Source organism: Neoarius graeffei, chromosome 18 (genome assembly GCF_027579695.1).
Source record: "Neoarius graeffei isolate fNeoGra1 chromosome 18, fNeoGra1.pri, whole genome shotgun sequence".
NCBI lineage: Eukaryota > Metazoa > Chordata > Actinopteri > Siluriformes > Ariidae > Neoarius > Neoarius graeffei.
This window is the reverse complement of record NC_083586.1, coordinates 62,912,980-63,057,158: the sequence shown is the minus strand read 5'-3', so window position 1 is coordinate 63,057,158 and position 144,179 is coordinate 62,912,980. Positions and strand designations below refer to the sequence as shown.

General features: G+C 43.9%; 1 protein-coding gene across 1 annotated transcript; it reads left to right on the top strand.

Moving 5' to 3' along the window:
• The first annotated feature begins 31,727 nt into the window (after positions 1 to 31,727).
• Positions 31,728 to 139,475, top strand: LOC132866438 (complement C3-like). Its single transcript, XM_060899198.1, has 41 exons — positions 31,728 to 31,877; positions 32,818 to 33,013; positions 34,647 to 34,815; positions 35,718 to 35,794; positions 36,067 to 36,155; positions 36,338 to 36,420; positions 36,506 to 36,593; positions 37,588 to 37,690; positions 39,971 to 40,091; positions 46,581 to 46,696; positions 47,411 to 47,557; positions 49,489 to 49,686; positions 49,883 to 50,074; positions 54,217 to 54,375; positions 54,579 to 54,708; positions 69,167 to 69,238; positions 69,415 to 69,606; positions 72,204 to 72,318; positions 72,418 to 72,497; positions 72,641 to 72,780; positions 73,676 to 73,879; positions 79,010 to 79,073; positions 79,228 to 79,314; positions 84,600 to 84,803; positions 94,215 to 94,290; positions 94,378 to 94,537; positions 94,654 to 94,743; positions 94,853 to 95,011; positions 95,097 to 95,258; positions 99,250 to 99,408; positions 100,004 to 100,067; positions 104,713 to 104,799; positions 104,902 to 104,950; positions 105,068 to 105,158; positions 105,288 to 105,383; positions 105,469 to 105,574; positions 123,618 to 123,713; positions 134,498 to 134,578; positions 135,754 to 135,837; positions 139,063 to 139,201; positions 139,334 to 139,475. The coding sequence occupies exons 1-41, from the start codon at positions 31,807 to 31,809 to the stop codon at positions 139,473 to 139,475; spliced, it is 4,938 nt and encodes a 1,645-aa protein (XP_060755181.1). The 5' UTR covers positions 31,728 to 31,806.
• The last annotated feature ends 4,704 nt before the right edge of the window (positions 139,476 to 144,179 follow it).

The following is a 144,179-nucleotide window of genomic DNA, read 5'->3' as shown; positions in this document are numbered from 1 at the left end:
ACCCATCTAATTTGAAGGAGTTGGAGCAGTTTTACCTTGAGGAATGGGCAAAAATCCTCGTGGCTAGATGTGCTAAGCTAATAGAGACATACCCCAAGAGACTTGCAGCTGTAATTGCAGCAAAAGGTGGCTGTACAAAGTATGGACTTTGTGGGGGGGGGGGTGAATACCTATGCACACTCCAGCTTTCTGTTTTAGGGGACTCTATCATACGGCATGTGAAATTAGCTAGGCTTTTCAGGGCACCAGCAGCTTTAGTCAGGTGTATACCAGGAGCCAGGGTGCCGGACATAGCAGGTAATCTTAGGGTCCTAGGCAAGCACAGGTTCTCAAAGATAGTTATCCATGCAGGAGCTAATGATATACACCTTCATCAATCTGAGGTTATGAAGAGTAAATTTGTAGAGGTGTTTAAATTAGCGAAGGCGATGTCCGATGCTGTAATATGCTCTGGCATATGAGAAAGACCCTCATCAGCGGCTGGGCTTGAACCCAGAACCTTCTTGCTGTGAGGCGACAGTGCTAACCACTACACCACTGTGCTGCCCAAAATCAAAGATTGAAAAAAATGGCTTAATTTTTATTAAACTATGATATTCTGTCTGAGGATCACATGGTCCAAAATGGGCCTCATTAACCAATGAGATCAAATGTTTTTTCTTCGTAATTTTTCTGTTTTTCAAGATATTTACATGGAAATTGGCAGGAACATAGATAGTTGTATACTGAATACAAAGTTTGAAAAATTATTAAAATACAAATTATGCAAATTAGTATTTAATTTGCATTAATTTTGTTAATTAGGTAAAACATTAAATCGGTACACTCAAAGTAATAAAAGATTATTTCTAATCCCCTCTTTGTGCTCTGTAGGCCTTTGTATTTCTCAGTAGGGCCTACTAGTGTTTATATGAAAGAATATAAATGATTATTTTGATTAATATTCACAGCTTTCAAGGCGAACCACAAAAAGATTGTCTGATCCACATCCAATAAACAATTCACATTAACTGAACTGAAATTGACACTCGCATTTCTGACTTCCGTTTTTTTTTTTTAATCTCATTCCGACCACCAAGATCTCAATATTTTTCACAAAAACAGCTCCAGTTATATTCTAAAAGTTATTTAGTTACAGGAATCAGTTTGATTTGAAAAAAAAAATAAGTAAGTAAAGCTCTGAAAACTCATTTCAAAGTCTCCTGTGAATCAGAACATCAAAACTAGCAGACAGAAAATTTTGCTGAATCCTTCATCAGAAACAGTGAGAGCGAGAGAACATCCCTATAAAAGTGATCTGACTGATATTGACGAGTAATCCAGTGGGAAACCAATCAGGAGAGAGAGAGAGAGCGAGAGAGCCTGACCGCTTTCCCATCACTCAGAAAGAAAAGCACTAGCAGTTTCCTGACGTCCCACGAGCAGAGTTTTTACTCTGTTGTACCGACTTCAACCTGCTGTTACCCCCAAAGTACTGAATAGATCTTAACCAGATACATTTCTTTGGAAAGCAGAGATTATAAGCTTGTTAATGATAGAAAATATTCAAGAGTTAAGCAATAACAGGTTTGGAAACTTTGATGAGCATCTGCATGGAGAATTTTCACAGCATGGCCAGCAAGCGTCCGATATGACTACTATCGTTTCTATAGTAACAGATCATTCACAGGGACGTGTCCAGCTGTTTCACATAGAAGGATTAAAACACGTCTAATTGTTGATATGGTGAAGTTTTCTGTAAGAAAGTGTTCATGGAAGGAGTCTCCAGTATCAGTGATTTTTAACAGTCAGAGGTTCAAATGGAACCAAGTTTTGTGGCACCTTCAGGACAGGATGGTTTATGCTTTAAGGTTTCTTGGTCACATGACAAGCTGCATTTTTGTCTTATATCTGCAAGGCAATATACACTGGTGAAGTAATGACTATCAGTGCTAGAACAACTGAGAACACGAGCTAACTAGTTTCCCCAAGCGTTCCATACATGGATCTTAAAAAAAGCATAACGTTTCTTCAAAGAATAAAAATAATCATTGCTGTGGTATAACAGGTAAAAAAACAGTTGGGGATATGCTATTATAGTGAAATAATCAACTCGAACAGTTATAACAGTGTCATCACACCACCCCATCACTCCGGATTCTGTTATAACAGCGGTTCATTGTTTCAGCCATGTAGAATTGGCTTCAGATGATCTCACAGAGGAACAGGAGCTCTCCATGATGGCTGATCTTGAGGAGATGGACCTGTTAGGGGAAATCTTTGAGACGTTAAACACTCAGAGCACCACCGAGCCGGGCCTGCTGTACGGCACAAGCAGCCTCGACGTCTTCACCTCCGACTGCACAGACTTCATCAGCAGAGTGAGCACGTGCACCTTTTCCAGCAAAAAAAAAAAAAAAGTATTTTTTTATTAACTGTATCCTTCATGTATTCCAGAGGAGCTTGGCCACACCCAGTCAGGAGAGTTTGAGTCTTTCCACTGGGATCAATGGCAGTCTGATGAGCTGGGAGGGTCCAGATATAGAGGAGGAATCTGTGGTGCCAAGCGATGAACCAGAGAGGGACATAGTACATCAGGAGGGGAGGAGGAGCTAAGGGTGGATCTTGGAAGGTTAGTGGAGGATTTCATGGATTGAAGGCAGAAGCTCAAAGAGGAGCTGAATGGAAACTGCAAGGAAACTAGCAGGTTATCCAGAGAAGATCAGGAGGAAACTACCAGATTAGCCAAAGACGATCAGAGGGAAACGAGCAGTTTGTCCAGAGAAGATCAGGAGGAAATTAACCGATCGTCAAAAGTTGTTGAGGGTGAAACTAGTAGATCATTAGGAAAACATCAAGAAAATAGCCGCTCACCAGGAGCAAATCAAGAAAGAACTTGCCAATCCAAACCAGATGACGACAATGATGGGGAAAGTAATGGAGCTCAGGAGAGAGAAGAAAGGGGGCAATAAACAAATGCCATGCAGGACACTGGGATCAAACTCAGGAGAACATTCCAGGGAGTCTACCTCGAATCTCTCCCCAGGAAAAGGAGCACCTTTCTGCAGAACAGCTGAATGCAGCCAAAAACAATAGGGAACAAGAAGAGTGCCAAGACCCATCAGCTCCGAAAGTGCTTTCAAAAGTGGCCATGTTCCAGGTCAAGCCCTACCAGACCAAGAGCTCCCCTGAGACTGTAAAGCCCAGCTATGGCCACAAAATCACAGATACATCTCTAAAGATCTCTCCAAGAGCTTCTGGAGCCCTTTGGGTGACTGCAAGTACAAAGGCGGATGACACTGCCATAAAATCACCAACCATGCCCAGTTTATCAGACACAGCCACAGAGGATGAAGACCTGCCACCACCTAAAGTTTCATCTCATCTCATTATCTCCAGCCGCTTTATCCTTCAACAGGGTCGCAGGCAAGCTGGAGCCTATCCCAGCTGGCTACGGGCGACCACCTAAAGTGTCTGAGCTTAAAAAGAGATTTGAGCAGTGATTGAGTGCAGGGGAGATCAGGCCACACCCACAATAGATGCCAGAGGCACTCATGTATGTATTCTTGGAGTGACAACAGGGAAGTAAAATGAAGAAAAACAAAAATCAGATGTCAGGTTGACTCGAGCACATCGTACACATTGTGTAAGCCAGCCTCTCTCAACCAGGGTGCCGTGGCACTCTGGGGTGCCATCTGGCTTTGTTAGGGGTGCAGTCAAAAAATTATATATGCTAACACTGAAATAAATAAAATGAATTACATTGTATTTTGCCACTCCGCCATCGTGAAACCGCCATGTTTGATGGAGCCTGTATGTTATAGTCACCAATCCTCCCTCCAAATTACTGAACACAGTACATACCCTGACCCAGTACACCGCTACAGCCAACTCCCAGATTTGTTTTGTCTTTATAATTTAACCTTAGCACTTGATCATTTTTATTATTTAAAATTTGATAATTTGATGAATGAAGTCAAGTGAAATTTACAAGATAAGAGTTTAAAAAAAGCTTTGTTGTTTGTTCTTTATTTTAAATTTTTACAAAAGAAAAAGAAAAGGTCAAAAGAAAGGAAAACTATGTACAGCTATTTCAATTATTTTACATTTTAGATAATTGCTGTGACTTCTAAATGCAAGAAAGTGAAAAACTTGGGGGAAAAAAAACCCTTGATAATCAAACTGCAGGTGCCACTAAAAACGCACAGGATTTAAGAACACAGTTGTGCTAAGAGATTTTAGATGTGCGCTAAATAACCGGATACCTTCCTAATCTGGTGTCTGTTTAAGAGGTTGCGCCACATTGATTTCCTGCCCAACATTTCTTCAATACCCACCTGAAGGCATTAACCCTCCCTCCCTCCCATAAATAGAACACAGTCCTGTCCAAAAATATTAGACGCCCTTTAAAAAAAAAAAATTAGGACTTCTACATTATTGAGGCAGTACAAAACCATTTCAGATTCCAAACACAAAATTAAAACGTTACAGAAAAATGTTTGTCAGTCAACAAAGAAAGCAAGCAGTAAAAGTGTCCAGAAGAACTGGGTTATTGATGTTCACTAAAACCTACAGCTCATTTCCTTATAAACCTGAACACACTGTACCCGAGACAACTGATTATTTTAATCAAAGGGTCGTCACACCAAATATTAAAAACACACACACCACTCTGTTTACTGCCATTTACAGCATTTATTTCAAAATGTAGAAACAGGGTATCTGCACATTTTTCAAGTACAAATTTAAAGACCTTTAAGACCTTTTCAAGACCTCTAAATGGAAAAATTAAGACTGTACCATGGCAAAGAAAATGATAAATACGACAACTATAAAAATGGGTGTCCGGTGATGGACAGGGTAAAGGACTGTATAAGAGGGACACTGGATCAGGTATACAGCAAGCTACACAGGCTGTCCGGTTAGAACAGGAATTAATGGATGTCCACTCACGAGAAACCGTGTAAACCGTGGTTTTACTAGAAAACAGAATAAAATACAAATACAACAAGACATGAGCAATAATATACACACAAGCAATAATGTAAATAATAACAATGATATAAATACAAATACACATCGCATTAAATATATATTAACGCAAATGAATAATAATTATATACAATGTAATACAAATGTAAAACACACAAATGAATACTATATAAGTAAAACAATGTAAAGCCCAATGAATGCTATTTACACCCCATAATAAATAACACAACACACTAGATACTGACTATATACACGATATGTACACAATATGTACAATGTGTACAACGTACACGGGGGATGAGGATAGCTGCCTACAGCAGCTATCATTACCAAGGTGCGTGGTGCAACTGCTTACAGCGAGTCACACCCGCATGAAGACACAGAGTGTGTCGGCTGAATGAAGGGGAGCATGGCTCCTTTAAGCGCTGCCCCGCGCTGTATTGCGCATAGAAGGTTAGAATATGTGGCGCGGTTATGAACTGTACATACCACCACTACACTCCCAACACGGCAATGGCTAATAATGAAATGTGCTCCCGTAACAAACCGTGGTCGAGAAAACAAGCGCTATCATTACATGGCTACTGAACAGAACAGAACAAACACGTAAGAAAATAGACAGACACAGGATGAGAGAATAAGAGAAGAAATACTCGCTAGCATTACCGCTACATGTAACAGTTACAGATAACGAGTACACACATAACACAGTAGCTACGCGACAATAAACAACTTACATTCAAGGACGCACGGAATGCTCACACGGCACAAATGATGGACGTTGGATCCTGACACGTCCGCGATAGAAAGATAGAAAGCACGAAAGAAATGAAACCGAGGGAGAAAGAGAGAAACGGATCCAAATGTTCACTGATGAGAAGCAGGTGTTGCATGGAGTCCCCGTCTGATGTGTGCTGTGTTTTCTTCGATGTTTGTGCGCATCTTATATAGTCCACGCAGCACAGTGTGATGGACAGTGGCGCCAGGGTGTCTGAAGTTGGCGTGTGATGGACAGTGGCGCCAGGGTGTCTGAAGTTGGCATGTTGTAACATGCCCTGACAACTAACGAGTTGGGAGCCACTATGTCTGACAAGGGTGCCTGTTTACTACTTTTAAAGGTCAAAATAACTAAGACCTGGCACCGCAATTCTGAACAACAACTTAACACTGTTTTCTGCAATAGATTTTTTTTTTACTAACTTTAAGAAGAATGCACACAATTGGTGAACAACAGGGTGCATCAATGGCAACTGTTAGACATGCAAACAGCTGAAGCAAAGTCGTGTGTTTTGGGCCTGCAGAACTACTGTAGCAGCAAGGAGAAGACTGGTGTTTACTGGAGAAAACACCATGAATCATTTAAAAAACAATAAACGGCAAGTAGAACCAGCTGAACAACCTTAGCCGGCATTATTTAAATCCCCAAAGATTATCTTTGATGTGTGATTTTGTGTCCGACAGCAAAATGAGTCTGAGTGTCGTACAGTATACAGCTGGCTGAGGAAGTTCTCGAGTATCTTCTGCATTATAGCAGGTAACAGCATAAACCTGTTTATACAGTCATACAATCATCAGAGCATTACATTAAACACAGAAAAACAACCGTCACCTTTCATAACCATTATCAATATTAATCAATGTGTTGTAATAACTGTAAACTAATTATCATCAGTGCAATTGTTATATCAATGTTCATTATTCAAAAATAATCATTAATTATTATCTATAATCCATGAATAATTGTTTGTATTACAACTACTACTACTACTCCTACTACTACTACTAATAATAATAATAATAAACTACTTTTTAATAATAATTAAAAAAAAAATTAACTCAATTTTATAACATTTTAATAATCACTACTTATTACCTATATTAATGAATAGACTAGCAATTATTATAATTCAGTATTATTAATTACTACTTAATAAGCAGTGATTATCAAAATGTAATTTAATAATAAGTAGTAATTATTATCAACTACTAAATTATACTAATAAATAATAAGTAGTGATTATTAAAATGCTATAAAATTGAGTTATAAGATTAGTTAAAATTATTATTAAAAAGTAGTAATTATTATTATTATTATTATTATTATTATTAGTAGTAGTAGTAGTAGTAGTAATAGTGATACAAACAATTATTCATGGATTATAGATAATTTGTTTTTAATAGTGAACATTGATATAACAATTGAACTGATAATAACAATAATAATAACATTAACAACAAGTATTACTCGTAGTATTATTGTTTAGTAGTGGTAGTAGTAGTACAGTTATTTTATATCAATGTTCACTATTTTAAAAAATTATTTTATCCATGAGTATTTGTTTGTATTCTACTAATTACTACTTTTTAATAATTATTTGTAATAATTTTTAATAACTTTTAACAATCCCTAGTACTTATAACAAATTCATAAGTAGTAATGATTAATAATCAATAATAATTACTATTACTACTAATTATTATTAGTGGTTGTTAATATTATTCTTATTGTTATATTAAAAACACTGTAGTAGACAATAAGTAATAAAACTATACTTTTTGTATAAATTATTTATATTGTACTACATTTAGAATTATTGTATTTTCTGGAGTTCTTTTTAATTGAGTTTTGAAATAAAATTTGTTTATATATTTATATTAAACTTAGTACAATAAACAATGTTAATTATGTTTTAAAAAATGATGCTAATTATTATTATTAGTAGTAGTATTTTCTATAAGTCCCATTTTCCACCTGACTCTTGTGCGCATGCGCGAACCCCCTGCGTTTCACTCTGGAGTGCTTGACCTCTAACACACGTGCGCGCCTCGTGTCCGTGAAAAACCAGTTTCCCAGTCCGCCGTGTCCCCAGCGCTGTGGTACCGTCTTTACACACATTTGTGTGATCCAGCGCTTTTTATCGCAAACGATTCTTCTCCTTATTTGGGGGGTATCTGTCATCCCCCAACCACTTGTCGTTAAACAGACATCTTCCCATAATTATCAACGATTTCTAGCGCCCGCGTAAGCTGCCTGCGTATCTCTCACTCTTCACAACCACCGCACCACACCACACTGCCTCCAGTAGCCTCTATCTATGGCAGGGGTCTTCAATTAAAAGTCATTGAGGTCCAGTTATTAAATTTTGTCCAAGTAGAAGGTCCGAACCGAAGTCCAGCCTGTGTCTTATAGCCTTCCCCTATGTCCACATTTTCATATGGTTTCAACAATATTTATTGTTAATTTCCAATGCAGGAAATGAACTGAGTGCACAACTCTCTCTTTTACCATAAATAAAAGTAGTTCCAGGAAAATAAATTCAAGGCCTTTATTTCAGATTAAAGAAAACAGAAACCTCAGAATAAAATAAATTAAAAAGTGCAAACAGAGTGGAATAACTCCTTTTTCTCTTAAATTAAAGAGGTCCCAACCTGAAGAATTGAAGGCCTACACTTCAAGTAAAAAAGTCAACTCAGAAAACATTAACTAAAAAGTGCAAACAGAGCGTTGACTTAACATTTTCTCTTCTTTGTTCTTAAAATAAGGAGGTCCCAGCCTCAGGGGCGCCGCCAGAAATTTTGGGCCCCATGAAAGATTAGAATTTTGGGCCCCCCAACTTTGCCCACCCTCGTCACAATTGCACTATTGTCATTATTTGACTTTTGATAGCCCATGGACCTTGAGTTTGTGACTTTGTTATTACATTTTATGTATTAACCTACCAGGGACTAGATGAAAACTGGTCAGTGACTAATTCTGGTGCATTTACAATCACAAATGAAAATTCAAGATTTTGCCACATGCCTTCTTGTGCTAGGACAATTGGTAGTGAAATGTGTGATGTGACTGCTAATAAATCATAGAAAACGTTTTCTCCAGCTCCTCAATTTGAAACCAATGGTTTAGAACGTGTGAACATTCCACACATGTAACCATGTCAAACACTTGACTGGTGTCCATTATTAGCAACACTTTAATCTAGCAAACTGTATATGGCGCTCGCGCGTTAAAAACTTCAATCCTAAAGCATTATGGGTTGTATTGCTGCTTACCTCCTTCTCCAAAGGGGGGTTCAGTGGTTTGGTAGGGCGGAGGTCCCCCTGAGGCTGAATCTGTGCTTATTTAGGGCACCCCATTAGTTATGAAACTGGTTATTAGCACTAGTTATTAGCACCAGCATAACGTAATATTTCATCTTGTTTATCACACGTCAGTTCAGTTATTAAAATGGAAAAAATGTCACTGTACAAACTGTAAAAGTGTTCTCTTGATAGGCTAATCCAACCACGTTCATACTGTTCATTTACCATTCGCTAATATTTTGAACACACATGTGAGCGATAGCTACCTTTCTTTGGGAAAAACTGAGTGACCAGTTGCCTGCCTCTCCGGTCCCTCTCAGCTTTCAGCTGCCTTTCTTTACGTTTTTGACAGCCACTCTTCATATTTAGCGATCATAGACTGTACGCACTCCACTGCTGGCTGCTGCACCGTGACACAGCAGCAAGTAGCGTTGCACTGATCAGCACACAGATTTAACGCATCACGCTTCTACCAGAACTGGACCGTACCATTTCGCAAAAGGGGGAGGGTTAAATGACAATATGTTGAAGAACTCAACAAATAGACAACCTTGTTCAATTAGCTCATTTTACCAGATGGAATATTGCACTGTTGTTATTTCAAAAGTCTTATTAAAATCATTAAAAGCATATTATCAGCCCCTTAAAGGGCCCCATGGCAGTGCTGGGCCCCTAGAATTGTTCTAACCTTTCCCCCCCTGGCGGCGCCCATGCCCAGCCTAAAAAAATGAGGGCCTACTTTTCAAGAAAAAAAAAAAAGTCCACATCTTCAGAAAACAAGTGGCTTTTAGGGGGGGAAATGCAAACAGAACATTTTTCTTTGAACTTTTCTCTTTTAATTCTTCTTCTTTTACTTTGCTTAATGAGAAAAATGGGCATGTGGCTGACCTGCCAGTAATTTAAAGCTTGGTTGGAATGGAGTTAGTGCCATTCTCATGCAGATATGTAGTTGTTCATTGTTGAGCCTCAAATAATGTCTCAGCAACGGCGTTTAAGCACTCCTTCGCAACTGTCCCATCACTAAATGTTTTTTTATGTTGCCCCAAAATCTACACTACTTTTAAGGAACATTCGTTTGCACGTTGCTGGGCTGTAAATGTATGTGTGATGAGTCGGCTAGACCTGTTATACTGTGCTTGCAGTTGGGTTATTTTGCGTCCCCTCAGCTCGGACTTCAGGAGATAACTTTGCTCAAAAGAGCTGTGCTTCGTTTCATAGTGGCGCTTCACGTTGCCACTTTTAGTTAATGCCACGTTTTCAGAGCATATGAGGCACACTGGTTTTGAACTGCTCGCCGGAAGAATGAACATATATTTCTCCATCCATTCATCTTTAAAACAACGATTTTTCTTGTCTACTTTCCGCCGCCTTTTGGAGCAAGCCATGTTGTCTCGGTCGGTTGTCTCTTAACTTAACTCTCTTCCTCTCTGCTTGTTGCTGTGCTGTGGTGCGCTGGGTAAACTAACGATTTTATTGGCTCAACTGAGTGAAGCTATTGTCGTATTAACTGGAGTAGCAGCGCCCGCTGTCAATAGCCATGACTGTCCAAAATAATGCTCCATGAAAATTAATTTCGTGAATTTACGGGTCACGGATCCGGACAGAACCATCACTGGGTCCGGATCCGGACCGAGGTCCGCCATTTGGTGATGCCTGATCTATGGAATGCACAGAACCAATGCTGCCCCCAAAAGGTACTCTGGTCACTTTTAAAATTATGGTTAAAAAAAATACCCCAAACCGGATGGAGACATTTCACTCGTTGGGTCCAATATTAAATTTAATGCCTCCCTTTCAAAAATTCCAGTCATTCCAAACAATTTAAGACGTTTTTAGGCCTTGAAAACCAAAAGTTGTATTAAAGACTTTTTAAGGATCCGCAGGAACCCTGTAGAAATATTTAATTTCTTTAAAAAAAATAGTATAGTAGGTGGTACAGCGTGTGCACTTGCTTCTTATTTTTACCTGCAGCAGCCACTGCCAATTTTTTCTTTTTTTGGTCTGGAAAGTGCCCCCTTACATAATTATACTACAGGCATTTAGCAGACGCTGTTATCCAGAGTGATGTACAACAAGCACACAGCACCTGGGGAGTGGTTGGGGGGTTAGGTGCCTTGCTCAAGGGAACTTCAGCCATGGATTTTTCTTCTGCTGGTCCAAGGAGTCGAGTCAGCAATGCTTTGGGCCCCAGGCTGCTTCTCGAACCTTTAACCCGTGGCTGCCCATAATACAGCACTTTCTTCACTGACATACGTTTAATATTGTGCTGGAAAACTAATGTTTAGACTCAATGTAGGTCATAATTTAAAAAAAATTAATAAAAAGGGGTGCTAATACTTTTGCATTCAGGAGTATTGTACATCAGAACAGATTTTGCAATCATTTTTAAAAATCCGTGAATAAAAAGGTGTTACACTGGACAGGGTACAAGTCATCCTGATAACTGACTTGTGATCAAAAACGATTTTTGCATGACATACATTTTATATTTATTTATATATATATATATATATATATATATATGATCAGGGGCGGCACGGTGGTGTAGTGGTTAGCACTGTCGCCTCACAGCAAGAAGGTCCTGGGTTCGAGCCCCGGGGCTGGCGAGGGCCTTTCTGTGTGGAGTTTGCATGTTCTCCCCGTGTCCGCGTGGGTTTCCTCCGGGTGCTCCAGTTTCCCCCACAGTCCAAAGACATGCAGGTTAGGTTAACTGGTGACTCTAAATTGACCGTAGGTGTGAATGTGAGTGTGAATGGTTGTCTATGTGTCAGCCCTGTGATGACCTGGCGACTTGTCCAGGGTGTACCCTGCCTTTCGCCCGTAGTCAGCTGGGATAGGCTCCAGCTTGCCTGCGACCCTGTAGAAGGATAAAGCGGCTAGAGATAATGAGATGAGATATATATGATCATAACTAATGAGGTCACATGACCTAAAGCAGATAAAAATCAGTTTGTTCATGAATAACTGGGTGACTAATATTCTACAGGATCATGGAACACATTTTAACGTGCTGCTGAGGTGATTCTAGAGTCTGTTGTGGCCCCAAGCAAAAATTTCCAGGGGGCCCTTCTGATCAGTGTTCATCACCAATATGTTATAAATAATCTGACACGAACGAAAAATGTATGAAACCAAAGTTTTTTTAATTCCAAATGTGAAAATACAATGGTAAAGGACAATAAAAACAATAAAAAACAAAATAAATAAGCCCTTGGGCCCCGACTCTCGGGGGGCCCCTGGGACAGGGGGCCCCAAGCAGCTGCCTGCCTTGCCTGTTCACAAGCTACACGTCTGCTGAATTCATAAATATAAAATTCATCGGCTAATTTATTTAATTTATTACCAGACTGTTTGCTTTACCTAGAAAGTGAATAGTTTTCACATGATGTCACAGAGTCGGGGATTCCCTAGTGGCGGCCATCTTGCGGGTCAAGCTTACTGTATGGGTGACTGAGCACACATTGTAACGCGCGAGTACAAAGTCTTCAAAAGAACCCAAGCAGGCTATTTAAAGCTAGCAATGGTGCACACCTGTTATATTCACGGCTGTCGTAATAGGTCAGATGATGAAGTCAAGCGGAGCTTTTATGGAATTCCCACTGTACGGGAGCACGAAGGCGAGCAAGCAAAGAAACTCAGCATACAAAGGAGAAATCTATGGCTTGTGAGAATCAACCGCAAGGATTATCAGCCTTCCAAACACAGCAAAGTCTGCTCCGATCATTTTATAAGTGTTAGGGTTTTGCTGGGATTCGAACCTGGTTCGTTGGTGTGATAATCCAGCAAACCCCCACTAGGCCACCAGGGGGATGACTCAAATGCAGAGGCGTGAGGCGGAAGTAGAAAAAGAATCAAAAGGTTTATTTAAACTATATACACTATATACAGGGCAAAACAAAAGACAAAAAAAAACCAAAGAGTATAATCCAAAAGAAAAGCAAAGTGCAAAAATTCAAAAGCTAAGAAGATCAAAAAAACACAGTACAAAGGAAACTGGAGATAAACATAACAGCACAAAGACTCCGTGACAAGAGGACTCAACTCAGGGGTATAAATAGACAAACTAATTAAGGACACAGGTGAAGATAATTAGGCAATTAACACAAACACAAAACACAGGAACAGTGGCGGCCTCTAGAGGCCAAAATAAACACGACATGAAAAGGAAATAACAGCGGCCTCTAGAGGCCAAAACAGTCCTAGTCCTAACAGGACCCCCCCCTCTAGGAGCGTCTCCTGACGTTCCCAGGGCGATCCGGATGGGCCAAATGGAAGTCCCGACATAGTTCTTTATCAAGGACATCCCGAGCAGGAACCCAGCAGCGCTCCTCAGGACCATAGCCCTCCCAGTCCACCAGATATTGCAACCCGCCGCGGACCCGGCGGGAGTCAAGCAGGCGATTCACAGTGAACACAGTCTGCCCCTGGAAGATGCGGGGGGGTGGGGGGTTCCTAGGGGCAGGGGCATACGTAGACGTCAGTACGGGCCGTAACAGGGAAACATGGAAAGTGGGGTTGATCCTCAGAGTCCGGGGCAACTGGAGCCGGTAGGAGACAGGGTTCACCCTGCGCACCACCTTGAAGGGGCCAATGTAGCGAGGAGCAAGCTTGCGGTTCTCCACCCGCAGTGGAAGGTCCTTAGTGGACAGCCAAACACGCTGCCCAGGGCGGAAAGCGTGTGCAGGTCTTCTATGGCGGTTGGCCTGAGTCTGGTTGGTTCTGGAGGTCTGTATGAGGGTCTTCCTGACCTTGCTCCAGGTCTTGCGACACCGTCTCACATATTGGTTGACCGAGGGCACCCCCGCGTCCTCCTCCTGGTCCGGGAACAGAGGTGGCTGGAACCCGAATTGGCACTGGAATGGCGACAGCTTGGTGGCCGATGACTGCAGGGTGTTGTGGGCGTACTCCGCCCATGGCAGCCAGGTGCTCCACGATGTCGGGTTATCCATAGCCAGGCCTCGCAGGGTGGTTTCCAGGTCCTGGTTGAGCCTCTCCGTCTGACCATTGGACTGTGGGTGAAACCCAGAGGAGAGGCTGGCAGTGGCTCCGATGACCTTGCAGAACCCGTGCCACACTCGGGAGGAGAACTGGGGCCCTCGGTCTGAGACGATGTCCTGTGGAAGACCAAAGACTCGGAAGACATGATTAAACAAAAGTTTCGCAGTTTCAAGAGCAGAGGGGAGTTTGCACAGTGGTATGAAGCGGCAGGCCTTGGAGAATCTGTCAACTAAGACCAAAATGACCGTGTTACCTTGTGACTCAGGGAGACCCGTGATAAAGTCGACTGCCACGTGGGACCAGGGACGCCGGGGAATGGTCAGAGGATGCAGGAGACCCTGGGGACGCTGTCGTGGGTTCTTGGTTCTGGTGCAAACCTCACAGGACAGGACAAATGACCTTACTTCCTTCTCCATGTTAGGCCACCAGAAGCGTCTTTTCAGGAAGTCCAGGGTCCTCCGAGCTCCCGGGTGGGCGGTGAGAGGGGAAGAGTGACCCCACTGGAGAACCTTGGCCCAGGCTTGATGTGGGACGTACAAGAGGCCTGGTGGCCCCGTCCCAGGACCGGGGTCCTGGTGTTGGGCTCGTCGGACAGCCTCCTCAATACCCCAGCGGACAGGGGCCACAATCCGGGACACAGGGATAATAGGCCCGACTTCATTTTCCCTGTTAGTGGCAGAGAACAGTCTGGACAGTGCGTCAGGTTTGGTGTTCTTGGAGCCGGGGCGGTATGAGAGGGTGAAGTCAAACCGACTGAAAAACAGGGCCCACCTAGCCTGTCGAGGGTTCAGTCTCTTGGCTTGCTGGAGGTACTCCAGGTTCTTGTGGTCAGTCCAAACCAGGAATGGATGTTGTGCTCCCTCCAGCCAGTGCCTCCACTCCTCAAGGGCCAGTTTGACCGCTAGCAGTTCTCGATCCCCCACATCGTACCGGGACTCAGCAGGACTCAGGCGGTGGGAGAAGTAAGCGCAGGGGTGCAGCTTTCCTTCCGAACGTTGAGAGAGCACCGCGCCGACACCACTGTCCGAGGCGTCCACCTCCACGATGAATGGTTGGGAGGTGTCTGGGAGAACCAGAATGGGTGCCGTGCAGAAGCGGTCCTTGAGGTCTTTGAACACCTTTTCTGCCTGAGGAGACCAGCCATAAGATCCACCTGTCCCTTTGGTGAGGTCTGACATGGGTGCTGCCACAGAACTGAAGTTCCTGATGAACTTGCGGTAGAAGTTAGCGAATCCTAAGAACCGCTGAACCTCCTTAACGGACTTGGGAGTAGGCCAATCCCGGACGGCCAGGGTCTTGGCAGGGTCCATTTGGAGTTGGCCTGTCCGTACAATAAATCCCAGAAAGGAGACCTCGGGAACATGAAATTCGCATTTCTGGGCCTTGGCGAACAGATTGTTCTGTAGCAGCCTCTGGAGAACCTGGCGGACATGGTGGCGGTGCTCCTGCACGGTCTTGGAAAAGATAAGGATGTCGTTGAGGTAGACAAAAACGTATAGGTTAATCATGTCCCTTAAGACGTCGTTGATTAGGGCCTGAAAAACAGCTGGTGCGTTGGTGAGTCCGAAGGGCATCACCTGGTATTCGTAGTGCCCAGACGGGGTGTTAAAGGCAGTCTTCCACTCGTCTCCCTGTCGGATACGGATGAGGTGGTATGCGTTCCGTAGGTCCAACTTGGTGAAGACGGTGGCGCCTTGGAGCAGGTCGAAAGCTGTGGACATCAGCGGAAGGGGATATCGGTTGCGCACAGTGATCTTATTCAGGCCCCTGTAATCAATACATGGTCGGAGCCCCCCATCCTTCTTGCCGACAAAGAAGAAGCCGGCTCCAGCAGGTGAAGTGGAGGGTCGAATAAACCCAGAGACCAGGGCATCTTTGAGGTATTCCTCCATGGCCTTGCGTTCTGGCTGAGAGAGTGAAAACAGTCTGCAACGAGGAGGGGTAGTCCCAGGGAGCAAGTCGATGGCACAGTCGTAGGCCCGGTGCGGAGGAAGAACGGCGGCCCTGCTCTTGCTGAATACCTCCTTGAGATCCCAGTACTCTGTGGGAACTTGAGATAACTCGGTGAGATCAGGGGGCTCGGCAGGAGACACAGGAGAGCTAGAGAGCAGACAAGAGGCATGGCATGCAGGGCCCCATTCCACAACCTGGCTTGTTACCCAGTCTATGCGAGGGTTGTGGCGAGTAAGCCAAGGAAGGCCTAGAATAACTGGGAACTCAGGTGAAGGAATCAGGTGCAGGGATATTTCTTCCTTGTGACCTTGAGACTGGAGGAAAACTGGAGAAGTAACTTGGGTGACTCTTCCATCACCTAACGCTTGGCCATCGAGGGCAGACACAGACAGTGGGACTTCAAGAGGTGCAGTCGGAATATTGATGCTTTGGGCGAAGTGAATATCCATAAAGTTCCCAGCCGCCCCTGAGTCTATCAAAGCTTGACAAGAGTGGACAGACTCACCCCAGGAGATGGAGACCGGGATGTAGATTCCTTGGCCAGGGAGTCCGGGAGAGAGGGTAGGCCCCGTCACAACCCTCCCTCGGCTGGACGGGGCGGTCCTTTTCCCAAGAGTTCGGGACATGATGCTCGGAAGTGACCAGGCTTGCCACAGTAGATGCAGCACTTGTCCCTCCTTCTGCGCTCCCTCTCAGATGCGGAGAGGCGAGTACGACCCACTTGCATGGGTTCTGGATAGTCACTGAAGGAGGTAGACGGTCTCCAGGTAGAGGTAGGGAGGCTGGGGGGGCTCAAGGCTTGGTGGCGTTCTCTCATCCTGTTGTCCAGACGAATAGCATGTGAGATGAGGGTTTCGAGGTCACTTGGGCATCCAATAGAGGCCAGACCGTCCTTGATGGGGTCAGACAGACCATGGTGGAAGGCTGACACCAGGGCAGTCTCGTTCCATCCACTTACTGCTGCGAGTGTTCGGAACGAGATGGCGTAATCTGCGACGCTTCCTCCTTGCCAGATGGACATGAGCTTTCGGGCTGCGTCGGTACTGATGTCTGCCTGATCGAAGACCCGAAGCATCTCTTCAGAAAACAGCTGGAAATCAAAGCACTCAGGTCCCTGTTTTTGCCAGATAGCAGTAGCCCAGGCTCGCGCCTTACCAGCTAATAAGGTGATCACAAAGGCAATCTTGCGGCGATCCGTAGTGTAGGTGGTAGGCTGAAGCTCACAGGTGAGTTGACACTGGGTAAGGAACTCTCGGCACTCACTGTGCTTGCCGTCATACCTCTGTGGTGTAGGAAGGCTGGGTTCGCGAGGTGAAGAAGGCAGCATTGCAGGAGGCACTGGAGCAGGAGTGGGAGCTGGATCAGGAGCAGGAACTGGATCAGGAGCAGGAGATGCAGGCAGAGATGTCAGCTGTGCCAGGGTTTTCCCAATTTGCTGAAGCAGTTCCTCGTGGCGAGCGAGGGCCTCACGTTGGCTGGTGAGCGTACGTCCATGAGCGTCCATGGTCACTCCGAAGCGTGTCAAAGCTGCCATAATTCCCTGAAGGTTGGCCGGGTAGACAGTTGAAGCAGCCTCTGCTGAGTCGGTCATGACGGAGTCTTTCTGTTAGGGTTTTGCTGGGATTCGAACCTGGTTCGTTGGTGTGATAATCCAGCAAACCCCCACTAGGCCACCAGGGGGATGACTCAAATGCAGAGGCGTGAGGCGGAAGTAGAAAAAGAATCAAAAGGTTTATTTAAACTATATACACTATATACAGGGCAAAACAAAAGACAAAAAAAAACCAAAGAGTATAATCCAAAAGAAAAGCAAAGTGCAAAAATTCAAAAGCTAAGAAGATCAAAAAAACACAGTACAAAGGAAACTGGAGATAAACATAACAGCACAAAGACTCCGTGACAAGAGGACTCAACTCAGGGGTATAAATAGACAAACTAATTAAGGACACAGGTGAAGATAATTAGGCAATTAACACAAACACAAAACACAGGAACAGTGGCGGCCTCTAGAGGCCAAAATAAACACGACATGAAAAGGAAATAACAGCGGCCTCTAGAGGCCAAAACAGTCCTAGTCCTAACAATAAGTGGTAAGTTGTTTAAATAAACAATCAATTGTGTTTAAGTTTGTTTTTGGAAACCAAAACATCATGTGAACAATCTCTGGAGAATGCCTAACTGGAACTGCTGAGTGTATGTTTACATTGTAATGTACACTTAATATCGCTCGTTTGTCACGTTTCTATTTGAAACTTGTCACTTCACTCATGCAAGGGTCATTTTTGCAAAACATTTTAGGTCTATTCTGTATGATTTGATTTGTGTTTGGGATGCAAACAGCGCGCCTTTTGGCGGACGCCGCCTGAATCGCGCAGATCCGATTTTTTTTTTGGGGGGGGGGGGGGGGTTTGGAGTGTCTGATTATAATTTCAAAGTAAATTCTGTATTAAAATTACTAAATAAGCAAATCCGTTAAAGTCCATGAAACAGGAAGTATAAGGATGAGAAAAAAACAGTTTAAATCGGAAAGCTGCGCACATTTGCGCAGCCCGAGCGGTGTGCAGGACTGCGCAAATGTGTGCAGCTTTCTGATTTAAACTGTTTTTTTTCTCATCCTTATACTTCCTGTTTCATGGACTGTAACGGATTTGCTTATTTAGTAATTTTAATATAGAATTTACTTTGAAATTATAATCAGACACTCCAACGCCCCCCCCCCCCCCCCCAAAAAAAAAATCGGATCTGCGCGATTCAGCCGTGAAAAAGGCGGCATCCAACAAAAGGCGTGCTGTGAATATATAAAGTTGTATATATCAGACAGCCTTTAAAGTTTGATGAAGTCAGTTTCAGGCTTTGGAGCAGGCTTTGGCAGTTTCAGGCTTTGGCAGCCCTGCATAGTCACTTGAAAATGCATCTTTGTCCACTTTGTAGGGGTCAATTCCCCCAATCAAGGCCAGTGTGGCTGCATACTATTGTCGTGAGATGTCGTCTAATGTATCTATATACTTCTGTTTGCTTGATTTTGCTGACATTGATCTTTATTTTAGAAAACTGACTATATAACTTCATAAATTCATCCGAGATAACGTAGCCGGTAATGGCGATGGTCCGTTTTGTTTGCCCCACAAGATGGCGGCTGGAGGGCGTTCCCTGGAATGCCGTGACGTCAGTGAAAACTATCTATAGTCGATGATAGAGGAGTTGAAAACCTCCCAATCTGGCAACACGTGATTATGGTTTAGAACTATGCTGAATGTCCTGTTTGGTGGTGACAGCTGTTTTTTTTTTTCCATTGCAACAAGAGACACAATCTATTAGAGCAAAAAGACAATTAAAAAAGAAAAAGAAAAAGCCCTATACAGGAGTTACTCCAGTTATTCAGCCTCCTGTCTCCCAAACACACCTCAATCGCAGTGAGGAGAAAAACCCTCTTATTACTGAGTGAAATAAACCGGTTCGGTTCGGTTCAGTCTCACCTGGACAGTCGCTCCGCTCTTCCTACTCTCCTGAGGTCCTGACAGAAAGTAAATCCCAGAATTATTTCTCTTTAAATAAACCATCCAACCCGACTTGCCACGAAACATTCAGCTTAAAAAGTCGTTTTTCTTTCCTTCACTAAAGCTACCAGTGAACTTCCCTTTCAGTCACTTCTTACCTGTTCCTCATGCAAATGAGCTGCAGCATCCACCTGTCTCACAGTCACGTGCTTCAAAGAGCGCGCGCCCTGACAGTGCGTGCACAAGACACACCCCTATCTTACCTTTTTCTTTACTTAATCACTCTATCCTGCAGATTGAACTGACTCTACGGTGGTCCTGAAGGCCAAATCACAACCACAAATCGCAAAGCAGAAAAGACAATGAGCTTTAGCCATGGCCTCATGGTTAGAGAAGCAGCTTTGGGACTAAAAGGTTGCTGGTTTGATTCCCTGAACCAGTCAGAATGTCTGAAGTGCCCTTGAGCAAGGCACTTAACCCCCAACTGGATAAGGCTAGGCTGACACTTGCACGATTCCGTGGCACGCATTGGCACGACTCAAGTCGTGCCAGTGCACAAACTAGTCATAAACTGGCGTGAAGTGTGCGTAAACCTGTCGTGACTGCATGCCATGTCGGGATGAGAATTTTGAAATGTTCAAAATTTTGGTCACGACAAAATTTCGCGACCGGGTCGTGAACTATGCGCAAACTGTTCGTGATCTCGTCGTGAACTCGCTGGGACGATGCGGAAGGATGTGTGCCAGTGTGCACCATGCCACGACTGTCACGAACTGCCACGAATAGTTCACGAACAGCTCACGTCGAGTTCACGAGTAGTTCACGACATGTTCACGAATTGGTGCGCGTTGCAGCGTGGCCATGCCTTCCCACTGACACGGTCACGCATTGATGGCACGAGCAGTTCACGACTAGTTTACGCACTTCACGAACAGTTTGCGCATGGCACGAGCAGTTCACGATGAGTTCACGAGCAGTTCACGAGCAGTTCACGACTACTGCGCGACAGTGGCGCTCGCATCGGTGCAGGGGTATATATAGGGCTTCCCGGACACTTCTCGACATTCGCAATTTTTTTTCTTGCTTTTTTCTTTAATGTCTTTTATTTTCTATTCCTTCATGACTTTTTTTTTTGGGGGGGGAGTTTCATTTCTTTTATTTCAAAAATGGAACAACTGTGGATGCAGCTCATGAAGCTACTACCATTCTTTCTTGCCAAGGGACAGCACCAGCAGGGGACATGTAGTAATGTGACAGGTAGTCTCGCTGATCCTTTGCATCCTTCTGGGTATGATGGCCGGTTAGAGGCAGCAGCCCCTGCAGGTGTCGGTCAGTCCTCCATCCACCAGGGATCAGATCATGTGTGTCCGGATCTTCGCGGTCCACTTCTGAAATTGCGTGTGGGGATCTGATGAGGATGAGGTTGTGCATGACACAGGCGTGCCCAAGTTGGCATGACACCTTCCAAATTGCGCAAACTCGTCGTGCCAATGCGGGAAGTGCGTAAACTATGCGCAAACTATGCGTGAACTTGTCGTGCCAGTTCGTGAATGTGGACAGGCACGCATTCGTGAACTCGTCGTGAACTATGCGTGAACTAGTCGTGAACAGTGTGGGAGCCTCCCAGTTCATGCCCCAAAATGGCACGACTTGCCACGACAAAATCGTGGCCAAAAGTCGTGCAAGTGTCAGCCTAGGGTAAGAGTGTCTGCTAAATACCTGTAATGTAAATATGTAAATGAACTTCTACCAGAAACAGTAGGAATGTTCTATCAACAAATATTGTCACTGATTGGACAAAAGTCCCATCTGTCTTTTACACTGGAAGGAAATACACCATACGTGCCATTTGGTCCCAGGCCTCATAAAGCAACCAGGATGCAGGAAGAAGGAATCCTGACAATGTTAATTTCTTGAAGCCCCTTAACACAACCACTTCAGCAGTTTGTGTTCTGCAACCTTCTTCCCACGACACATCTCTATATCGAAGAGAGGTCTATGACTTCCATGCATCCACCCATTATCTGTAGCCGCTTATCCTGTTCTACAGGGTCACAGGCAAGCTGGAGCCTATCCCAGCTGACTATAAGCAAGAGGCAGGGTACACCCTGGACAAGTCACCAGGTTATGGCAGGGCTGACACAGAGACAAACAACCATTCACACTGGCCTATGACTTCTTTGTGAGTATTCCTTCTTCTTGCGTCCTGGTTCCATTACTGTTTGCGAGGCCTGGGACCAAATGGCACATTTCCTTCTGGTGAAAAAGATGGACAGTGCATTCGTACAATCAGATCCTTGTCGATAACACAGTCCTACTGCTGTATTTCTGGTAGACATTAGTGTCATTGTGTTTTCAGTTTTGCTATGTTGTTTTGTAATTAGGGCCTGAGCAGTGGAGATGCACAGCCTGTGGTGTCTACCAGAGGGTGCTGCACCAAGGTGCAAGGCCCTACTGTTTTCCTCCATCCATCCATTTTGGCATATCACTACAGTGACATGGCTGCTCTGACAGCTTCAGCCATCAAAGTCTCGAGGGAACATTACACTACTGGTTTCCCATTGCCTTCTACTGAATGATTATAGAGGTTTTCTCCTCTCAAGGATTCACACTCACATTCACACCAACGGACAATTTAGAGCCACCAATTATCCTAACCTGCGTGTCTTTGGACTGTGAAGGAAACCCATGCAGACATGGGGAGAGCATGCAAACTCCACACAGAAAGGCCCTCGTCGGCTGCTGGGCTCAAACCCAGAACCTCCTTGCTGCGAGGCAACAGTGCCGACCACTACACCACCATGCAGACATTGTTGTCCTAAGGATACTTATTATTCCTATTATCTCTAGCCGCTTTATCCTGTTCTACATGGTCGCAGGCAAGCTGGAGCCCATATGTCAACCTATACGGAATGTCCGTATTTTATACGGATTTGATTCAATAAATGTAGTATACGGGCGTATAAATAAAGTTATACGGATTCTTTAAAAAAACCTTCAGTATTTATTTAGAGCTATAATCAATTCCCACGATGATAAAAGAGCGCATAACATTTACAAACGTACTGTACACCACAGACAGCCAGTAAAGAGTCTTATGAAATCGCGCGTTATCTTGTGGTAGCGAGACTTCGTTCCACTTTTGATCATGCGCACACCGCATTGCGAGAATCCCGCCAACCGTGAAGTCATAGACATAGACACCGCCTTCTGCGTAGAATCATACGTCATCCTCGCCGCCATATTGGATGTGGCAAAGTGGAGATTCTTCAACCGTCTCTGGTATAGCGTCTAGACAGTAGCCGAGAATTAAGATGCCTCATTCATGTGCTGCGTTTAACTGTACCAACAGGTTTACTGTCCAACCGAGATCACATGGGATTACCTTTCACAGGTGAGACTGGAAAAATACTTTTCATTGTATTTGGTCATTATACCGTAATTTTACGAACAGATTTTCCTGACTTTGTGGCTAATATGAAGTCTCGTGCATAATAGCCGCTCGGTGAAAACTGTCTCCAAACAACGAAGTATTTCCTTCGTAACTACGCTGATAACACTTTGTGTTTTTGTCAAACAGTGGAGCTTTGTATTCATTCTGAAGGTTTATTGTTATTAATATTGAATAAAAAGTAACTGGATATCTCATCTCATCTCATTATCTCTAGCCGCTTTATCCTTTTCTACAGGGTCGCAGGCAAGCTGGAGCCTATCCCAGCTGACTACAAGCGAAAGGCGGAGTACACCCTGGACAAGTCGCCAGGTCATCACAGGGCTGACACATAGACACAGACAACCATTCACATTCACACCTATGGTCAATTTAGAGTCACCAGTTAACCTAACCTGCATGTCTTTGGACTGTGGGGGAAACCGGAGCACCTGGAGGAAACCCACGCGGACACGGGGAGAACATGCAAACTCCACACAGAAAGGCCCTCGCCGGCCACGGGACTCAAACCCGGACCTTCTTGCTGTGAGGTGACAGCGCTAACCACTACACCACCGTGCCGCCGTAACTGGATATATCATTGTTAATTATCATTCAAATTTTAGGTAAATTATTTTAATTTGCATCTTATACGGATTTTATAAGGGAAATACGGATTTTGGTTATACAGGTTTGATTGACCAAAGGTTGACATGTATGGGAGCCTATCCCAGCTGACTACGGGCGAAAGGCGGGGTACACCCTGGACAAGTCGCCAGGTCATCACAGGGCTGACACATAGACACAGACAACCACTCACAATCACATTCACACCTACGGTCAATTTAGAGTCACCAGTTAACCTGCGTGTCTTTGGACTGTGGGGGAAACCGGAGCACCCGGAGGAAACCCATGCGGACACGGGGAGAACATGCAAACTCCACACAGAAAGGCCCTTGCCGGCTGCTGGGCTCAAACCCAGGACCTTCTTGCTGTGAGGCAACAGTGCTAACCACTACACCACCATGCAGACATTGTTGTCCTAAGGATACTTATTATTAGGGCCCGAGCCCTATAGGGCGAAGGCCCTATTGTTCTTGTAAGAGTTCACTATTATTAGGGCCCGAGCCCTATGGGCGAAGGCCCTATTGTTCTTGTAAGAGTTCACTATTATTATTCTTCCGTCTTCTTCTTCCTCTTCTTCTTCTTCTTCTTCCGTCTTCTTCTTCTTCTTTATTTTTCTCCGCTGTTGGGCCATTTTCGGGGCGCTTGCCATTGGCGAAAACGCACCAAATTTGGCACCAGTTCCGAGAATTGCCACTGCTACTCAGAACCAAAAGCCCAAACTTGGCCGGGGCTCAGGGCCTCTATAGCGCCCCCTAAGTCGTTGTGATTTTGGCCTCCCGCATTAAGGTGCCTGGGTGCCGTGTAGTTTGTAGTAGTGGCATGCCATTTGGTACACATATGTATCTCACTAAGCCGGACAAAAATCTAATGCCAATGCATTAGCCACGCCCAACAGGAAGTGAGGTAATTTCACTTTTGTGCGAAATGCATGGCCACGAATACGGCGCAACTCCTCCTAGACCGTTCATAGGAATGTCACCAAAATTGAGACACATCATCTACAGACATGGCTGACAAAAGTTACTAAATACGTTTCACGTAGGATAAACCGTTCAGAAGTTATACGTCAATCAATTTTCGATGCAAAATTTTACATGCTTAAAAATTCATAACAAATCTTCTGATTGCTCAAAACTGCTCATACTTCACACGCATATCACTCATTGGGCTTCTGACATGTTACCCAATTTCTGTGATGTTTCGCCACTGGGGGCGCTATTTTTGGGCAAAAAATCCAATCTTTCCTCAAATTTGGTCAAACTTCACGGCCACCCTCTTACTACCTCCCATGTCATGTATACCACATTTTGGGAATTTTCGTCCATGGGGGGCGCTGTTTTTGGCCGACGCAATTGCTCCAAAACGGGTTTTTGGTAAATAATTCCATAATGCTTTCCCTTCACACCACTACCTTGTGATAGTACGTTGCTGTTGTAGACACTTATTTTTCCAACTCATAATCGCTCATGTACAGCATAGCGCCACCTACTGACATGGGAAAAACCACAAAATTTATTCTTCAAAAATCTATATCTCATCTTCTATTTACTCAATTGTCATCAAACTTCATACCCAAACTCTTCATAGCTCACCTGACATATACGCCAAATTTTGTGCACTTTCGCCCCTGGGGGTGCTGGTTATGGCAAAAATGATATTGCAGCTTCTGATTTGTCACACATGGCAAGCAAACTCTTTACAAGACCCTTATTGGGGCGCTTGCCATGGTCGACAACGCACGAAATTTGGCTCCTTTTTCTTAGACTGCCACCGCTACTGAGAACCAGAAGCCCAGATCCAGGCGGGCCTCAGGGCCTCTTTAGCGCCCCCTAAGTCGTTGTGATTTTGGCCTCCCGCATAAAGGTGCCTGGGTGCCATGTAGTTTGTAGTAGTGGCATGCCATTTGGTACGCATATGTATCTCACTAAGCCGGACAAAAATGTAATGCCAATGCATTAGCCACGCCCAACAGGAAGTGAGGTCATTTCACTTTTGTGCGAAATGCATGGCCACGAAGACGGCGCAACTCCTCCTAGGCCGTTCATAGGAATGTCACAAAAATTGATTGACATCATCTACAGACATGGCTGACAAAAGTTCCTTAATACGTTTCACGTAGGATAAGCCGTTCAGAAGTTATACGTCAATCAATTTTCAATGCAAAATTTTACATGCTTAAAAATTCATAACAAATCTTCTAATTGCTCAAAACTGCTCATACTTCACACGCAAATCACTCATTGGGCTTCTGACATGCTACCCAATTTCTGTGATATTTCGCCACTGGGGGCGCTATTTTTGGGCAAAAAATCCAATCTTTCCTCAAATTTGGCCAAACTTCACGGCCACCCTCTTACTACCTCCCATGTCATGTATACCACATTTTGGGAATTTTCGTCCATGGGGGGCGCTGTTTTTGGCCGACGCAATTGCTCCAAAACGGGTTTTCGGTAAATAATTCCATAATGCTTTTCCTTCACACCACTACCTTGTGATAGTTCGTTGCTGTTGTAGACACTTATTTTTCCAACTCATAATCGCTCATGTACAGCATAGCGCCACCTACTGACATGGGAAAAACCAAAACATTTATTCTTCAAAAATCAATATCTCATCTTCTATTTACTCAGTCTTGATCAAACTTGATACGCACACTCTTAACAGGTCACCTGACATATCTCCCAAAGTTTGTGAACTTTTGCCACTGGGGGCGCTGTTTTCAGGCAACAATTTATATCTCGGCTTCTGATTGGTCAAACTTGATCAAACTTGACACAACAACTCTTCATAGGTCCCTTGACATGTATACCAAATTTGGTGAACTTTCACCACTGGGGGCGCTCATTGCGCTGTAGCAGTTGCAGGACAGGTGTTTACAATCATGAGGCACCAGGAGTATGTTGTTTTGGTTGCCTTAAACACACATGACTTGTGGGGGATGGGTAGGCAGTCGGGAGCAAGTGTTGTAGCGTTACATACAGACTAATAGATGTCTAACAGAAGACAATCCTATGTAGCTATAGCTTGGTGACTGATGAGGTAAATACATTAGTTTGGTTGGGAAGCCATGGCATAAAATGTTCTGTCCATGACAAGATCTCAGCGCACCGTCTACTCTGTGTCCAATTCTGTGCTTTGTCGCCATTGTGGGAGTAATGTCTCTTGCCGAAGAAGCTGTGGAAGGTATTTCGCGGGGACGCATGCGCCCGCCCCCCTTGGCCGCTGGCGCGAGGGCCCGTCGAGGCCGCTTGCGGCTTTAATTCATATTCTTATGTTTTTTTTCTTCAAAACTTGGCCATTTTTGAGGTGGTTCCCATGGGCGAAACCTCATGAAATTTGGTACACACATCAGTCCTGGCCACTGCGACTGAAAGATACCAGCTTGGCCCCAGGTGTGTCCGGGGGACTCCATAGCACCTCCACATGCATTCAGACTTTTGCCCGGTATATAGTTTCACCTATCAGTGTCAAATTGGTGGCTCTAAATTGACCGTAGGTGTGAATGGTTGTTTGTCTCTGTGCGTCAGCCATGTGATGACCTGGCACCTTGTCCAGGTTGTACCCTGCCTCTTACCCATAGTCAGCTGGGATAGACTCCAGCTTGCCTGCAACCCTGCACAGGATAAGCGGCTACAGAAAATGGATGGACCTCAGGCTTGTCTAACTTTTATGTCTTATTCAGCACTCTGTATTATAATAAAGTCAGGATTAATGTAATCGGTAAAGATGGCATGACTGTTTCCTGTCTGTACAGTATCTATGATTTATGAACTTTTTCCACATTTTTATGACTTTTTATTACATTAGACTTGCTTCTGAAGGTTTTCTACATGGTGTCCAAAAAGTTTCCACACATTGGGGAAATTAACACTTTTGATCAAAATGTAACTTTAATTACAAAACCTCATTTACATGATTGCCATTTCTTGGTAAACATGTACTCTTCCACTGTAATGGAAATTTCTAATAAACACTTCAGAACGCTTAGCAGTTGTCTTTTCAGTCATTTATTATAGTAGATCATATAAAAGATATATAAAATAGGAAAGGAAAGAGAAGAATAGAAGAAGACACCACTTCTGATGATGCCGAGAGTACACGCACTCTGAGTTGTGTTTTAGTGGCTGTTATCTATTATAATCTAAAGGCATTCGCTTACTGCTTGCATCTTCATGTGATTGGCTCAAGATTTTCTATGAAGCTTTGTTAAAGCGTGCACCTGGCGTGCTCTGGTATGTGCAGGCAGATGCAAGTTAGGGAGAGCTCAAGCTCCCTGCTTATCACCACCGAGGTCAGGAAAGGTGGTTACATCATGAGAAGATGCGTAGTTAGGACGAACTCAAGCACCCTGCTCATTACCACCAAGGCCACAGAAAAGCGATTACAACATTGGAAAAAACATCTTTCTCAGTATATTAGGCCACTTGAGCTCAACACACAGAAACACAGAGAACAGGAATGTTCATCCACTAAATTTCCCTCACACCACTTATGATGAACTTGTGTTAACACAGCTGGAGTTATGTGTTATGTGTAATTCAAATCTTCTCCTTTTTTTGGCTGCTCCCACTGGGGGTCACCACAGCAGATCATCTGTTTGCATCTTCCTCTGTCACACCAACCACCTGCATGTCCTCCTTCACCATACCCATAAACCTCCTCTTTGGTCTTCCTCTTGCCTGGCAGCTCCATCTTCAGAATCCTTTTCCCAATATACTCAGCATCTCTCCTCTGCACGTGTCCAAACCATCTCAATTTCATCTCTTTTGCTTTGTCTCCAAACCGTCCAACCTGGGCTGTCCCTCTAATATACTTGATCCTAATCCTGTCCATCTTCATCAGTCTCAGTGCAAATCTTCGCATCTTTAACTCTCCTGCGTCCAGTTCTACCTCCTGTCTTTTCATCAGTGCCACAGTCTCCAACCTGTATATGTCTGGTCTCACTACCATCTTGTCCATCTTGTACACCTTCCCTTTCACTCTTGCTGGTATCCTTCTGTTACAAATTACTCCTGACTCTCTTCTCCACCCACTCCTCCACCATGCCTGCACCCTTTTCTTCACCTCTCTTCTGCACTCCCTGTTACTTTGAACGGTTGCTCCCAAGTATTTAAACTCATCCACATTTGCCACCTTGACTCCTTGTCCCTTCACCATTCCACCATCATCCCTCTCCTTCACACACATGTATTCCATCTTGGTGCTACTCCTACTGACTTTCATTCCTCTTCTCGACAGTGAGTACTTCCACCTCTCCAGGCTCTCCTCAGCCAAGTCACTTGTGAACATCATAGTCCTGACTCCTGATATTGTCCGTCAACCAGTCCATCACCATTGCAAACAAGAAAGGGCTCAGATCCGATCCTTAATGTGATCCCACCTCCAACTTAAACCCGTCCATCACTCCTACCGCACACCTCACCACTGTCACACTACCTTCATACCTATCCTACACTACTCTTACATACATCTCTGCCACTCCTGACTTCCTCACACAATACCACATGTCCAGTCTCGGCACCCTGTCTTACGCTTTCTCTAAGTCCAGAAAGACACAATGCAACTCTCTCTGACCTTCTCCATCAACATTCTCAAAGCAAACAGTGCATCTGTAGTGCTTTTTCCTGGCATGAAGCCACACTGTTGTTCTCTTGGGCTGAGGTGCACTTGAGCAAGGCGCCTAACCCCCAACTGTTCCCCGGTTGCTGTAGCATGGCTGCCCTCTACTCTGTGTGTGTGTGTGTGTGTGTGTGTGTGTGTGTGTGTGTGTGTGTGTGTGTGTGTGAGAGAGAGAGAGAGAGAGAGAGAGAGAGAGTGTGTTCACTACTTCAGATGGGTTAAATGCAGAGAGGAATTTAATTGTGCTCAAGTGCAGGGGTGCAGATAGGATTTTTGAACTGGGGGGGACTGAGCTGTCAGCAAATGATTCCACTTTGTGTGTGTGTGTGTGTATGTATGTGTGTATAATATATATATATATACACAAACACACATCCGTTCAAAAGTTTGGGGTCACTTTGAAATGTCCTTATTTTTGAAAGAAAAGCACTGTTCTTTTCAATGAAGATCACTTTAAACTAATCAGAAATCCACTCTATACATTGCTAATGTGGTAAATGACTATTCTAGCTGCAAATGTCTGGTTTTTGGTGCACTATCTCCATAGGTGTACAGAGGCCCATTTCCAGCAACTCTCACTCCAGTGTTCTAATGGTACAATGTGTTTGCTCATTGCCTCAGAAGGCTAATGGATGATTAGAAAACCCTTGTACAATCATGTTAGCACAGCTGAAAACAGTTTAGCTCTTTAGAGAAACTATAAAACTGACCTTCCTTTGAGCAGATTGAGTTTCTGGAGCATTACATTTGTGGGGTCGATTAAATGCTCAAAATGGCCAGAAAAATGTCTTGACTATATTTTCTATTCATTTTACAACTTATGGTGGGAAATAAAAGTGTGACTTTTCATGGAAAACACAAAATTGTCTGGGTGACCCCAAACTTTTGAACGGTAGTGTGTATACATGTTTTTTCACCTCCCTCACTGCCATCACCAGGAACTACCTGCAGGCCAGGACAATGATAACATTTTAACATAGCCTATGGAAATCCACAGTTTACACATTATCATCACGCGCAGAAATTGCAAAACTAGTTTTAAAACCGCTACGTTCCAACTGTTAACCATAGCGAGAGGCTGGGCTACGTGTGTGTGTGTAAAGTGTAAACCAGTGCATCCTGACTTTCTAACTATGCCTGTGTGTTGCGTGAGCGGCAGTCAGTCAACAACTCTTCACAAAGTTTCCTTATGAAACAATATGCTCGCTGAAATTATGGCAGGGAACGCCAGATTAAACATTAAAACTGCCTTCTGAGCACTGTATTTACAGGCTACCACCGAAAGGAGGAGGCTACCAGAAAGGCATCTCTACTCTGTACGATTTTACTTTCACTACGACATTACTTTGAACAGACTATCAAAAAATTGCAAGGTGATATGATAAAGTAAGGCACAGTTTACTTACAGTCGTTTTTTTTTTTTTTAAAACGATGCAATCGTTTTCTGCCTTTTGGCACCCTTCATCATGCCGTGTTGGGGTCCTGAACTAGGAGCTGTCCCCGATATGCCTGTCAAACTTGTTGTGGGTAACCATAGCAACCAAGCTCGAGCTCGCAACCTGTGCAGTCTGCGCAGTTGCAACTATGTATGTACTGCTGTGCACCAGGGCTGTGCAAAGACCTTTGGAGGGGCAGGGGCTCAACATTCAAAAGAGGGCACTTGGAACAAATTTTATTTATTGTATGTATTTATTGAAGCATTAATATGAAAATATAGTTAATCTTGGTAACAAGACATGTCAGATAGTTCTTGTTCATTCTGAAGTGAAGATTAGTCTGACCTGTAGTTTTCTTTCTGACCCAGCTGGACAGAGATCCACTGCCTTTTGCTGCCTCCCGCAGCTCCTTCTCTTTCTGCTTCTTTATCCTCTCTTTCCTTGGCATCTTTGCATAATGCAGGCTTTCACTTATTTAGAAAACATTTCCCTATGTTTTAACTCAACTAACCTAAGCTACTATAACATAATAGTCTTGATAGAATATGTTGTGGACGTCATCATTCAGCCTTAAAGGAACAGTCCACCATACTTCCATAATGAAATATGCTCTTATCTGAATTGAGACGAGCTGCTCTGTACCTCTCCGAGCTTTGTGCGACCTCCCAGTCAGTCAGACGCAATCAGACGCGCTGTCACTCCTGTTAGCAATGTAGCTAGGCTCAGTATGGCCAACGGTATTTTTGGGGGCTGTAGTTAGATGTGACCAAACTCTTCCGTGTTTTTCCTGTTTACATAGGTTTATATGACTATATAAAATATAGTCTATATAACTATATAAACGTTATCTCTCTCTGTGTGTGTGTGTGTGTTGAAACTTTGCATATTGCACAATATAATATAGAGCACAAGCACTGAGGAGAACATCAGGATTGGACTTAACTCTGAAGGGTTTATTTTGTGAGTGGGTGTGGGTGCGTATGTTTTTTTTCCCCAGTTCTGTTGAAACACCGTTGCACCCCACTCTACACCCCCCCCCCCCCCCCCCCCGTGTCAGTGTTTCATCATCACAGTGAATAAGTGGAGTGGGAGAGGTTGTTTTGGAGTTGGTGTGTGTGAGGTTGGTGTCTATAAAAGCTGTGGTCCTGCTCGCAAAGATATTTTTCCTCAGACTGAACCAGGACCTGCAGGCAGGATGCATGTGGACCTGGTGTGGCTGACGGCTGCACTTCTGTCTTTTCCTCTGCTCACACTATGTAGCCCACTGTGAGTACACACACTCTATCTATCTATCTATCTATCTATCTATCTATCTATCTATCTATCTATCTATCTATCTATCGCAAAACTTAATTAATGTTCTTATTAATGGAAGCTTTTTTTCACATATAGTGCATGCAATTTTATTTTTTCACACATGATCACAATGTTACCATGATGTCATGTGTCTTGACTTGAGCTCAGGCCATAACATGAGGAAATGTACTTTTCACACACATTTAAACAAATCTGATTTGATTTTAATGGCTATAAGTTCAGTGTAAAACGTGAGTTATATGAGTTATAGTTATAACAGGGCAAAAAGCTTGTTTTCTAAGTGCTGTAGATTTGGTAGGCAATTTTCCCCCATATTCTCTCCACAGGTTATTAACCTGCCAAATCCAACCCCCCTCCCCCACCCTTGCTAACCGAAACGGGGAGGGTTGAACTGCTGCTTATGCTGCGTCATACACTTGGTGGAAATCGCTATCCACCCTTTTCTGTGTACACGAGCTGATAGTGCTGCTGTGATTGACATGCGAGAGAATAGGCCCCTCCCACTCATGCACTCATGCAGAGCTCATGGGCAATTTTGCTCTTTTGACCTGTAGGGTTGTGTCATCATCAGAATTCAAACTCACAGCCACCTGATGAAATGGTGAACATTTTTCTGTTGCCCCACTCAGGAATCAGATTTTGTTGGTTTTAAGAAAGTTGAAAGTGAATTAACTGAAAGGTTGATGTGAAAGAAATATACCTGTGTATAAAATGTCTTTTATCTTTATTTGACATACCTTTTCCTAAAGGAAAATCTCTGGGTCTCGAACATGGAATCACACTAAATGCGACATTTTATTATATGTATACAGTACAGTTAGTAAAAGTTAAATACTGTAGATTACAAAGAAAAAAAAACATGGAAAGCATTTTCCTCTTGTCTTAACAGCAACATCTTGGTGGCCCCGAACCTGCTGCGGGTGGGCACGCCTGAGAGAGTGTTAGTGGAGGCACAGGATTACACTGGAAATAACATCCCAGTGAAGATCAGCGTGAAGAACTTCCCACAAAAAAATACAGAACTGACAACTGAATCTGTCGTCCTCACCAATGCCAGCAGCTACCAAGTTACTGTAAACATAAAGGTGGGTTGTCCGAGATTGCAAGACAAAACGAACAGGATCCACAAAAGTTGGGATATTTTTCAAAATGCAATAAAACAAAAAATCTGTGATTTGTTAATTCACATGAACTTTTATTTAACTGACAAAAGTACAAAGAGAATATTTGCAATAGTTTTACTGACCAACTTAATTGTATTTTGAAAATATAAACAGTTAGAATGTGATTCCTGCAACACACTCAAAAAAAGTTGGGACAGAGGTATTATGACCGTTGTATTACATCACCTTTGCTTTTAATCATATGGGATCTGAGGAGACTAATTGTTGCAGTTTTGCTATTGGAATTTGTGTCTATTTTTTGCTTGGTACAAGACTTGAGCAGCTCAACAGTCCATGGCCTCCATTGTCTAATTCTCCTCTTCATGATGTGCCATACATTCTCAATAGGACACAGATCTGGACTGGCAGCAGGCCAGTCAAGTACATGCACTCTGTCTATGAAGCCATGCTGTAGTAGTCTGTGCAGAATGAGGTGTGGCATTGTCCTGCTCAAATAAGCATGGACTTCTTGGGAAGAGATGTCGCCTTGATGAATATGTCTCCGCATCAGTGGTACCTTCACACACATGCACCTCCCACTTGCCATGGGCACTGACCCCCCATACCATCACAGATGCTGCTTTTACACCTTTCTCTGATAACAAACTGGATGGTTGTATTCACCTTTGGCACTGAGAACTCGACGTCTGGTTTTCCCAAAAACAAGCTGAAATGTGACTCATCTGACCACAGCACACATTTCCACTGTCTTTCAGTCCATCTGAGATGAGTTTTGGCCCAGAGAAATCAGTGGAGTTTCTTATAGAATTGATGAATGGCTTCCTCCTTGTGTAATACAGTTTCAGGTTGTGTTTCTGGATGCAGCAGTGGACTGTGTTAAGTAACGACAGTTTTCTGAAGTCCTCCCGAGCCCATGTGGCTATATTTGTCACATTAGCATGATGGTTTCTCAGGCAGTGCCACCTGAGGGCTCAAAGGTCATGCCCATTCAACAGTAGTTTCTGACCTCACCCTTTATACACTGAGATGTCTCAGAAATCCCTGAATCTTTTCACAATATTATGCACTATAAATTTTGAAAGACCTAAAATCTTGCAGTGAGAAATGTTCTTTTTGAATTGACAAGCAATTCTCTCATGAATTTTGGCACAAAGCAGTGAGCCACGCTGATCCTTACTTACAGAGACTGAGCCTTTGGTGCTGCTCCTTTGAAACTCAATCGTGTGACCAATTAACCTGCTGATTGTGGAATCTTCCAGAATGGTGTTACCTGTATATCTTGTAAACTTTTCAGTCTTATTTTGTCTCTGTCCCAACTTTGAGTGTGTTGCAGGAATCAAATTCTAACTTCATTTATATTTACAAAATACAATTAAGTTGGTCAGCAAAACTATTGAAAATCTTTTCTTTGTACTTTTGTCAGTTCAATAAAGCTTCACATGAATTAACAAATCACAGATTTTCGTTTTTATTGCATTTTAGAAAATATCCCAACTTTTCTAGAAATGGGGTTAGTGTATACGTATATACTGTCTATCTTTTTACTGTAATAATGAGATTTGTGATTTCTGTCATGAATTTTGCTGTGGTCCAGATTCCTGACAATAAGAAATTCTTTAACGGCGACCCACTGGAGAAGCAGTATGTGTACCTGCAGGCTCAGTTTCCTTCGAGCCTGCTCGAGAAAGTGGTCCTCCTCTCCTTCCAGTCTGGCTACATATTCGTTCAGACAGACAAGAGCATCTACACACCTGCAACACCAGGTAAAGCAGTCTGGACTCAGCTCACTGATGTACGACCAAATGGAGTGTCATGTGGACAAAAGCTGAAGTTTTGATGCAAAAGGGCACCAACATTAAACACAAGTTCCACCGAGATAGATAGATAGATAGATAGATAGATAGATAGATAGATAGATAGATAGATAGATAGATAGATAGATAGATAGATAGATTTACTCTATCCACATTCACTGGATATGAGCGATTGCACGCTCTGATTGGCTACTCTACTACTAGTATATCAACTCATATACCATGAGTAGAGAAAAACAAAATGGCGTCGCGTGTTGCTGAGCCAACCAAGGACAAAATAAAAACTCACCTTGAAAACAAAACCCCAGAAAATACAAAAAAAGCAACAAAATATGGAATGAAAGTATTTGATGGTAAGAACTTACGTTTTTAAAAAAATTCCAAGAATTATTAATATCGCATTTTTCACAAATTGCTCCTGTCGTTTCGCCAGTTTGTTTACATTCTAAGCGGAAATTATTTTGTTGGATGTTTTGTATAAAAAGTTTTTATTTATCGAATTTTCAAAAAATAAAAATACTCCATTTCTCAAAATCCAGAGAATGTGGAGAAAATAAAACAGTTATTCCACTCAATCTCTATGTTACGCGCCTCGTCGGCAATCAGCTCATGTATGACTCAATTTTGTGGAATAACTGTTAAATATTTAAAAATACATTATTTATTTATTTATTAGTTTGAAAGAAATAGATTAATTCTTTCTTTCATTTTTTTTCTTTATTCATTTATTTATCATTCTCAAAATGATTTTTTTCATGGTAGAAATCATGTTCAGTGTACATGCCCTAATTGATATAAATTCATTAAAAGTGTACCGTAGTTAAAGCAAATGGATTGTCTTTTTGTCGCAGTTCGTTACAGAATCTTCTCGCTGACTCCGAATCTGCAGCCCGTTGAACAGACCGGAGGAATCTATGTTGAAATCATAGTAAGTGATTAAACAACACCTCGGTTTGGATTCCTTCCACTCGACAGTTTGGAACTGTGATTTATTTTTTATTTATTTAATCGTGAGCTAGAATACTCTAACTTGTGATTTTCTGGTCCATCCATCTTATCCATCCATTCTGTCTTTCCTGAAAGATATCTGAATGATAAAGAGAGATTCTGTTTCAGATCCTGTTGGCATGTTGTGACTGATTTTAAATGTCCACTTCTCCTGAACCACAAATAATGGTTTCTTCTTTTTTTTCTCCCAAGAATCCTCAAGGAATCACAATTAACAGGGACACGGTCTTCCCCAAGCTGGGGACCATAACCGGGTCATACAACATCCCTGAAGTGGCCAAGTGAGTCACTGCTTTAATGTTTCTGATGCGAAGAGTTTGGAAACAGTCATTACACACCGAAACATCTGGGCACTAATTACACTTCATTATACTCACAGAGAGGATTAATGTGATGCCTTAGATTTAATATGAAAGTCTCTCTCTCTCTCTCTCTCTCTCTCTCTCTCTCTTTTTTTTTAAAGATCTGGGATATGGTCTTTAGTAACGCGGTTTAAAAACACCCCACAGAAGAACTTCACTGCTCAATTTGAAGTTAAAGAATATGGTACAGTTTATATCATTAATACTGAAAACCCCACCCTCCTTCTGTTATTTCTACGTCTGTTAAAATGTTGTTTTTCACTTTGCAGTGCTGCCGAGCTTTGAGGTCACATTAAAACCCTCCAAAGCCTTTTTCTATGTGGATGATGAGAACCTAAAAGTGGATATAACTGCCAAGTGAGTCGAACATGTCAGTGACAGTGAGTGAAAATAGCGTTACAAGTACAGTTGTAGTGAGGGGCAAAAATAAATAACGAATGTTGCAAATGTTATTTAACAATTATTCTCTGAAGGTGAAGTGAATACTGGTGAAGAATAACCAAGCTGGAGTTTGTTTTAGTATCATTAAAAAAAAAAATAATTGAAAAACAATTTATTTCAAACCTCAAAATTTTCACGTAAATGTAATAACTTTGTGGCTCAGACTTGTGTCACTTCTCTACTCCGAGTCACATAAAATCCTTTGTTTTGAAATTGATAAAATAAATCCCAACTCCACCTTACCTTTGAATAGTTTTAGACCAAACTTCGGAGCATCTTTAGTGCTTTTAGGAACAGCGTTTTCTTTCGTCATCTGTAATTCTTCACTGATGGTGATGAAGCGATCAGCGGCCATTTCGCCGAGTTGCTCGAGGTGATTATCGAGAAATAGTCCGAATTTCTTGACCAATCAGAGCACACGATTTTCTATACTAAACTAATATACTGAGAATCGGAGTGGTGTGATGAAACAGGGTTAAAGTTACAGTTACAGAAGTTGATTATTTTCCGATAACAAAGAGACTCCTCTGTCCTGAAGACTTTTTGTATCAGAAAACTCTTACAAAGCTCTGACACTGGAGACTCTTTCAATTAATTGGAAATGAATACAGTATTTAGACATCTAGACCACCTAAGTCCCTATGACTCATCTGTTACCATAGAAACAATTAGAATAAGCACAATAATATGAACCCGCCGCACGACTCTCAGAGCTGCCGTCCGAGAAAACTAATCAATATTTGTTTTTAATTCCAGTTATACAGTTTCTATTTGTGCTTGTGTCTGTCCTGTGGCATGAGCAAATGTCAGAACAACTTCACGTACATTTTATTGTGAATAAATAATCATGGTGCATGTTTTTCATGTGGCCTGTTGTGTGTATGATCTAACGTTTGTGAATTGTATGAAGGTACCTGTTTGGGAACGATGTGGTTGGAGTTGCGTTTGTCGTGTTCGGCGTTAAAAGCGATGACTCGAAGACCGCGCTGCCTGCCTCTTTACAAAGACAACAGGTCAGATCTACGGCTTTCTGACGTTTCACATTATCACACTGCTGCAGGAAAAAAATCTCATTCATTCACTTGGTTCTGTATTGTAAAATTGATTTCTTGCATTCAGATTTAAAGACAAATTTGGGACTAGAACTATTTATTTATTTATTTATTATTCAAGAATTTTTGGTTCCAAAACACTCATCTCATCTCATTCTCATTATCTGTAGCCGCTTTATCCTGTTCTACAGGGTCGCAGGCAAGCTGGAGCCTATCCCAGCTGACTATGGGCGAAAGGCGGGGTTCACCCTGGACAAGTCGCCAGGTCATCACAGGGCTGACACATAGACACAGACAACCATTCACACTCACATTCACACCGACGGTCAATTTAGAGTCACCAGTTAACCTAACCTGCATGTCTTTGGACTGTGGGGGAAACCGGAGCACCCGGAGGAAACCCACGCGGACACGGGGAGAACATGCAAACTCCGCACAGAAAGGCCCTCGCCAGCCACGGGGCTCGAACCCGGACCTTCTTGCTGTGAGGCGACAGCGCTAACCATTACACCACCGTGCCGCCCCGTTCCAAAACACTATATATCCAATTCCATTGTTTTGAGAAAAATCACTTTTTCTGATTATGGGAAGTGATAAAAGGAAAACCACTGTATCCTGTTTTAAAATTTATTGACCAACTCCTTAATGATAATAAACTTCAAAAATAGAATCCAGGACTAATTAACAGCTTTTAACTGAATCAAGTAATTATTTTTGTCAAGTCGCTACATATCCACGCCACAGCATTTTTCCCCAAAATGCTACATATCTCTATTTAAAGTGCATTTAACTGTGTTCTTTCATGACAGATTATTTTATTTTATAGATTTTATTTCTTTTAGATTATTTTAACAAAATTATTCATAATTCAGCGTAAAATTGTCCAATAAATGCGAGAAGTGACGAAGCGATTTCCTACTTCATGGGCGCAGCCATCTTAGAAGACTTCACGCCTATGGCAGCCTCAGATTGGCCAAATGGATATGTCTGGTTTTGACAAAAATTGAAGGCGGCGCTTGTCGTGTTTTGGAACGAAAGGCCGTAATGCAGTGTGTAAATTAATGTCAGATATCGTGTTTTGGTGAAAATTGAATATGGTACGAGTAAGATATGATAACTGCTGATGGTTTGGTGGCGGGACTTTCAATTTTTCCAATTTGGCGTTTATCGCGTTTTGGAACCAAACTCTTACAATTTTTTTGTTGTTGTTTTTTCCAATTTATAATCAAATGTGAAGGTGACCATTATGCCCTCCAGAAACAGTGATGAACAGCGGGATCGAAACCCCTGATGTCAGCATGGTGTCTGAATTATGGCTCTGACAGTTCCTCTGCTTCAGTTACATCACTAAAGTTCATAATTAATTGGACTTAACTTGAGTTGTCCATGGGACTTTGTTTAATCTCAATTCAGCATTGTTGTTGTTTTGTTTTGTGTCCTACCCACAAAATGTTCTCATGAATTTACTTGGTTCCATTTTCCAAAATATCAACAAAATAACAGCCTCATTTACACCATTGTGACTTGGTCTGATCTGATCCTATGCGCTTCATATCACCAACATTTATTCTATCCACATTCACTGGATATGAGCCATCATGCGCTCTGATTGGCTACTCTACTACTAGGATATCAGCTCATATACTGTGAGTAGAGAAAAACAAAATGGCGGAGCATGTTGCTGAACCAACCGAGGATGAAATAAAAACTCTACTCGAAAACAAAACCCAAAAAAATACAAAAAAAGCAACAAAATATGGAAAAAAACGTATTTGATGGTAAGAACGCATCTTTTTAAAATGATTTTTCAAGAATTATTATTATCAGATTTTTTATAAATTGCTCCTGTCATTTTGCCGGTTTGTTTACATTCTAAGCGGAAATGATTTTGTCAAACTTTTTGTAGAAAGTTTTTATTTATTGAATTTGCAAAAAATAAAAATGTTCCATTTCTCAAAATCCAGTGAATGTGGGGAGAATAAAACAGTTATTCCACTCAATGTCGGTGCTACGCACCTCGTCACCTCTCAGCTCGTGTACGACTCAATTTCATGGAATAACTGTTAAATATACACACCTGGATTTGTGTCTGTTTAGAACACTCTCTGTTCAGAGTAATTTATTCATATTTGGTTCCAAGTATCAAGTGTTGTTTGTCGTGCACAAAATAGTGATGATTGTGCATTACTACTACTACTACTGCTGCTGCTACTAATGTGTAGCATTTTATCTTGCATGTAGATCATTAATGGAGAGGGACAGGCGGAGCTCACGAGAGCGACGATCCAGAACACTTTCCCAAACATCAGTGAACTGATTGGAAGCTCTTTATACGTTGCAGTCAGTGTTTTAACTGAGACTGGTAAGAGTCCAGCAGTTTTGTATAGATCCTTTTCAGTCACGTGACCTTTGTAAATGCAACCGCCATTTTGGACATGTAGTGGACTTCGGCTCGAATCAGTTTGAATGCGAGGAAGGCGACAAACGAAAAACATAAAAGAAAAAGGAGCGAGATGCAGAAAACACCTTCACTATCCAGCGACGTAGGGCATTTACAGGGTGAGCAGAGGGAGAGGTATTTGCAAAAATTGAGGTTAGCAGGCTTAGAGAACGATGTTTACCTGCTTCCACCAGGATTGTTCACTGACGTACGGAAGTACATGAAGCCCTCGTCTTTACCTGACTTCGTCCCACATGATCTGTCTACCTATGTCATTAAAAACCCATCGCCATACACATACACGCCAACGTCCAAGGTTCCGGAGCGCACTCCGGCTTTCTCCAGGAGTGCTCCGTCCGAGGTTCCGGAGCGCGCTCCGGCTTGCTCCAGGAGTGCTCCGTCCAAGGTTCCGGAGCACGCTCCTGCTTGCTACCCCTCAAATTAAGCAGCGCGCTCCGGCTTGCTCCGGAGAAAGCTGCTTAATTTGAGGGGTAGCAAGCCAGAGCGCGCTGCTTAATTTCAGGGGGAGCAAGCCGGAGCGAGCTCCGGAACCTCGGCCGGAGCACTCCGGGAGCAAGCCGGAGCGCGCTGCTTAATTTGAGGGGGAGCAAGCCGGAGCGCGCTCCGGAACCTCGGCCAGAGCACTCCGGGAGCAAGCCGGAGCGCGCTGCTTAATTTGAGGGGGAGCAAGCCAGAGCGTGCTCCGGAACCTCGGCCGGAGCACTCCGGGAGTAAGCTGGAGCGCGCTGCTTAATTTGAGGGGGAGCAAGCCGGAGCGTGCTCCGGAACCTCGGACGTTGGCTCTGGCAGCTATTTACACTGGATCCGGTGTAAATAGCTGCCGGATCATAATTACAGTAAACTAGTAAATACAGTAAAGGAAAAACTTGAGACTGAAAGGTTTTAACAGTCATCCAAATGACTGAACGTAAACATTGCGACCGTAACTAGCTAGTATGTTGTTGACATTAGCTAGTCAACAATAGCTACTACAGAAGAACAAAGAGGTTACAATGGGTTCTTGTCTCGTCTCGTCTTCTTCCGCTTTATCCGGGACCGGGTCGCGGAGGCAGCAGTCTAAGCAGGGAAGCCCAAACTTCCCTTTCCCCAGACACCTCGGCCAGCTCCTCGGGAAGAACACCGAGGCGTTCCCAGGCCAGCCGAGAGACATAGTCCCTCCAGCGTGTCCTGGGTCTTCCCCGGGGCCTCCTCCCGGGGGGACATGCCTGGAACACCTCCCCTGTAGGGAGGCGTCCAGGAGGCATCCGAAAAAGATGCCCGAGCCACCTCAGCTGATTCCTCTCGATGTGGAGCAGCAGCGGCTCTACTCCGAGCTCCTCCCGAGTGACTGTGCTTCTCACCCTATCTCTAAGGGAGCGCCCAGCCACCCTGCGAAGGAAACTCATTTCGGCCGCTTGTATCCGCGATCTTGTCCTTTCGGTCATTACCCAAAGCTCATGACCATAGGTGAGAGTCGGAACGTAGATCGACCGGTAAATTGAGAGCTTCGCCTTTTGGCTCAGCTCCTTCTTCACCACAACGGACCGGTAAAGCGACCGCATCACTGCGGAGGCTGCACCGATCCACCTGTCGATCTCACGCTCCATCCTTCCCTCACTCGTGAACAAGATCCCGAGATACTTAAACTCCTCCACTTGAGGCAGAACTTCTCCACCAACCTGGAGAGGGCAAGCCACCCTTTTCCGGTCGAGAACCATGGCCTCGGACTTGGAGGTGCTGATTCTCATCCCAGCCGCTTCACACTCGACTGCAAACCGCCCCAGTGCATGCTGAAGGTCCTGGTTTGAAGAAGCCAACAGGACAACATCATCCGCAAAAAGCAGAGATGAAATCCTGTGGTTCCCAAACAGGATTCCTTCTGGCCCCTGGCTGCGCCTAGAAATTCTGTCCATAAAAATTATGAACAGAACCGGTGACAAAGGGCAGCCCTGCCGGAGTCCAACATGCACTGGGAACAGGTCTGACTTACTGCCGGCAATGCGAACCAGACTCCTGCTCCGTTCGTACAGGGACCGGACAGCCCTTAGCAAAGAGCCCCGAACCCCATACTCCCGAAGCACCCCCCACAGAATACTACGGGGGACACGGTCGAATGCCTTCTCCAGATCCACAAAGCACATGTGGACTGGTTGGGCAAACTCCCATGAACCCTTGAGCACCCTATGAAGGGTATAGAGCTGGTCCAGTGTTCCGCGACCAGGACGAAAACCGCATTGTTCCTCCTGGATCCGAGGTTCGACTATTGGTCGAATTCTCCTCTCCAGTACCCTGGAGTAAACCTTCCCTGGGAGGCTGAGAAGTGTGATTCCCCTATAATTGGGGCACACTCTCCGGTCCCCTTTCTTAAAAAGAGGGACCACCACCCCAGTCTGCCACTCCAGAGGCACTGTCCCTGACCGCCACGCGATGTTGCAGAGGCGTGTCAACCAAGACAGCCCCACAACATCCAGAGACTTGAGATACTCAGGGCGGATCTCATCCACCCCCGGTGCCTTGCCACTGAGGAGCTTGCAAACCACCTCAGTGACTTCGGCTTGGGTAATGGACGAGTCCACCTCTGAGTCATCAGCCTCAGTCTCCTCAGTGGAAGACATGACGGTGGGATTGAGGAGATCCTCAAAGTATTCCTTCCACCGCCCGACAATGTCCCCAGTCGAGGTCAACAGCTCCCCACCCGCACTGTAAACAGTGTTGGCAGAGTACTGCTTCCCCCTCCTGAGGCGCCGGACGGTTTGCCAGAATTTCTTCGAGGCCGACCGATAGTCCTTCTCCATGGCCTCCCCGAACTCCTCCCAGTTCCGAGTTTTTGCTTCCGCAACTGCCCGAGCTGCAGCACGCCTGGCCTGCCGATACCCGTCAGCTGCCTCGGGAGTCCTGGAGGTTAACATGGCCCAATAGGACTCCTTCTTCAGCTTGACGGCATCCCTTACTTCTGGTGTCCACCACCGGGTTCGGGGATTGCCGCCACGACAGGCACCGGAGACCTTGCGGCCACAGCTCCGAACAGCTGCGTCCACAATGGAGGTAGAGAACATGGTCCACTCAGACTCAATGTCCCCCGCCTCCCTCGGAAGCTGGGAAAAGCTCTCCCGGAGGTGGGAGTTAAAGACCTCCCCGACAGAGTGCTCGGCCAGACATTCCCAGCAGACCCTCACCATACGTTTGGGCCTGCCAGGTCTGTCCAGCTTCCTCCTCCGCCAGCGGATCCAACTCACCACCAGGTGGTGATCAGTTGACAGCTCAGCCCCTCTCTTCACCCGAGTGTCCAAGACATAGGGCCGGAGATCAGATGAAACGACTACAAAGTCTATCATTGACCTCCGACCTAAGGTGTCCTGGTGCCACGTGCACTTATGGACACCCCTATGCTCGAACATGGTGTTCGTTATGGACAAACCGTGACTAGCACAGAAGTCCAATAACAAAACACCACTCGGGTTCAGATCGGGGAGGCCGTTCCTTCCAACCACGCCCCTCCAGGTGTCACTGTCATCTCCCACGTGAGCATTGAAGTCCCCCAGTAACACAATGGAGTCCCCAGTCTGAGCACTCCTCAGTACCTCTCCCAGGGACTCCAAGAAGGCCGGATACTCTATACTGCTATTTGGGCCATAGGCACAAACAACAGCAAGAGCCCTCTCCCCAATCCGAAGGCGCAGCGAGGCGACCCTCTCGTTCACTGGGGTAAACTCCAACACATGGCGGCTGAGCTGGGGAGCTATAAGCAAGCCCACACCAGCCCGCCGCCGCTCACCACGGGCGACTCCAGAGAAGTGGAGAGTCCAGCCCCTCTCGAGGAGCTGGGTTCCAGAGCCCAAGCTGTGCGTGGAGGTGAGCCCGACTATCTCTAGCCGGTACCTCTCAACCTCCCGCACAAGCTCAGGCTCTTTCCCCCCCAGCGAAGTGACATTCCATGTCCCAACAGCCAGCCGCTGTGTCCGGGGATCAGGTCGTCGAGGCCCCTGCCTTCGACTGCCACCCAATCCACATTGCACCAGTCCCCTACTGCTACCTCTGTGGGTGGTGAACCCACAGGAGGTTACAATGGGTTATTTTAACCTATTTGGTTACACACTTGCCGCCACAGAATGTTAACAGCAATGTAATGTCTTTTCTGGCTAATTTTATTCGTCTTACCTCCAACAAAGTGGTCACTACACAAGCGTTGGTATGCCGAGGGCTGCCAATCTGTTAATGGCCGCTATCCATCTTCTCCGTCGGGATCTGATAAAAGGATAAACCTTGCCTTGTTTGTTGATGGTTACTACATCCAGGTGCACAACAATATAGCGGCATGATGGAAGTCTTGCTGAAAGTAAAAACTTTCTTTCCTGCCGTTCCTCAATGTTGGCTGTGGTAAACTACTGGTAGTACATGTCCAAAATGGCGGCCGCGTTTGTCGTGACGTCACGTGAAAAGGGTCCATATACAGTATACGTATAGACCTGTGTAAAAGTGTTAGGCACATGTAAAGAAATGCTGTCGAGCAAAAATGGCTTAAAAATAATGAAATTAAATGTTTCAACATTAAAAAATACCATAAACAGTAAGCAGTAAGCAATAATAAATGAACCAAAGACAATATTTGGTGTGACCCTTATAAAAAAGAACTATACTTCAAGTTCATTTTATTAAGTATACTTAAGTAACGTTAAAGTATATTTTCTTAAGTATACTTTTGTGTACTAAGTATACTGATATCAATGTACTTACAGTATACTTGTAAGTAAACTAATCTAATACTTCTTGGGACTAAATTGGCCCACTTTTAGTTTATAAAAAGTATACTTTAAGTCTAAGAGAAGTAAACTCTGAGTATATAACTAGTATTTTTATTTTGTACTGCAAGTATACCACAAGTAAACTTATATACTAATGGTTTGCTAGTTCTATACTTGTAGTCCACTCTTTAGTTTACAAAAGCATACTTCATAGTAAACTGGAAATATACTATGAGTTTACTTGTTTTATACTTCTAGTCCACTTTTTAGTTTACTAAAGTATACTTTGTAGTATACTGGAGATATACTATTGGTTTACTCGTTACACACTTCAAGTCCACTTTTTAGTTATTAAAAGTATACTTTATAGCATATTGGAACTATACTATAAGTTACTGGTTTTACTGTATACATCTAGTCCACTTTTTAATTTTGAAGTTTACTGCAATTACCCTTCTAGGTATACTATTAGTTTTCTAGCCTGAACCTTTACCTCATGCACACTACCAGTGGACAACTTAAGTGTTTTGTACCTGAAGTTAGAATGAAGTTATAAAGGCACGAATTCACAGAACGACAACAGATACTCAGGATTAAGAACATTCATTTTCTTTAAAAATCAAAATTTAAAGCAACATTGTATTAAATGCCAAAGTATAAAAACACGGCAATGACAACTGAAATTGACATCCAAGCTCTAAAGAAAAAGAAATAAATAAAAAATAATTATCCCACTCAGGAGAAATTAAAAAAAGTAATAATAACTTATGTGGAACCACAGACCTAAGAGTCAACAATGCTGAAGCACAACTACAGGGCAAGTACACTTAAACATCTCTCATCTCATTATCTCTAGCCGCTTTATCCTGTTCTACAGGGTCGCAGGCAAGCTGGAGCCTATCCCAGCTGACTACGGGAGAAAGGCGGGGTACACCCTGGACAAGTCGCCAGGTCATCACAGGGCTGACACATAGACACAGACAACCATTCACACTCACATTCACACCTACGCTCAATTTAGAGTCACCAGTTAACCTAACCTGCATGTCTTTGGACTGTGGGGGAAACCGGAGCACCCGGAGGAAACCCACGTGGACACGGGGAGAACATGCAAACTCCACACAGAAAGGCCCTCGCCGGCCACGGGGCTCAAACCCGGACCTTCTTCCTGTGAGGCGACAGTGCTAACCACTACACCACCGTGCAGCCCACACTTAAACATAAGGCAAAAATATTTTAATACTTTATTAAATTTTTGTTAAGTATACCTTGATCAAAACTTTAAGTATAAGCTTAATATACTTAGACTTTTCTATATACTTTTCAGTAGAAGCCAAGTATACTTCTGTATAACTTTATTAAGTATATCTCTGATAAGTAAATAAAAAGTAAACTCCAGCTCAGATATATTACAAACCTTTTTTCTGTAACGTTTAATTTTGTGCTGGGGAAAAAAACAAGAACATTTGGAACTCTAAAATGTTTTGTAATGTTGTGACTCAATAATGTCAAAGTCATAAAACAGAAATCGATAAAGTTTGGATGGAAAAAAAAAACAGGGGGGCTAAGACTTTTGCACAGTACTGTATGTGTATGTTTGTGTGGTTGTTGATCTATATCAAACCATCTGCCTCCTTTCAGCTGTCGTTTATCTTGAACAATGTTTCAGGGAGTGAGATGGTTGAAGCGGAGAGGGGGGGCATTCAAATTGTGAAATCACCCTACACTATCCAGTTCAAGAAAACCCCGAAATTCTTCCACCCTGCTATGCCTTTCGAGGTCACGGTATGAAATGTAATATGTCTGTCCTCACAACATACACATGATAATTAAAATTTTATCCAAAGCCATTTAACCATGCTCTGTTCGACATAACATCCTTACAATCTTACACCTACGAAATTATTCACTGGAGCACTGGATAATTCATGTAAATAATTATTTATAGAGATAAATAAATCATCATTTATCTATTATTCAATTATTATTTATTTCTTTGAAGTGATAAAGTAAATAAATTATTAATTAAATACATTTAACTAAAATAATAATTAGATATATTTCTCATCTCATTATCTCTAGCCGCTTTATCCTTCTACAGGGTCGCAGGCAAGCTGGAGCCTATCCCAGCTGACTACGGGCGAAAGGCGGGGTACACCCTGGACAAGTCGCCAGGTCATCACAGGGCTGACACATAGACACAGACAACCACTCATGCTCACATTCACACCTACGGTCAATTTAGAGTCACCAGTTAACCTAACCTGCATGTCTTTGGACTGTGGGGGAAACCGGAGCACCCGGAGGAAACCCACACGGACACGGGGAGAACATGCAAACTCCACACAGAAAGGCCCTCGCCGGCCACGGGGCTCGAACCCAGGACCTTCTTGCTGTGAGGCGACAGCGCTAACCACTACACCACCGTGCCGCCCCATTTTAAGCTCAATAAAATAAAAATTGGATTACACAATGCATGTCTGATCTGGATTTGAAAAGGTTTATGTGACCAATCCGGATCAGTCACCCGCTGAAAAGGTGGATGTGGTGGTCAAGCCCGGTGATGCGAGGCGTCAAACCAGCAGTAACGGCTTGGCCAAGGTCACAGTAAACATCCAAGGAGGAGGCAACACTCTAAAAATCACTGTAAGTCATGTCACGTCAAAGAGGGTTTAAGAACATATTTGTTTTTTGACAAATTAACATTTCATGGCTGCTTATCAGCTTGTGTTTATACTATAAATACAACTCCAATTCCAAAAAACTTGGGACGCTCTGTAAAACATCAATAAAAACAGAATGGAAAGATTTGCAAGTCATAGAAACCTGATATTTCATTGAAAATAGTACAAAGACAACATATCAGATGTTGAAACTGAGATATTTTTTAATTATATGCTCATTTTGAATTTGATGTCAGCAACACGTTTCAGAAAAGTTGGGACAGGGGCAACAAAAGACTGAAAAAGTTGTGTACTGCTGAAAAAAAAATCCTAATTTGGTTAATTGTCAACAGGTCAGTAAGATGATTGGGTATAAAAAGAGCATCCCAGAGAGGCGGAGTCTCTCGAACAAAGATGGGGAGGGGTTCAGCGCTGTGTGAAAGAATGTGTGGGCAAACAGTGCAACAATTTAAGAATAACTCAACATTCTCAATGTAAAATTGCAAAGAATTTGTGGATCACATCATCTATAGTCCATAATACCCTTAAAAGATTCAGAGAATCTAGAGAAATCTCTGTATGCAAGAGACAAGGCTGAAAACTGACATTAAATGCTTGTGATCTTCAGGCCCTCAGGAGACACTGCATTAAAAGCAGACACGTGTCTGTAGTGGAAATCACTGTAAGGGCTCAGGAACAGTTCAGAAAACCATCGTCTGTGAAAACACTTCATTACTGCATCCACAAATGCAAGTTAAAACCAGATATAAACAATATCCAGAAACATCGCCCCTTTCTCTGGGCCCAAGCTCTTTTATGATGGACTGAGGTGAAGTGGAAAACTGTCCCAAGGTCTGACGAATCAAAAGTAGAAATTCTTTTTAGAAATCATGGACACCACATACTCCAGGCTAAAGAGGAGAGGAACCATCCAGCTTGTTATCAGTGCACAGTTCAAACGCCAGCATCTGTGATGGTATGAGGGGGCATTAGTGCACATAACATGGGCAGCTTGTACATCTGGGAAGGCATCATTAATGCTGAATGATATACACATGTTTCAGAGCAACATGCTGCCATCCAGACAAAATCTTTTTCAAGAAAAGCCTTCCTTATTTCAGCAAGACAACACCAAACTGCTTTCTGCACATATTAAACCTGCATGGCTCTATAGTAAAAGAGTCCAGGTGCTAAACTGGCCTGCTGCAGTCCAGACCTTTCTCCCATTTAAATCATTTGGCGCATTATGAAGCATAAAAGCAGACTCTGAACTGTTGAGCAACTGAATTTTATATCCGGCAAGAATGGGACAACATTTCTCTTTCAGAACTACAGCAATTGGTCTCCTCAGTTCCCAAACGTTTACAGTGTGTTGTTAAAAATAGAGGTGATGCAACACAGTAGTAAACATGCCCCTGTTCCAACTTTTCTGAAACGTGTTGACATCAAATTCAAAATGGGCATATAGTTTTAAAAAAAACAATAAAATTTCTTAGTTTCAACATTTGATATGTTGCCTTTGTACTATTTTCAATGCAATATAGGGTTTCCATGATTTGCAAATTATCGCATTCTGTTATTATTTATGTTGTACACAGTGTCCCAACGTTTTTGGAATTGGGGCTGTAAAATTAATTACACAGGAATATGAATTATAAGGAAATGTACTACTTATATCATGTCCCAACTTTTAAAAAAAAAAATCACAGACCAAGCTGGTTGAGTTGGTAAACTGTTTATTTTCCAGCTTTCACATGAATTAACAAAACTGATTGATACATGTTTTCCTGACTGTAGTGTTATTTGTTGTGTGTTTTGGAATTTGGTAACTGGATCAAGATGAATTTTCAAAAGCAGTGAAGCACACTGGAAATTTAAAAGCTTTTAACTAAAATGGTTTTGCTGTATAACCAGGCAAGAACCGACGCCCCAGGCATATTACCTGAAAGACAAGCTGAGAACACGATGACTGCCCAAGCTTACACCTCCAAAGGAGGCTCCGGCAATTATATAACTATTGGCATAGCAAATGCAGAACTGGCAATCGGTGATCCATTCAATATCAACCTATATTTCAAAACTACTGTCGAAAATCAAGACATCACTCTTGTGGTTGGTATCTCACACATACACACTGGGTTTAAATATCTTGTTGATATTGTGACATAGTTCTATTGACTTGTGTGTTACAGTAAAAATAATGCTAACCCAAAAACCTAACTTGAATTTTAATAGATAAAGAAACACACTAAGGTTTTTTGAATTCTTTTTTTATAAATAAATGCTCTGGGGCTTGTTTTTGTGTCAGACCCTTAGTAAAGGACAGATTGTAGAAGTGGAGAGGTTTAAGAGACAAGGCCAGGCACTGGTGACTCTGTCTAAAATCGTCAAAAAAGAGCTGGTTCCCTCATTTCGAGTGGTGGCATATTTCAACGTAGAATCCACGGAGCTTGTGTCAGACTCAATCTGGGTTGACGTGAAGGACACATGCTTGGGAACGGTAGGCAATCTGCTTCCTTTTCACAGTAAGTTAAAATGTTGTACTCGAGTATTATCTTTTTGAAGGTTTAGAAATACACCAGTATTTTAGAGAGTCAACAGATGGCATGCACACACGCATAAAATATGCACTGTAAGGCCAAAGGTTTTCCCTTCATTGGACCCAACCGATCCAAACCTGTTCCAACATGAAACAAGCATTGCCAGGCAAAACAAACCTCGCCTGGCAGCACTTATTTTATACCTGTATGTTGATAATGGTAATATTCCTCAATCAACAGCTGTCAGGTTATAATCCTATGAAAATCCATGACCTTGAGTTTGACATTTCAAAGTCATTCAAGGTCAAAGATCATGGTGCCAAATGAAAGCCCATATGGCACTTCCTATAAGTTGATAACGGCAAATATCTGTCTATCATCAACCATTTTCAAATTACAGCCCTCTGAAAATTTGTGACCTTGAATTTGACCTTTCAAGGTCAAAGATCATGGTGCCAAATGAAAGCCCATATGGGAGTTCCTATATGCTCATAATAGTAAACATCTGTCTATCGGCAACCATTTTTGAGTTATAATGGAAAATATGATATTTTGACCGAAAGGTCGACCTTTCCGGTGACCTTCACCTTGACCCGATTACCCCCAAAATTTAATCAGGCAATCTATGAACCATTACCCACCTACCCTGAAAATTTGAGGTCAATTGGTGCAACTGTCTAGAGCTAGATTGTTAAGAGACAGACACAAACAAACAGACAAAAAAACCTGGACTGATTACAATACCTCGCCCTGCTTACATTTTGATTTAAAATGTCCTGGTATTTCAAAGAGTTCATGATGCCATGCACCCTAACAAGGTTCCCGAGGCCTTTGGAAGAGAAACAGGCCCACAGCATCACTGATCCTCCCCTATACTTCACAGTGGGCATGAGGTGCTTTTCCGCATACTCATCTTTTGAAGAAGAAAGAAGAAACCTTTGTCACATGCACACTTCAAGCACAGTGAAATTCACCCTCTGCATTTAACCCATATGAAGCCGTGAACACACACACACACACACACACACACACACACACCCAGAGCAGTGGGCAGCCACACTAGAGTGCCCGGGGAGCAGTCAGCGGTTCGGTACCTTGCTCAAGGGCACCTCAGCCCAAAGCCGCCCCACGTTAACCTAATTGCATTTCTTTGGACTGTGGGGGAAACCGGAGCACCCGGAGGAAACCCACACAGACACGGGGAGAACATGCAAAGTCCACACAGAAAGGCCCTCGCTGGCCGCTGGGTTCGAACCCAGAACTCCAGACGTTTACGTTTATGCTTGTAAGTGAGAAAAGGCTTTTTCTGTGCATGCCTCCCAAACAGCTTGTTGGCATGTAGATAGCACCTGATGGTTGTTATGGAGACTGTGTGACCCCAAGATGCTACTCTTTGATGCAATTCTCCAACAGTGAGCTTTGGAGAACTTTTTACTTCTCTTACCGTCCTCTTCACTGTGTGTGGTGGCAAGATAAACTTGCATCCTCGTCCAGGCTTGTTTGCCACTGTTCCAGTTGTTTTAAACTTCTTGATGATTCCTCTGACTGTAGATATGGGCAGGTGTAGGTGAGTGGCTATTTTCTTGTAGCCATTGCCTGACTTATGAAGGTCAACACACATCTGCCTTACTTGAATGGTGTGTTCTCTTGTCTTTCCCATGTTGAAGAGTGGATAAGAGAAATAGGCCTCTGTGTCACATCATATTTATACCCCAGGGAAACAGGATGTGCTGAATTACTAATTAAAGGTTCCTAGATACTCTGAACAACTTTATAAACTACAGTTGAAATGACAGAAATGCTTCAATTATATTTATTTTCTAGGAATTGTGATGGGTGTCAATATTTCATGTGATTTTATGAAAAATATTTCTTAGGGATTTTTAATTTTTTTTTTTAATTCACTTGATTTAAGGGTTACATTTTTCTACAATTTTCAGTGTGAGATTATGCTTCTGCAATAAAAATTGAATTAATTTTAAGGCTTTTAACACATCTTAACCAGGGGTGCCAATAATTGTGGAGGGCACTGTGTATATATATATATATATATATCTATCATTCATCTCATTATCTCTAGCCGCTTTATCCTTCTACAGGGTCGCAGGCAAGCTGGAGCCTATCCCAGCTGACTACGGGCAAAAGGCGGGGTACACCCTGGACAAGTCGCCAGGTCATCACAGGGCTGACACATAGACACAGACAACCATTCACACTCACATTCACACCTACGGTCAATTTAGAGTCACCAGTTAACCTAACCTGCATGTCTTTGGACTGTGGGGGAAACCGGAGCACCCGGAGGAAACCCACGCGGACACGGGGAGAACATGCAAACTCCGCACAGAAAGGCCCTCGCCGGCCACGGGGCTCGAACCCGGACCTTCTTGCTGTGAGGCGACAGCGCTAACCACTACACCACCGTGCCACCCCATATATAAGCATTTTGATTTTGTTCCAGTAGCCCCTTTCTCATCAGTCTGGTTGCCCTGGTTCCTCAACACCTGACACAGACCTTGTTAGACCAGTATGCCTCTTGTTTTTCTGTCTCTCATTGATGAGGTAGGCAGGTAGCATTAAGTGCTTTGCCTATAGGCCTTTACTGGAATTGTCTCAACCACGGCATGAACCACTGACCCCTGTAGAGAGCACTAAGTTAGCAGTGTTATTAACTGAGCTATCGAAGAAGATTGGAAGATGGCACAGAGGCACGAATCATAGCTGCACAGGAACAGGCCCTAAGCACAAGATCGATAGAGGCTGGGGTCTACCACATGAAGCAGGACCCCAGGTGCAGACTGCAAAGATGCCTCTGAGACAATCCAGGAAGCACATACATGGAAAGCCATAACCAAGTATCTGGCATAGTGTACAGAAACATCTGTGCCAAGTATGGACTTGAAGTCCCAAGGTCAAAGTGGGACACACCTTCGAAAGTGGTTGAGAATGACCAAGCTAAGATCCTGTGGGACTTCCAGATACAGACTGACAAACTGGTAATGGCTAACCAACTAGATATGGTAGTGGTGGACAAATGGAAGAACAAGGCTGTGGTGATAGATATGGCAATACCAAGTGACAACAACATCAGGAAAAAGGAACTTGAGAAGCTCAGGAAGTATTGAGGGCTGAAAGAAGAGCTAGAAAAGATGTGGAAGATGAAGACAACAGTGGTCTCTGTGGTGATAAGAGCCCTAGGTGCAGTGACCCCCCAAACTAGGAGAGTGGCTCCAACAGATCCCAGGAACAACATCCGAGAACTCTGTCCAGAAAAGTGCAGTCCTAGGAACAGCTAAGATACTGCGCAGGGCCCTCAAACTCCCAGGCCTCTGATAGAGGACCCAAGCTCAATGGAAAAAAAGACCACCTGAAGGAGGGGCGAGTGGGGATTTTTAAAAAATATAGAGAGAGAGTGAGTGTTTATTAAGAAAATCCTATAAAGTGGCAGGTTTCCCAAAATCCTCTTAACGCTAAGAGAGTCTTCACCAGGGGAGAGAGTGTTCATTGTGCTGCTCGCTCTACCATTACCAATGATCTTTGTGCTACAATGCTTTTGGGAAACTTGGCAAAGATCAGTAAACAGTAGTAACCTAAACAAGGTCAATATTTAGTCATGAAAGTATTGGGACAGCAAGCCCAATTCTTTTGTATTTGCTATACACTGAAAACAACTGGATTTGACATCAAAAGATGAATGTGAGATGATAGATTACCTGATATTTACATCTAGATCTGATAAACAGCCAAGACCAACGTGTTAGAATTGTGTTACCAGTCACCCCATGGTAGATGTGACATGTTCACCAAGTTCGGCTAAGTTTCTGTCCCAAACGCACTGTGCTACACTAAATCCTTTTGGACATCACCTTCCCAGAAATTCATAGACTCATTTGTTTCCCTTCGACTGGCTATAACCAGCTGATTAGTTTGCCATAAACTATTATATTGTTAGCTACCAGTTTTTATCCATCAATTTCCAGGCAAACAAAGCACTGGGTTGAGTAGCCCATTGGAGCTTCCATTTGCCTAGTGGGCCAGCTAACAAATTTGTCCACCCTTGATATATTTTTTCTCTCTTTTCTTTTTTCTTTATGTAATGTAGCTAAAACTGCATGTAAAGGAGAGTGTAAAAGTCAAGGTATTTAGCCCTTATGATGAGTTCCATCTCGTAGTAACTGGAGATCCAAGTGCCAAGGTTGGCCTGGTAGCTGTGGATAAGGGTGTCTTTGTCCTCAACAAGAACAGACTCACACAGAACCAGGTGAGTAATACCTGGCAGTGTTTTTAATTTTCATTATCTCATGGTTTTATGTTTGGTTTACTCAGGAATCAGGTAAAGGCAAAAAAAAATGTGCCTGAGTCCAGTGTCCTCCAGTTTGATCTTGGGACAAACTTAATCTAACTTTTCGCAAGAAAATTTAGTGCACACATTTACAGTAATATTCTTTTCTCTTTCCCCAACAGATCTGGGACATTATTGAGAAGCATGACACTGGCTGTACAGCCGGTAGGGGTAAAGACAGTCTGGGGGTTTTCTATGATGCAGGTCTGCTGTTTCAGTCTGATAAAGCAGGAGGCACCACTGAAAGAACAGGTAACACTTAAAAAAATGAATAAAACTCTGTGTGGTGCTGTAATAGGTCAATAAATCAACTTTATGGCTTGTGTAATGAAGCAGTTGCTGCTACTACCCCAAAACAGATTATTAGAGTAGATTAGATTCACTTTATTCATCCCACATCGGGGAAATTCACATGTTACAGTAGCAAGTCAAACAGATAACAAATAAAACTGAAATAAAAATTAGACAAATGAAAGATTAAATACAGAGGGCTATTTGCATTATCTACCGTGAAAAAGTATAAAAAAATTGCCTTATTGAGAGGCTCGGAAAAATTGCACATTACAGGTAGACTCTGTATATATACACACATATATACATAAATTATATATTAGGGGTGTCACGATTCGGTTCGGTTCATCGAAAATCGAATCGGTAGCAGTACGATTCGATTTCGATTCGTCATACTTCAATTTCAATTCGATTCATGAATTACCTTACATCCCAAGTCTCCCAGAACTTCTGGGAGTCTCCTGCATATTGATAGAAGCGAGCAAGAGCGTGCGCGCGCAACATTAAGGTCTGCATCACGCATCTTAGAATGTGCGCGCGCAAGGGAGACTGTGTGCAGTGTTGCCAGATATTGCTGACGTTTTCCATCCCAAAATATGTTCAAAACCCGCCAAAATGCACTTAAAACCACCCAATGTGGCAACACTGCCTGTGTGCCTGTTAATGTAGCGCATGCCAGACAAAGAGCATCCTGATTGGGTTACTCAGCAAAATAAGCCAATCAGCTTTCAGTGTGGGCGGGCTTTTATCCCTTTTCTCGAGGACCGACCGGCATAGCAGAGAGAGAGCGCGCGCCCCAAAAAACGAAAGTACAAAACCCACTTCAGCTCAGATTACACAAAAGAATCTCCCTGTCTAATAAGGGTAGAAAATAATGACAGTTTCGCGCGATGTACTGTTTGCAGCAGTGGTTTCAGCATTGCCCATGGTGGCTTAAATGATTGTAAAGGACATGTTGAGGTGCGTCATTTCATGTGCATTATAGGTCTACAACAGGCTGTCATGAAAAGACCAAACTTATTGAAGATTTCCATTGTTAGGGTTTTGCTGGGATTCGAACCTGGTTCGTTGGTGTGATAATCCAGCAAACCCCCACTGGGCCACCAGGGGGATGACGCAAATGCAGAGGCGTGAGGCGGAAGTAGAAAAAGAATCAAAAGGTTTAGTGATACTATATACACTATATACAGGGCAAAAAAAAAAAAAAAGAGTATAATCCAAAAAAAGCAAAGTGCAAAACAAAGAACACAGTACAGAGGAAACTGGAGATACACATAACAGCACAAAGACTCTGTGACAAGAGGACTGAACTCAGGGGTATAAATACACAAACTAATTAAGGACACAGGTGAAGATAATCAGGACTAAACAGGCAATTAACAAAAACACAAAACACAGGAACAGTGGCGGCCTCTAGAGGCCAAAATAAACATGACACGAAAAGGAAATAACAGCGGCCTCTAGAGGCCAAAACAGTCCTAGTCCTAACAGGACCCCCCCCCCCCCCCCCCCAGGAGCGTCTCCTGATGTTCCCAGGGCGATCCGGATGGGCCGAATGGAAGTCCCGACATAGTTCTTTATCTAGGACATCCCGAGCAGGAACCCAGCAGCGCTCCTCAGGACCATAGCCCTCCCAGTCCACCAGATATTGCAACCCGCCACGGACCCGGCGGGAGTCAAGCAGGCGATGCACAGTGAACACAGTCTGCCCCTGGAAGATGCGGGGGGGTGGGGGGTTCCTAGGGGCAGGGGCATACATAGATGTCAGTACGGGCCGCAACAGGGAAACATGGAAAGTGGGGTTGATCCTCAGAGTCCGGGGCAACTGGAGCCGATAGGAGACAGGGTTCACCCTGCGCACCACCTTGAAGGGGCCAATGTAGCGAGGAGCAAGCTTGCGGTTCTCCACCCGCAGCGGAAGGTCCTTAGTGGACAGCCAAACCCGCTGCCCAGGGCGGAAAGCGTGTGCAGGTCTTCTATGGCGGTTGGCCTGAGTCTGGTTGGTTCTGGAGGTCTGTATGAGGGTCTTCCTGACCTTGCTCCAGGTCTTGCGACACCGTCTCACATATTGGTTGACCGAGGGCACCCCCGTGTCCTCCTCCTGGTCCGGGAACAGAGGTGGCTGGAACCCGAATTGGCACTGGAACGGCGACAGCTTGGTGGCCGATGACTGCAGGGTGTTGTGGGCGTACTCTGCCCATGGCAGCCAGGTGCTCCACGATGTCGGGTTATCCATAGCCAGGCCTCGCAGGGTGGTTTCCAGGTCCTGGTTGAGCCTCTCCGTCTGACCACTGGACTGTGGGTGAAACCCAGAGGAGAGGCTGGCAGTGGCTCCGATGACCTTGCAGAACCCGTGCCACACTCGGGAGGAGAACTGGGGCCCTCGGTCTGAGACGATGTCCTGTGGAAGACCAAAGACTCGGAAGACATGATTGAACATAAGTTTAGCTGTTTCAAGAGCAGAGGGGAGTTTGCACAGTGGTATGAAGTGGCAAGCCTTGGAGAATCTGTCAACTATGACCAAAATGACCATGTTACCTTGTGACTCAGGGAGACCCGTGATGAAATCGACTGCCACGTGGGACCAGGGATGCCGGGGAATGGTCAGAGGATGCAGGAGACCCTGGGGACGCTGTCGTGGGTTCTTGGTTCTGGTGCAAACCTCACAGGACAGGACAAATGACCTTACTTCCTGCTCCATGTTAGGCCACCAGAAGCGTCTTTTCAGGAAGTCCAGGGTCCTCCGAGCTCCCGGGTGGGCGGTGAGAGGGGAAGAGTGACCCCACTGGAGAACCTTGGCCCGGGCTTGATGTGGGACGTACAAGAGGCCCGGTGGCCCTGTCCCAGGACAGGGGTTCTGGCGTTGGGCTCGTCGAACAGCCTCCTCAATACCCCAGCGGACAGGGGCCACAATCCGGGACACCGAGATAATAGGCCCAACTTCATTCTCCCTGTTAGTGGCAGAGAACAGCCTGGACAGTGCGTCAGGTTTGGTGTTCTTGGAGCCGGGGCGGTACGAGAGGGTGAAGTCAAACCGACTGAAAAACAGGGCCCACCTAGCCTGTTGAGGGTTCAGTCTCTTGGCTTGCTGGAGGTACTCCAGATTCTTGTGGTCAGTCCAAACCAGGAATGGATGTTGCGCTCCCTCCAGCCAGTGCCTCCACTCCTCAAGGGCCGGTTTGACCGCTAGCAGTTCTCGATTCCCCACATCATACCAGGACTCCGCAGGACTCAGGCGGTGGGAGAAGTAAGCACAGGGGTGCAGCTTTCCTTCCGAACGTTGAGAGAGCACCGCGCCGACACCACTGTCCGAGGCGTCCACCTCCACGATGAATGGTTGGGAGGTGTCCGGGAGGACCAGAATGGGTGCCGTGCAGAAGTGGTCCTTGAGGTCTTTGAACGCCTTTTCCGCCTGAGGAGATCAGACATAAGATCCACCTGTCCTTTTGGTGAGGTCTGACATGGGTGCTGCCACAGAACTGAAGTTCCTGATGAACTTGCGGTAGAAGTTAGCGAATCCTAAGAACCGCTGAACCTCCTTAATGGACTTGGGAGTAGGCCAGTCCCGGACGGCCAGGGTCTTGGCAGGGTCCATTTGGAGTTGGCCTGTCCGTACAATAAATCCCAGAAAGGAGACCTCGGGAACATGAAATTCGCATTTCTGGGCCTTGGCGAACAGATTGTTCTGTAGCAGCCTCTGGAGAACCTGGCGGACATGGTGGCAGTGCTCCTGCACGGTCTTGGAAAAGATAAGGATGTCGTCGAGGTAGACAAAAACGTACAGGTTAATCATGTCCCTTAAGACGTCGTTGATTCGGGCCTGAAAAACAGCTGGTGCGTTGGTGAGTCCGAAGGGCATCACCTGGTATTCGTAGTGCCCAGACGGGGTGTTAAAGGCAGTCTTCCACTCGTCTCCCTGTCAGATACGGATGAGGTGGTATGCATTCCGTAGGTCCAACTTGGTGAAGACGGTGGCGCCTTGGAGCAGGTCGAAAGCAGTGGACATCAGCGGAAGGGGATATCGGTTGCGCACAGTGATCTTGTTCAGGCCCCTGTAGTCAATACATGGTCGGAGCCCCCCATCCTTCTTGCCGACAAAGAAGAAGCCGGCTCCAGCAGGTGAGGTGGAGGGTCGAATGAACCCAGAGACCAGGGCATCTTTGAGGTATTCCTCCATGGCCTTGCGTTCTGGCTGAGAGAGGGAAAACAGTCTGCCACGAGGAGGGGTAGTCCCAGGGAGCAAGTCGATGGCACAGTCGTAGGCCCGGTGCGGAGGAAGAACGGCGGCCCTGCTCTTGCTGAATACCTCCTTGAGATCCCAGTACTCTGTGGGAACTTGAGATAACTCGGTGAGATCAGGGGGCTCGGCAGGAGACACAGGAGAGCTAGAGAGCAGACAAGAGGCATGGCATGCAGGGCCCCATTCCACAACCTGGCTTGTTACCCAGTCTATGCGAGGGTTGTGGCGAGTAAGCCAAGGAAGGCCTAGAATAACTGGGAACTCAGGTGAAGGAATCAGGTGCAGGGATATTTCTTCCTTGTGACCTTGAGACTGGAGGAAGACTGGAGAAGTAACTTGGGTGACTCTTCCATCACCTAACGCTTGGCCATCGAGGGCAGACACAGACAGTGGGACTTCAAGAGGTGCAGTAGCAATATTGATGCTTTGGCCGAAGTGAATATCCATAAAGTTCCCAGCCGCCCCTGAGTCTAACAAAGCTTGACAAGAATGGACAGACTCACCCCAGGAGATGGAGACCGGGATGTAGATTCCTTGGCCAGGGAGTCCAGGAGAGAGGGTAGGCCCCGTCACAACCCTCCCTCGGCTGGATGGGGCGGTCCTTTTTCCAAGAGTTCGGGACATGATGCTCGGAAGTGACCCGGCTTGCCACAGTAGATGCAGCACTTGTCCCTCCTTCTGCGCTCCCTTTCAGATGCGGAGAGGCGAGTACGACCCACTTGCATGGGTTCTAGACAGTCACTGAAGGAGGTAGACGGTTTCCAGGTAGAGGTAGGGAGGCTGGGGGGGCTCAAGGCTTGGTGGCGTTCTCTCATCCTGTTGTCCAGACGAATAGCATGTGAGATGAGGGTTTCGAGGTCACTTGGGCATCCAATAGAGGCCAGACCTTCCTTGATGGGGTCAGACAGACCATGGTGGAAGGCTGACACCAGGGCAGTCTCGTTCCATCCACTTACTGCTGCGAGAGTTCGGAACGAGATGGTGTAATCTGCGACACTTCCTCCTTGCCGGATGGACATGGGCTTTCGGGCTGCGTCGGTACTAATGTCCGCCTGATCGAAGACCCGAAGCATCTCTTCAGAAAACAGCTGGAAATCAAGGCACTCAGGTCCCTGTCTTTGCCAGATAGCGGTAGCCCAGGCTCACGCCTTACCAGCTAATAAGGTTATCACAAAGGCAATCTTGCGGCGATCCGTAGTGTAGGTGGTAGGCTGAAGCTCAAAGGTGAGTTGACACTGGGTAAGGAACTCTCGGCACTCGTTGTGCTTGCCGTCGTACCTCTGTGGTGCAGGAAGGCTGGGTTCGCGAGGTGAAGAAGGCAGCATGGCAGGAGGCACAGGAGCAGGATCAGGAGATGCAGGCAGACGTGTCAGCTGTGCCAGGGTTTTCCCAATTTTCTGAAGCAGTTCCTCATGGTGAGCAAGGGCCTCACGTTGGCTGGTGAGCGTACGTCCATGAGCGTCCATGGTCGCTCCGAAGCGTGTCAAAGCTGCCATAATTTCCTGAAGGTTGGCCGGGTAGACAGTTGAAGCAGCCTCTGCTGAGTCGGTCATGACAGAGTCTTTCTGTTAGGGTTTTGCTGGGATTCGAACCTGGTTCGTTGGTGTGATAATCCAGCAAACCCCCACTGGGCCACCAGGGGGATGACTCAAATACAGAGGCGTGAGGCGGAAGTAGAAAAAGAATCAAAAGGTTTAGTGATACTATATACACTATATACAGGGCAAAAAAAAAAAAACAAAGAGTATAATCCAAAAAAAAGCAAAGTGCAAAACAAAGAACACAGTACAGAGGAAACTGGAGATAAACATAACAGCACAAAGACTCCGTGACAAGAGGACTGAACTCAGGGGTATAAATACACAAACTAATTAAGGACACAGGTGAAGATAATCAGGACTAAACAGGCAATTAACAAAAACACAAAACACAGGAACAGTGGCGGCCTCTAGAGGCCAAAATAAACATGACACGAAAAGGAAATAACAGCGGCCTCTAGAGGCCAAAACAGTCCTAGTCCTAACATCCGTAAAGTAACAATGTATGAATATATATCATATATATCAAATACACGTCATATATGTGTGTATCTTTTTATAAATGAGGTTAGCTTGTCTAATGTAGCATGTTGGGGAGAATCATAGTATTATATCTATATTTCTGATAAAATTTTAGGTATGATACCGTGTATAACTCTCCAACTTATTGCTCATTTCATTATTTTGAGTTAATGTTGACTGAAAATTTTACCTTTGTGTAACAGTTTTCAAATTAAAGTGAAACTAGTCAAAGTACATAATTTCTTACTTGTTTATCAACTTAAAGTGAATCGAATCGAAAAGAATCGAATCGAGTACTAATAATCGATAATCGTATCGAATCGAAGAGTGAGTGAATCGTGACACCCCTAATATATAAAAATAGTTTAGGGCCTATATTAATTGCACATAATTGCATCGATGAGAGATGGCAGAGGTAGTAGTGGTGAAGTTGTGCAAATATAACGACAAACAGGTTATTGTTGCTACGTTACAAGTTGTGGGTGTTATACAGTCTGACAGCAGTAGGTATGAATGACCTGCTTTATCTCTCCTTCTTACACCGTGGGTGTAGCAGTCTACTACTAAACAAGCTGCTTAAAGCCCCCACAGCCTCATGTAGGGGGTGAGAGGGGTTATCCATGATTGAGGTCAGCTTGGCTTACATCCTCTTCTCACCCACCACCTCAATGGAGTCCAGAGGACAGTCCAAGACTGAGTCAGCCCTTCTGACCAGTTTATTAAGTTTCTTCCTGTCCCTTTCTGAACTTCCACAGCCCCAGCAGACCACAGCGTAGAAAATCACCGATGCTACCACAGAGTCATAAAAAGTCCTAAGCAGTGTCCTGCACGCACCAAAAGACCTCAGTCTTCTCAAGAGGTGGAGACGACTTTGGCCCTTCTTGTACAGGACATCTGTGTTGTTAGTTCAGTCCAGTTTGTTGTTGAGGTGAACACCCAGGTATTTGTACTCCTCCACGATCTCAATGTCCAAACCCTGGATGCTCACTGGTGCAATTTGAGGAACCGTCCTTCTGAAATCGATCACCACCTCCTTTGTCTTGCTGGCGTTGATGCGCAGGTGGTTCAGTTCGCACCAGGCGACAAAGTTGGTGATGACCTCTCTGTATTCCAGATCGTCCCCCTCTGACACATGTCCAATGATGGCTGTAACATCTGAGAACTTCTGGAGGTGGCAGCTGTCCATGTTGTAGCTGAAGTCAGATGTGTAAAGTGTAAAGAGGAAAGGAGAGAGCACTGCACCCTGTGGAGCCTGTGCTGCAGACTACCACATCAGACACACAGTCGCGGAGCCTCACATACTGCGGTCTGTTAATGAGGTAGTCAATGATCCATGCAGCCAGGTGGCAGTCGACACCAGCTCCCTCCAGCTTCCCCCTAAGCAGTGATGGCTGGATTGTGTTGAAAGCACTGGAGAAGTCAAAGAACATGATTCTCACAGTGCTCCCAGTGCCCTCCAGGTGCAAAAGTGACCGGTGTAGCAGGTAAATGACAGCGTCATCCACACCAATGCCCAGTCAATATGCAAACTGCAGGGTGTCCATCTCACTGTTCACCAGGTGTCGGAGGTGGGAGAGAACAATCCTCTCCATGATCTTCATTAGGTGAGACGTTAAAGCTACTGGCTGAAAGTGGTTGAGCTCCCTGGGGTGCGCAGTCTTGGGAACTGGAACCACACATGATGTTTTCCACAGAAGTGGAACTTTCTCCAGACTGAGGCTCAGGTTGAAAATGTACAGAAGAATCCCACAGAGCTGATCTGCACAGTCCTTAAGCAGTCTGGAGTTGATACCATCAGGGCCAGCAGCTTTCCTTGTCTTGATCCTCCTCAGCTCCTTCAACACCTGATCAGCTGTTATGGAGAGGCAAGGGGTGTAGCCAAGGTGTGAGTCCTGTAGAGTGAGGTCGGGGGTGGAGTGTGTGGATTGGTCTGGCAGGGATCGGAAGGGGGTGATGTGGTGTGAGGAGGGAGCTGTTGGTGTCAGAGGTATTATGGGGGGGGGGGTGGTATCACAGACCGGTCAGGCGGTCAGGACAATGGTGAGTGGGGGAGGGTGGGGTGGCACAGTCAAATCTGTTGAAAAAGAGATTCAACTCATTTGCCCAGTCTTGGCCCCCAGATACAGGGCCCCTCCCACTGTCCTTTGTGTGGCCAGAGATGGTTTTCAGGCCTCTCCATACCTCTCCGGTGTTGCTCTCCTTGAGGTGCTCCTCCAGCTTCCTCCTGTAGCTGTCTTTGCCTCTCCTTATCCCCCTCTTCAGCTCCCTCTGCACTCTCCTCATCTCCTCCTTGTTGCCAGATTTAAAAACCCTCTTCTTCTCGTTTAATAGGGCTTTTAGTTCAGAGGTCACCCAGGGTTTATTGTTGGGAAAACACTGTACCTTCCTGACTGGCATAGTGTTTTCAACACAGAAATTAATGTAATCTGTGATGCAGGTTGTCAGGCTATCAATGTCCTCCCTGTGAGGTTCACACAACACATCCCAGTCTGTGGTGTCAAAGCAGTCCCTCAGTGCCATACTGGTCTCCTCAGACCAGCTCCTTACATACCTCTTGGTGGGTGGTTGTTTATTCACCATAGGTATGTATGTAGGGGACAAGTGAACCAGATTGTGGTCAGAACAGCCCAGCGGGGGGAGGGGTGATGAACTATATGTGTCCTTGGTGTTCACATACATTAAATCCAAAGTTCTCTTGTCTTTGGTGTGGCATTTCACATACTGGGTGAAGGTTGGGAGAGTGGAGGACAGGGAAGCATGATTGAAGTCACCGGAGATTAGTAGCAGGGACTGGGGGTGCGATGTCTGAAGCTTTGACACTGTAGTGTGTAAGAGCTCACAGGCTGCAGCAGCACTGGCCGCTGGGGGGATGTAAACAGTTATCGCAATAACGTGCGAGAATTCCCTCGGGAGGTAATATGGCTGAATGCTAACCACTAACAGTTCAATGTTTTATTGCAATACTGCTCCTTTGCCCTGATGTGCCCCGGGTTACACCACCTGTCATTCACAAACATCGCTATACCCCCTCCGTTCCTCTTACCACTCTCCTTGGCTTTCCTGTCCGCTCTCATGAGTTGAAATCCGTCCAGAGTGACGTGTGAGTCAGGTGAGAGTTCATTCAGCCAAGTCTCTGTGAAGCACATAAGGCTACACTCCCGGTACTCCCTCTGCAGCCTGGTTAGCGCCATTAGCTCATCCATTTAGTAGGGAGAGATCTTATGTTTCTCATGATGACAGACGGTATACATGGTTTATACCGTCTTTTCTTCTCCCAGCACTTCATTCCAGCTCTGCATTCCCTTCTCGTTCTCCTTAATTCCGCAGGGATCACCGGTCTTTCCGCGGGGAGCATCTTGGTGTTGCACAGTGCTAACAGCTGCTCCCGAGTGTAAACAATGGAGCCGTGGCTAAAAGGGTCCGCTGATACCGATTTAACTAGCCCCAGAAAGAAAAAGAGAAAAATACAAATGCACAGTCTCACGAGTAGTACATCTGGAGGTGCACACTTCTGACTGAGACTAGTGCAGAAAGAAACATGAAAAAAAGTACAGAAACATACCAAAACACATAAACACGCTCTGAGCTACTGCAACTAGCTGCCACTCTTGCGGCGCCATCTTGGGAAGATGGGGAAGATGAGATGAGATCTTATCTCATCTCATTATCTCTAGCCGCTTTATCCTTCTACAGGGTCGTAGGCAAGCTGGAGCCTATCCCAGCTGACTACGGGTGAAAGGCAGGGTACACCCTGGACAAGTCGCCAGGTCATCACAGGGCTGACACATAGACACAGACAACCATTCACACTCACATTCACACCTACGGTCAATTTAGAGTCACCAGTTAACCTAACCTGCATGTCTTTGGACTGTGGGGGAAACCGGAGCACCCGGAGGAAATCCACGCGGACACGGGGAGAACATGCAAACTCTATACAGAAAGGCCCTCGCCGGCCACGGGGCTCGACCCCAGGACCTTCTTGCTGTGAGGCAACAGCGCTAACCACTACACCACCGTGCCGCCCCCAAAACAGATTATTTCCACTTTAATAGCACATCCCTAAGCGTTTAATTCTACTCATACCACAGCAATTTCCTAACAAATATTTAATCTATTAATCACACATCATACTTTTTAATCCATGTTCAGTAATTTGCTCTAGCAGCACTGGGGCAAATTGCTACTCTCACTCAGGATCTTTCTAGTTTCTTCTTCTTATTATTATTATTATCATCATCATCATCATCATCATCTCGTCTCGTCTTCTTCCACTTATCTGGGGCCGGGTTGCGGAGGCAGCAGTCTGAGCATGGAAGCCCAAACTTCCCTTTCCCCAGACACCTCGGCCAGCTCCTCGGGAAGAACACCGAGGCATTCCCAGGCCAGCCGAGAGACACAGTCCCTCCAGCATGTCCTGGGTCTTCCCCGGGGCCTCCTCCCGGGGGGACATGCCTGGAACACCTCCCCAGGGAGGCGTCCAGGAGGCATTCAAAAGAGATGCCCGAGCCACCTCAGCTGATTCCTCTCGATGTGGAGGAGCAGTGGCTCTACTCCGAGCTTCTCCCGAGTGACTGTGCTTCTCACCCTATCTCTAAGGGAGCGCCCAGCCACCCTGCAAAGGAAACTCATTTCGGCCGCTTGTATCCGCGATCTTGTTCTTTCGGTCATTACCCAAAGCTCATGACCATAGGTGAGAGTCGGAACGTAGCTCAACCAGTAAATCGAGAGCTTCGCCTTTTGACTCAGCTCCTTCTTCACCATGATGGACCGGTAAAGTGACCGCATCACTGCGGAAGCCGCGCCAATCCACCTGTCGATCTCGCACTCTATCCTTCCCTCACTCGTGAACAAGATCCTGAGATACTTAAACTCCTCCACTTGAGACAGGACTTCTCCACCAACCTGGAGAGGGCAAGCCACCTTTTTCCGGTCAAGAACCATGACCTCGGACTTGGAGGTGCTGATTTTCATCCCAGCCACTTCACACTTGACTGCAAACCGCCCCAGTGCATGCTGAAGGTCCTGGTTTGAAGAAGCCAACAGGACAACATCATCTGCAAAAAGCAGAGATGAAATCCTGTGTAGTTCCCAAACAGGATTCCTTCTGGCCCCTGGCTGCACCTAGAAATTCTGTCCATAAAAATTATGAACAGAACCGGTGACAAAGGGCAGCCCTGCCGGAGTCCAGCATGCACTGAGAACAGGTTTGACTTACTGCCAGCAATGCAAACCAGACTCCTGCTCCATTCGTACAGGGACTGGACAGCCCTTAGCAAAGAGCCCCGAACCCCATACTCCCGAAGCACCCCCCACAGAATACCACAAGGGACATGGACGAATGCCTTCTCCAGATCCACAAAGCACATGTGGACTGGTTGGGCAAACTCCCATGAACCCTCAAGCACCCTATGAAGGGTATAGAGCTGGTCCAGTGTTCCGCGACCAGGACGAAAACCGCATTGTTCCTCCTGGATCCAAGGTTCAACTATTGGTCAAATTCTCCTCTCCAGTACCCTGGAGTAAACCTTCCCTGGGAGGCTGAGAAGTGTGATTCCCCTATAATTGGAGCACACTCTCTGGTCCCCTTTCTTAAAAAGAGGGACCACCACCCCAGTCTGCCACTCCAGAGGCACTGTCCCCGACCGCCACGCGATGTTGCAGAGGCGTGTCAGCCAAGACAGCCCCACAACATCCAGAGACTTGAGATACTCAGGGCGGATCTCATCCACCCCCGGTGCCTTGCCACCGAGGAGCTTGCTAACCACCTCAGTGACTTCAGCTTGGGTAGTGGACAAGTCCACCCCTGAGTCATCAGCCTCCGCTTCCTCAGTGGAAGATGTGATGGTGGGATTGAGGAGATCCTTGAAGTATTCCTTCCACTGCCCAACAATGTCCCCAGTCGAGGTCAACAGTTCCCCACCCGCACTGTAAACAGTGTTGGCAGAGTACTGTTTCCCCCTCCTGAGGCACCAGATGGTTTGCCAGAATTTCTTCGAGGCCGACCGATAGTCCTCCTCCATGGCCTCACTGAGCTCCTCCCAGTTCTGAGTTTTTGCCTCCGCAACTGCCCGAGCTACGGCTTATTATTATTATCCTAACATTTTAGGACGCTATTTCTCCCTCAGTTTTCAACCAATCATCACCAAATTTCACATGAAGAATACTTCTGGGCTGAATTAACTGATATGACTTTTGGTGCTGATCTAGATCACTAAATTGAATGATCCATGAAAAACAGGATTCTTTTCCTCCCTAAGCATCATTCTCTATCTCTTACCATTCCAGATCTATAGGATACGGTGACCAGATGTCCCAGTTTGTAACAGCTAGCGCAAATTACTGTGACTTGAGTCACAGTCTCTATCTAGTTACTATTATTCTTCTAATGTTTTTAGGATGCTATTTTTTCCTCGGTTTTCAACCAATCATCACCAAATTTCATATGAATACCTCTGGGCTGAAATATATTGCTATAACTTTTGGTGCTGATCTGGATCACTGATACGAAATGATCCATCAAAAATGGGATTTTTTAAATCACTTATAACTCTGTCAATTTTCATGATTTTTTTCAATCCTTTTTTTGTTTATTTCTGGGGGATGTTGTGTGTGTTTTTCAGGGGGGCAGGGCATAACTTTTCCCCACTAAGCATCATTCTCTAACTCTTACCATTCCAGATCTATAGGGTACGTTCCAGTTTGTAACAGCTAGCACAAATTACTGTGACTTTATCTAGTTTAAACTTATTGTTGTGGAACATCTCTGCAACAAGTTAGTTTCTGTTATAAATTATATTATAGCAGCTATAAACATTTGCTCTTCCACCAACCTCTCTTTTTTAACAATAAAAACACAGCTTGTCATGTCACAACTTTTCTGTCCTGAAAACCTTCCTTCATTGAAAATCTTAGTTCCAGCTTTACCTCTGATTGGTGCAAAATGTTGACACCAGCATCTCCTTCCATAAATGTGAAACATTTCCTCACTTCAATGACCACTTTATAGCCAAAAGATCGTGGACACTTAACCAGCATATCCATATGTGGTTCTTCACCAGACTGTTGACAAAATGGAAGAACACAATTGTGTAGAATGTCTTTGTTTGAATGCAGTAGCATTACAATTTCCCTTCAGTGGAACGAAGGGGTCCAAACCTCTACCACACTGAACATCTTTGAGATGATCTGGAAAGCTGAATGCACTTGATCTGAATGTTGAATGAATCACCTGATATCAGTGCCTGGTTTCATTAATGCTTATATGGCTGAATGGATAAATCCCTATAGCCATGCACCAAAATCAAGTGGAAAGCCTTTCTAGAAATGTGGACATTATTCTAACAGCAAAGTGGAATTAAATCTAGAATGGGATATTCACCAAGGACATATGTTTTGATGATCCGGTATTTGGTCATATACCATCTCATCTCATCTCATTATCTCTAGCCACTTTATCCTGTTCTACAGGGTCGCAGGCAAGCTGGAGCCTATCCCAGCTGACTACGGGTGAAAGGCGGGGTACACCCTGGACAAGTCGCCAGGTCATCACAGGGCTGACACAGACAACCATTCACACTCACATTCACACCTACGGTCAATTTAGAGTCACCAGTTAACCTAACCTGCATGTTTTTGGACTGTGGGGGAAACCCACGCGGACACAGGGAGAACATGCAAACTCTGCACAGAAGGCCCTCGCCGGCCACGGGACTCAAACCCGGACCTTCTTGCTGTGAGGCAACAGCGCTAACCACTACACCACCGTGCTGCCCGTCATATACCATATGGTTTATTCTTTGTTATATATGACAGGTTTTTATTAGAAATAGGATTATATTACATGAACCTTCTCACAAACCCCTGTGATGAGCTGTGACTATGCCATTAGAACAAGTACATTAATGTAAATCTGTGACTTGCAGCTGCATTACTTGGAACTGTTACAGAAAATTAACACCACCTCACCAGTTCAAGGATCCAGAAATCAATAGCACAGTGATATAAATTGATAATATATTCGAGGTACAGCACATTTTGGGGGGGAAATGATGCATGTTTAGACTTCAGCAATAAGCTGGTTCTTCCTTTACTACAAGCTGTAATTTCCTTTTAATAGATCCTGTGTGTCCCATCCCACTGAAGAGAAAACGGAGAGCTGAGACTCTATTACAGATCACCCAAACACTGAGTAAGAAGCTGGAATTTTTATTCAACAGTTTGATTCAGATAGATAGATAGATAGATAGATAGATAGATAGATAGATAGATAGATAGATAGATAGATAGATAGATAGATAGATAGATAGATAGATCTTGACTACCAGTTTCTCAGTGCTGATCTTCATTTGTACCCTTTTGCGTAAGTTGGTAAATACTCCGGTGAACAGAAGAAATGCTGTACAGACGGACTGAAGCTGAAAAGGCTTGGCTACACATGTGAACGGAGAGCTTCTTTCATTTTGGAGGGTGCAGAGTGTGTCCAGGCCTTCCTTCACTGTTGTAAGGAGATCCAAAAACGCAAGGATGAGCAGAGAGACCTGCTGCATCTGGCTCGGAGTAAGGACCAACTTTGTTCTTTATTTTTGTTTGAGTTGTTAAAGGTTCCTAAAAACATTTAAAAATTAACTAAATGTAAGATTTAAAGCAAAAAAAAATCCAAGAGCATTACAGTGTTGCCTTTTGAAGCCAACCAATTCATTAACTAACTTCTTTGCCCAGTCCCATGTCTTGGTTGCACAAAAACCAAACCAATTAGGCTAAAATGACATCACTAACATCATTAGTCAGTCCATTACAGAGTAAAAGAAGCCATAGTTCTTATCACACCTGTGCCTGCAAGAAGATCATCTGAAGAAGAAAAAGCCTTTATTTGTCACATGTACACTCAAGCACCTCCTCTGCATTTAACCCATCTGGGGCAGTGAACACACACAAATGATCAATGAGCACACACACACACAGTGCAGTGGGCAGCTATGCTACAGCACCCAGGAGCAGTTGGGGGTCAGGTGCCTTGCTCAAGGGCACTTCAGCCATGATATAGAGGGAGCCATGATCACTCACTCAACTCCTCTCACATTTTTTCCTGCTGGTCCTGGGAATCGAACTGGCAACCTATGGACCCAAGGCTGCTTCGCTAACCTTCAAGCCATGGCTGTACCCTTATTTGGTCAACTGCATGGAAAATAAGAATGATAAATGGTTAAGCCTGTTGACACATCCTTTAAGGCCATAACTTGAGGGCCCAAACTGCAATATATAGCTTAAATATGAATATAGCTGCAAGGAGCAATCTGTGGGGTCCAAGCATATTTCATAAGTAGTGCCCCCAGTGCAGTGCATGGACCCATGACAACCCAAAGTTGCAACCTTCCATCCATCCATCCATCCATCCATCCATCCATCCATTTTCTTCCACTTATCCGAAGTTGGGTTGCGGTGGCAGCAGGCTAAGCAGGGTATTCCAGGCATCCTTCTCCCCAGCAATGCTTTCCAGTTCCTCCTGGGGGATCCCAAGGTGCTCCCAGGCCAGATGAGATGCATAAACTCTCCAGCATGTTCTGGGTCTACCCCGAAGTCTCCTCCCAGTTGGATGTGCCCGGAAAACCTCCAAAGGAAGGCACCCAGGAGTAGGCCTGTTTCAAGCTATTTGGGGGCCCTTGGCAAAGGGGGATCTGGGGCCCATAATTATCCCCCCCCCTCGAGTATCTAGCACTATTCATACTTTGCAACATGATGTCACAAGGAGGGCTGGAGGGCAAGAATGGCATCAAAGCAGCAGGTCTACATTAGTTTAGGCATGATTTCTCATCCCTTTTTCACTGAAAGCGTGATGATATACTGTACATAAAAGTAATGGACTGCAAATAATATTTGGCTCTACTACCTTACATTCTGGGGTAACAAAGACTGTGCAGATCCGGACAAAACTGAGTTTAAGTCCCATTGAAAGAAGTACCGTTTTCTTGCTTATCATGTCCAAAATCTGACTTGAGCTGCGGCGATATTACACCAATATGCCCCATTCCCAACGTTATAGTCCCAAACTAACTCGGACTATGACATTTTGATAAACACAATAAGTTAATCTGGGAGAAGTTGACAGTCTTTCACCTATTTGTGTGGCACATATTAGAATTTTTAGCCAGTCCTTGCAAGTTTGTAAGCCTGTTGTGCATGACAACGTTTACATCACTGTTATAAACACTGTCGACAAGATAACTACCATTAACGTAAGCTAGCTACCAAATTAGCTTGTCAACCCGCTTGGTATTAATGAGTGTGTACATTCTCACTTACCAGTGTCTTGTTTTTTTCTGTCTTCCTCTTCCCTTTTCTTCTTTCTCTTCTGGCTCCCTGAGGGGTAATTTCGCTTCATATTTGATTTTGTTTTTTTTTTGCCGCGGAGCTCTGCAATCACTTGACTGGACAGAGATGGGCATTGAGGGGTTGACAACAGACTGTCATTGCACTTTTTGGCCAAAGCATGTAGGGAGGCGCTGTTGTGCATTAGGGGGCCCCCGTTGGAACTAGGGTATTTCAACAAATGTCATTAGGCGCTGCGCTGCCACGCTCAAAAAGTTGTCATTGCTATTGAATACATAACCAGTCGTTCGGCAGCGGGGGCCCTTCGAGGGCTGGGGCCCTAGGCAATTGCCAAGTCTGCCTACCTTGTTGCAACGGGTCTGCCCAGGAGGCATCCTAGTCAGAGGCCCAAACCACCTCAGCTGACTCCTTTCGACATGAAGAAGCAGCGGCTCTAGTCCAAGATCCCTTCGGATGTCTGAACTCAACACCCTAAGGGTGAACCCAGCCACCCTACGGAGAAAGCTCATCTCAGCCGCTTGTATCTGCAATCTCATCCTTTCAGTCACTACCCAAAGTTCATGATGAAGTTGCAACCTGCCATTAAATACTGCACAAAAAACACGCATTATCAATTTAACTTACTTTAATTTGTTTAACCCTTAGAGCCTGACTGACGCAAATTTGCATCACTTCTTTTCAGTTGAACAGTCCCCTGCTTGCTTCACTGCTCCACACTTGCAAATATATCAATATCTTAAGTCTGTCAAACTGACTTGCCTTATTTTTTGATAAGTGAATGTTTGCCACTTGTCCAAGGCACAATTTACAAATACAAATCTGTTCAGGTGACGATGATGATGATGACTTGAACTATGATGAAATTGTCACCCGAACACAGTTCCCTGAGAGCTGGCTGTGGGAAGACATTGACCTGCCACCCTGTCAAGGAAATATACCATGGTAATTGGAATAATCCAAGATTTATATGAGTGTAGCATTTTGGTGGTAAATGGTAGTTCTGATTTGATGTTTCCCTTTTTATTTTAGTACTACAACAAGCCACACCTTGGCCAAAAACTATCTCAAAGACTCCATTACTACCTGGGAAATCCTCGCCATCAGTCTGTCAAAGACCCATGGTCAGTACCATGCCTTCTTCGCACGTCTGAAATATCTTGATGTAAACAATGATATGTCTAAAAAACTGAAATACACACCTGTAATGGCTGATATATGATGGCAAATGTTAAAAGAGTATTAAAACATTTCACTTTCCCTGTAGGTATCTGTGTAGCTGATCCCTATGAACTAACAGTGGCAAAAGACTGCTTTGTGGATCTCAAGTTACCTTACTCAGCAGTACGCAATGAACAACTGGAAATCAAAGCTGTTCTGTATAACTTCTCCAACAGGAACCAGAGGGTACTTTTTACTCTTACCTGCACTTTATATATATATATATATATATATATAATATTTTATAAAATACAGTTCAGCTCATAGCAACAGGTTGGTGTAGCATGTAGTGTTGCTGTCTCACAGCTCTAGGGTTCTCAATTTCATCCTGAGCTCAGATTAAGGTCTGTTTGGAGTTTCTGCACATGTTCTACCACATGGGCTTTATGTAGGTTCTCTGGTTACCTCCCACCTCCCAAGAACATTCCCAGTTGGTTGACTGGCTATGCTAAATCCCCTCCCCCATGTGTACCCATGTGCTGCTATGGACTGATATCAAACCCAGAGTCTATTTCTGCCTCATACCCAGCATTCCCAGGACAGGATCTGGATCCACCACCACCCTGACTGGCATAAAATATTTACAGAAGCTGCATGAATGAAATTGTTTGAAGTTCAGCCACATAATCCATCCATCCATCCATTATCTCTAACCACTTATCCTGTGCAGGGTCATGGGCAAGATGGAGCCTATCCCAGCTGACTAGGGGTGAGAGGCGGGGTACACCCTGGACAAGTCGCCAAACCATCACAGGGCTGACACATAGAGACAAAAAAACATTCACACCTACGGTCAATTTAGAGCCTCCAGTTAGCCTAACCTGCATGTCTTTGGTCTGTGGGGGAAACCGGAGCAACCAGAGGAAACCCACACAAACATGGGGAGAACATGCAAACTCCACACAGAAAGGCTCAAACCCAGAACTTTCTTGCTGTGAGGCAACAGTGCTAACCACTACACCACCATGCCACCCAAGTTCAGCCACGTGATTCACTTCATATCTCACACTAATGCCTGCTTCTTAACAAGTTAACATAAGTTTTGTCCTGATCTTGATGTCTGACTTCCTGTCCTTTCCAGGTGCGTGTGGAATTCCTTGAGACAGAGAATGTTTGCAGTGCAGCCAGCAAAAAGAAAAAATACAAAACCATAGTTAACATTGCGCGTCAATCTACCAGATCTGTCCCATATGTAATTATTCCAATGAAAGCAGGGGACCACCAGATAGAGGTGCTGGCTGTGGGAGGATTCTCTGATGGTGTAAGAAAAACCCTGAAAGTAGTGGTGAGTGTCAGCAGATTTGTAAAAACCTGCAATATTGGTTATATGTAATGATAAAAATGAACTTGCATGAGCTTTCTGATAAATGTTGTGAGTATGCAGGCACTTACGGATGTATGTGCAGTGAAAGACAGCTTAAGAATAGCAAACCAAGCCAAATCAAGAGACAGGAATCAAGGTCAGTAAACGCATTAGGGTCGGAGGATCAGCAAACAGAATATCAGAGGTAAACAGAGATCAAGGAAACAAGAAACACTAGCAAAGGTCAGAATGGTAGAAAGGCAGTCATAGAGATAACAAGGCTTGGTATGCTCAGTGAACCGGAACGATACTTTGCACTGAGCGCTTGTGTGACTGGCGTTTATATGCAGGAGCAGGTGATGAGGAAATGGATGTCAGCTGTGTGTTAGAAAGCAGGAGACAGAGGGTGCTGTGTGTTCTGGGAGTTGTAGTTTGAGCTGTCCATGTTTGTAGTCAGCTCTTCACCAGTGGGTTTACTGACAGAGCCCCCCCAAGACGGTACGTCCGGGAGCTAAAGTCTTCTGGGGGCATCCTTGACCTCTAGGTGCTGGTTTGCTGGGATGCTGAGTATGGAAATCCTGCTTGAGCAGTGGGTGAAGGATGTATTTGGACTTTACCCAACTCTGTTCCTCCGGCCTGTATACTTCCCAATCTACCAGGTACTCGATCTGACCACCTCTTCGCCTGGAGTTGAGGATCTTGTTGACCTGGTAGATGGGTTCTCCGTTGAGGTTCAAAGAGGAATGGTCTAGAGCGGGTGTGTTCTCAGAGAGTGGACCTGGAATGATGGGTTTAAGATTGAATACGCAAAAAGTGGGAGAGATTCTGCTGTGCAGTGGAAGTTCTAGTCGGTAAGAGACATCATTGATGCACCGTAGTACCTTGAAGGATCCGATGTAATGTGGCTGGAGCTTCTTACAGGTTTGTGTCCCTCGTAGGTTCTTTGTTACCACCCATCCTCGATCTCCCGGAAGGTACGTGGGGGTCTCTCTTCTATGACAATCGGCATAGGCTTTGTATTTCATGCAGACAATTTCAAGTCGCTGGTGAACCTCCTCCCAAACAGTTTGGCTGTGTTTGAACCATTCACTGACTGCCTGGACTTGACTGGGTGTGTCGTCCCAGGGGAACAAGGGTGGTTAGTAGCCGAGTATGCACTGGAATGGTGTTAGCTGAGTCGTAGAATGCTTCAGTGAGTTCTGAGCATATTTGGCCCATGGCAGGAAACATGCCCAGTCCCCCTGGTTGCACATGCAGTACATGCATAGGAAGCAGACGATCTCCTGTTTGGCCTGCTCTACCTGCCCATTGGACTGGGGGTGGTAACCTGACGTGAGGCTAACAGACACTCCCAGTCTCTCCATGAAGCATGACCAGAACTTGTATATGAACTGAGGACCTCGGTCACTTACGATGTCCTCAGGGATGCTGTAGTAGCAGAAGACTTGCTGATACAGGAGTTCCACTGTTTGGGCAGCAGTGGGAATGCCCAGAAGAGGGATGAGCCTCAAGGCCTTCAAGAACCGGTCTATGGTGACCATGATTGTGGTGTTGTTTTGGGATGCAGGAAGGTCTGTGCTGAAGTTGATCACCAAGTGTGGCCATGGTCGCTGTGGGACAGGTAGAGGCATAAGTTTGCTGGCCGGAGGAGCTCGGGGAACCTTGGCTTGTGTGCAGTTGGAACAAGAAGCGACAAAACGGTTGATCTCGGTCAACATGTTGTCCCACCAGTACCTATTCTTCAGCATTTGGTAGGTGCGATAGCTGTTGGGGTGACCAGTGGCAGGAGAGGAGTGTGCCCAGGTGATGAGTTTAATGCATAGATGTGTGGGCACAAAGAGAAGGCCAGGTGGGATGTTGCTGGGAGTAGTCTGAGGTTGAGATTTATGAATTTCGCTGTCCAAATCCCATGTGATGGATTGGATGAAATGTTGGGGTGGAATGATGGGTTGGGGTTCTGTGTCTCTGGGTGACGGATCTACAGCCCAAGACAGAGCATCCGCTTTAGTGTTCTTGGACCCTGGTCAGAAGGAGATAGAGAAGTTAAACCAGGTAAAGAATAGTGCCCACCTGACCTGACATGGATTCAGCATCTTGACCTTCTTGAGATACTCTAGGTTCTTGTGGTCGGTTAAGATGGTGAACGGGTGAGTTGCTCCCTCCAGCCAGTGTCACCACTCTTCTAGGGCTAGCTTGATGGCCAGCAGCCCACGATTGCCCATGTCATAGTTCCTCTCGGCAGGGGTAAGCTTTTTGGAGAAAAAGGCCACTGGGTGTAGTTTTGGCCTTTCTCCAAATTGTTGGGAAAGGATGGCTCCGACTCCTGTGTCAGAGGCATCCACCTCTACGACAAATGGCTTTGTGGTGTCTGGATGTTGGAGAATGGGAACCAACGTGAATGCAGCCTTAAGCTGGTTGTAAGCTTCTTCTGCCTGAGGATTCCACCTAAGGCACTTGGGCCCCGTTTTCAGGAGGGTGGTCAAAGGTGAGGCCAAGGTGTTGAAGTTCCTGATGAATTAGCGGTAGAAGTTGGCGAAATCTAGAAACTTCTGGAGGTCTTTGACTGACTTGGGTTGTGGCCATGAGGTGATGGCCAAGACTTTGGCTGAATCCATACTGACTCCTTCTGAGCTGATGTAGCCCAAGAAGGGGATCTTGTCTAGGTGGAATTCGCACTTCTTGGTGTTGATGTAGAACTGGTTTTGAAGCAGCCGTTTTAGTACGGCTCTGATGTGGCTTTGATGACTGGAAATCTGGGGAGTAAATCAAGATGTCATCCATGTATGTGATGATGTACTTTCCCAGCATGTCCCACAGTATGTCATTGATGAAACTTTGGAACACGCTGAAAGCTGAAGGTAGTCCATACGGCATGACCCGGTATTTGAAGTGACCAGTGGTTGTACTGAACGCTGTCTTCCACTAATCACCTTTTTTTAATCCGGATCAAACTGTAGGCACTTCTGAGATCCAGCTTGGAAAAGATCTTGGCCGATCTGAGTTGCTCCAGAGCTGCTGGTACCAGTGAGAGAGGATATGGGTACTTGATGGTGACCTCATTTAGCCCTCGATAGTCAGTGCAGGGTCGTAGTCCACCTCCTCATTTCCCTACAAAGAAGAAGCCGGCTGAGGCAGGAGATTTTGACGGCCGGATGTAACCTTGTTTGAGAGCTTCTTGGATGTATTCCTCCATGGCAGCGTGTTCTTTCTGGGAAAGGGGGTAGATGCCCCCTTGTGGTGGTGCTGTGCCCGGTACCAGTTCGATGGTACAGTCACATGGTCTATGCGGTGGTAGTCCACAGGCCTTCCCCTTACTGAAGACCTCAGAAAGACCCTGGTAGCATTCAGGAACATTGTCCATGGAGGCTGGAAGTGGGCTCTCTACTGAGGTAGAGGAGACGATGAGTTGAGGATGAGAGGCGCAGCTCTGGAAGCACATAGGTGACCACTGGAGTATCTCCTTGTTCTGCAAGGAGATGAGGGGGTCATGCAGTTGTAACCAGGGGTAGCCAAGGATGATATCCTGGTGATCAGTGGTCGTGACATACAAGGATATCAATTCATGATGAAGGGTTCCTACTTACATTTGAAGTGGCTGTGTCCAGGAAGTAACCAGGCCTATGGGTCTGCCGTCGATGGTCCAGATGCTAAGCACGCTTTGCAGAGAGGTGACTGGCAGGTGGAACTCCTGTAAGAGAGCTTTGCTGATGAAGTTCCCCTCTGCTCCTGAATCTATGAAGGCGGACAGCATATGAGTGGAAGATGCCAACTTCAGTAATACGGGGATTTTGAAGGACTTAGAGTGGAGCGTTCTCACCGGACTTGGGGAGGAAGTGGATCTCTCAGTGGAGGTTCTCCAGACAGGTCGAACTGGACAGCGCTGGAGGTGGTGATCGGTGCTCCCACAGTTGTAACACAAACCCTCTTTACGCCATCTGGCACTCTCAGTGCAGGACAACTGTGAGCGAGAGAGTTCCATGGGTTTGTGGTCCTCTGGAGGTGGGTTTGGTTTCTTATCTGTGAGGAGCGAAGGCCGGTGTTTCAACAGCTGATCCAGATGTATAGCCAGTTCAATCAAGGCATCCAACGATAGGTTCTCATCCCTGCATGCCAGCTCACTGAGGATCTCAGGGCGCAACCCCTGGCGAAAGACAGCTTTGAGTGCTGGGTTGGTCAAAAACCTTCCTGAAGAAGGAGAGAAAGAGTTCATATGAACCCGTTGGCTTTCCACCTTTGTTTCAGACAACCGTAGCCCAGCGGAGTGCTTTGCTGGAGAGGAGAGACAGAAACTTAGCAATTATATGCTCTTCCAGGATATCCGGCACAGTGGCGAAATACAAAGAGCATTGTAGCAAGAAGCCCTTACATGTGGCGGGGTTGCAAGCAAACTTTTCCGGTGCAGGGAGTTGCAACGCTGGGCGAGGAGGAGATTTGGTGCGTGCTAGCAGGGCCTGCGACATAACCGTCATTAGCTGCACCATCCTGGTGTTGAGATGGGTGAGCATCTGTTGGTGTTCTCAGAGCAGTCACCCCTGGGCATTGAGATCCATCTGCTTTTGATCCTCTGCTACATCCATGATGGCGAAGTATCCTTTGAGTACGCAGGCACTTACGGATGTACTGTTTGTGCAGCGGAAGACAGCTTAAGAATAGCGAACCAAGCCAAATCGAGAGACAGGAATCAAGGTCAGTAAACACACTAGGGTCAGGCAATCAGCAAATAGAATATCAGAGGTAAACAGAGATCGAGGAAACGAGAAACACTTTCAAAGGTCAGAATAGTAGAAAGGCAGTCAGAAAGATAACAAGGCTTGGTATGATCGGTGAACCGGAATGATACTTTGCGTTGAGTGCTTGTGTGACTGGTGTTGATATGCAGGGGCAGGTGATGAGGAAATGGATGTCAGCTGTGTGTTAGAAGGCGGGAGACAGAGGTCGCTGTGTGTTCTGGGAATTGTAGTTTGAGCTGTCCATGTTTGTAGTCAGCTCTTCACCAACTGGTTTACTGACAGATGTGATTAAACTTTATATAAAAATAAATGTTATAAGTCCAATGTAATACTTAAATGTCCATCAACATGAGATCTGAAACATTCTTTTTATCTCACTCAGTCTGAAGGTGTGCTAACTGAAGTCCCAGAACAAAATTTGGAACTAAATCCCTCTAAAGTAGCTGGTGAGGTTTTATCTATTCTATACTTAATCAACAGGAAGCACTTTGTGTTATTTCTCCTTTTTTGTCAGCATTTTTTCTGCACATACTGGTTTTCGATTTTCAGTTTCCACTTCACTCAATTTTCTTGTTCTTTTTGTGTTTTTTGGAATAAAAGGTGGTGTTCAAGTTGTGCAATTGAGGACCAATATACCAAACGGGCAGGTTCCAAACACTCCTTCACACACTTACATCTTTGTGTCTGGTAAGAAGACACTCAAACACATCAATATCAGCAGGTTTTGTTAACTAAGGGCCATTTTTATTTTCATCCCAGACATAAACTCATACTGTATATAGGGGAATAGATGCAAAAAAAAAAATTTGCTATGAAGCTTGGCAGTCATGGACAAACTCTTGCAGTACCATTTTTTTTCCAGTAATCAGAAAGTTATAGCTCTAAGAAGGTGTTACAGGGATGTCTGAGCTATTTGTATTCGTAGTTGGCTGGCAGAGAAGTAGGTTTAACATCCAGGAAAAAAAAACTTTTTTTTTTTTTTGTCAAGTCCCACTACATAGTCCATGGTGCAATCTCACTGATAGTTGAATGAATTTTATGAGCCAAATAATTTTTTTTAAACAGATTCTACTGCTTACTGTCAGGGAATGGAGATGGATGGAGACAGATGCAAGTGCAGATAATTACCTTTGCCAACTTTGTTGGAGGAGGTTATGGTTTCACCTCTGTTTGTTTGTTTGTTTGTTTGTTTGTTCATTTGTTTGTTCCCAATGTAAATCAAAAAGTAGTGAATGGATTTTGATTAAATTTGGAGGAAAGGTGATCCATGGGTCAAGGAACAATTGCTTAGATTTTGATGCAAATCCAAATATGTGGCCTGGAGGAGGTATCCACTCTACTGAGTGCCCTTCTAGATTATTGTCCATCCATCCATTACCTGTAAACGTTTATCCTGTACACGGTCACGGGCAAGACGGAGCCTATCCCAGCTGACTATGGGCGAGAGGCAGGATACACCCTGGACAAGTCGCCAGATCATCGTAGGGCTCCTTCTAGATTATTATGTGAAGTAGAAACAAAACAAGCAAAACTGTGAAAACAAGAACCATAAGCATGATCTGATGGGGGGGGATAGTGAGTATAACAAGACAAGTGAGAGTGAGATATTAGTGAGACATGTGATGTTCTGGGGCTAGTGGGTAGTGTAGTTCTGCACCCTTTGGTGCTACCATGACACTTACCACTTGGATGATTTAGATTGTTGCGTAGATTTAAAAGGCAATCACTGAACTGGACTGACACAATAATCATAAACTAATAGCATATCTAAAATGAAGCATATCACATCACATGATAGCAGATACAGGGGCATTGACAAACACTGAATTGTTGCCTTAAGAATCACAGTTGTACTGTATCATGGTATATCAGCAGATACTGGTGATCTTGTCTCCACAGTGGCGCTCTGACGCTACGTTCACACTGCAAGGCTTAATGCTCAATTCCGATTTTTTTGTGAAATCCGATTTTTTTGTGAGGTCGTTCACATTAACAAGTATATGCGACTTGTATGTGATCCTCAGTATGAACGAAAAGCAACCTAAAAGTGTTCCACATGCGCATTGCAGAATACGACGACGTCAGACGCAGTGAGCATGGCCAGTGTTTACGGAAGTAAAACCGCCCGGTTGCGGTATGACCCATCCAATCTAGCTTGAATAGTTGTATCCCCCCCAAATGGAAATCAGATCCCTAACCTCTGCGTCCTTCCACTGAGAAGATTCAGAACCTTCACAGCCCGAAGCGTCCCTCGCATTGATGTCATGTGCAGGGGCGCAGATACGTTTTTTGAACTGGGGGGGACAAAAAACTGGGGGGGACAAAGCTGCCAGCAAACCAACCCCAACCCCGATATGCCTGTCAAACTTGTTGTGGGTTACCATAGCAACCAAGCTCGAGCTCGCAACCTGTGCAGTCTGCGCAGCTCAACCAACCGAATATCAGTCTTTGTTTTGTTTTATGTGAACTGTTGCAACTATGTCTGTACTGCTGTGCACCTCAATAAACCGGATGGTAATTAGTCTTTTGATTTTTCCGTGAGGTTTGCCTTATGCAAAGAAAGACAGCATAGACGTTTTTTCCTCCCTATAAGTGGGGGGGACCGAGCGAGGTGAATTTAAATCTGGGTGGGACGAGTCCCACCCTCTATCTGCGCCCGTGATTATGCACCATGTTGTTGTAACTTTTTTTGAGAGACCCGCCGCCTACTTCAGCGCAGAATAGTGACGTTTGTGGCTTGTTGATGACGTGTAAGTCGGATGAATGCGACCTGGCGGTTCAGACTGAAGTCGCATATGAAAAGAGCGGATAGGAATCGGAATTAGGACCACATATCCAAACGGCCTGGGTCGGATTTGAAAAAATCAGATCTGTGTCGTTCATATTGTCAATAAAAGATCGGATACAGGTCACATATGGGCGAAAAGATCGGATTTGAGTCACTTCAGCCTGCAGTGTGAACGTAGCCTGAGTGTACAGTGACACCTTCTGACTTTAAGAATCCAACAGTGTAAAAAGCAACCAGCTGAGCACACAGTCCTGTGAAGAATAAGTGCTCAGGATAGTAGTACTGGAAGTTCAGCTGACAATTCTGACTACTTGAAGAAACGTTAGTCAGATGGTCTTTAAAATCGAGCTCAAGCCCGTGATCAGCATTCTCATGTCAAGGTCTTTCTTGTGCAGATGTGTCAGGGCCAGGTGAAGAGCAGAGGATATTTTAGTCCTGTACCCACGTTAGACCAGTTTGGGCAATGTGCATGCTAGAAATATTATGTGTGTGGTTAATTGATTAGCCTTGTAAAGCACTACAGCAGGGGACAATGGGCAATTTGCCTAAGAAGCTGAGATGAGGCTTGGCAATTATGATGGGGTTTGACCAGGGATTCTTGGTAATGGTACAGTCTCACCGTAGCGAACACAATTAAGTCACCAGCATGCTGATGTTTTTTGCGAGTCTTATGCTTTAAATTTTTTTAAGATAATACTAGGGGTGTCACGATTCACTCACTCTTCGATTCGATACGATTATCGATTATTAGTACTCGATTCGATTCTTTTCGATTCGATTCACTTTAAGTTGATAAACAAGTAAGAAATTATGTACTTTGACTAGTTTCACTTTAATTTGAAAACTGTTACACAAAGGTAAAATTTTCAGTCAACAGTCAACATTAACTCAAAATAATGAAATGAGCAATAAGTAGGAGAGTTATACACGGTATCATACCTAAAATTTTATCAGAAATATAGATATGATACTATGATTCTCCCCAACATGCTACATTAGACAAGCTAACCTCATTTATAAAAAGATACACACTTATATATGACGTGTATTTGATATATATGATGTATATTCATACATTGTTACTTTACGGAAATCTTCAATAAGTTTGGTCTTTTCATGACAGCCTGTTGTAGACCTATAATCCACATGAAATGACGCTCCTCACCTCAACATGTCCTTTACAATCATTTAAGCCACCATGGGCAATGCTGAAACCACTGCTGCAAACAGTACATCGCGCGAAACTGTCATTATTTTCTACCCTTATTAGACAGGGAGACTCTTTTGTGTAATCTGAGCTGAAGTGGGGTTTGTACTTTGGTTTTTTGGGGCGCGCGCGCTCTCTCTCTGCTATGCCGGTCGGTCCTCGAGAAAAGGGATAAAAGCCCGCCCACACTAAAAGCTGATTGGCTTATTTTGCTGAGTAACCCAATCAGGATGCTCTTTGTCTGGCATGCGCTACATGAACAGGCACACAGTCTCCCTCGTGCACGCACATTCTAAGATGCGTGATGCAGACCTTAATGTTGCGCGCGCACGCTCTTGCTCGCTTCTATCAATATGCAGGAGACTCCCGGAAGTTCTGGGAGACTTGGGATGTAAGGTAATTCATGAATCGAATCGAAATTGAAGTATGACGAATCGAAATCGAATCGTACTGCTACCGATTCGATTTTCGATTAACCAAACCGAATCGTGACACCCCTAGATAATACTAACTTAAGATGCATACTGGCACTTAATATGCGAGTAGACATTAATTGTACATTCTCCATAACACCATTCTCTTCTCCTTTCTGCTACCTTTTCTATGCAGCTTTTTAGCTAGTTTATGATGAACCCAGGGTTGGAAATGCTCATAGTCCACCTCCAACGATGATTTTGTAATTGGATACTTTTGTATTTTTCCCTCTTTCCTTGTAAGACCTTAGGTAGATAGTATAAGGGTGAACTCACACTAGGTGATCCGTATTATAGTGCATTTGACCCCTAAAGTCCGGTTCATTTGATTAGTGTGATCGCTGTATACTATGCTCAGGTGCGGTTTACTTAGCCTGCTTGGAAGAGGTGCACTCGGGCGTGGTTCATTTGGGCTTGTACACGGTGTGTTCACTAACCGCACGAAACCTGAATGCTATAGTGTGCACTATTCAATTCATGGGAGAATATTAGGGTTAATAACGGGTCTGGTTCTCACCGTATTGAGGAATGCAAAGTGTAGTCATCGAGTAAAGCTGCATTGTGATGACATAAGTGCACTTCGGACCAGAACATGAATGTGCAATATGAGTGCAGCCCTGTAGGGGAGTGGGGAAGGGAACAATCACTGTCAGAAGTGTTACAAGGCATTAATTCCTAGTGTGAGTATGTCCTAATACATAGTAATGTTGTCTGCACCATGAATAACAATAGTGTTCGCTGCATCAGCTTCAGCTTATCCATCCGAACAACTACCTAAGGCCAAGTTTACATTAGACCGTATCTGTCTCGTTTTCTTCGCGGATGCACTGTCCGTTTACATTAAAACGCCTGGAAACGCCGGGAAATGGGAATCCGCCAGGGTCCACGTATTCAATCTAGATCATGTCTGGTCCGGTGCTGTGTAAACATTGAGAATACGCGGATACACTGTGCTGAGCTCTAGCTGGCGTCGTCATTGGACAACGTCACTGTGACATCCACCTTCCTGATTCGCTGGCGTTGGTCATGTGCCGCGACTGCTGAAAAACGGCGCAGACTTCCGACTTGTATCACCTTTCATTAAAGAGTATAAAAGTGTGAAAATACTGCAAATACTGATGCAAATACTGCCCATTGTGTAGTTATGATTGTCTTTAGGCTTGCCATCTTTCCACTTGCAAGTGGTAAGTGATATGCGCTGGGATCACACACACAGCGGCTCAGTCCCGAATCATTGCTTGTGCACTTCACTCGCGCGCTCTGTGAGCTGCGCAGGGCCGGAGTGCGCACCCTCCAGAGGGCACTCGCTGTTTAGGGCGGAGTGATTTGGAGTGCAGGATGCCTGTGGAGCCGAACGTATCCGTGTATTGGCATTGCTGTGTGCACGCGAATCGTGTATTGGTGTTGCTGTGTGCACACTAATTATTTTAAAAATGTTAATCTGATGATCCGCTGATACGGTCTAATGTAAACCCCACCTAACTCTTCGTATATTTCCCTTCAGGTCAGGAGGTGAGCCAGACAATCGAGCAGGCTATCAGTGGAAACTTCATGGGACGTCTGATCGTACAGCCCCATGGCTGTGGAGAGCAAAACATGATCTTTATGACACTACCCCTTATTGCCACACACTACCTAGATGCCACCAACCAGTGGGAGGAAGTTGGTGTGCACCGACGTGATGAGGCCATCAAGCACATTTTGACAGGTGAAAATATTCTTCCCAAACACATCAAATTTAGAAGGTTTTGTAAGGACACAAATGTGCCAGTTGTAAAGTATAACACTAAGTAAAGAGCCAGTTTGCTTATCAAGCTTTTTTCATCATCAGCCATGTTTCATGAGATATCATGTGGTGTAAATTTTAACCAGAGCTGCAGCCAACCAGAGCAGCAAGCTGGAAAAAAAATCATGAGATAAAAACTGTTTGAACAAAGTACCATCAAAAATCTCATGGAGAAACTGGAGGTATCTCGTGTGCCATTTGCTTCCATGAATGTCTTTCTGCTCCAGTCCTGCTCTGCAAAATTCGTCCCAGGAATATATCTTCTTCTAGCTGCTCCCATTAAAGGCCACCACAGCAGATCTGTTGTGCATAGGTTTTTCACCAGATGTCCTTTCTGACATGACCCTCCTCAATCTGTCCGGGCTCGGGATCGGCGCTAAGTATGCACTAGCTTGTACAACCCCACCGGCCGGGTATTTTACCTACTCTGCATGTCTTTGAACTGTGGGGGAAACTGGAGCACCTGGAGGAAACCCACACAGACACAGGGAGAATTCTCCATGTAGAAAGGCCCCCATCAGCCATGAGCTGCGAACCCAGAACCTTCTTGCTGTGAGGCAACAGTGCTAACCACTACATCACCATGCCACCCAGCCCAGGAATATATCTCGTAAAATTCATTTTGGCATCTGAATGTGCATCTGAAAGGACAATGAGGTGACCATAAGCTTTTAGAAAATTACATTCAGTACTTTATCCTTGTCAGTGTCATGGTTGATCCTGAAGCTGTGAGGCATTAATGCTACCTGCTGTGCTTAGCGGGATGGCACAGTGGTGCAGTAGTTAGCACTGTTCCCTCATGGCAAGAAGGTTCCAGGTTTGAACCTCACAGTCAACATGACTTTTCTGTATGGAGTTTGCATGTTCTTCCTGTGTCTGCATGAGTTTCGTCCAGGTTTCCCAAAGACAACCCACAGGTTGTCTTTGTGCTTTATATATGTTACCGTCTCGTCTCGTCTCGTCTTCTTCCGCTTATCCAGGACCGGGTCGCGGAGGCAGCAGTCTAAGCATGGAAGCCCAAACTTCCCTTTCCCTAGACACCTCGGCCAGCTCCTCGGGAAGAACACCAAGGCGTTCCCAGACCAGCCGAGAAACATAGTCCCTCCAGCGTGTCCTGGGTCTTCCCCGGGGCCTCCTCCCGGGGGGACATGCCTGGAACACCTCCCCAGGGAGGCGTCCAGGAGGCATCCGAAAAAGATGCCCGAGCCACCTCAGCTGGTTCCTCTCGATGTGGAGGAGCAGCGGCTCTACTCCGAGCTCCTCCCGAGTGACTGTGCTTCTCACCCTATCTCTAAGGGAGCGCCCAGCCACCCTGCGAAGGAAACTCATTTCAGCCGCTTGTATCCGCGATCTTGTTCTTTCTGTCATTACCCAAAGCTCATGACCATAGGTGAGAGTCGGAACGTAGATCGACCGGTAAATTGAGAGCTTTGCCTTTTGGCTCAGCTCCTTCTTCACCACAACGGACCGGTAAAGCGACCGCATCACTGCGGAGGCTGCACCGATCCGCCTGTCGATCTCACGCTCCATCCTTCCCTCACTCGTGAACAAGATCCCGAGATACTTAAACTCCTCCACTTGAGGCAGGACTTCTCCACCAACCTGGAGAGGGCAAGCCACCCTTTTCCGGTCGAGAACCATGGCCTCGGACTTGGAGGTGCTGATTCTCATCCCAGCCGCTTCACACTCGACTGCAAACCGCCCCAGTGCATGCTGAAGGTCCTGGTTTGAAGAAGCCAACAGGACAACATCATCCGCAAAAAGCAGAGATGAAATCCTGTGGGTCCCAAACAGGATTCCTTCCGGCCCCTGGCTGCGCCTAGAAATTCTGTCTTTAACTCCCACCTCCGGGAGAGCTTTTCCCAGCTCCCGAGGGAGGCGGGGGACATTGAGTCTGAGTGGACCATGTTCTCTACCTCCATTGTGGACGCAGCTGTTCAGAGCTGTGGCCGCAAGGTCTCCGGTGCCTGTCATGGCGGCAATCCCCGAACCCGGTGGTGGACACCGGAAGTAAGGGATGCCGTCAAGCTGAAGAAGGAGTCCTATCGGGCCATGTTGACCTCTGGGACTCCTGAGGCAGCCGACAGGTATCGGCAGGCCAGGCGTGCTGCAGCTCGGGCAGTTGCGGAGGCAAAAACTCGGAACTGGGAGGAGTTCGGGGAGGCCATGGAGAAGGACTATCGGTCGGCCTCGAAGAAATTCTGGCAAACCGTCCGGCACCTCAGGAGGGGGAAGCAGTACTCTGCCAACACTGTTTACAGTGCGGGTGGGGAGCTGTTGACCTCGACTGGGGACATTGTCGGGCAGTGGAAGGAATACTTTGAGGATCTCCTCAATCCCACCGTCATGTCTTCCACTGAGGAGACTGAGGCTGATGACTCAGAGGTGGACTCGTCCATTACCCAAGCCGAAGTCACTGAGGTGGTTTGCAAGCTCCTCGGTGGCAAGGCACCGGGGGTGGATGAGATCCGCCCTGAGTATCTCAAGTCTCTGGATGTTGTGGGGCTGTCTTGGTTGACACGCCTCTGCAACATCGCATGGCGGTCGGGGACAGTGCCTCTGGAGTGGCAGACTGGGGTGGTGGTCCCTCTTTTTAAGAAAGGGGACCGGAGAGTGTGCTCGAATTATAGGGGAATCACACTTCTCAGCCTCCCAGGGAAAGTTTACTCCAGGGTACTGGAGAGGAGAATTCGACCGATAGTCGAACCTCGGATCCAGGAGGAACAATGCGGTTTTCGTCCTGGTCGCGGAACACTGGACCAGCTCTATACCCTTCATAGGGTGCTCGAGGGTTCATGGGAGTTTGCCCAACCAGTCCACATGTGCTTTGTGGATCTGGAGAAGGCATTCGACCGTGTCCCCCGTGGTATTCTGTGGGGGGTGCTTCGGGAGTATGGGGTTCGGGGCTCTTTGCTAAGGGCTGTCCGGTCCCTGTACGAACGGAGCAGGAGTCTGGTTCGCATTGCCGGCAGTAAGTCAGACCTGTTCCCAGTGCATGTTATGGATATATATGTTACCACTGGGTGATATTTTTAAACATTGCATTAGTTTCCACTGTTATGCTGATGACACACAGTTGTATGTTTCTGCAAAACCTGATGAGAGACACCAGCTTAATAGAATTGAGGAATATGTAAAGGACATTAGACACTGGATGCTTATTACAATTATTTTCAACTGCTTACACACATTTTCAAAGCTGTGTGTCTTTTTCTCAAAACTTTACACACAAATCCAACTATTGCTCACACGAAATGCAAAAAGCGCCCTATCTCCTGCGAAATGAAACACAGTATTCAGAATATTCTAAACACACCTCAAAAGCAAGCATTTGTCTCACATCATAAACACATTTCCCACAGTATCACATACGTGTGTATATCATTTGCACACTGTTGTTCTAAACCTAAAGCTCTTTTGTTTTTGTTTTTTTATATATTGCTATACAAGAATGAAAATACAGTATTATGCAAATAGAAGTCAACACAAGCAATATTGGAACCAAAAATATTAAATTTTTTGAATAAATCGGTTGCTGTTGTGAATGCAGTATTGTACAGCATATAAGAAAAAAAGAAACCAAAGTACACCAACCACCACATATGGTGATACAGCAACCAAAAAATCGACATGTATGAAAAAGAGTGTGTGTGTGTGTGTGTGTGTTTGTTGATGGGGAGAGCAAGTTGGGTGTGTATTTAGGATCAAGCTCTCCTCCGGGCTGGGTCTGGCCACAATATTTCATCAACATCACATGCTATATTTTCTCTTGCCAAACATCGAGGAAAGAATCATCTTGTGTGGCGTATCCAACCTTGGATAGAAGCAACATCAGTGTCACCACATGCTTCCTCTATTGCCTGAAGAAGTGTAAGGCGGGCATAGGGACGATGATCATATACTTTCCAACGCCATGTTGAGAAGAATTCTTCGATCGGGTTAAGAAATGGTGAATATGGAGGCAGGTTGACAACAGAAAAATGGGGATGGTTGACAAATCAATTTTGGACCAGCTGGGAGCGATGAAAACTGACATTATCCCATATAACCACAAATCTTGCCTGTTCTGAATTCTCTTCCTTTGGAGCAAGAATATCATGAATATTGTCCAAAAATGTTCGGATATGACCAGTGTTATAGGGGCCAAGTGTTGCATGGTGGTGCAGGACACCATTCTGTGTTATGGCGGCACACAAGGTGACATTTCCTCCATGTTGACCTGGGACATTGACAACTGCCCTCTGTCCAATGATGTTTCTCCCCCTCTGTCTTGACTTTGTGAGGTTGAATCCCACCTCATCCACATACATGTATTCATGGAGGATGGGGTGGGCATCCATCTCCAAAATGATCTGTATTGGACAAAAGAATAGATTAGGATACGCACAATACAATAGTCTGTCTCAGCAGGTGAAAGTCTGATGTACTGGCAGTGCTATGTACATACCTCCACATAGTCGCGCCGCAGGTTCTTGACTCTGTCACAGGACCTTTCAAATGGGACCCTGTACAGCTGCTTCATCTGTAACTGATTCCTCTGGAGGACCCGATGTATCGTAGATAGACTAACAGCATCAATATTGTTGAATATGGTGATGTCTTCCAAAATATGATTTTGAATCTCACGGATTCTACCTAATGGCATTATTTGCCAAAACCATATTCACAATTGCGGTCTCCTGCTCTTATGAAAATATACGACCTCATCCTCCATGATGCTGTTGTCTTTCCACTCTAGAAAATTCAGAAATACAGTAGTACTGTAAGAGTGCTGTATAAAGTCAAGGTTGTACTGCCCTGTGACCATTCATACAGTGTAGTGCAGTAAAATGGATGCTTGGAGCTACAATAATATACATGTATTTTACAGCTATGCAGGAATGGCTATTACATGTACATGTACATTACAGTACTGTTGATTGTTGCATACCTGTTCTCATTTCGAAAAGTTCGAATTATGGCCGCCACTGTAAATCGACTCAAGTTGGGCTGGACTCTGAGTCCAGCCTCTCTCATGGTCAACCCATGATTGATCACGTGATCAATCAGAGTAGCCCTAATCTCATCAGAGACTATTCTTCTTGGTTCTTCATCCCTTCCTCCTTCAACTCGTCCTTGTCCTCTTCCTGCTCCCCTTCCAAAGCGTCCTCCACGAACCCGAACTCCTCGTTGTCCTCTGTGCCTTCCTCTGACTCCCCTGGCTCTCTCTGCATTGTTGTTATCCATTGTTCAAGACTGATAACTTGACCTTTACCCTATTTATAGGCCTATGACAGGCAGTGATTGGTTGGTGTTCATTAAAGCAATTATTGTTTGCACATATGAGGGCATAGTCTGAGGCACTGATGAATAAGTGTGGCATTTTGATTGGTTGTGTTTGAAATAGGAACTCAAGTTACTTCCTGTTAGATTTTCATGTGTTAGGTAGAGAATTGTGTGTATTAATTTGCAGAAAGTGAATAGCTAAATTGAAAACTGTGTCAAGGCTGAGAATTAGTTTATGGTTTTGCTGATTTGAGGTGGAGTTGTGAAGTTTGAGTGACAGAGTTTAGAAATAGTGTAATATATAAAGGTTTTGTGTGTAAGCAATTGAAAAAAACTAATTTCCTTCTGCTTAACTCTGACAAGACTGAAGTACTTGTACTAGGACCACATACAGCTAGAAGCAAGTTTTCTGATTACACAGTAACTCTGGATGGCCTTTCTGTTTCTTCACATGCAGCAGTAAAAGACCTCGGAGTGATTATTGACCCCAGTCTTTCATTTGAAACTCACATTGATAACATTACCCAGATAGCTTTCTATCATCTCAGAAATATTGCTAAGATAAGAAATTTAATGTTACTACATGATGTGGAAAAATTAGTTCATGCTTTTGTTACCTCCAGGTTGGATTATTGTAATGCCTTACTGTCTGGATGTTCCAATAAGTGCATAAACAAGCTCCAGTTAGTTCAAAATGCAGCAGCAAGAGTCCTTACAAGAACTAGAAAATATGACCCCATCACCCCTGTCTTATCCACACTGCATTGGCTCCCAATCAAATTTCATATTGATTATAAAATACTACTATTGACCTTTTAAAGCACTGAATGGTCTCGCACCACAGTACCTCAGTGAACTTCTGGTCCTCTATGACCCGCCACGCCTACTTAGATCAAAAGGTGCAGGCTATCTTCTGGTACCTCGTATAGTGAAGGCTACATAAGGGGGCAGAGCCTTTTCTTACAAAGCCCCACAGTTATGGAACAGCCTTCCAAGTAGTGTTCAGGAATCAGACACAGTCTCAGTGTTTAAGTCTCGGCTGAAAACATATCTGTTTAGTCAAGCCTTTTGTTAATGGTGTTTATGAGGTAAAGGAGTAGATCTGGAGGGTCCTCAGACATAGAGTGTTTTGGTAAACTGGGATGAATGGATGCTGTCAGTCCCCCACTTGCTTGCTCACTCGAGTTTGTTGACGGTGTAGTGGCTGGCTGCTTTATGTCCTGGGGCTCCCTCATGCCTGTGTTACCTTCTGGCTCTCCCCCTTGAGTTATGCTGTCATAGTTAGTTGCCAGAGTCCCTGCTTGTACTCAGTCAGTGCATTTACATGCACATAGAGAAAATCGAATTTCTGCCGTAGCTCGACTGAAATCGAAGTTCTAAATGCCATGGAAACACCTTAGCTCGGCTGAAATCGAACCGAACTGGATTTCTCGTAATCGAGCTACGCGACCTAGATTATGCGATTGTAGCCGAGCTACTTAGTGCATGTAAACCCTATCGAGCTACGTAGTCGAGCTACTTACTTCAGTACTGCCCCTTCCGGAAGTGACGAGTGACGAGACCACAAGCGGGAAACGCAACAGCCTCGGTCGGCATGACAACAGTACTACATTCGTTGTTGTCCATCTTCTCTCTCTCGATGTTGCTGTCCTCGTCGTCATTCTTCTTGTGAACATGGAACTGATAACTTTGTTTATACTCTTGAATAGCTCTTCTTCATGATGACAACCGGAAGTGTACCAACACGATGGGGCGTGTAGCGCCACCTGTGGCTCGGGTGCACAATGTACCTCACACAATAGCTCGATTTCCTTGTGTGCATCTAGGATTGGATTTCTCTGGCACCCCTGCTGGGACCCTTAGCTCGATTACCGACAGTAGCTCGATTTGGATGTGCATGTAAATGCACTGAGTGCAATATGTATACTGTTCCTACTTATTCAGGTGACATTGGAATCAGAATCAGAAGCACTTTATTGCCAGGTATGTTACACACATGAGGAATTTGACTCCGGTCCGACTTAGCTTTCATGGTACAGACAGAAAGAAAGCATAGAAAAAAAGGACACACACAGAGAGAGTCTCACTGCAGTGAACTCCAGGGGGAGAATCGCGTTTCTACAGTGACGGCCTTGAAGGCAGTGCTGGCTGGGAGAGCCAAGATAAGATTGGAATTTGTTTAGACTTAAGATGGGTAGACGTGTCCTTTTTCACCTAACCCGCTTGTCCATTCTGGCCACCAGAATGATCCATTTCTCTCTGCAAAGCCATCAACTTCTCCATGATGTTATCAATGTTGCGACTCAAGTTCTGAACAGCCACAGTCTGAGTGCCGACAGCTCTGCCCACCGCCTCAAACATATCGGGCAGCTTTGTGGGGCTTTGAACACCTGCCACCGTTATCTGATTTCCTCGATACACCAGGGCAATGCCAAGTCCAATCAGCAAAAATCCTGTGATCATGGTTCCGAATAGGCAAATATCCTCAATGTCCTCCACGGAAAGAATCGCCAAGCACACCACCCGCCACTTCTCCCAGGCATCCATGGTGTATCCGGCTGCAAACTTTCCGGCAGGACAGGCAGGTTCCCCTGAACCCAGACTTCTCGTCGAGAAGATTGTGTCAATTGCGTGAAGTGACCAGTTGATCAAATCCATAATTTCGATTCGGAGAACAGTGCAGGAAGGGTCTCTCAGACAAGATGAGTCCACAGAAGCAAAGCAGGAGAGAGGCTTGTCAGGAAGGGAGAGGCTGAGAAATGAGAGATGAGAGGAAAAAGCACCCACACATTTCGCTCCTATCAGGACCGGAATGTGTAGGCATTAAAAAAAAAACCTCAGCGCAGCATTCCGTGTAGCACAGAGAAGAATTAACACAACAATTACACAAAAACATAGAAAGTACGAGAGAGCAAAGTCCCGTGGCAGCCGTCTGCGGCGCCATTTTGGATGTCCATTGGGCATAACTAACAACCTGTGTTTTTTTTCTCTCTCTCTCTCTCTCCCCCTAAAAAAAATCTGTCCCTCTGAGTTACATGTCAGTCCCAGGATCGAGATGCTGATCTCTTCTGCTCCTCAGACTTGCCTGATCCATCCTGGTGCCCTTTGTCTGGTTGGAGTCTCATCGCATTGCTCCTGTGGAGGGTGGCCCCATGTGGACAGTTGGGGGTCGTGCTTGGAGGACGCTCTGGACTCTTGCAGTGGTGCTTTTGTGACTTGAGGACTGCAGTTGACTTGCTGACTTGAGGACTGCAGTTGACTTGCTGACTTGAGGAGTTGACTTGCTGACTTTGGGACTGTGGTTGTCGTGAACAGTTTTGCACTCAGGTTTCCATCGGTGGGGGGTTTATAGCATCAATGAAGCTGACTTTATGTTAGGACTGTTAATGTTATAGTCATGTTGTCTGTTGTTGCCCAAATGAGGATGGGTTCCCTTTTGAGTCTGGTTCCTCTCAAGGTTTCTTCCTCATGTCGTCTGAGGGAATTTCTCCTTGCCACCGTCGCCACAGGCTTGCTCATTGGGGATAGATTAGGGATAAAAATTAGCTCATATTTTAAGTCATTCAAATTCTGTAAAGCTGCTTTGCGACAATGTTTATTGTTAAAAGCGCTATACAAATAAACTTGACTTGACTTGACTTGACATGAGGTTAGGTTAACTGGCTACTGTAAATTGCCCATAGGTGTGAATAGCTGAGAGGAGAAAACCTATAAATAATCCAGTAGAAGGAAATGACCACTGTAATGTTCCCTAGAAACTCTGATAGATGTCAGAGCTGGACCTGCCATCAAGCAGAACACTAAAGAAGAAGAAAATAATCTTTCTGGTGTTCAGAGTCTCTCTACCCAGAAAGTCAGTATTTTCTAGACCCACAGCTTAGCTCTTCTAAAGTAGAGACCCCATTAATTTAAGAGTGTTTTGTGCACCTGATAATAAAATGGGAGAACGTTATTTTTGTTTTTTTTAAATAAGAAATTAATTAGTTACAGTATGGCTTGGTGCTTGTAGATGCAAAAGAATCCCCTATGTGAAATGGAAAGACGAAGAAAATTCTCTCCCTCTCTTAGGACGTGACCGTCAACTTACATTCCGTAAACCTGATGGTTCCTATGCTGCATGGATAGACAGACCAAGCAGCACATGGTAAAAGTTTTAAGTAATTGATCAATTCTTACAAAACATTCAATCATTGGTCACTAATTTTGATGGCTTGTCTTCTGTGTTGTAAAGGCTGACAGCATACGTAGCCAAAGTGTTTGCCATAGCCAGTGACCTCATTACCATCCAGGAAAATGTTCTCTGTGACTCCATCAAGTGGTTGATTCTGAATTCACAGCTGCCAGATGGCCAATTTAATGAAAGGGCCCCAGTGGTTCATGCAGAGATGGCTGTAAGTTGAGCTTAGATTTCTTTTCTGTTGAAATCATTGACATCAACAAGAAACCTCAGATCTAGTATTTCTGTGAAATCTGGTGTCCATGTAAAGAGTTTTCTGTGCGGTTTCAGGGTGATGTACAAGGAAAAGATGCTGATGCCTCTCTGACAGCATTTGTCTTGATTGCTCTGCAAGAAGGACGCCATCTCTGTGCCAACTTAGTATGTCAATTTAAATGTCACACGATATATCTGCATATGCAATAGGCCAAAATGATCAAATGTGCAGACCAGTTTTTGCATAATTCTGCTCATCCTTTCTGTTATTTAGAGTCTTCCAGAGGCTTCTAAGAATGCCACTGAATATTTGGAACGTAGACTCCCATCTTTGACCAATCCATATGCGGTTGCCATAACTTCCTATGCCTTGGCCAATGCTGACAAGCTTAACAAAGACCGACTGCTGCAGTTTTCCTCTGGAGGTCAGGAACTTTTAATTCCATATTAATTAAATTAGGAATTAAAATTCCTTTAGGAATCATGTTTAAATTTCATTCTATATCTTGTGTGCAGATGGTGCTTTCTGGCAAGTTGCTGGAGGAAATTACTTCTCCCTGGAGGCAACAGCATATGCATTGCTGGCTCTGGTAAAAGTAAAGGATTTTAATGCAGCAGGGAAAGCTGTTAATTGGCTCAATAGGCAGAGTAGTCCATATGGGGGTTATGGCACCACTCAGGTAGGTCGAATAGATTTTTCTTTCATACTTTTCGTAAATTTATTGAATATGCTGAAGCCATACCTGTCAACTTTGAGGTTTGAAAAAAAGGGATATTTCCCAGATTTTTAACTCAAAATAAGGGAAAATTTCGGAAAGTCATACCCTTCACCAAAAGTGGGTGTGTAGTTGAATGGGGGGCAATTTTCTATCTAGTATTTGTGATTTCCTGTACTCTGGTGCATGTTGGTGATAGCCAAGACCCAAACTCAATATGCTTATGGTTTATAGAGTGTATTTGTGAATAAACTATACATTTATTTTTATTTGCTTTCAGTGGCAGGGGCGCAGATAGGATTTTTGAACTGGGGGGGACTGAGCTGTCAGCAAATGATTCCATTTTGTGTGTGTGTGTGTGTGTATATATATATATATATATATATATATATATATATATATATATATATATACACACACACTACCGTTCAAAAGTTTGGGGTCACTTTGAAATGTCCTTATTTTTGAAAGAAAAGCACTGTTCTTTTCAATGAAGATCACTTTAAACTAATCAGAAATCCACTCTATACATTGCTAATGTGGTAAATGACTATTCTAGCTGCAAATGTCTGGTTTTTGGTGTAATATCTCCATAGGTGTACAGAGGCCCATTTATTTCCAGCAACTATCACTCCAGTGTTCTAATGGTACAATGTGTTTGCTCATTGCCTCAGAAGGCTAATGGATGATTAGAAAACCCTTGTACAATCATGTTAGCACAGCTGAAAACAGTTTAGCTCTTTAGAGAAGCTATAAAACTGACCTTCCTTTGAGCAGATTGAGTTTCTGGAGCATCACATTTGTGGGGTCGATTAAATGCTCAAAATGGCCAGAAAAATGTCTTGACTATATTTTCTATTCATTTTACAACTTATGGTGGGAAATAAAAGTGTGACTTTTCATGGAAAACAAAATTGTCTGGGTGACCCCAAACTTTTGAACAGTAGTGTGTATACATGTTATTTCACCTCCCTCACTGCCATCACCAGGAACTACCTGCAGGCCAGGACAATGATAACATTTTAACATAGCCTATGGAAATCCAAAGTTTACACGTTATCATCACGCACAGAAATTGCAAAACTAGTTTTAAAACCGCTAAGTTCCAACTGTTAAACATAGCGAGAGGCTGGGCTACGCGTGTGTGTGTAAAGTGTAAACCAGTGCATCCTGACTTTCTAACTGTGCCTGTGTGTTGCGTGAGCGGCAGTCAGTCAACAACTCTTTGCAAAGTTTCCTTATGAAACAATATGCTCGCTGAAATTATGGCAGGGAACGCCAGATTAAACATTAAAACTGCCTTCTGAGCACTGTATCTACAGGCTACTACCGAAAGAAGGAGGCTACCAGAAAGGCTTCTCTACTCTGTACGATTTTACTTTCACTACAACGTTACTTTGAACAGACTATCAAAAAATTGCAAGGTGATATGATAAAGTAAGGCACAGTTTACTTACAGTCTTTTTTTTTTTTTTAAACGATGCAATCATTTTCTGCCTTTTGGCACCCTTCATCATGCCGTGTTGGGGTCCTGAACTAGCAGGAGCTGTCCCCGATATGCCTGTCAAACTTGTGGGTAACCATAGCAACCAAGCTCGAGCTCGCAACCTGTGCAGTCTGCGCAGTTGCAACTGTATATACTGCTGTGCACCTCAATAAACCGAATGGTAATTAGTCTTTTGATTTTTCCGTGAGGTTTGCCTTATGCAAAGAAAGACAGCATAGACGTTTTTTCTTCCCTATAAGTGGGGGGACCGAACGAGGTGAATTTAAATCTGGGTGAGACGAATCCCCCCCGTCCCCCTCTCTATCTGCGCCCGTGTTCAGTGGTACCAGTTATTTCCCAAATTAAAGGCTAAAATACGTATCTTATGTTAAAATAAGAAAGGTCAGACAAAGGGATGAGTTGAGTCATTTCATTTATTTGAGAACAAATACAGTAAATCTCATTTAACAGTTAATACACCAATTAGTTTACACTAGGCTATTTATGAGGTCTTAGCCAGGACATACTTAATGTAAACATGTGTAGCTTACCTTTGATTATTTGGGAGGCTTTCGTTCTCCCCATGGAAAATTTCTTTGCGATGGAAGAGTCTGGGAACATTCCAGCCACGCACTTGTTGAAATCATCAAAGAAAGAGAGGCTAATGTTTTTCTTAGCTATTAGCATCGCCATCTTCACCTCAGACCTAATCACTTGTTCAGCCTTGCCTCCGGATGTAGTTTTGTAATTACTGATGCCTGAGGTGTTTTTAATGCTTTCTTTAGCCCTCTGGTGTTTTGCCGATTTTTGATGCTGTGTAATGTCGGTCCTCCCGCCATGGCGCACACTAAAGTCACAACGGCATAACACACAAAATGCGTGGTAATCGAACTGACTTTTCTTCACAAAATTAAATTCATCCTGCCATTTGGGCAAGTAGCGGCAATACACCTTTTTTGGTTTTGCCTCGCTCCTTTCTTTATTCATGTCTCTAGTCTCGCCATCTACTGAAACTTGCTCCCTGAGGAAAGAATTACGACCATCTTTTAGTTTTGTGAGAAGTTCCGAGCAGTGACCTTGGTCAGACTAGCGCTATGGTTCTGACAGTCTTCTTCACAGACATGCAATTAAAATCAATGTGTAATTACTAGACTGCCACCTGCTGTACTGGAGAGGGCGGGGACGTGAATTCATGGCCCGACTTCCTGCTGTAAACTCCTGTCAGAGGCGCGTCATGAATTCTGGACCTACCGACTTTTTTATATTGTGAAAATACGGGACTTTTATATAATGTGAAAATACGGGATATTTTCGGGAAAATAAAAAAAACGGGAAGACAGCGGGAAATAAGTCAAAATAAGGGAGTTTCCCGGGAAAAACGGGAGGGTTGACAGGTATGACTGAAGCTGCTTTAATGCTAGACTGCCTTTCAGATTTTTCAAGTGTAGGTCATAAAAAGAATTTTCCCTGACACCCAATTATTTTTGTTTAGTGGACCAAAAGCTACTGAATTCGAATCACAGACTTCCAATTTTATTAGTTTTTTTTAATAGAACAATTAATGAATTTAGGGTCATGTGGCCCTAACTTCTCTGCTATTTTTTCCTGCTTCACCATGACCCAATTCAAGATACTATGTCATGCATCACGTGGTGGGCTTTCTCTGTTCACGCAAGGCATTGTGGGATACAAATTTGAAACAGGAGAGAAAAATGGAGGACATGAGTGTGCGAATGAATGTGAAAGACTGACTACAGTAACGGAAAGAAAGCGAGAAGAAAAGACGTTATGTTATATACAAAGGAAAGGAAACGCAGGACCAAACTAATAAATATTAGTGGTCAGCGAGCACCTCGGTGTGATCAGCTGTTCATTTAGTGACAGAATGATGGAACTGTCAGTGCATGCTCAAAGGGAAACCTGTAGATGGCAGTAATGCAACACTGTGGATGCCAGCTGCCGTAAAACCCAAAAGAAGAAGAAGGTAAACCTGCGCATGCGCACACGGACTTCCTCTGTCTGCTTGACTGCGCCAAGCGAGCGATTTCATGCACATTATTTGCTTTAATCCCCTCAAATTAAATAACTTCCCAGCAACAGAATGGCCTGATATGTTGTGAGATATTACAGAAAGAAACATACATCACAATGAGCACATTTCAGAGGGAACTGAATTTCTCTGATTTTATGAAATCAGAAGGCCTTCTAGCTTTAAAGCAGCACTCTATATTTCCTGTCAGGATCTGTCACATGGCTGTAGAAAGTGCAATTAACAATTGACATCTTCAGAATATTGCAAAGTGTAAAAATATATATTTTTAAATACATTTAATATACCAACATCCATTTTGTTTTCTTTCTAAATCTAAATAAATTTGGTTCAGTTGATTGAATCACTTTGGTCAAAAGAGATGACAAAAAGTTCTCTCAGTCTGAGATTGTACAGCTCTGCTTTTATGTGTCAACTAGGCAACCATCATTGTGTTCCAAGCAGTGGCTGAGTACTATAAACAAGTAAGGGATCGTCAAAATACAGACTTGGATGTGGAATTGAGCGTGAGTGGACGAAGTCGCCCAATCAGATGGACTTTCAACAGGAACAATGCACATCTCACACGCTCAGACAAGGTTCATTTCAGACTTTCTGTTTATTATGCTATTGTTTTATTGAGCAGATCAAAGAGAAGTGTATCTTTGAAAACACGGATTTAAAGCTAGAATTTTTTTAGCTTAGCTTTTGTTTGAATTATTATTATTCTTTGCTGATGCTAATGTTAGCTAGCATTCACTGTCTAATGTTAGCATGCTAATTAAAAGATTAGCTCTTGCTAAGGATACTCTGTGATATGACTGTGATATTCATGTTGATCAGATCAGTCATAGAAACCTCGGTAATATTGCAGAAACCTTGAAAATATACACCTCTCAGTGAAATTCATATCTCAAACCACATGCTTCCGTATTAAGGATTGTCAGTACCAATAATGTCGATACCACTGAGGCATCTTATTTAGTGTACACAATGTGCTGAATCCTCCTTGAATGTGTATTAGTCTCCTAGCTTACGTTACAGAATGTTCTTCCACCTGCCGCTCATGATAGCTTTTTTCTCCCAGAGAGGGCAAAATTCCAACATCTTACATTCAGCAGCTTTAAGATTTCTGTCCTTTATCGTGGAAAGATGAAGACTGAATCAAAGATTTCTGTGCTTGAACTTTTACAGGTTCAACTCAGGCAAGAGTTTAATGTTACTGCTAAGGGACCCGGTGCTGGAGTTCTTAAAGTGAGTATTCATGGATACTACAGTAGAAGGTCCTTTGTTTTGTATGTGTAGGTAGTGATTGTAAAATGCACAACACTACTGATTGATCTTCTTTAGTTTTGTGCTTATTATTATTATTATTATAATATCGCCACTCCGAAGGAGGGGGTATACCTCTGTCCATTCATCCGTATCTCTGTCCATCTGAAACACCCTTTCTCAGCAACCACAAATCATAGCCACTTGGTACTTGGTACCAAATTTCAGCTTGGGATTTTACACTGTGTATACCATTTTCAGGTCTGTCGCACATCGACTTCCTGTTTACTGACAATGTATTTACGAAACATATAGCGTGGATTTACAAAATTTTCATAACACTTTTCTCAACAACAACAAATCACAACTGCTTGATACTTGGCACCGAGCTTCAGCTTGGGGTTCTATACCATGCATGGGTGTCGCCACCATTGAATGTGAAGGGGGCGTGTCCCCCTCACATTTCATAATTCTTCGTTTGGACCCCCCCCACATTTAACATAAAATATTAGTTCACCCAGCGCCGTTTCTATTGTTTTGTGAAAGAATCCATTCCACTTGATTGATAAGAGAATACACATCCCACTGAAAATCCACTCCAGGTTTTCCGGGCATTACCTACAACAACTCACTGCACGCGAGTAAATCTTAGTGCGAGCAGAGACATTTTGGTGCAGCTGCTCAAGAGTGGAGAAGGTGGCGTCAGCCCATTGCCACCTCACAATGTCTAGCTTTTGCTAAAACCTTATTCTTTTGTTATATGCCCTCAAAATTAACCCCAGGCCACGTTAAATTGATGTTCAACTAAACAATGAAATAAGCTTAACCTAATGGGGTATTCTTGGTTGATGATGAATTGTTTGCAGAATTTGCTCCTCCCCAGACACAATGGACAAAAGGACATTCTTTACAAAGAAGCGGAAAGTCAGTCAGAATTTCCGCACAGGACAGGGTTTTTTTGTCCCAATGGAAATGTTAGTGCAGTTAGCTGGCTAGTCAATGTTAGGAGATGTATCAGCTAGCTTAATGTTAGCTATCATTTAATTCAAACCCAGTAGGCCGACCTTACTGTAATGCCAAGAATGAGGTCAAGTCTGCTCTGATAATATTTATTGACTCCCTGTTGTGATTTGAAGAACTTGTTTTGTCTGGTCTTTGCCAGTTTTCTGGAAAGTAACATGGGAAATCAGTGTATGGGGAAGGAACAGTAGAAAGGAAAGCGATAATAATAATAATACTAATAATAATAATAATAATAATAAGTTAAATTTATATAGCGCCTTTCAAGAAACCCAAGGACGCTTTACAAAAATAGACAAAGAAAGAAAAAAAAAAAGTAAAAAGTCCACCAAGTAGGGGTCAGGATGCAATTCCCGTGGTGTAGCAGCCACAGTCCCACCAAAAGGCGCACGAAAACAAGTCCCACATCTCCAGCACCGCTGCCGCGACGCCGTCAGCAGCATCACTCGAACACCACTCCATGGACCCACAAAGTGAGCAGAGAAGCTCTGCCACGCAGAGCGCTGGTGTGTCCCAAACCGCCTGCACAGCCGCCTCGACACCACCGAGCAACATCGCTCGGAACATCACGCCAAGCATTAAAGCACAGAGCGCTGGACAACCATGATGTAAATTGAGCAACGAGCTCACTGCAGTCCATAGCTGGGAGCGCAGACATCGCCCACAGCGAACCAAGGCCTGGAGGGAACCGACGCCCAAAACTAGGTCCGGAGCTACACCACAACCGGTGGAGAAAACACTCAAACAAACATCAAACTACACAAACACACAGAAAAAAATAGAAAAAGAAATAAAATAAAACAGAAAAGCTCCGGTGAGAAGCGGCAGCCAGAATGCGCACAACGTACTCTCAACCGGAAACAAAAAAAAAATAGCGATGGAGAGAGATGGATGTTATTCCAGGTGGATTGTGAAGGAAAGGGGGATAAAAGTTGAAGTGGTAGAAACTGTGGTGGCACCAATGTAAGAAGGAGTTATATCTATAAATCTATTTGTTATACTGATCTGTAAATGTTACTGTAGTACCACCATTGCATGTAGGTTGACAAAACTGCACTTGTTCATTGTGTAAAGTTATTTTTTGTCACCTTTGCTTGACACAGTGTGATTTTGTGTTATGAAGTTTGCATGATGCCATGTCATGCCTGTTCATTGTGTGAAATTATGAATATTCTTATTTTTAAACATACAGTTGAGTGTCACTATTGCTTTGCCCAGTGGCATGTTGTGTTACATCTAAAACTAAATAAAAAAGAAAACACAAAATAAAAAGTAAAATGCACCCATAAAGTCATTGTTGGTGATAAATTGTGTCACATTCATCTCATTATCTTAGGCAGAGCAGTGGGTTTAAAAACAGGCTGATGAATATATGGACTAGTTGAATGAGGACGTATTGTTGATTCTCTAAAATATTCATTGAATTAAGTGACTTTTGTAGATAAAATTAGGTGTTTAACAACCTGTTAAAAGTACACCAGAATGCAGGAAATGGCATCTAATTAATTAAAAATTTTCTGGGGGAGAACCCCCAGACCCTCCGCAAGTGTGTGCCCCCCCCCCCCCCCCCCCCCCCCCCCCCGCATTAAAAATACTTCTGACGCCCCCGATACCATGTATACCACTTTCAGATCTGTTCCACATTGACTTCCTGTTTACCGACTGAATGCATTTATGAAACATATAGGGTGGATTCTGATGCTATTTCAAGAAGCAAAATGCAATTTCAAAATGACAGTTTACCAGGATGCTATTTGAAATCCCTGGGGAGAGACACTGCTCTTTACTTACTTGTTTCAGGGTTAATTATTTGTTGAAGTCAACATTCAGAATAAGTGTCCTATTCCTTCGATTGCTTACTTTCTGATATAAGCGAGAGTGGGGGGGATACGTAAGTGAGCCGTAGCTCACCATTGATCTTGTTGTTATTATTATTTTGTCACATTTTTGGACTAGGGCGGCACGGTGGTGTAGTGGTTAGCGCTGTCACCTCACAGCAAGAAGGTCCGGGTTCGAGCCCCGTGGTCGGCAAGGGCCTTTCTGTGTGGAGTTTGCATGTTCTCCCCGTGTCCGCGTGGGTTTCCTCCGGGTGCTCCGGTTTCCCCCACAGTCCAAAGACATGCAGGTTAGATTAACTGGTGACTCTAAATTGACCGTAGGTGTGAATGTGAGTGTGAATGGTTGTCTGTGTCTATTTGCCCTTTTCCACTACCCTTTTTCAGCTCACTTCAGCCCGACACGGCTCGCGTTTCGACTATCCAAAAACAGCACGACTCAGCTCGCTTCAGCCCTGCTTAGCCCCCAAAACTCGCACCATTTTGGAGTGGGGCTGAAGCGAGCCAAACCGAGCTGAGTGAGGCTAGGGGCGTGAGCAGACACTCCCCTGTGCACTGATTGGTGAGGAGGAGTGTCCTCACACGCCCCGCGAGCACGCTGGGATCTGTAAACACCGTAAACCCGGAAGAAGGAGAATTACGAGAATTACGAAGCCTTATGCACCTCGCCTCATCTATACGCTCTTGCCAGTATCTGTTGGTGTTGTCGGTGACAACAAGCCACAGCACCAAGACCAGCAACACTAACGACTCCATGTCCTCCATGTTTATTGTTTACTCTCCGGGTTGTGAGACTACCGCTAAAAAGGTCACTGATGTCACTGTTTGCGCCGCCTAACGACATCACCTGACGTCCACCCACTTTCGCTAACTCCACCCAATGTGTCCACCCACTTCCAGCCAGCACGGTTCAGCGCGGTTGTAGTCGAAATGCAACTCCAACAGCTCCACTCGGCTCGACTCGGCTCGACTCAGCACGGCACGGCTCAGCCGCGTTGGTAGTGGAAAAGCGGCATATGTGTCAGCCCTGTGATGACCTGGCGACTTGTCCAGGGTGTACCCCGCCTTTCGCCCGTAGTCAGCTGGGATAGGCTCCAGCTTGCCTGCGACCCTGTAGAACAGGATAAAGCGGCTAGAGATAATGAGATGAGATGAGACCCAAAACCAACTTCAAACCGTGTGGTATGATCGGGAATGGTGTGCTTATATACAGCTTTTAGATAGTTGCACACGTTCTCTCATTCGTGTTATTTTTCTGTTGTTGTTTTTTTTCCCGTAGAAAATGAATGGGGCTCACAAATCAATTCGTCCTATTCAGACACGCTTCATCAGAGACCCACCAAACTTCATGTGATACCTCAGGCCAACTCCCCCAACACATACATGAAATCAGTTATCACCTGCACTCATCACATGATGCCTCAGGCCAAGTCCTCGCACATATCCATCCCCTCATCTGAGACCTGCACTCATCTTTTCCTTTGTTTTCACACATCCCTTTCTCTCTATACACTTCCATTAATTTTTTGCCCCATTCAAATGAATGGAGTTTTTCTCAGTAACACTTCACCACACATCCACCAAACTTCATATTCTCATCCCATCACATACATGATATCACGTCTGATCCGCACTTATCTTTGTCTTGCCGTTCATCCATCTGTCATTCAATAGTTGAGTTAACGGTCTGCTGCATCACCACAATGCAATCCTTGAAATTATCTTCAGAGAATGCACTTTCTATTTTATTTAATAATTCCTCTTTTTTATAGGTAGTGACATATTATTATGCTAAACCCATAGAAAAGGAGAGCGACTGCACAAAGTATGATCTTACTGTCGAGTTGAGAAGAGAACGACAGGGTAAGATTCACCATGCCTCATTTTTTTACTTCCTGCATTCAACTCTATTTCCATTTGTGATGCCAAAAACAAACTATTTTTGTTTCTATATTTATTTCTCAGTGTCATATGACAATGCTGAAGAAAGTTACGAGCTCATCATTGACGTTCTGTAAGTATATTGCAAAATAAAGGGCATGTAGAGTTACACATTCATTAGTTTATTTTGAATGTTGATTCTTAATTATCTTTTGTTATTAAAGCATTACATTTTAATCCATCAATCCAGATTTAAGGATCCAGAAAGAGATGCCACCATGACTATTTTGGATATCAGCTTGCTGACAGGATTTGTGGTGGATGAAAGTGATCTTACAGATGTAAGCAGAATCCTGGCAGATGCTTGCAGATAGTTCTGGCATTGTGACAATTTCTGTACAATAAGCAATAGAAATGGTTTCACAAAAGGCAATGTCTGACACTTTTTTTTTTAACACTCATAATCTCAGCTAACCAGTGGAAAGGACAAATACATACAGAAGTTTGAGAGACTGGAAGAAAATCTGCTTTCAGAACGAGGCTCCCTCATCATTTATTTAGATAAGGTACATTTCAAGTTTTTTCCCCATATTCGAAGTATTAAAATGTGGTTAAAGCTGCTCTGTTGAAGCTGATTTGCTCTCTTGTCAGGTATCACGCACTGTGCCAGACAGAATTGTTTTCAGAGTGCACAAGATCACCAAAGTAGCTTTGCTTCAGCCTGCTGCTGTCAGTGTATACGAGTACTACTCTCCAGGTAAACAGTGTACACACACACACACACACACACACACACACACAATTACTTCTGGTTCTGGTGCCCCGCAAGACAGCTGCACTGGTACGAGCTCTGGGCAAACTCAACAGCATTTTGTGTTTTCTTATTTTATTTCTAAATCTTTTTATCAAAGTCTTTCCCTCAGTCATAAAATATGATCACCAAATACTAACAGACATCAGATCATCACTTGAAAATGGACTTTGAGAACGATTCAAACATAAGTTCAAGTGGCACCCTTTGCCAAGCATCTGCCTCTTTGTTAACACTCACATTTGTGTAGTAGGAAGAAGGGGCAAAAGAGGGAGACATGCTGGGCTTCTTCAGTTCTGTCTGACTAGTGGGGAGTTCCAGGTATTTATCTTCTAGTGGACCCTAAGGAAAGTTGTTGAGATTACATGGGTCATTGACCCTCTCAGTCATCCTGTAGGTTGTTAGGGTCACTGGAGGCGAGGTGTGAATGGTGTTAGCAGCCTAGAGGGTTGTTAGGGTGATCTGTGGGTTGTTGGCTCTCTCTGCCATCAACGTCTTCAAGGATTTCAAGCAAGTCCAGTCGCCTTCTTTAGCACCTACATTTTACGATGACCTGGATGACTGAGAACCTTCACAGACATGCTGGGCTTCTGTACAGAACTCAGAAAAGGTGCTTCCATCCGCCTCTTCCTACTATTCTATATGCAGATTTCCAGGTGCTGGTTAAAAAAAATAGACAAACTTAATGCTTGGATTATATTCCAATTGGATTAAATCCCAGATTTTCTAGAATGTAGCACATAGATTAATGAGAACACAAACTCTGCCACCAATTACATCAGAATCTCCACTGACAACATTGTTCCAAAATGTGCCTCAAATCCTTCCTGGACCAAAAACCCTGGGTTAATGTTGATGTCAGGGCCAAACTTAGAGCTCAAACTCCAGAGACCTGATGGCATACAGGAACAGGAACCATCTCCAGAGGGCCATCAAGACTGCAAAGAGAGGCAACAGAGTCGAACCATCAAGGATCTGATCTCAAAACACATATGGAATGGTTTATGTCTGAATGACTACCACCCTGTGGCTCTGACCTCTACAGTCATGAAGTGCTTTGAGTGGCCCCCTCCTGTACTTTTTGTTCACTCACGACTGTGTTGCCAAGTATTAAATACATTACAGGCATTTAGCAGATGCTCTTATCCAGAGTGACGTACAACCTACCCAGAGCAGCCTGGGGAGCAGTTGGGTGGTAGGTGCCTTGCTCAAGGGCACTTCAGCCATTCCTGCTGGTCCAGGGAATTGGTGACCTTTTGTTCCCAAAGCTGCTTCTCTAACCATTAGGCCATGGCTTCCCTGTAGCTCAGCTCCAATATAATTTTCAGGTTTGCTGATGACACGACCATCCATCTTTTTTTTCCGTTTCCGGTTGAGAGTACGTCATGCGCATTCTGGATGCCGCTTCTCACCGGAGCTTTTTTATTTTATTTTCTCTCCTTTTTTTATTTTTTCTTTTTTGTGTGTGTTTGTGTAATTTGATGTTTGAGTGCTTTGTCCGCCAATTGTGGTGTAGCTCCGGACCCAGTTTTGGGTGCCGGTTCCCTCCAGGCCTTGGTTCGCCGTGGGTGATGCCTCTGCTCCTAGCTATGGACTGCAGTGAGCTCATTTCTCATTTTAACATCGTGGTTGTCCAGCGCTCTGTGCTTTAGTGCTTGGCATGATGTTCCGAGCGATGTTGCTCAGTGGCATTGCGGCGGCTGTGCAGGCGGTTTGGGACATACCATCACTCTGCTTGGTGGTGCTTCTGTGCTCGCTTTGTGGATCCATGGCGTGGTGTTCCAAGCGATGTTGCTGGCGGCATCAAGGTGGCTGTGTTGGAGGTGTGGGACTTGTTTTCGTGCGCCTTTTGGTGGGACTGTGGCTGCTATGCCACTGGAATGGCATCCTGACCTCTATTTGGTGGACCTTTTTTTGCCTATAATTGTAAGGTGACCTTGGGTTTTGAGAAAGACGCGATATAAATTGAACCTATTATTATTATTATTATTATTATTATTATCCTAAGCCTCATCATTGATGGAGAGGAGAGAGCCTACAGGAATGAGGTCAGAGCAACAACAGTAACTTCTGCCTCAATATCAGGAAAACTAAGGGGCAAGGGCTAGTAGGCTGCAAGGGGATGCTTATGCCCCCTTATATATCAGTGAGTCTGTTGTGGAAAAAGTGAATAGTGTCAAGTTCCTCGGTGTGCACTTGACTGACAATGTGGCCTGGTCCCTTCACACAAAGACACCAGCAACCCTATTTCCTACAGAGGAGCAAGAAGTCCCCCCCCCACAACCTGACCAACTTCGGCTTGGGTGAATGGGTGCATTACATTACAGGCATTTAGCAGACACTCTTATCTGACATACCTGGGGAGCAGTAGGGGGATAGATGCCTTGCTCAAGGGTACTTCAGCCGTTCCTGCTGGTCCAGGGAATTAAACCAGTGACCTTTTGGTCCCAAAGCTGCTTCTCCTGTTTGTTTTGGCAGCTGCTCCCTGCTCGACTGCAAGACCCTCAAGAAAGTCATGAGAGCAGCTGAGCTCATCACTGGCAACAAACTCCTAGCTTTATAGTACAACCACCCAGCATATGTACTGTTTTCTAGACTGGAACAGCACTATTTAATCCAGAACCAGCAAGCTGAAGAACAGTTTCTACCTACAGGCCATTAGGATCCTGAATAAACTGTAATCCAGTCATTACACCTCTTTCACTCATGTCTCCACGATCACCCACACTCTTAAGGCTGATTTAAACTGCTGAAAAAGTTAATGCTGGATAAAACAGAAAGGTGTCAGTATTAACATTTTGAGTAGTTTGTAGTATAGTAGCTGTTCTGTGAGATTGGACCATATGAGCTAGCCTTCAGGCCCCATGCAAATCAATGAGCCTTTGACACCCATGACCCTGTCACTGGTTCACTGGTTGTCTTTCCTTGACAACTTTTGGTAGGTACTAACCACTGCATACGGGGAACACCCCACAAGATCTCATCTCATTATCTCTAGCTGCTTTATCCTGTTCTACAGGGTCGCAGGCAAGCTGGAGCCTATCCCAGCTGACTACGGGCGAAAGGCGGGGTACACCATGGACAAGTCGCCAGGTCATCACAGGGCAAAAATAATAATAATAATAATTATTATTATTATTATTATTATTATTATTATTATTATTATCTCATCATTTCTAGCCGCTTATTATTATTATTATTATTATTATTATTATTATATAGCACCTTTCTCACACCCAAGGTCGTTTTACAATTAAACAAAAAAAAAATCCACCAAAATAGGGTCAGGATGTAATTCCCGTGGGATAGTGGCACACAATCCCACCAAAAGGTGTGAAGGTGTGTCTCACATCACCTGCACAGCCACCACAACACCACCGGGCAACATCACTTGGAATACCGTGCCACAGATCCACAAAGCGAGCACAGAAGCACTGCTGTACAGAGTGCCTGCACGTCCCGAACCACCTACACAGACACCACCACGCCGCCAAGCAACATCACTCGGAACACCACACCAAGCACAGAAGCACTGCTGCACGGATCGCTGGATAACCCCGATGTTGAAAAGAGGAACGAGCTCACTGAAGTACATAGCGAGGAGCACAGGCATCACTCATGGCTTACCAAGGCCTGAAGGAAACCAATGCCCAAAACTGGGTCTGGAGCTACACCACAACCAGCAGACAAAACATTCAAACAAAGAACAAATATCAAACTATACAAACACAAAAAGATAAACAAAGAGGAAAAAAAGAAAAAGATCTGGTGAGAAATAGTAACCAAAATGCGCACAGTGTACTCTTAACCGGAAACAGAAAAAAAAATTTTGGAGATGCTCAGACCCAGTTATCTCGCCATCGCAATTCATCAGACTCACTCAGATCCTTACGCTTGCCCATTTTTCCTGCTTCCAACACATCAAGTTCAAGAAATGACTTAATATATCCACCCCTTGACTGGTGCCATTGTAATGAGATAATCAATGTTATTCATTTCTTCACCTGTCAGTGGGTTTAACGTTATGGCTGATCGGTGTATAGTGTAATATATCTACTTTAGTGTGAAGTTTGTTTATGCTTCTTTGTAGCGGAGCTCCTGCGCAGGCCAAAGGCCCACGTGAGCGGAGCCCCATAGGCATAGAGTGTGGATACATAAAGAAGCCCATCGAGTTGTTTGCTGATGGTTTCGGTCCTGTGCGTGCCTGCCACCATACCAGTGTTATAATAATTACCAATCATACACACTAGGGGCGGCACAGTGGTGTAGTGGTTAGCGCTGTCGCCTCACAGCAAGAAGGTCCTGGGTTCGAGCCCCGTGGCCGACGAGGGCCTTTCTGTGCGGAGTTTGCATGTTCTCCCCATGTCCGCGTGGGTTTCCTCCGGGTGCTCCGGTTTCCCCCACAGTCCAAAGACATGCAGGTTAGGTTAACTGGTGACTCTAAATTGACCGTAGGTGTGAGTGTGAATGGTTGTCTGTGTCTATGTGTCAGCCCTGTGATGACCTGGTGACTTGTCCAGGGTGTATCCCGCCTTTCGCCCGTAGTCAGCTGGGATAGGCTCCAGCTTGCCTGCAACCCTGTAGAAGGATAAAGTGGCTAGAGATAATGAGATGACACACCACCTAGTGGCCAGTGTTAGTAATTACCAGTCCTAAACACCACCTAGTGGCCAGTGTTAGTAATTACCAGTCATGCACACTGCCTAGTGGCTCGTGTTATAACTGGTAAAGAAATAAAACAAAAGAGGCTGGCTATGTCTCATCTCATCTCATCTCATCTCATTATCTCTAGCCGCTTTATCCTTCTACAGGGTCGCAGGCAAGCTGGAGCCTATCCCAGCTGACTACGGGCGAAAGGCGGGGTACACCCTGGACAAGTCGCCAGGTCATCACAGGGCTGACACATAGACACAGACAACCATTCACACTCACATTCACACCTACGGTCAATTTAGAGTCACCAGTTAACCTAACCTGCATGTCTTTGGACTGTGGGGGAAACCGGAGCACCCGGAGGAAACCCACGCGGACACGGGGAGAACATGCAAACTCCGCACAGAAAGGCCCTCGCCGGCCCCGGGGCTCGAACCCAGGACCTTCTTGCTGTGAGGCGACAGCACTAACCACTACACCACCGTGCCGCCTTAGGCTGGCTATGATATAAGAAAATTCTACAACCCAGAAACAGATGGGATCTCCACTTTTAAGCAGTGCCTAAATCTATACAGTGGGGCAAAAAAGTATTTAGTCAGTCACCAATTGTGCAAGTTCTCCCACTTAAAAAGATGAGAGAGGCCTGTAATTTTCATCATAGGTATACCGCAACTATGAGGGGAAAAAAAATCCAGAAAATCACATTGTCTGATTTTTAAAGAATTTATTTGCAAATTATGGTGGAAAATAAGTATTTGGTCAATAACAAAAATTCATCTCAATACTTTGTTATACCCTTTGTTGGCAATGACAGAGGTCCAACGTTTTCTGTAAGTCTTCACAAGGTTTTCACACACTGTTGCTGGTATTTTGGCCCATTCCTCCATGCAGATCTCCTCTAGAGCAGTGATGTTTTGGGGCTGTCACTGGGCAACACGGACTTTCAACTCCCTCCAAAGATTTTCTATGGGGTTGAGATCTGGAGACTGGCTAGGCCACTCCAGGACCTTGAAATGCTTCTTACGAAGCCACTCCTTCGTTGCCCGGGCGGTGTGTTTGGGATCATTGTCATGCTGAAAGACCCAACCACGTTTCATCTTCAATGCCCTTGCTGATGGAAGGAGATTTTCACTCAAAATCTCACGATACATGGCCCCATTCATTCTTTCCTTTACACGGAGCAGTCGTCCTGGTCCCTTTGCAGAAAAACACCCCCAAAGCATGATGTTTCCACCCCCATGCTTCACAGTAGGTATGGTGTTCTTTGGCTGCAACTCAGCATTCTATCTCCTCCAAACACGACAAGTTGAGTTTTTACCAAAAAGTTCTATTTTGGTTTCATCTGACCATATGACATTCTCCCAATCCTCTTCTGGATCATCCCACCCACTTAGACACTTGTTACAGAACCATACTCTCATATGAGTGACTTAAAAAAAAAACCTCTGATGTTTACTTTTATTAATTTGGCAGCCTGTGTGTCTAAAGCTGAAAACAGCACGAATTGAAATCTGAGCAGTTCAGGGTTAAAGTCTGACTCAGTCATAGAGCTTCTGTGGTAGTGCTGGGAACTGAACTGAACTTTCTGAGTCTCTGAAACACACACACACACACACACACACACACACACAAATGCTACTACTAAGAAAAGACTGCAGCAGCATGTGAGTGAACTTGAAATTGAGCAGCATGCTAAAATCAGTGTGGAAATCTTCATCTTCAACACAGTTTCAAATAAATTTGAAAAAAAAATGGGAGTTTTCACATGTTGACCTCTGACACAATAACACACCTGTAGTGGGGAGTTCCAAATGATCAAAGGTTCAATTGACACAAGAGGCTGCCTGCAATTTGGCTGATTTACGGTAACTTTGCTTGATTAACCCTTCACACGCCTCAGGGTTGAGTAGCCAGGACAGGAAGTTCCATCAGGCCCAGGAACAGGTTGGTATATTCTTCCCTAATAGAACGTCCAGCAAGAGTTATTATACTGAGCAAAGAGCGTATGAGGTTCCTGTAAATGATTTGGTTGAGGAGAGTGGGGTGGTCTGTATCACAGTCTGATCAAACAGACATCAAAAAGATCTCATCTCATTATCTGTAGCCGCTTTATCCTGTTCTACAGGGTGGCAGGCGAGCTGGAGCCTATCCCAGCTGACTACGGGCGAAAGGCGGGGTACACCCTGGACAAGTCGCCAGGTCATCACAGGGCTGACACATAGACACAGACAACCATTCACACTCACATTCACACCTACGGTCAATTTAGAGTCACCAGTTAACCTAACCTGCATGTCTTTGGACTGTGGGGGAAACCGGAGCACCCGGAGGAAACCCACGCGGACACGGGGAGAACATGCAAACTCCACACAGAAAGGCCCTCGCCGGCCACAGGGCTCGAACCCGGACCTTCTTGCTGTGAGGCGACAGCGCTAATCACCACACCACCGTGCCACCCCGTAAAAAAGATACAATAAATAAACAAACAAACAGTTAGTCAAAATGATGTTAACACTTAAATGGTAGAAACCATTTATTCACAGAACATACATCATAAGTGCAAGATGATTTATAGGACAGTCTCAACCTGTTTGAGTAACAGTACCATTTAAAGCCCGGACACATATTTCACGGTCACGGCGCACCACACATTCAAGAGAAAAATAATCTATTAGTGTTCACATAATTTTGATTAACCCTGTATGTATGTATGTATGTATGTATGTATGTATGTATGTGTATACATATATATATATATATATATATATATATATATATATATATATATATATATATATATATGTGTGTGTGTGTGTGTGTGTTTGTGTGTGACATCCCAGCTTGAATAAATCACTTACAGACATATTTATTGAAAAAACTTTTATATTATAATAAATGTTTTACACACAGAAAAATATATTTATAGTTTAAAAAAAATATTTGGTAAATATTTTATAGACGGAAAAAAATTCTATAAATTTAATGCTTTTTGACTGAGTAAAATTACAACAAGAAATATAAAGTTTTAATTTTACTGAAATGTATCAAATAAACATGAAAGAAATAAACCCTGTGAGCTGTCACTTAAAGAAATAAGAAACAGAATTAGATTGGGGGGAAATGTTCAGATTTTTGTAACACTTTTCTTAAAATGTATAAACGTTATCTCTGTGTGTGTGTGTGTGTGTGTGTGTGTGTGTGTGTGTGTGTGTGTTGAAACTTTGCATATTGCACAATATAATATAGAGCACAAGCGCTGAGGAGAACATCAGGATTGGACTTTAACTCTGAAGGGTTTATTTTGTGAGTGGGTGTGGGTGTGTATGTTTTTGCTGATGGAAGGAGATTTTCACTCAAAATCTCACGATACATGGCCCCATTCATTCTTTCCTTTACACGGATCAGTCGTCCTGGTCCCTTCGCAGAAAAACAGCCCCAAAGCATGATGTTTCCACCCCCATGCTTCACAGTAGGTATGGTGTTCTTTGGATGCAACTCAGCATTCTATCTCCTCCAAACAAGACAAGTTGAGTTTTTACCAAAAAGTTCTATTTTGGTTTCATCTGACCATATGACATTCTCCCAATCCTCTTCTGGATCATCCAAATGCTCTCTAGCAAACTTCAGACGGGCCTGGACATGTACTGGCTTAAGCAGGGGGACACGTCTGGCACTGCAGGATTTGAGTCCCTGGCGGCGTAGTGTGTTACTGATGGTAGCCTTTGTTACTTTGGTCCCAGCTCTCTGCAGGTCATTCACCAGGTCCCCCCGTGTGGTTCTGGGATTTTTGCTCACCGTTCTTGTGATCATTTTGACCCCACAGGGTGAGATCTTGCGTGGAGCCCCAGATCGAGGGAGATTATCAGTGGTCTTGTATGTCTTCTATTTTCTAATAATTGCTCCCACAGTTGATTTCTTCACACCAAGCTGCTTACCTATTGCAGATTCAGTCTTCCCAGCCTGGTGCAGGTCTACAATTTTGTTTCTGGTGTCCTTTGACAGCTCTTTGGTCTTGGCCATAGTGGAGTTTGGAGTGTGACTATTTGAGGTTGTGGACAGGTGTCTTTTATACTGATAACGAGTTCAAATAGGTGCCTTTAATACAGGTAACAAGTGGAGGACAGAGGAGCCTCTTAAAGAAGTTACAGGTCTGTGAGAGCCAGAAATCTTGCTTGTTTGTAGGTGACCAAATACTTATTTTACCAAGGAATTTACCAGTTAAGTCATTAAAAATCCTACAATGTGATTTCCTGGATTCTTTCCCCCCATTCTGTCTCTCATAGTTGAAGTGTACCTATGATGAAAATTACAGGCCTCTCTCATCTTTTTAAGTGGGAGAACTTGCACAATTGGTGGCTGACTAAATACTTTTTTGCCCCACTGTAAGTTACTGCTGCTTCATTTGCTCATCTACACCTACAGATGATGGACCAGACACTACACATTGCACACAGCTACGATTTATCCTTCTACAGGGTCGCAGGCAAGCTGGAGCCTATCCCAGCTGACTACGGGCGAAAGGCACACACTGGACAAGTCGCCAGGTCATCACAGGGCTGCTATGATTTATATTACTACCATTGACACTCTTGTTCATATACTTTGACTGCACATATTCCGCCATCTACAGTTATGATCTGCACTTTAGCTACTTTGCTCCTGCTTTGCTCCTGCTTGATCTTTATTTTACTTTACTTTCTCATTTAATTCCCACTATTTGTTCATTTTATTTTTCATCTTTATAAGTTAGCTTTTAAAACAAAATGCCAGGGGGCAAAAAATCCAGGAGATCTTGCAGAAAATGCACAGAACTAGAACAGAGGATTTCTATCCTGGAATCAAAGATTGATGCCCTGCCAAAGACGGATGAATTCAGAGCGATATCTCAGGAAAGGAGTACAGAAACAGTGGCTGAGAATGCAGAGATTGCACCCCGACAGGCCGATGGCATTGCAGATCGAGTGGATGAATTCATCAATCTAACAGGGCAAAATGTGAGTACAGAAAACTGGCACATGTTGGGTGGCAGGCCCAAAAATAAAAACAGAAGAGTAATTACCTCAACACCAGTTCGTTCTGATACTATGCAACCCATGCTCCACAGCCATGCTATTAGAAATAGAGCCAGGTCTACAAACTACAATAGGATTTACAATCCCATGGAAAATCCACAGCCCATAAGGCTTCAGAACAAATTTGAATGCCTCAGGGATGTGGAAGCGGAATTTTCAGGCAGACAAACACATCATAGAAAGAGATCGCACCACAACCGAAGAGCTGTGGGAAGAGGCAAAAAGCAGCTCGTAACACCACCTGATCCCACAACCCTTGTTCTTGGTGATTCCACTGTAAGACATTTAAAAGGACATGGGATGATTATTTGCTGCCTTCCAAATGCATCCATCTCTGACACCAAAGACAGCATTTTGAAACTCATGTCCAAGCATAAAACTATAAAACGTATTGTTGTGCATGTGGGAGCAAATGATATTTTCAGAGAACAGCTGTTTGTCCAAGATGATTTCAGAAAACTTTTTTCTGATCTCTATAAGACTGGAATACAATCTTTTATCAGTGGCCCACTCCCTGCAAGGGGAAGCTTTGCATTTACTCGACTCTTCAGTCTTAACACCTGGCTTGGAAAAACTTGTTTTTTATTTGGTATGAACTTCATAGACAATTTTAACCTTTTCTGGAATCGCAGAGAATTCTTCAAGCCAAATAGCACTGAACTCAGCCGAATTGGGACCAAAGTTTTAGCGGATCACTATAGCCTCGCTCTACAACATGCAATTTTCTCTCAGCCAACATTGAGGAAAACAGTTGATAAGATATCGCAGACTGACCCAGTTACAAATATCAACAATACCTCTGCAAAGCCAAAACAATCATCCATGCAAGTCTTCACCAAGGACACACAGCCATCTGGGGCAGACTGCCAAGAACCATCTGGGGCAGACTGCCAAGGACATCAACAATCACATGAAGAATATGAGCATGCGATTCCATCATGCGATTCCATCCAGATTGAGGACCTGACCAAAGACAATCATGCCAAGGCTGTATCATCCACATCTCGACCCCATGCAAGTCTCACAGAGACTGTCAGGGAGACAGTCACCACAGAGACAGTCATGAAGACACTCACGAAGACCTCACCAAAGTCCCAATCTCGGTCTCGCTCTTCTGACTTTATTGTACCATCTCCGTCTCCCCCCTGCATGGATTTCCCTAAAAGTATGCAGAGACTGCTGCCAATGGCTGCACTCTCTTTTTCCAGCCCAAATCATTTGCGACAAGCAGTGTACCCAGTTCATCAAAAATCAACCAACAGACTGAATTGTGTTCGCCCAGGACTTTCAGCTGGCTACCAATCTTTTTCACTATCTAAAAAAATACATGACATCTCCAATCCTTCCCCCTTCCAACCTCATGGAACATACAGAGAGTCTTGTATGATGTGCTGTGGGTCCCTGCATTGGGTGTAGTTTTGAAAACAAGCTGGGACCCAGTATGCCTATGCCATTCTCTATTCCTGTGTTGATAAGAAATAGAAAACATAGAGCATATTTAACCCAGGGGGTAAACCAGTCTAGTCTCCTTCCTGTTTCAAAACAACATCAGAGTGCCAAAGCGGATATTACTTCTAGACTTTCTGTAAAGCTAGCTCTTCTGAACATTAGATCACTTTCAAACAAGTCATTTTTAATTAATGATCTTATCTGCAAACACAATCTTGATTTTTTGCTTCTAACTGAAACTTGGCTGGATCAAGCAAATAGTGCTACCCAGGGCCGCTGACAGCTTTGGCTGGGCCCGGGACAAAATGCTCTGAATGGGCCCCTCCCAACAATCCCCCCGGGCCAACCCACCTCTCTTATCCCAGTCTCTACTCACTCCAACCCTTAAATGACAGGTATTCAAAAACCATTCAACCGGTCAACAACCATTTCATTTTAGCATTTCAACATTTTTACAGTTTTAACATTTTAACATTTCCTTAGTCTGCAACTATTCAGGTGCGAAATGCAATGCGCCAGACTTTTGTTGTGCGTGCGTGCGTACTGTCCAGTGTGAAAAGCAGAGAAGAACACACCGCTCAAGAAACGGCGGGATATGATTGCGGGCTAATGTGAATATTCTTAGCTTCAATCAGGTATATGAAACACAATGTTATTAAGCCATTGTGGTTATGAAATGATTCAATGCCCTGTGCGTTTGATATGGTGTTCAGTGTGACTTGCTCTCCCCTCGTTTGTAACATGAATTGCGTGCCGCGCGTGCCTTGGTTGGAGTTACTTTACGGGGCTGGAAAAAGTTGGCTGTGTCTTACCCAGTGATGGGAATAATGGCGTTAGAAATAAACGGCGTTACTAACGGCGTTACTTTTTTTTAGTAACGAGTAATCTAACTAATTACTTTTTACATCGTTATAACACCGTTCCCGTTACTTACAATAAAATACTATGCGTTACTTTATTAAAGCTGTTCTCATCTGGCACGCTGCTCGTTCAGCCTTTCTTTACTCTGCTTTCGTGTGGGGCGGGGAGACACGAGACAACGGCACAGTAAGCCAATCAGAGTAGATTTGGACAACATACGTAGGTAGGCCACGCCTACTGCACTACTGCGCGCTCTTTCAATCGGAAGAGCCAGCGATGGCGAGCGGTCAGCCCAGCACTGCGCTTTCACATTGGAAATACAGCCATTACTTTTCATTACTTGAAATAAAAGGCAAGAGTGTTTACGTGCAATGCACATTATGTCGAGGAACAAAGCGTTTGTCCTCGTCAGTGGCCAGTAATTAGTAACATAATTTTAATAACTACAAAAATATATTACATTTGATAAATGTCTTCTCACATTGTCCCACAAAAATATTAATATAGTGTAGATAACATTACGAATTGGTTCTGTTAAGTGTCCATTTCAGTCATTAAACACATTTAACATTCACTTTTATTATGATTACACTAATTGAATTTGATTTTTTTGAGGGGGAACAAAATGTAACGGAATAATTACTTTCCCTGGCAATTAGTTACTTTTATGACAAAGTAACTCCGTTACTAACTCAGTTACTTTTTGGGAAAAGTAACTAGTAACTATAACTAATTACTTTTTGAAAATAACGTGCCCAACACTGGTCTTACCTGGCTCAGCTGCCCCACTGCCTTTGCTAGTACCTGCTGCATCATCCGAATCTTTTTTAAAATATTTATGCAGTGAGCCCCTGAGTCTCTTGGTTTCTTCCTCTCTTTTCTTTTCTTTTCTTTTCTTTTCTTTGGTCCTGACTTGTGCATGTTGGCAAATGGCACGCACGCTGATTGTCGAAGCGCTATGATCGAACGATGTCTCTTTTTTTTTTTTTCCCCCTTAATCAAAGAGTCAGACCAAACCATTTTTGCATTAGGGGTGGTAGGGGGTTCTTGACGCCTTTTTCAAAGACAACAAAGGCAAAAGATCTAGAAATAATTTATTGAATGCAAATATAGCACATTTCTCCCCCAAATCAACACATTTTGAAATGAAAAAAAAAATTTAATCGCAACTTCATGAGAGCCCAGTTCTGCCCCCCCCCCCATTCCTGGGCCCGGGACAACATACCCGTTTGTCCCCCCCTGTTGGCAGGCCTGGTGCTACCACCCTTATTGAAGCAGCTCCCCCAAATTTTAATTTTATGAATGCTACCCAACAGGGGAAAGGTGGAGGGATCGCAAATATATTCAAAGCCTCTTTTCAATGTAAACAATCCTCACTTGGTGATTTTACATCCTTTGAACACTTATGTGCACTTGTTACATGCTCTCCTAACATATTGTTATTAACTATTTACAGGCCTCCGAGACATTCAGCCAAAGTTTTTCTAGAAGAGTTTGGTGAACTGTTGTCAGTCATTTGCTTAGAGTTTGACTGTCTTATTATATCTGGGGATTTTAACTTGCATGTAGATAATCCTGAAAACACCTATGCCAGAGAACTACTTGCACTTATTGACAACTTCAACCTAGTACAACATGTACAGGGGCCGACCCACTCTCGTGGTCATACCCTTGACCTCGTCATCACAAAGGGTCTGTTTCTACTATTGTTGTTGACCTGGCCTTATCTGATCATTTCTGTGTTTTCTCTGATGTTTCTATGTCTCCTCACATTCAGAACAGCTCAACGACTATGGGTAGGAGAGTCATAAACGACAACACATGTGTTCTCTTCGAGCAAGCTCTCTCTTGGATCTCAACCAAGATGTCAAACTCTGTAGATGATTTACTGGAAATTTTTAATTTAAAAATGACCCAAATTATGGATGGCATTGCTCCATTCAAAATCAAGAGTCAATGACAAGCAGAAAGCTCCATGAAAGCAATACCCAGCTGTTAAATTGCTAAAGAGAGAATGTAGAAAGACTGAAAGAAAATGGCGTAAATCTAAACTTCACATCCATTATCAAATCCATAAAGAGATGCTTTGTAAATATAATTATGAAATTCAGAAAGCAAGACAGTCTTTCTTCTCCAACATCAACAGGAATATGAACAATGCCCGTGTGCTATTTTCAACAGTAGAGAAGCTACGTAACTAATCCCCCACCACAATTAGCACCTGAACTTCTCTCAGTTAATAAATGCAATGAGTTTGCATCCTTCTTCAAAGGTAAAATTGATAAAATACGGCAGAATATTGCTCATAATATATCTCAGTTGCAAATAATTGAAAAGCTGCAATCACCAGTGACACAGACAGACAACATCAACACAATGTCAGAATTTTGTTTAATTGATTACGAGACTCTTGAAAAAACTGTACAAAATCTCAGTTCCTCAACATCTGAATTGGACATTCTGCCCACCAACTTTTTTAAGTCTGTTCTTCACCTTATAATTACAGATGTGCTTCAGATCATAAATACATCCCTAGAGACTGGCATTGTTCCTGTGTCCCTGAAAAAAGCCATTGTAAAGCCCCTACTTAAAAAGAATAATCTGGATGCTTCAGTATTAAACAACTACAGGCCAATATCAAATCTACCATTCATCGGGAAAATCCTTGAAAAAATTGTCTTCAATCAATTAACTGCCTTCTTGATATCAAACAGCTGTTTTGATAACTTTCAGTCAGGATTTCGTGCCAATCATAGCACTGAAACAGCGCTGATTAAAGGGATAGTTCGGGATTTTTGACATGAATCTGTATGGCATCCCCATCAATAGTGTCGTGCAAACACACTGTCTTACCCCTGACAGCATCCTGCGAGTCCAGTTCTTGTCCAGTTTTGGTCCAGATGAAAGTAGTCCGGCAAGTTTGTTGGGGTCACGAAAGTAAAACGTTTTTCGTCTCAAAACAGTATGTGTTCAAAAGAGTGATATATTTGCATCACAAAACCGTTGCCAAATAAAAAGTCAGACCTCGAAATCGCTTGGCACTATTTTCTCTCCCTTCTTATCACTGCGCGCTGCCGGCTTCATCCAGCTGCGGCTCCAGCTTCAAGGATAAGCTGGAGCCGCATAAGTAGGAGTCCCGGCGGGTGGTTTGTATTCGATTCGTTTATATCCCGACCTTGTCAGCTGTCAGATTTATGTTCATGGACCCGGTAAGCTGGTAAATAATATATTTTTTTTCTTTACCAAATTCTAACAGAAAACGAGAGCGCCCGAAAGGGAAGCAGCAGTGGTAGTTTCTTTTTCCCTGCCATGGAAGCGCACTTGTATACTGAGGAGGAAAGCAATTTGCATTACAGCCGTGAGGCGGCTCGGCTCGGTTTTCCCTTTCGGGCGCTCTCGTTTTCTGTTAGAATTTGGTAAAGAAAAAAATATATATATTATTTACCAGCTTACCGGGTCCATGAACATAAATCTGACAGCTGACAAGGTCGGGATATAAACGAATCGAATACAAACCACCCGCCGGGACTCCTACTTATGCAGCTCCAGCTTATCCTTGAAGCTGGAGCTGCAGCTGGATGAAGCCGGCAGCGCGCAGTGATAAGAAGGGAGAGAAAATAGTGCCAAGCGATTTCGAGGTCTGACTTTTTATTTGGCAACGGTTTTGTGATGCAAATATATCACTCTTTTGAACACATACTGTTTTGAGATGAAAAATGTTTTACTTTCGTGACCCCAACAAACTTGCCGGACTACTTTCGTCTGGACCAAAACTGGACAAGAACTGGACTCGCAGGATGCTGTCAGGGGTAAGTCAGTGTGTTTGCACGACACTATTGATGGGGATGCCATACAGATTCATGTCAAAAATCCCAAACTATCCCTTTAAAGTTATAAATGACATGCGTCTTAATACTGATGCAGGCAAAACATCGGTCCTGGTGTTACTGGACCTCAGTGCAGCTTTTGATACTGTTGATCACAACATACTGCTATATCGACTTGAACACTGGGTTGGGTTGACTGGTAAAGTTATCGATTGGTTAAAATCATACTTAAAAGATAGAAGCTTCTTTGTTACCATGGGAAATTGTACCTCAACATCAGTGTCCTTGACCTGTGGTGTCCCCCAGGGGTCGATTCTTGGACCATTACTATTCAACCTTTATATGCTCCCACTTGGACAAATTATCAAGAACAACTCAATTTTGTATCACTGCTATGCAGATGACACCCAAATTTATTTTGCTCTATCACCTAATGATTATGCCCCCCTTGAATGTCTGTACCAGTGTATCGACCAAATCAACAACTGGATGTCACAAAATTTTCTTCAGCTGAACACAGATAAAACAGAAGTAATTCTATTTGGGAAAAAAGATGAAAGACTCAGGATTACCACTATTCTTGACACAAAGGGGATTAAAACAAAAGATATGGTTAAAAATCTTGGTGTTTTCATTGACAGCGAGCTAAATTTTGACAGTCACATGAAAGCAATCACTAAAGCGGCATTTTATCACCTAAAAAACATTTCCAAACTAAGAGGACTTATGTCAAAATATGATCTGGAAAAACTTATACATGCCTTCATCTCTAGTAGGGTTGATTACTGCAATGGCCTTTTCACAGGCCTGCCAAAAAAGACCATCAAACGACTTCAGGTGATTCAAAATGCAGCGGCTAGGGTTCTCACACAAACAAAAAGAACAGAGCACGTTACTCCAATTCTAAGGTCCCTTCACTGGCTTCCAGTAAGCTATAGAATTGACTTTAAAGTATTGCTGCTGGTGTACAAATTTCTAAATGGTACAGGGCCCAATTACCTCTCTGATATGTTGCAGCGGCCTAACCCAATCAGATCTACCAGATCGCAGCAGAAAAATTTACTGGTAAAACAAGTTGTTAAGGCGGCACGGTGGTGTAGTGGTTAGCGCTGTCGCCTCACAGCAAGAAGGTCCTGGGTTTGAGCCCCGGGGCCGGCGAGGGCCTTTCTGTGCGGAGTTTGCATGTTCTCCCCGTGTCCGCGTGGGTTTCCTCCGGGTGCTCCGGTTTCCCCCACAGTCCAAAGACATGCAGGTTAGGTTAACTGGTGACTCTAAATTGACCGTAGGTGTGAGTGTGAATGGTTGTCTGTGTCTATGTGTCAGCCCTGTGATGACCTGGCGACTTGTCCAGGGTGTACCCCGCCTTTCGCCCATAGTCAGCTGGGATAGGCTCCAGCTTGCCTGCGACCCTGTAGAAGGATAAAGCGGCTAGAGATAATGTGATGTGATGTGACAAGTTGTTAAAACAAAGTGTGGTGAAGCAGCTTTTAGCTACTATGCAGTACACCTATGGAACCAACTTCCAGAGGACATTAAAAATGCTCCTGCTGTTGGCAGCTTCAAATCTAGACTAAAGACCAAGCTGTTTTCAGATGCTTTCTGCTAACTGATTAATATTGTCATCTTTACATGTTTTAAACTTTCTTAACTTTTATAGTCTCTGCATGTTTTAAACTTTACTTAACTTTTATTCTATTTTATTCTGTTTTTTAACTGAATTTTTACTTCATTTTATTATATTATTTCTACTCTTGTTTAATTCTTATTATTTTTCTTCCCCATTTATTTTATGTAATTTTATTTTCTATTGTTTACTGTTTTGCTTTTACTTCTGTAGAGCACACTGAACTGCCACTGTGTATGAAATGTGCTATATAAATAAACTTGCCTTGCCTTACTTATATATGAAATATACCAACCAGTCTGCCTCATATATTCTGCATATTTTATATATTGTATTTGTACATACTGTAATCCACTCTGCTTTTCTTGATTCAATTAGTTTTCCTCCCCTCTCATCATCTCATGTACTGTATTTTGTTTTGCACATCTGTAGAGTGCCTCAGCTTTACAACAAGCATTTTGTGCACATACCAAACGTCAAACTTGATCTTGTGTTCTTTGTAGGGGAAAAATGTGTGAAATACTACCATCCTGTAAAGAAAGATGGAGCCTTGAACAGATTGTGCGAAGACCAGGAGGGTCTGTGCCAGTGTGCTGAAGGTACACACATTTACATCTCACAAATTCAATCAATAAAAACTAAGTGAATCAGGTTTAATGTCTGGAATCCTCATGACAGATTATAATGACAGTTTTAAAAAATGGATCAGATTTCAAAAGCTAATTGCATGTTTATATATATATATGTTTATATATATATATATATATATATATATATATATATATATATATATATATATATATATATATATTACACAGTGGTGCTTGAAGGTTTGTAAACCCTTTAGAATTTTCTATATTTCTGCATAAATATGACCTAAAACATCATCAGATTTTCACACAAGTCCTAAAAGTAGATAAAGAGAACCCAGTTAAACAAATAAGACAAAAATATTATACTTGGTCATTTATTTATTGAGGAAAATGATCCAATATTACATATCTGTCAGTGGCAAAAGTATGTGAACCTTTGCTTTCAGTATCTGGTGTGACCCCCTTATGCAGCAATGACTGCAACTAAACGTTTCTGGTAACTGTTGATCAGTCCTGCACACCAGCTTGGAGGAATTTTAGTCCATTCCTCCGTACAGAACAGCTTCAACTCTGGGATGTTGGTGGGTTTCCTCACATGAACTGCTCGCTTCAGGTCCTTCCACAACATTTCCATTGGATTAAGGTCAGGACTTTGACTTGGCCATTCCAAAACATTCACTTTATTCTTCTTTAACCATTCTTTGGTTGAACGACTTGTGTGCTTAGGGTCGTTGTCTTGCTGCATGACCCACCTTCTCTCGAGATTCAGTTCATGGACAGATGTCCTGACATTTTCCTTTTGAATTCGCTGGTATAATTCAGAATTCATTGTTCCATCAATGATGGCAAGCCGTTCTGGCCCAGATGCAGCAAAACTTGCCCAAACCATGATACTACCAACACCATGTTTCACAGATGGGATAAGGTTCTTATGCTGGAATGCAGTGTTTTCCTTTCTCCAAACAACATTTCTCATTTAAACCAAAAAGTTCTGTTTTGGACTCATCTGTCCACAAAACATTTTTCCAATAGCCTTCTGACTTGTCCACGTGATCATTAGCAAACTGCAGATGAGCAGCAATGTTCTTTTTAGAGAGCAGTGGCTTTCTCCTTGCAACCCTGCCATGCACACCATTGTTGTTCAGTGTTCTCCTGATGGTGGACTCATGAACATTAACATTAGCCAATGTGAGAGAGGCCTTCAGTTGCTTAGAAGTTACACTGGGATCCTTTGTGACCTCGCTGACTATTAAACACCTTGCTCTTGGAGTGATCTTTGTTGGTCGACCACTCCTGGGGAGGGTAACAATGGCCTTGAATTTCCTCCATTTTTACACAATCTGTCTGACTGTGGATTGGTGGAGTCCAAACTCTTTAGAGATGGTTTTGTAACATTTTCCAGCCTGATGCGCATCAACAACGCTTTTTCTGAGGTCCTCAGAAATCTCCTTTGTTCGTGCCATGATACACACTATGTATGTGTGCATGTGTGTGTATATATATATATATATATATATATATATATATATATATATATATATATATATATACACACACACACACACACTAGTGCATCTCAAAAAATTAGAATATTGGAAAAAAGTTCAATATTTTCCATCAGTTATTTAAGAAAGTGAAAATGTTATATATTATAGACTCATTGCACATAAACTAAAATGTTTCAAGCATTTTTCTACTTTAATTTTAATCAGTATGGCATACAGTACAAAAACATTAAAAAAAAACATCTCAAAATATTAGAATATTTCATTTCGAGTTTGAGTAAAACAGTATGAACACAGTGTATCTCTCGGTCTAGTTCAGTACACACAACCACAATCATGGGGAAGACTGCTGACTTGACTGTTGTCCAGAAGATGATCACTGATGCCCTCCACAAGGAGGGTAAGCCACAAAAGGTCATTGCTGAAAAGGGTGGCTGGAAAAGGTGCACAAGCAACAGGGATGGCCGCAGTCTTGAGAGGATTGTCAAGAAAAGTTGATTCAAGAACTTGGGAGAGCTTCACAAGGAGTGGACTGAGGCTGGTGTCAGTGTATTAAGACCCATCACGAACAGACATCTTCAAGAAAGAGGATACAACTTTCGCATTCCTAATATCAAGCTACTCCTGAGCCAGAGACAATGTCAGAAGTGTCTTATCTGGGCTAAGGAGAGAAAGAAATGGACTGTTGCTCAGTGGTCCAAAGTCCTCTTTTCAGATGAAAGTACATTTTGCATTTAATTTGGAAATCACAGTTCTAGAGTCTGGAGGAAGAGTGGAGAGGCACAGAATCCAAGGTGTTTGAAGCCCAGTGTGAAGTTTCCACAGTCTGTGATGATTTGGGGTGCCATGTCATCTGCTGGTGTTGGTCCACTGTATTTTATCAAGTCCAAAGTCAACACAGCCATCTACCAGGAGATTTTAGAGCACTTCATGCTTCCATCTGCTGACGAGCTTTTTGGAGATGCTGATTTCCTTTTCTAGCAGGACTTAGCACCTACCCACAGTGCCAAAACTACTACCAAATGGTTTGACCATGATATTACTGTGTTTGATTGGCCAGCCAACTTGCCTGACCTGAACCCCATAGAGAATCTATGGGGTATTGTCAAGAGGAAGATGAGAAACACCCGACCCAAAAATATAGATACGCTGAAGGCCACTATCAAAGCAACCTGGGCTTCAATAACACCTCAGCAGTGCCACAGACTGATCACCTCCATGCCACACTGCATTGATACAGTAATTCATGATAAAGGAGCCCCAACCAAGTATTGAGTGTATAAATGAATATACTTTTCAGAAGTTGGACATTTCTGTATTGTAAATCCTTTTTTTGATTGATCTTATGGAATATTCAATAATTTGAGATACTGGATTTCTGATTTTCATGAGCTATAAGCCATAATCATCAAAATTAAAACAAAAAAGGGTGACTGATTCATGGCGGTGCAGACGTGAATTTACTGAGCTCCACTTACCACTCATTACTTTAATGTTTTCTGGAGGCAAACTATGCTGAACTACGTTAAAACATCGACATCAGCAGTACCACACACCAGTGATCCCACCAAAGACGCTGAAAGTTCCCCGCAGAAGAAAAGATTCAAGGATTCATCGACTAGCATATTAAGAGCCGAGCTGGAAAGCGCCATCTTAGCAGGAGTGAAGCAAGCGCTAGCTGAACAGAGAACGGCGCTAAACACCATTGTCACCACCGCGGTCAAAGCCGCTTTGGATGATGTTCTTCTACCGCAAATATCTGACCTAAGACTTGAATTGAAAAGCACCAATGACACTTTAGCTACAACCACAGACCAAATCGAACAGCTTGAGAAATCTGTGAAGCGCGTTCAGTCAAGATGTGATTCTACACAGGCAGCGGCTAGGCAGGACAGGGACCAGGTCGCAGCTATGAGGATGGCAATCAACGAGCTACGCAACAAACTGGCTGAAATGGAAGACCGGAGCAGGAGATCTAATCTTCGTCTAGTCGGACTGAGTGAAGGTGCGGAAGGTGACAACTGCATCGCATTCTTAAAGAAAAACCTGGCCAAATGGATCCCTGCTCTCATGGGGCAAGACATCAGGATAGAACGAGCACACCGCGTATACGGCGACAAGTCCGACCGGCCTCATACAATCATATTCAAACTGCTGGATTACAATGACAGACAAGCCATCCTTAGCGGCGCGAGAGCAGTGCCTTCAGTTAAGCATGGCTCGGACACTCTCCGTTTCTTTCCAGACTTCAGTGCTGACACCACCAAGAAGCGAAAGGCTTTCACTGAAGTGAGGAAGAGAATCGAGTCATATGGGATCGAAACATTCCTCCAATACCCGGCCACCCTGAAGATCACTTACCACGGAAGACAAACACTGTGTCACTCACCAGCTGAAGCAGAGCAGTTCCTCCTCACCAACAACCTCACCTACGGACAGGCTGCCAGCACTACACCAAGAGGAAAGAGGGGCGCAGCTGTGGACGCCCAGACCTCCGAGATGGATAAAAACGTAGAACTCCAGATGGACACGCTCGAACAACCTGCCTTCACCGCTAGCAATGCTACTGAAGTAACATCTGTCTCTCCATCTAGCTAAGTCCGTGAGCTAGCTTAGCATATGGGTATCTGCGTTGACATTGAAAGGCTCTTGATGGTAAGCCGTTTTCTTTTTCTTTCTTGCCCCCTTTTTTTTTTTTAATGATACAGTGCTTTCATTTCGCGTTGTTGGATTCATCATCCTCGCAACGACATTACGACAATGGACTTTTTTGGTTGGCTTGTAGTAAGCTACAGTAATTTGTTTTATCATTCTATCGAAAAATGCAATATTAAGCCTATTTGCTTTCCTTTTCATTTCTCAACATAATGCCCATGTAACGAGTGGGGTGGGTGTGGGACTGCGCCGCTAGGAGGAGCCATGACTCAATGTTTTCTCTTTTTTTACTGGCCAAAGGGGCTTTTCAAACAGACTCCTTGCGGCTCGTATTTGTTTAGTGTGTCTGGCAGCTGTTAACTTTTTTCTTGTCTGGCTTTGCACGATGTCCGAGGGCAATTTTGTATTACTGTTTCTCAATCCTATGACACTCTTATTTAATAGACTAAACCATGTCTAGCTTAAATATTATATCCTGGAATGTGCGCAGTCTTAACACGCCTGTGAAGAGAACGCGATGCTTAGAGTTTTTGAACAGAAAATCAGTTTCCATAGCCCTAATTCAAGAATCCCACTTGAAAGAGGCAGATATAAATCGCTTTCAGAACAAGAATTATAAGTTGTTGGCATACTCTTGTGCTTCCAATAAGACAAAAGGTGTACTGATATTGGCTAAAAGGTCTTTGCAGGTAGCTATAAATTTAGCAGGTGGAGATGACCTTGGTCGTTTTGTCTATGCAGTTATCACAGTACACCACACCAAATACCTACTGTCAACTATTTATGCTCCAAATGACCCCGATCAACATTTTTTTAACAATATCATAGAAACGTTACTACAATTCAGTGACCACAATACCATCATAGGGGGGGATTTTAATGCATCCATTCATTTAGGATTAGACCGCTCTTCTAATACACCCAACTCATCTGCCTCTCTGTCCTCTTCTCTCCTAAATACTTTTGTTACAGAAATGAATGTAGTCGACCCATGGCGTATTCAAAATCCCCTTGTGAAAGAATACACTTTTTATTCATCATGACACAAATCATTTTCCAGAATTGATTATATTTTTGTCAGTACCCCCTTACTTCAGTGCTTCAATTCTATTGACATACTGCCTATCTTGATCTCTGACCACTCTCCCATTATTTGCACTATCACCCCTGTGTCCACAGCTGCCAAACCCTGCAGATGGCGCTTCAATGACTCATTGCTGTATGATAGAATGTTTCTAGATCAATTAAAAACAGGGCTTGTGGAATTCCTGGAACTTAATACAGAACAATGCCCTAACCTCCAGATGCTGTGGGAAGTTACAAAATGCTTCATACGTGGGTACTGTATTGCCTTTTCTTCAAAAGCTAAAAGACTTAAAAACATACGCTTTATTGACCTGGAGGAAAAAAATCAAGTCTTTGGAACATGAGCAGGCCCAATCGTTCTCAGATGATGCATGTCAAAAGTTAATGTCCTTGAAACTAGAATATAACCATCTGTCAATGTCCAAAGCTGAGTTTATTATTCATAGAACTAAACAGAAATATTACTTTCATTCAGATAGAACTAGTCACCTACTTGCATTGAGGCTGAAAGACTCAGAGTCGAAAGCGAATATAGATCTAATAAGAAATAAAGATGGAAAAATCGACACTGATCCCAGAGCTATTAATAACACCTTCAAAGAATTCTACTCCAAATTGTACTCTTCTGAGGTGGTCCTTGACAAAGATTCATGCAAAAAATTCTTAGAAAATCTTGACCTTCCTGTGCTCTCAGCAGAGGATCAAGAAATTCTTGAAAAACATATAACCCTAGAGGAACTGTATAAGGCAGCCAAGTCACTTAAAAAGGTAAAATCCCCAGGCCCCGATGGCATCCCGCCAGAATTATATCTGGCCGTCTGGGATTTGGTAGGTCCTCTCATACTGGGTTCCATGAATTATGCTATAGAACATGGTACCCCTCATCGAGATCAAAACACTGCACTTATTATTTTGTTACAGAAGAAAAATAAAGATCCATTAGATTGCTCTAGTTACTGCCCCATATCTTTAATCAATAGTGATATCAAAATTCTAGCTAAAGCTTTGGTCTCCCGTATTGAGCTCATTATGGATAGTCTTATACATTATGACCAAACTGGGTTTCTTAGAGGGCGGCTAGCCTCCGACAATATGCGCCGCCTACTACACATTATCGAACACGCTCACACATATCCCAACACCTGCACAGTTTTTTCCCTAGACGCGCTCAAGGCTTTCGACAGACTTGAACTTGACTACTTATGGACTGTATTGCATCACCTTGGTTTTGGCCCCAAGTTTATAGGTACTATCCAGACTCTTTACAAAAATCCTACAGCCTCCATTTCAACAGGCACTAAACATTCTGCACCCTTCCCACTCCGAAGAGGATGCCGTCAAGGCTGTCCTCTATCACCTCTCCTTTTTGCTCTGTCATTGGAACCATTAGCACAGGCCCTTAGGCAAAGTCCAGTTATTTCCCCTGTTATATTGTATGGTTCACATCATCACGTATCATTGTATGCAGATGACATAATTTTGTACCTATCCAACCTAAATGTATCTATACCAAGCGTGTTAGAATTATTTAATGAATTTAGTACTATGTCAGGTTACAAAATTAATTGGGATAAATCATCTCTAATGGCCCTTAATACCATCTCACAACACATCAGCCTCCCTACCAACATTGTATTTACTAAATCATTCACTTATCTTGGAATTAAAATAACGGATTCTTTGCCAAAGATCATCCATATGAACTTCAGTGAGATGAGTCAGAAGATAAAACTTGATCTGCAGCAATGGACTAATCTTAAAATCTCAATGCAAGCTAGAATCAGTACAGTCAAAATGAATGTTCTACCAAGACTTAACTTTTTGTCTTTTATGATCCCATGCATACCGCCTCCAAAATATTTTGAAGATTTGAACTCAGCAGTATCTAAATTCATCTGGAATGGCAAACAACCTAGGTTGCATTTTTCAGTCTTGCAACGCACAAAATTAGATGGGGGGCTTGCACTTCCTAATTTTAAACTTTATTTCTGGGCATTTCAAATCAGAGCTATGTGCACTTGGGCAGACCCTGAAAGTGCAGTACCATGGAGAAGTATAGAATCTGCTCTAGCGCATCCCCACAGGCTCCAAGATTTACCTTTCACAGGGGTTGGGCATCGTAAATCTTATACTAAATTGGGTAGTATTGTTTCATCAACATTAGCTGCCTGGAATAGTGCTGAAAAAGCATCGGGTCTCTCAAAGAAATTATTTACACAATCACCGCTATGGAATAACTTCAACTTCCTGTCAGATCATAAACCTTTTGTTTATCCTCTGTGGTCATCCAGGGGTGTTTGCACGTTTTCTAATTTATTTGATGCAAATGGTTTGCGCACATTCCAGGATATCCAACAAGAATATAATTTACCAGGATTCTCATTCTTCTTGTACCTCAGGTTACGTTCAGCCATGAAAGCTTATGGTGTCCCATGGAACTCAGCTTTAAATGACCACCCAATGTTTTGTTGGATTAATCCCATTAAGTGTTCAAGGGGTGCAGTCACTAGAATTTATAATTTTTTACTCACTAGCGTTCAAAAACCTATACAGATTCTATCAAAATGGGACCTGGAACTTTCTTGGTTGGGATTCAAACCGGATTGGGAAACAGTGTGGTCAAATCTTTGCCTCACTTCTAAAAATCTTAGTCATGTACTTATCCATTTTAAGACTATCCACCGTTTCTATCATACACCCTATAAACGATATCTCATGAAACATGTAACCCATCCTCACTGCAGCATCTGTAACACAGGAACTACTGGTACATTTCTACACATGTTCTGGGACTGTCCAGTTATTCACCGCTTTTGGAACTATGTCATCCGTGTGTTACGTGATCTCACAGGACTGGACTTTGACTTGGACCCTTGCTTACTTTTGCTTAATGATGATTCAATGTATGATTTTTCTCTGTGTGAAAAAAGAGTGATGTCAGGGTTCACTGCTGCTAAGAAGACTATACTGCAGCAATGGATACACCCAGACACAAATCTTAGAAAATTTTGGATAGCTTCTTATCACTATATAGTTTGTTTGGAAGGTACAACTGCAAAGATTAACAAGGCAAAGGAAACCACTGTAAACACTTGGATGAGCATAGCTGCTGCCCTTAACGACCTTCTATGAATACCTCTATCTCTTTGTGTTTGCTGCCAGCACAAGTTAAGTGTTCTGTATTTTTAATTTAATTTAATTTAATTTAATTTTATTTAGTGCTTTATCCTGAAAGTATCCATCTTGGGTTTGTATGTATGTTTTAAAAAATATAATAAGATGATCACAAAAAAAAAATTAAAACAAAAAAGGCTTTAAATATTTCACTTTACATGTAATGAATATCGAATATATGAAATAAAGGAACTTTTTCATGGTATTCTAATTTTTTGAGATGCACTAGTGTGTGTATATATATATATATATATATATATATATATATATATATATATATATATATGTGTGTGTGTGTGTATATATACACAGCCCCGCCTAGCAGTATTGGCACCCCTTAATTTTATTCACAACTTTTGTAATATCTCCAGAAATAAATGGAAATGGACACAATTTGCAATACCAAGATCTTTTAATTGAAGGTCCAAAGGAACTGAAAAGTTGCTTTCGTTCAAAATAGGCATTTTAATTTCTAAGACAACAAAAAACAGAAATACAGCAGGTGCAGGAATATTGGCACCCCTCCTTAGTATTTGGTTGCACACCCTTTGGCAGCGATGACGGCCTCCAAACGTTTCCTGTAGCCATCAATGAGCTTCTTGCATTTGTCTTGTGGTATTTTCTCCCACTCTTCCTTCGCTATGCGCTCTAGGTCTTGGATATTTGAAGGATTCCTTCTGCCAATTGCAGATTTCAACTCCCCCCAAAGATTCTCAATTGGATTGAGGTCAGGACTCATTGCTGGCCATTTCAAAACAGTCCATTTTTTCTTTTCTAACCATTTTTGTGTGTTTGGGGTCTTTGTCCTGCTGGAGTACCCAAGATCTTCGCCTCAAACCGAGCTTTCTTACACTGGGCAGGACATTTTGCTCCAAAATCTGTTGATAATCTTCAGATTTCATAATACCTATGACACGGGTAAGGCCTCCAGTCCCAGATGCAGCAAAGCAGCCCCACAGCATTATTGATCCTCCACCATGCTTGACTGTTGGTAGGGTGTTCTTTTCTTTGAATGCTTCATTGCAGCGCCTGTAAACATACTGCCTGTGAGAATTCCCAAAAAGCTCTACTTTTGTCTCATCTGTCCACAGGACATTTTCCCAGAAGGACTGTGGCTTGTCCGGGTTCTCTTTCGCAAACTCCAGATGCTCCTTTTTGTGTCTTTTTTTTCAATAATGGGGTCTTCCTTGGCCTCCGCTCATGTAGCCCTGCTGTGTTGAGTATGCGCCTTATGGTGCTTCTTGAAACAGTTACCCCAGACTGTTCCAGGTGGGCCTGCGGGTCCGTAGATGTTAACTGGGGTGATTCTGCCACCAATCGCACCAACCTTTGACGACTTCTATCATTGATTTTTCTCTTACCCCCACGCCCAGGGAGGTTCTTGACAGTTCCATGCTTTAAATATTTCTTAACATTACGCACTGTTGACACAGGGATACCAAGCTCTTTGGAGATGGCTTTATATCCTTTGGAGCTCTTGTGTTTGTCAACAACTGCATTTCTTGTTTCTTCAGACAGCTCTTTTGTCTTCACCATTGTGAAAAAGGGACTGAGTGAAACAGTTGGTTTTTCAAAACACAAATCTCATCATTCATTGGCCATTTCATGTCACATGGGCACAGACAGGTCTTCACAGGTGATTTCCATTTGTAATTTACCATAGGTGAGTCAAATTAGGTTTAGTTAGGTTAGGTTTTAGGACTAACAGCAAAGGGTGCCAATACTAGTGATACAGCAAGATTTACCTTTTTCATTTTTTTTTCACTCTAATTGTTTTTTTTTGTTGTTGATACTTTGCTCTTTTATATTAACCACGAGCTATCTGTAGAAAAATTCTGCATCACTACATCACTTTTGTTCAGGAGATGTTTAACTTTAAGTACATAAACTTCAAGGGTGCCAATACTACTAGGCAGCACTGTATATGTGTATATATAAGCTGCAAAGTTTGTTTGTTTGTCTTGAGCTAACATCGCCAATTCTTGACAGATTTTCACCAAATTTGGCAAGTAGGTATAGGAGATTTGGCAGAACTCAGAAATTCCATATTTGGGCCCCAGGGGGTCCCTGGTGGGCCCCTGGGTGATGGATGTTTGGATTTTTGTTTATCTTGGGTTAACATCACTATTTCTTGATGGATCGTCACCAAATTTGACATGGAAGTCTGGGGGCAACCCAGAATTTTGCAAAACCCAGGCAACGCCACGTAACCTGCTAGTGTGTGTATGTATGTGTGTGTATGTGTATAAATGAAAAATAGCAGTAAAGTTGCTTAAACATTTAAGTACATTGTTTATTTGTTTGTTTGCTTGTTTGTTGCATATTTGTTCAAGTGTGTAAGAGAGAAATGTTCTATATCTCCTGCCGCAGAAAACTGCAGTATCCAGAAGAAAGAGCATATCAATGAGGCAGACCGGGAGAAAAAAGCTTGTGAAGCCAGCTTGGATTATGGTAAACACTGACTACGTTTACATGCACATGGAGAGAATCGAATTTCTGCCGTTGCTCGACTGAAATCCAAGTTCAAAATGCCATGTATACACCTTAATTCGGCTGAAATTGAACCGAACTTGATTTCTCGGAATCGAGCTACACGACCTAGATTATGCGATTTCTGCCGAGCTACTTAGTGCATGTAAACCCTATCGAGCTAGTAGTCGAGCTACTTACTGCCCCTTCCGGAAGTGACGAGTGACGAGACCACAAACGGGAAACACAACAGCCTCGGTCGGCATGACAACAGTAATAGCGAGCAGCAGAAGAGGTCAGGAGGAACAAACGAAGAAGAGAAAATGGCGATGTGGAGCACAGAGGATGGCAGGACAAAGCTTCTGGTACTAATAGGCTTTTTATTGTCAGACTTTTCAGTTTAACAGCCTACTTTTATTCTTGAGAGAAACACACACACACGAGCGCGCGCTGTGTTCTAGTCCCGGGATGAGCTGTCCCCTGTGCTCTCCCTCTGCCTCCTTAAATAGGGCGCGGTTACTGGGAAGACACACAAACACAGGTTAATTACCGTAAGGTGTAGTGATTCTGCCACTCACCTTCCCTGGCTCCGCCCTCCTGTCACAGACCGGCGCTTGACCACGCCCCCACTGCCACAGGCAAGCAGAAACGTGCACTTCTGGAGCAATGAGGAGACAGAGTTCATGCTCATTCAGCTTAAGGAGTTGAATATATTAAAATTCATGGACAGGAGAAAAACGCGCAATGGAGAACACGGAACTGATAACTTTGTTTACACTCTTGAATAGCTCTTCTTCATGACGACAACCGGAAGTGTACCAACACGATGGGGCGTGTTGCGCCACCTGTGGCTCGGGTGCACAATGCACCTCACACAATAGCCCGATTTCATTGTGTGCATGTAGGATTGGATTTCTCTGGCACCCTGCTGGGACCTTCAGCTCGATTACCGACAGCAGCTCGATTTGGATGTGCATGTAAACGTAGTCACTGACAACCAGATTCAGACACAGATGAGCATGCTATCTGCACACAGTTCTCGCTCACTATATTCATGGCGTGCTTTAATATGTAATAAATCAAATCTTTGCAATATAAATAATCATGAACAGAAAAAATATTAAATAATATATTGTTTTAATACATGTATTTTGCAGTATATAAAGTCCAAGTAGTGAAAACGGACTTCAGCCCAAACATAGATTTCTATGACGTGAAGATTGAAGAGGTCCTGAAAGAAGGTATGTCTTACTATTCATCAGTATGACAGTCGATCACAGTAATGTGCATCACTAACATCATTACATCCACATTAAATGCATGGAACGACGGGATATACGGAACTGGAGCTGTGATAAAGTATGAGATAACAGGACCTCATTGTATTGGAGACCTTCCACACTGTTGGGCCTCATTTATCAATCTTTCTGTGAAGTTGTGTCAAAAACCAAAGTTGTAAGTCAAACCAACCAAATTTAGCTAAATTTACTAAAAGATTTGGAAATGCTGAATTTATTTTCTTGCAGCACGGTGGTGTAGTGTTTAGCGCTGTCACCTCACAGCAAGAAGGTTCTGGGTTCAAGCCCAGTGGCCAACAGGGCCCTTTCTGTGTGGCGTTTGCATGTTCTCCCCGTGTCTGCATGGGTTTCATCCGGGTGCTCCGTTTTCCCCACAGTCCAAAGACATGCAGGTTAGGATAATTGGTGGCTCTAAATTGACTGTAGGTGTGAATGGTTGTGTGTCTCTGTGTGTCAGCCCTGTGATGATCTGGTGACTTGTCCAGGCTGTACCCCGCCTCTCACCCATAGTCAGCTGGGATAGGCTCCAGCTTGCCCACAACCCTGTACAGGATAAGCGGCTACAGATAATGGATGGATGAATTTATTTTATTTCTGTGTGTGTGTGTGTGTGTGTGTGTGTGTGTTAGGTACAGATAATGATAGGGGAGACTGGGGAGACTTGGGACAGTTTGGATTCCCATAAATTAATTTCAACCAATCAAGTTTTAGATCCCATCAGAAGTTAGATGTTGCCACTTAGAGTAACCCAGTGTTGTAGTTGAATCACTAAACCTCGAGTCCAAGTCCAGTCTAGAGTCACCAGTGTTCAAGTCCAAGCCATTAAAGAAAATTTTGAGGAGAGTCCAAGTCGGCTCTGAGAACAAGACTCCAACTGCATCATTTGACGGTGGCTGTTACTCAGACTGTCAAAAGCATTTGGCTCCGATTGCAAATTCGCTACCAACTTGGAGGCAGTAGAAGTCAAATACTCATTGAAGTGGTTGGCCACAGCCAGTGTTGTGGTCGAGTCACTGAACCTCGAGTCGGAGTCCAGTCTCGAGTCCCCAGTGTTCAAGTCTGAGTCAAGTCCAAGTCATTAAAAAATTTTCAATTCAAGTCTTAGTCGAGTCCACGATTGATCCAAGTTGAGTCTGAGAACAAGAGTCCAACCACACCATTTGACGGTGGCTGTTGCTGCCTTTATTAAGGTGCATCAGTTGCCCCCTAAAAATGAAAAGTTCCTCTGATCATGATGCATTTTTGTTTTTATGTTCCTTTTGGTAAGAAAACACAATGGGTGAAATATTTTGACAAAATTCAAAAGTTTAATGGTGGCACCAGGAGCTCAAAGTTATGGAAAAAGCTGCTATTTTATGACAAAATTTCGATCACTTTTCATGGAACATTATGGCACCTTATAGAGTATACCAAATATCTTAGATACACATTTTTAGTACATATTCTAAATATATTATCAAGCACAGTTTGAGTTTTAGCTGTTCATTGAATCATTGTTCAACTACTTTTAAACAATACAAATGTATTATGAATCACATTAATGCTTCTCAATCCCTTGCAAAGGTTCTTAACATGATCTCTGGGTCACAAGAAATCAATAAATGGAGTCCAACATTGTGATTCAAACCTTACGCGAAAACATAAAATAAGCGTTTTTTGGCAAAAAATGAACCTCATGGTGCCACCATTAGACTTTTGAATATGGTCAAAAAAATTTACAGGATGTCTTTATTGGTGAAAAGGAACACCCAAACAAAAATGCATCAGATTTTATGAAAGTGAGGGCAACTGATGCACCCTAGCCTTCATGTGAAGGCGTCTCTACTACTGTGTTGGACTAACATTACTGCTCGACTGCCCCATTTTAGTTAATAGGCTACAGACAGAAAGCTTGTTCATTGCTTAGCAAGTGCTGCCCACTATCAACAGGGCAAATAACATGAGAGAGGGTTAACACTCAGGGACGGATCCAACCAATGCATGTGCATCCGTCAGAAATATATGTGCACCATTGGCATCGGTCACGGCTCGTTTATTTACCTTACCGCTAGCCGTCTACATGGGCTACAGCCACACTCAACCAACAGACCAATGGCTCAGGATCCAACCACCTGTGGTAAGTGGTGATGCTGACCTGACCTAATAACCTGTATTCTCACGATGCTTTGTATAGCGTAATCTGAGACAAAGAATCTAGGTCAAACCAATAAAATGCTCCAGAAAGAGGTCGAGATTTGAAATTCGGTGCAAATAAAGGGCCGAGCCGTGGTCATAGCGGGCCGTGCCTGGGCTGTTTTGAAAGGTCTCGGGGAGGTGCTAGGACGTTTAGTGACTGAGTGAGTTATGAATTTAAATCACACGTGGCTGGAGCCAGGGCTCATTAAAGTTTTCGGCAAGCCGCGCTCGCACAGGTCTTCAGAGGAGAATAACGGGTCAAGCCGCGGTCATAGTGGACCGTGGCTGCCCTCTTCGGAAAAGGCTCAGCGCGCTCTACGTCCCTGTGAAAAGCCGTCGCGATCTGCTAAAATTAGTGAAAATATTTCTGCAGATGTGTATCTGTCAGACTCTTGGGCTGAATCCATCCCTGAACACTTGCTAGTTCAGCGCTCAACAAGCAAGCCCCGCTATCAACAGGGCAATGAACATAGCGTGTCACTTCCTTCTCTGGGTGGAGTCTTACCAAATGATGATTGAAGTTCGAGGTTGTCCCCGCCGTCTCCTCGATAGTTCTTCTACATATGGAACACACAGCAGTGCATTTTTTCCCACTGCATGAGAAGTCTGTAGAAGCAAAGCAGACAATCCTAGGGGCGTTCTCTCCAGGCATTTTAACACCATTAACATTAGTTTGTTCCTGAACATGGCGTATGAACAGGTGAATGCGCTTCTCTTGCACGAAATTAGTATAAAAATTAATATAGATATAAATATCTTCTGCCAAATTATTATGGCATGTTACAAAAAATAAAGAAAAAAATCAGAGTCCTCGTCTCCAATTTCTGAGTCCGAATGCAGTTAATTCACGAGTCCGAGTCATCAGTACTCAAGTCCAAGTCAAGTCACAAGTCCTTAAAATTAGGGCACGAGTCAGACTCGAATACTACAAGCCTGGAGGAACCTACTTCCAGCATGTTTCTTAAGGTCAGGTGTTTGATGTGTTTGATCCAGGTTCCGACCAAAACGTACGTGAAAAACAGAGGCGCTTCATGGGTCATCCAAACTGCAGGGAGTCTTTTGGATTCAAAGTAGGCAAGCGCTACCTCATCATGGGCAACAGTATTGACCTACCAGCAGACCAAGATGGAAAGTATGTGAACTCATCAGCTAATCACCAAATCACAAAATTCTCTGTGCTCAGCTCTCTGGAGTTTTCAGCTATGCATGATCATGACGTTATCTGTTTGATTGGGCCCTGATTTGTATCATTTGTTGTTGTCAGGTTGCAGTACATCTTGGGTGAGCAGACTTGGATTGAATATTGGCCCACAAACGAAGAAGGTCAAACTGAGAAATACAGAAACAAATTCATCGGTATCTCTTCACTGGCTCAAAGCCTTACTGAATTTGGATGCACTACATAAACACAGATTTATTTTATTTTATTTTTTCTGTACAACTTTCTAAATTTCTTTTCTATTGCTGTGACAGCGAATTTACTCTTGGCACTCACCCTTGCAAAGTATCCATCCTCACATTTATTTGAAAATGTAAAAGCTGTCTGTGATCTCTAAAAGGAAAATATTGAATAAACTGTCTACCTTTGATCCTGTTACGTGTTTTTAACGTTTGTTGAATTAGCGGTACAGCATATTATACAGCATAGCTGAGAGGTTTGTAACCTTTGTCACAAATGTGCTTTCTGTAATCCAGGGATGGGCAACTGGCGGCCCGCGGGCCGCATGCAGCCCGCCTCCTTACTCAGTACGGCCCGTAGATTTATTTATTAATTATCAGGAAAAAAAATTAACCGCGGCCTTTTTTTTTTTTAACGCTATTGTAATTACACTGTTGACCAATAGAGGGAGCTTCCTATGCAAACAATATCGGGGCCCTGGGCCTTAACCCCTTCAGCGAGGAAGAGAGACAAGAGAGCCATGGCTACTAGCAGTGCAAAAAAAAAGAAAACTCGATCAAGAAAACCATACCTTTCAGTCAAGATGGGAAGCAGATTATCTCTTCATAGAATTCAAAGGCAAACCCATGTGTCTGGTTTGCTTAGAAACCATAGCAGTCGTGAAAGATTTCAACTTAAGTCGCCACTACAACACCTTGCACAAAGTTAAATATGAGAAGTACACTGGAGCTGCAAGGGCCGCTGTTGTAGCCGACCTCAAATCAAAAGTAAACCAACAACAGCAACTTTTCACCAGAGCCACAACTACACAGGAATCAGCACTCAAAGCCTCTTATGCTGTTTCACTTGAGCTTGCCAAAGCAAAGAAGCCATTGTCAGATGGGGAAATTTGTCAAGGTGTGCACCGTGGAAATGGCCAAAGCTTTTGGTGACGATAAGATGGTTAAACACTTTGAAACGGTCTCTTTGTCCCGATGCACAGTGACACGCGGAATTTTTGACATTCACAATCATGTCGAAATTAAGCTGAGAAAAGTCATGCATGACTGCAAGTACTTCTCCTTGGCTTTGGATGAGAGTACAGATGTGATGGATGTTAGCCAGCTACTGATTTTTACAAGAACTATTGACAGTTCATTTGAAGTGCACGAGGAGCTATTAAAATTGGTTTCTCTGCATGATACGACTAAGGGCACCGATATATTCAACGCCGTTGACAGTGTTTCAAGTGGATTTGGTGGCTTTGACAAACTGTCAACTGTTGTTACGGATGGCGCACCCGCGATGCAGGGAAGACACAGAGGTTTCGCAGGGCTCCTCTGACAGAGCGGGGTAAACTGCCCTATACTGCACTGTATCATACATCAGGTGAGTAGCCTCATATTAACTATGAGATGTAGGCCTGAGTTTGACATGACAGGACAAAAATATTTTTTTTTAACATGCCATGCATTTTATCTCTCCAGGAAGCCCTCTCCGCAAAGACACTGAACTTTAGCCACGTTATGGATTTAGTGACCAAAGTAACAAATCTCATCGGGGGGGAACAGGTCCCTTTGTCACAGAAGGTTCATTGCCTTTTTGGATGAAGTGGACGCCGCGTATGGGGATTTACAAATGCACGCTGAGATCAGATGGATGAGTCGAGGAAAGTGTCTGGAGCATTTTTTTTTTGCGCTGCGCTCTGAACTACCAGTGTTCTTGGAGAACAGTATTAGTGGTGATCCAAGCGCCTACTGCAGAAAACTCAAAGACACAGTTTATTTGCGACATGGCCTTTCTGACAGACATCACCTTGCATCTCAACCACCTTAACACACACTTGCAGGGGAGAGACCAAACTGTTTGCGATCTGTATGCACACATAACTGCATTCCAGCGTAAACTCGACCTGTTCATAGAAGGATTTTCTTCCCATCGTCCGAATTTGGCACGCTTTCCCGCTTGTGAGGAGATGCGAAAAGATAACCCCAGGTGCGAGAAACTACTTCAGAAGTATAGGGCCGACATCGAAAAATTGCAGGAGCAGTTTAACGATCGTTTCCAAGATTTTCATGTGATGAAACCACGAATTGCGCTATTCACGGACCCCGTCTCTGCTGCTGTCAGCGAGCAACCATCAGAACTGCAGCTCAAACTCTGCGAGTTGCAGTCAGATCTGTATTTTCAAGCAAAGCGGAACGAGATGGGAATTTCATTTTGGAGACTGCTACCAGAGGCACGTTTTCCACTCCTCAGAGATTTTGCTGTCAATGGCCAGCATGTTTGGGAGCACTTACATTTGTGAGAGCAGCTTTTCAACAATGAAGCACATTAAGTCAAAAGAGAGGAACAGACTCACGGATGATGCTCTTTTTCATTTGATGCGGATTGGATGCACAAGGATTGACATTGATATCTAGTCTATTGTGCGCCAGCAGGCAAAACCACAAGTATCCCATTAAGTTGCACTTAATGTTGGGCCGCTGTTTTTTTTTTTTTTTTTTAGTTTTTTGCCTCATTGAATGTGAGCCCTTTGCACTTTGTTTCTTTTAAAACAAACTTGTGTTTGTCGTTTAACAAGACGAGCATTATGTTAAAAATGCATTTCAGTGTAGAAAATATTAAATAAATGTATGTTGGTTCAATAAACATACAGACATAAGAATATACAAATATTTTGTTCTTATTTAAAATTATTTTGTAACTTCTCTCATATCTGATTAGTTGGAGTGCGCGGTCATGTGGCCCTCTGATGGTGCCATGGTGGTGATGATAAATTGTGGCCCTCTTTATAATGCAAGTTGCCCATCCCTGCTGTAATTTGATCAAAGCCGATATTAAAATGACAGTCACGCTCATACTCGACAAATATAACCGTTAATGGTCCTTTCATTATGATGTGATGCGTTTACTATGACGATACACAACCTGGATCAGGATGAATAGTATTAATAATATTAACACACACACACAAACAAGGACACAAATTAAAACCAGACAACATTTCAGAAGAAAACAGTAACATGCAAGGCTTGTTATAAAGTTATAAACTGTAAGCAGTGATATTTCTTTCCCAAAATATCTCTCGCCTAGAAATATTGAGAATATCCACTCACCGGCCACTTTAATAGGAACTTGTTGATTTTAAGATCCCTGTTCTTGGCTGCAGGAGTGGAACTCAGTGCGTTCTTCTGTTTTCTGTTGCATTTTGAGATGCTTTTCTGCTCACCACAGTTGTAAAGAGTGATTATATGAGTTCCTATATCCTTCCTGGCAAAAAAGCAGCTCAAACCACCTCAGATCTGTCCATTTTCCTCTGACGTCTCTTATCAACAAGGCATTTGTTTCCACCCACAGAACTGTCGCTCACTCACTGGATGGTTGTTTTTGGCACCATTCTGTGTAAACTCTACAGACTGTTGTGTGTGAAAACCCCAGGAGGAGATCAGCAGTTTCTGAAATACTCAAACCAAAAATACTCATCTGGCTCAAACCAACACCCATGCAACAGTGAAAGAAAGTCACACTTCACTGTGAGATCACAATTTTTCCCATTCTGATGCTTGAACATCGTGAACATTAACTGAAGCTCTTGATTTGATTCTGCATGATTTTATGCATCAAGGGATCGGCTGATTTAGAGAACTGCAGGTGGATGGATGGGTGTTCCTAATAAAGTGGTCAGGTTTCCATGTCTAGAATAAACTTTGCCAAATATATATGTGTGGCAGTGGGGGCGTGGTAAAGCATCGGCCTGTGACCGGAGGGCGGAGTCAGGGAAGGTAAGTGGCAGAATCACTGCACCTGAGGTTAATTAATGTGTTTGTGTGTCTTCCCCAGTGACCGCGCCATATTTAAGGAGAGAGAGCGAGAGCAGAGGGAGCTCTGAACCCAACCAGACGACTGATGTGTGTGTGTGTGTGTGTGTCTGAGTGTCTGGGAGAGTGGTGTAACGCTGAAAAGTGTGACAATAAAAAGAGTTTTGTGAACTCAGTTCTGGCCTGCCGTCCTTCTGTGCTCCACCCACCCATACGAACTGTCACAGTGGTGTCGAAACCCGGGAGTGAGCACAGAAGAGAACAGCCCCATGGAGTCCTCCCCCTTCGCAGGCCTGATCCACGCCCTCACCATGGCCCAACAGAGCCAGCACCAGGCGCTGCTTGCCCTCCAAAAGGAGCAAGAACAACGGTTCGAGGCCCTGGTGCTGGCGCAACAGGAAGATCGTCGGGCGTTCCGGCACCTCCTCACGTCGGCGGGGTCTACCAAGTCCACCGCCACGGGCCCTTCCCCCCTCACCCTAACGAAGATGGGCCCACAGGACGACCCCGAGGCCTTCCTCGTGCTCTTTGAGCAGGTAGCCGAGACCTCGGGGTGGCCGGTTGAACAGCGCGCGGCGCACCTCCTCCCCCTGCTAACGGGAGAGGCGCAGCTGGCCACGCTACAGCTCCCTGCCGACCGCCGGCTGGCCTACGCGGACCTTCGCCGGGCCGTCCTCCAGCGTGTGGGGCGCACCCCCGAGCAACAACAGCAGCACTTCCGCGCTTTGTGCTTGGAGGAAGTCGGCCGACCGTTTGCGTTTGGCCAGCAACTCCGGGACGCCTGCTGGCAGTGGTTGAGGGCCGACAACCGCGACACCGAGGGACTCATCGACCAGGTGGTACTGGAGCAGTTCGTCACGCATTTACCAGCGGGAACCGCAGAGTGGGTCCAGTGCCACTGCCCGGTGTCG

Coding starts and splice junctions, on each gene's coding strand:
- LOC132866438 (XM_060899198.1), top strand. CDS start 31,807: ATGCATGTGGACCTGGTGTGGCTGACGGCTGCACTTCTGTCTTTTCCT. Junction 47,558..49,488: donor GCAACACTCTAAAAATCACT/GTAAGTCATGTC, acceptor CTGTATAACCAG/GCAAGAACCGACGCCCCAGG. Junction 104,800..104,901: donor GTTGAGAAGAGAACGACAGG/GTAAGATTCACC, acceptor TTTATTTCTCAG/TGTCATATGACAATGCTGAA.